This window comes from Cajanus cajan, chromosome 6, assembly GCF_000230855.2.
Source record: "Cajanus cajan strain Asha chromosome 6, NIPB_CcT2T_4, whole genome shotgun sequence".
NCBI classification, from domain to species: domain Eukaryota; kingdom Viridiplantae; phylum Streptophyta; class Magnoliopsida; order Fabales; family Fabaceae; genus Cajanus; species Cajanus cajan.
Genome location: NC_138522.1, coordinates 4,145,447 through 4,289,625, shown reverse-complemented (window position 1 = coordinate 4,289,625; position 144,179 = coordinate 4,145,447). Strand labels below are relative to the sequence as shown.

General features: G+C 31.3%; 11 protein-coding genes across 16 annotated transcripts; 8 read left to right on the top strand and 3 right to left on the bottom strand.

Annotated features, from left to right (window-relative positions):
- Positions 1-17,497: 17,497 nt before the first annotated feature.
- Positions 17,498-26,091, top strand: LOC109793571 (protein MEI2-like 4). 3 transcript variants are annotated; one of them, XM_029270385.2, is made up of 15 exons: positions 17,498-17,995; positions 18,820-18,973; positions 19,177-19,225; positions 20,270-20,596; positions 20,893-21,305; positions 21,409-21,567; positions 21,759-21,875; positions 21,965-22,113; positions 22,369-22,451; positions 22,520-22,921; positions 23,413-24,043; positions 24,373-24,457; positions 24,547-24,615; positions 24,742-24,921; positions 25,392-26,091. In XM_029270385.2, the coding sequence occupies exons 2-15, from the start codon at positions 18,896-18,898 to the stop codon at positions 25,554-25,556; spliced, it is 2,907 nt and encodes a 968-aa protein (XP_029126218.2). In that variant the 5' UTR covers positions 17,498-17,995; positions 18,820-18,895; the 3' UTR covers positions 25,557-26,091. The 3 variants fall into 3 exon arrangements, with proteins under 3 accessions (XP_029126218.2, XP_020208629.2, XP_020208628.2); XM_020353040.3 differs by having other exon boundaries at positions 17,499-17,995; positions 19,174-19,225; positions 22,523-22,921; XM_020353039.3 differs by having other exon boundaries at positions 17,499-17,995; positions 19,174-19,225.
- Positions 26,092-38,319: 12,228 nt separating this feature from the next.
- LOC109806652 (transducin family protein / WD-40 repeat family protein) lies at positions 38,320-44,833 on the top strand. Its single transcript, XM_020369124.3, has 7 exons — positions 38,320-38,611; positions 39,975-40,392; positions 40,574-40,730; positions 42,055-42,099; positions 42,577-42,742; positions 42,857-43,227; positions 44,204-44,833. Exons 1-7 carry the CDS (start codon positions 38,480-38,482, stop codon positions 44,523-44,525), a joined length of 1,611 nt encoding a protein of 536 aa, XP_020224713.1. The 5' UTR covers positions 38,320-38,479; the 3' UTR covers positions 44,526-44,833.
- A 2,747-nt stretch (positions 44,834-47,580) lies between these two features.
- Positions 47,581-52,767, top strand: LOC109805991 (uncharacterized). 2 transcript variants are annotated; one of them, XM_020368311.3, is made up of 6 exons: positions 47,581-47,722; positions 49,514-49,656; positions 49,966-50,242; positions 51,015-51,134; positions 51,255-52,165; positions 52,422-52,767. In XM_020368311.3, the coding sequence occupies exons 3-6, from the start codon at positions 49,973-49,975 to the stop codon at positions 52,498-52,500; spliced, it is 1,380 nt and encodes a 459-aa protein (XP_020223900.1). In that variant the 5' UTR covers positions 47,581-47,722; positions 49,514-49,656; positions 49,966-49,972; the 3' UTR covers positions 52,501-52,767. The 2 variants fall into 2 exon arrangements, with proteins under 2 accessions (XP_020223900.1, XP_082932687.1); XM_083076561.1 differs by lacking the exon at positions 47,581-47,722 and having other exon boundaries at positions 47,729-49,656.
- Positions 52,768-57,894: 5,127 nt separating this feature from the next.
- LOC109805990 (protein BONZAI 1) lies at positions 57,895-66,734 on the top strand. Its single transcript, XM_020368309.3, has 16 exons — positions 57,895-58,372; positions 58,525-58,572; positions 59,455-59,603; positions 59,699-59,747; positions 60,985-61,041; positions 61,358-61,549; positions 61,633-61,767; positions 62,151-62,212; positions 62,315-62,417; positions 62,499-62,613; positions 64,873-64,949; positions 65,027-65,164; positions 65,246-65,410; positions 65,704-65,817; positions 65,920-66,016; positions 66,190-66,734. Exons 1-16 carry the CDS (start codon positions 58,223-58,225, stop codon positions 66,282-66,284), a joined length of 1,746 nt encoding a protein of 581 aa, XP_020223898.1. The 5' UTR covers positions 57,895-58,222; the 3' UTR covers positions 66,285-66,734.
- Positions 66,735-74,191: 7,457 nt separating this feature from the next.
- LOC109806689 (ethylene-responsive transcription factor ERF114) lies at positions 74,192-76,756 on the top strand. The gene is made up of 2 exons (XM_020369163.3): positions 74,192-74,730; positions 76,056-76,756. The coding sequence occupies exons 1-2, from the start codon at positions 74,505-74,507 to the stop codon at positions 76,622-76,624; spliced, it is 795 nt and encodes a 264-aa protein (XP_020224752.1). The 5' UTR covers positions 74,192-74,504; the 3' UTR covers positions 76,625-76,756.
- An 11,401-nt stretch (positions 76,757-88,157) lies between these two features.
- LOC145958503 (uncharacterized) lies at positions 88,158-89,627 on the top strand. The gene has a single exon (XM_083075995.1). It carries the CDS (start codon positions 88,158-88,160, stop codon positions 89,625-89,627), a length of 1,470 nt encoding a protein of 489 aa, XP_082932121.1.
- Positions 89,628-97,251: 7,624 nt separating this feature from the next.
- Positions 97,252-100,324, bottom strand: LFY (floral meristem identity control protein LEAFY). 2 transcript variants are annotated; one of them, XM_083076560.1, is made up of 3 exons: positions 99,495-100,324; positions 98,645-99,027; positions 97,252-97,815 (listed from the first exon to the last, which is right to left on the bottom strand). In XM_083076560.1, the coding sequence occupies exons 1-3, from the start codon at positions 99,955-99,957 to the stop codon at positions 97,441-97,443; spliced, it is 1,221 nt and encodes a 406-aa protein (XP_082932686.1). In that variant the 5' UTR covers positions 99,958-100,324; the 3' UTR covers positions 97,252-97,440. The 2 variants fall into 2 exon arrangements, with proteins under 2 accessions (XP_082932686.1, XP_020224595.2); XM_020369006.3 differs by having other exon boundaries at positions 97,252-97,803; positions 99,495-100,311.
- A 12,673-nt stretch (positions 100,325-112,997) lies between these two features.
- Positions 112,998-116,185, bottom strand: LOC109806110 (uncharacterized). Its single transcript, XM_020368475.3, has 6 exons — positions 115,929-116,185; positions 114,725-114,983; positions 114,569-114,605; positions 113,670-113,775; positions 113,442-113,552; positions 112,998-113,357 (listed from the first exon to the last, which is right to left on the bottom strand). The coding sequence occupies exons 1-6, from the start codon at positions 116,037-116,039 to the stop codon at positions 113,241-113,243; spliced, it is 741 nt and encodes a 246-aa protein (XP_020224064.1). The 5' UTR covers positions 116,040-116,185; the 3' UTR covers positions 112,998-113,240.
- A 13,933-nt stretch (positions 116,186-130,118) lies between these two features.
- On the top strand, positions 130,119-134,978 carry GUT1 (Exostosin family protein). The gene is made up of 5 exons (XM_020368301.3): positions 130,119-130,256; positions 130,713-130,885; positions 132,808-133,196; positions 133,347-133,588; positions 134,146-134,978. Exons 2-5 carry the CDS (start codon positions 130,780-130,782, stop codon positions 134,657-134,659), a joined length of 1,251 nt encoding a protein of 416 aa, XP_020223890.1. The 5' UTR covers positions 130,119-130,256; positions 130,713-130,779; the 3' UTR covers positions 134,660-134,978.
- A 3,677-nt stretch (positions 134,979-138,655) lies between these two features.
- On the top strand, positions 138,656-139,886 carry LOC109806561 (uncharacterized). Its single transcript, XM_020369005.3, has 4 exons — positions 138,656-139,041; positions 139,172-139,230; positions 139,431-139,548; positions 139,644-139,886. Exons 1-4 carry the CDS (start codon positions 138,806-138,808, stop codon positions 139,720-139,722), a joined length of 492 nt encoding a protein of 163 aa, XP_020224594.1. The 5' UTR covers positions 138,656-138,805; the 3' UTR covers positions 139,723-139,886.
- Positions 139,887-140,030: 144 nt separating this feature from the next.
- On the bottom strand, positions 140,031-143,769 carry CRL (crumpled leaf). 2 transcript variants are annotated; one of them, XM_020369003.3, is made up of 9 exons: positions 143,358-143,769; positions 143,225-143,274; positions 143,071-143,131; positions 142,923-142,958; positions 142,464-142,514; positions 141,782-141,874; positions 140,582-140,686; positions 140,389-140,484; positions 140,031-140,243 (listed from the first exon to the last, which is right to left on the bottom strand). In XM_020369003.3, the coding sequence occupies exons 1-9, from the start codon at positions 143,622-143,624 to the stop codon at positions 140,103-140,105; spliced, it is 900 nt and encodes a 299-aa protein (XP_020224592.1). In that variant the 5' UTR covers positions 143,625-143,769; the 3' UTR covers positions 140,031-140,102. The 2 variants fall into 2 exon arrangements, with proteins under 2 accessions (XP_020224592.1, XP_020224593.1); XM_020369004.3 differs by having other exon boundaries at positions 140,389-140,481; positions 143,358-143,767.
- Between the last annotated feature and the right edge of the window lie 410 nt (positions 143,770-144,179).

The following is a 144,179-nucleotide window of genomic DNA, read 5'->3' as shown; positions in this document are numbered from 1 at the left end:
AAATTAGTGAAATTGTACCTTTAACATGTTTTTTTTATAGAACTCATATTTAACCGATCCAATCTTTGTATTTGATTATATTACACTTATGATCATACATATCAAATTTCAAATGATTTAGATTCTTCTAGGTATATTATCTAACAATGATATTTACATGTATTTAAATATCATTTTATAAATTTAAATAAAGGTATTTAATGAACAACCAAAGAAATTTAAAATTATATGCTAAATTGTATATATATTTGATTTAATTAGTAATACCACCAAATACAACAATCAATTAGTTAAATTTATAACCTATAAAAATTATTAAATATGTTATTTCACTAATTTGAACCATGGTGTCAACCTATTTTAATCCTATGTGTGTGTGTGTGAAGAATGATCAAATTACATCGGTGTAACTTTTATAATTATTATATTAATTAATAACTTTATATAAAAAATAATTTTTGTTGATTCAATTATTAAATTTAAAATTTATTTTACCTAGATCGTATATACAATAGTTTAATCGATTAAATTTATCTTATACAAAAATTGATTGAATGTATAAGATCTAGCATAAATTTATAGACTTAAAGTTGATATCAACATAATCTAACTAACTAACTAACTATATATATATAATATAGTCACTTGTTTGATCTCTATAATACCTTTTAGTCCTTATAAAGAGGGTGGAAAAGAATAAAGAATATATAGGAAAAAATTAGAAATAAAAGATGTAAAAGAATTACTCTCTAGTTGTTTAGACAAAAGAAAAAAAAAGTTATATGAAAAAATATGTTTATTAAAAAAATGTAATTTTTTAAGAAAAAAGTTGTTTAGCATAAAATTATTTATGATTTGTAGAAATATATTATAGAAATCAAAAATGTCATTTTCCTACTGATTTATTATAATTTGGCAGGAAAGTATTCAAACAAATAAAAGAAATTTTTTTTTTCTATTTTATTTCATATTTTATTCATATATGTACTGAGAGAAACATATATACGATAGATTGACGTGATATGTCAACATTAATTTAACTATTAAATTAAAGTTTGAATATAGTAGACAAGTTTATAAATTTTTATACAAATAAAAAAATAATTTGTAATTATTTGCAGTACTGAATTTAAAAAAAAAATTATTACGCTATATATAAATATACGATTATTGTTAAATAACATATGTCTAAAATTATGTTAATCTAGATATATGTGAAAAAATAATATTAAATAATACAATTGAAACTTTGAATTGGTTAAATTTTCTTAAGATTAAATGATGGTAATGAATATCGAATTTATGTTACTATGTATTTACTTTATTCTTTTTATTAGTTTTATTAATGATTAATCTCTTTTAAAAAACTTAGTTAATTATCTTTAGAATCATCCCAAGAATAAGGTTGTTAAAGATTCAACTTTAGGCCCACCAAGAAAAAAATGTGTTATTAATTTTTATAAAGTAAAACAAAGACTACATATATTGTTAAAAAGGCCTCATAAATGTTTGCAAAAAAAAAAATCCTCATATGTTCACAAAAAGATTCAACATGTATCTTTCTCATTCATATGTTCACAAAAAGATTCAACATGTATCTTTCTCATTTTAATATATATATATATATATATATATATATATATATATATATATATATATTATCTCTTAAAATTTGTTTTATGGTGTGTTTGGATGAGGAATTTTACAAATTCAAGGAATTTGAAATTCTTAGTATTTGAATTACTTTGATTTCAATTTCTATCATTCTTAAAATATTTTGTTTGGATAAGTCAATTCAATTTTTTTTAATTTTAAATTATTAGTTTGGATATGATAATTTGATTCTACCATGATAAAATTAATTTTAAAAATTTATTTGTATATTGAGATTTTTAAATAAAATTTTATAAAAATAAATATTAGCCAATTTTTAAATATTTAATAATTTTAAAAATTAATATTAGATAATATTTAATAATTTTTAAAATATTTTTGAATATACAATAATTAAAAACATGAAGAGATAAGAGATAAGATTAAATATATATGTGAAATAAGAAGAGAAAAAATATGAAGAATTTCAAATTCTTACTTTTTTGGGAGAATTTGAAATTCTACTATTTCAAGGAATTTTACAAATGATTGAATTTCAAATTCCTTGTAAATTCTCTATCCAAAAAAAGTATTTCATCTCAAAGGATTTGAAATTCTTCAAATAAATGAATTACTCCATTTAAATTTCCCATCCAAACACACTATTAAGGCTCACAAATTGTTGGGTCGGCTCTATGCATCTTTAGTGAATTTTTTCTTTCTAATCATTTTTTTAAATACAACTCCATCTCAAAACCTTGTTTAAAGAGGGACAAAATTCAATACCACTAGGACAAGCAACTTGTTGGTACCAATTGATCAAGGTTGACCAAATATATTATTAGGCCTAAAACAAATTCTAATACAACCTTTGTAAAATTTGAAAAGGTCAAAAAAATAAAAAAAAAATCAAAGCTTTCTTGGAAAAATAAAAAACAATCTTTTCTCCAATAATATTAAAATTACTTACAAAAAAAATGCACTTTAATTATTCTTATACTTGATAAACTAATAATAAAATTTATATAAATACTAATATATAATGTATATTATTTTGGAGCCCTAAAATAAGGACTTTCCTCGCTTTATGATTAGGTTGGTCATGGGTGAATCCTAGTGGTTAGTTACAACGACTAAATATATATTATTGTTTATTGTTTTAGTATTTTAAAACTTCAAAGATTAAAAAATTCTCATGAGTTTAGTTGTTTGAGGTTTTGTTGTGTTAATATCAAGTTGACCAAGTTTGAGAGGAGATATTTAAGATTCTTTTAACAACTTGAATTTCATAAGTTTGTTTCTCATAGTTTCTAGAGAGAATTTAGAGAGATAGGCTATAGAGCTGAAAGAGACCTTTCTTCCTTTTGACTTCATATGAGTCCTTTGATCCTTCCCTGGAATAGTGATTTGATTTGTTAAGTTGAGATTCGAAGCTTAGAAGTTAAGAATCATAGGTTTGAGTTGTTGTACAGTGAGAGCTGGAGGAGTTACGATCTTTGTTTTCTTCCTTATTTTCCTTATTTCTAAGACAGGTTGATAGAAAGAGTAGGAGAAGTGAAGATTTGTAACTCCTCCAAAGCTCCTCCTAAGCTCGGATCAACTTCAATGGAGATAAACCGATTGTATCAACACCTTAGGAGAAGGAGAACTCTCGGATGAAAGGCCAAAGCCTTAGAGGGAAGTATCCAAGCTCAAAACTCAAGGGATTGCTCACTTCAAAGATAAGGAAACTAGGTTTTCCTAAAGGATTTTTGAAGGCACTCTCTATGGTTTTCTCTTGGAATTCGGTGACTCTTGAAAGATGGTTGAAATGTATTCAGAAATCTCATATATTCAAAAGTGTTTTACAATGGAGGGAAGTGTTACATATATAGGAGGGAAACTAGGTTAAGATTGGCGGCAACTTAGACTAGCAAAGTTGGCGCCAAGTTTGAATTTCAAATTTGAATTTGAAATTCAAACTTTGGCATCCTACAAGCTTAATCCGGTTGCTACCTTCATTTAGGTTTCATTTAGGAGTGATTTGGAGTGAATTTGAAGCTCACATGGCCGGATCCACTCCATGCCATCCATGTGACTCAAATTCAATTCAAATTACTTCTAAATGATACTTAAATGAAACCTATTTCTCCTATTAATGTATACTTCATATAATCCTATGCTATTGACCGAAATACATTGGTATAATGAATACAATGAATAGGAAAAAATATAAGAAGAAGAATGAGCCCAATATTGGATATCAAAAGCCCAAAGCCCAAGAAGCCCAAAATTAAGCCCAAGACACCTAAACCCTAATCTATGGTCAAAATACAAGACCAACATCAAAGTAAATTTCTATACTAAGAAAATACAATTAATCATGGTGTTCAATCAATCAAAGCCCAAGTGAGAAGCACCCTAGGCCCACCAAGCCCATTGGGCCCACTAAGCTCTGAAGCAGTCAAATCTTCAAGTAACTTCCTGGCCATAGCTCTAGTGGTTGGGCCTTTAGCCCATGCTCTTCTATCACAGGTAAGGGGAACTTGTAGATTAACTTTTGTTGTGATGAATTCGTTGACTTTCCCATTGGTGCCTTTTTTTTTGGATTGAGAAGTGGAAAACCTTATGTTTGTAACGACCCAGTTGGTCACTACACACTGCACAACACACTAGAAACACCACACAGAAAGGAACAAGTGTATACATATAGGGTCTAAAATATATACATATACAAGGTCCAAGTCTGGATAGAGTTAAAGTGTACAAAATACATCAAATGCTACTACACCAAACAGCTAAAATAACAAAACATCCTAATATATCAGCTCCGTCTGCCAGCTGCAGACTCACCACCAGCCACCAACCTATCCCTGCTCTGCTCCCATACATAGTATGATCATCGCAGTCCAAACACTATGGAAACAACAAAGGGTAAGCTAGTGAAAACAAACCAACATACATATATAACAATATGAATGGTAAACAGCTACAGCTATCAGCGCAACAACCAGCTTATACTACACCACAACATTCAGCAATATCAACACCGCAAAGCGGCAATATCAGCATTGCATAGCAGTAATAACAGCACCACTCTAGTGGCTATAATAGCACCGCATAGCGGCAATAACAACACGGTCTTAGCGGCTATAACAGCACCACAATAGTGGCTATAATGACACCGACATAGCGGCTATAACAGCACCACAATAGTGGTCATAACCAACATACAACTCAGTAATATACAGCACAGCCAAACAGCTCACAGTCCAGCTAACATAGCTCACAACACAGCACGGCAATTCAGCATACAGCACAGCTAAGTAGTATTCAACACAACTTACTACTCACAACTCAGCTCAACATTCTATAGTACAGCAATATCATAATTCAGCATTAAAATCATCAATAACACCTCAGATCAGCACGGCAATATACATCTATTAACAATTTCAGCAAAATTTAACAGCTATCAGCATATGAATCATCATCATCCTACGCGCCCAGCGCACTCATAGTCGCGCCCGGCGTGGCGCAACCAGAGAGTACCAGTGGTCAACGTGCCCGACGCAAGAGTGTCCGCGCCCGGCGTGACCCAGCTAGAGAGCCCAAGGCTCTTACGCCCCTGGCGTAATACAAAATTGCGCCCAGCACATGGCCAGGCAAAGACTCTAAGGAGTCTCGCGCGTTCGGCGTGCCCTAACCCGCGCCCAGCGCGGGGAAGGCTGAGACCTCCCAAGGTCTCGCACCCAGCGCAATTTAAATTGTGCCCAGCGCCCCCATGGCAAAGACTCCCAAGGAGTCCCCGCACCGAACGCGAAGAGGGTCGCACTCAGCGTGGAACCAGAACCCCAAAACATGTCACATACTGCCAGCGCGCTCGGCGCGATCCATGTCACGCCCGGCGTGGGCCATCTAGAGGCTCACCTTCTCAAGCTCGCCCGACGCACACATCTTTGCGCCCGGTGGGCTTGCCTAAAAGGAGCCTCCAGGTGGTCTCGCGCCCGGCGCGAAGCTCAGCAACAACCCACCAAGTTCGAAAATTTGCCTAAAACCTGCAAAAATTTACTCATCCAGCACATGCAATCCAGCCAAAAGTTCACATTTTTATCCAAGAGTCCAAAAATATATTCTTTTCACACATGCAATCATCAAACAAGAAAAACTCAATTTTTTTCCTCAAACACCCTGAAAACCCCGAAAACTTATTTTCACCAAAACAGCCATCAATCTTAGCCAAAATCATTCAACATCAAACTATCCATGAGTTTCTAATCATTTTCATCCAGCCATCAAGAAAACTAGCTTCCCTTACCTCGGTACGAAGAATCCGAGCTTCGAGACAGCGAGAAGAGAAGAATTGGAGAAGAAGACGAGATGACTCCGGTTCAGCTAGCTCCGCCTACTCTATGATCAACACCTTCCACCACAAGTTCACCACAATGAATGATTTGAGAAAATCAGAAGAGAACCAAGAGAGTAATAGTGAAAGAGTGAGAGTTGAGAGTGAAAGGAAAGTGAAGGGAGGAGTGAGTAGGGTTCAGCGGGAGAGAGAAAAAAAAAAGAATAGGGTCTCACAATGTCTTAGGTTTTTGGTTGTTTTGAATATTTTGAAGAGGAGTTGATGATCTTTCTTGTTGATGCATGTTGTTCATTTTGATGAATCAAAGTTGTTTATGATGTAGATGTTTGTTTTTTTTTTGAAGATTTCATGTTGATTTGGTATTGATGGATGATTGAAAATATTGAGAGATGTTGAGTTATGTAAGTTGATGAACCATCATTTTAAATATGTTGTATTTGTTGTGTTAGCTTGCTTGAAGCGCTCTTGTTGCTCGCTCAAGCAAATTTCATTAAAAGGTAGTATTTGACTTGGTTCACTTAGAGCATTCATTTATTATTTTAAGCAAATTCTGTTTACTCAGAGTGAAAGCTTACTCGCTTAAGCGAGTTTACTTCATCTTACAGGAATAGTCTTTGTCTGAGCTCACTCAAAGTGAGTTGTTGAGCACTTTGAGCAAATTCCAAAGTTGGTCTTTGACTTGGTTTACTTGGAGCGTTCATTTGTTGCTTTAAGCAAATTTTGTTCGCTCGAATTCACCTTGTAGGTGTAGTCTTTGTTTGACCTTGCTCAAAGTGAGTTATTGAGCGCTTAGAGAAAATTTTGCTTGCTTAGAGCCTGCCTTGTTTCGTTTGGAGTGACGGGTTTTCTTGAAACATATAACATCTAAGTTATATTTTTCTCTAAGTTGTAAGATGCATGAGACATGTTGTGTTGAGTTGTATGTAAGATGCATGAGGCATGTTCTTGTGTTGAGTGGTATGTAATATGCATGGGGCATTGGACTGTATTGAAGTGCGTTATGTTGTAAGGTGCATGATGCATGTTGTTGAATTGTATTGTGAACATAGAACTAGAGGAGAGGTATTGTTTTAAAAAGTTAAAATATCTCATTGTGTGGATATGTGTTGTGGTACTCTAAGAGCCTAATTGTTTAAAAATCATTCTTGAGTATTATTGTCTTTTGAAGTGAAGTGTTGAGTCACCTCTAAATCCTTAGTGATATCGTATGCGAGTCAGGTTAAGCCATACTAGTTTAAAAGCGATCAAATATAAGTAAGGTATGAAGTTGAGCAATAAAAGACTTAATTGATTACTAGAAAGGTGTTGAGTATCACAATGATAGTTAGTGAGTTATTCCCATATGTGTCATGGTTAATACATGTCAATGTATCAGTGGGCCCACATCCAAGCTATATTATTCCTGACAGCAAGTAATGAACTTTTTTAGTATAAGTGGTGAAATTCGAGAAATCTAAGTTATGTTAAAAATGGATTGATATCTAACTTTGTCATTGATCTAGCAAGCCAAAAAGATCATGTTGTTGTTGCTTCAGTATGGTTAAGCCATTTAGACTATTCACTTGTGTTATAAGAAATCTTTTAGTTGAAATACGTGATGACGCATAAGTTGTGTTGTTAAGCTTTTGTGTTGATATAAATTATTGTGTTGCTATGTTCTTGTGTTGTTAATATGTTGTGTTGATAAGTTATTGTACTATTAAGTTATTGTGTTGTTAATATGTTGTGTTATAAGTTAAAATGTTGTCATGTTGTTACTTGTTAAGAATTAATGTTGACATGTTATTAAGTTGTATAATTATGTTGATATGTTGATATGTGTTATTAAGTTGAGCATTAGACTATTGTTGTGTTGTGTTATGTTGATGAAGTTGTTTTATAGTTAGCTCATTGCTTATATATTATGTTATTTCGTTGTATTTAAGTTTATAATTGTTTTTTCATGTTGTTGGATTGTGATGATCATATTATATGGGAGTCGGTAAGATTAGGTTGGAGGGCTTGCTAAGGATTGACCATGTGTCGTTATAAAGCAGTGTGTTTATAATTTTTGCTTGACTGGCACCTAGGACCTTTATATTTTGCAGCTTGATATTTGTTTATATATGTATGTGTGTGTGTGCAAGATTTAGTTACCACCCTACGAAGGGATTTTATGTTTTCAATTGTTTATTCTTTACATATACATTGTTGCATGACAAAAATTGCTTACATCATAATCTTAGACAATTGTATTTATGTTTTTTATTACTTAATTGTTTAGTTGTAGCAAGTGCAGTGACCCATCGAATCGTTACATTATAAATAATAGATTTAAGTTAGAAAAATGTGTAAATTACACACATGTAAAAACATAAATATAAAGATTTAGTTGTAGTAATAAGAATGCATGCAAATATGACTTTAAAACAATTATTGTAAAAAATTTAGTCTTATAATACATGAAAACTTGTATTTTTTTTTACAGTTGTGCAATTTTTGCAACTCCCCTTAGATTTGAGGTTTTAGTAACTCCATTCCACAACACTTCACCCGATGACACTTCGGACAATTCTTCGTTGGGTAGCACCCTTCACCAGGTGACTTTTCAGTGTATTGTCCTCAAACCAAATACTTTTAACTATGAAGTTCTTAAGTAATGAGCTACTAAAAAGTATATGCATTTTCTTAATATAGGTAGTGCAAATTAATCCTTTTAAATTATCATCAACGATACAATCTCACACTTGTACAAATTTCTAGATCCTCTCATTTTGGTGAAATCAGATTGTTACAACTTTGATATGTTAAATATTAATTAAATAAATTAGGTTTTTTAAGTATTACAAATTCTATAATTATAATATCTTCATTAAAAAACTAATGATTTTTGATAATGTGATACTAATAATACTTCATTATTTGTATTGTCTTTTGAAAAGCCATGATACTTTTCCTAGTTATATTTCTTGTTTATTATTCATTATTATTATTTTAGTAAAAAACTTGAAGTTTTGTCTTATTCACTCAATGTAAATGAGAATCCTTTACTAGAGATGTTTGGCTTATATGTATTTCATTATTTTATTTAACAATTTAATTTCTAAAATTGTTTATTATATGCATTAGTCAGAGAAGAAAAAGGTGGCACATCTAATATATTTATATTTATAAAATATATATTAATATATACTAATTTATATTTATTAATTTATAAATTTATCTATAAATATATACTAATAATAATATTATTAATCCATATATATATATATATATATATATATATATATATATAATGTAAAAAAAATTTCTATGTTAATGATATGATGTGAAATTTTTTGATAAAGCGTATATTATTACTAATTCATATGTTTGTTAAAAAAAATTATTGACTTGTGATTAAGTACCATATTAATTACATTACTAAGATATCAATAATTACATCATTCAACATAGTACTATATCATATCATTTGTTAAGATCATTTACAATTTTTCATTTATCAATACTATGTATCATAAAATATTTAAAATTTGTTATTTATCAATATTATGTATCGTGAAATATCAAAATTATATAATAGTAATATTTGAAAAACTCAAATTACGAGAAAAGATGAAGTAACTTTAAAAAAAATATTATTTTGTATATTTAATTGTCACACTTCACATAATTATTTTATTGATATTAAATATTTAAGCCATTTTTTTTACATCTGAACTTAAAAAATATTATGATAATTACTAATTAAATAAAATAAAATATTTTAACATATTCAAAAGCTACAAAAAATATTTGAAACTTTTATATAATTATTCACTCAAAATGAATTAGAATTAACCATGTAATGGTGTCCATTTTTAATAGTAAATATAATGAACAATTTTTTTTCAACGTAGGTATCTCCTAACTAAAAATTAGTGTCAAATTCTTGAAATGATTTATAATCAACAATGCAAAGGTATCTATTTCTAATGGTAAATACAACGAACTATTATGCGGCCGCGTTAAATCTTGGGGCCAGTTATCCCACCCTTTGAGGTGCCTCCAACGTAGCGAGGAGATTAGTCACTGCTATCGGCGGTGGATACTCCAGGAACTAACAAAAAAAAAAAATACAACGAACTATTATTTCAAAAACTAATTTTGGCAAACCTATATATATTCTACAAAAATATAAGGATTAATTCTTCGATATATTAAAATTTATATAAGAGATTCACTTCTCATAACAAGTATTTTTTTATATATATTCAAATTAGAGATTGAACTCATAATCACATACTAAAAGATAAAATTATTTAATACCACACAATGTTTGTACAGAGAAATAATTATTTAAGAAAATAGTTTTTTTACCATAAAAATAAGAAATTAAATTTTATCCTCATAAAATGTTTAAAGTTAATGAACAACAAAAGAGAAGGAAAAATTACATTAACATGTAAATCTGAATATCACACTTTACATGAACTTATTTTAATGATATCCAAACTTTAAGTAATGATAATAAATATTTTTAATGAATATAAAAAAATTATATATTTTGATTATTACTATTGTAGCATATTAGAATTTTTTTGAAATAAAATATATTTTTAAAACTCAAAAGGATCATTTAATAGTTTATTTTTAATTAAGTAGAATAATTCATCTAAACAAAAAATGGTAAAAAAATTATTAATATGATTGTTAATATATATAAATTAGACTCTCAAATGCTTATGTTTAATTAATAATAAACATATGCTTTTCAAATTTAATAAATCAAGCGCCTTATAAATGAAACATTAACATTATAGTTCTTATAAATAATAATAAAGATAATGTTTTTAATTAAAAGAAGAATCACTTATTCTAATAGTAATTTTTAATAAAGATTACTCTATTCAATAACTAATAGTCTATATCGAGTTTTAACAATTTAATTGTTAAATTAAAAGTAATTAATTAATAGATAAAGTATATAATGTTTTGCAAAATTTTAAAATTATATGATACTTCATTATTATATATATATATATATATATATATATATATATATATATATATATATTAATTCTAAAACAAGAAAGAAAACAAACATGACTTAATTCTATGCACGTACAAACCAAAAATATATAAATGATAAACCCAATAAGAACATAAAAACATGAATGTAGACAAAATGCAATAGTAAAACAAAAAATATTGAGAAAAGAGAATACAATAGATTTACGTGGTTTAGTCAATTTGGTCTACATTCACGGGAGAGAGTAGACTCCATTATCCAAAAATGAAATCAAGTATTTATAATAGAGCAACTCTTGCTCTTCTAAAAAACCCTTGATCTATCTAACTAGTTCTACATTCATATATATACTAAACAAAACCTGTCAAACTAATGAAGATAGACTTTACTCAAAGGACAAATGGAGACAGACTGAACATATCGAACTAATTGAGACAAATCGAATGTATAAGCACCAAACAAATGGAGACAAACCAAACTTATAAGACCTTACGGATGAAAGATTTTACAAAACATACAAATGATATATTAGATTTTGAGTCATAATCAACAATATATATTCAAATTAATACATAACATATTTTTTTATAATATACATTAATTTTAATTAATCTAATGAAATATTAAATAATTTTATAAATTTGTAAATAAATTAAAACTTGATTATTCACTAAAAACTTTTAATCTAATGATCAAATTGTTGAATTTTAATAAAAATGATAAGTAGCTCAATATATCTTATAAGAAGTGACAATGTGATGAAAGACATTATATACAAACATTAATAGTGTTAACAAACACCTGCTCACACAAAAAAGAGATACGAAAGAAATATGTAAATATAACTTTAAGACTTTGCAACGATCATCTTTATAGGTTACTCATAAATATGATATTTGATGAATAAATAAGTAATAGAAAACTCTTACAACTTATAATTTGCACAAACTCTTTTATTAGAAATTCTTTTGTTCTTAATTGTTATTGTTGTATTACGTTGTAAAGAAGGCAAAACATACGTGTCTTATCTTTATTTTTTATTTTTTCTGTGTTTTAAGTAGAAAAATTGAATATGGTTTGAGTTCAAAGATCATGGTATTTGAAGTTTGAAGGTGTTGGGAAAACAATTCAAATTTTTAAATTTAAATCTCTGAGATATTATTTAAATTTTAAAAGATATTGATTCTTTTATGATATTGTTTAGAATTGAAATATATTGTATTTATTTTAGATATTTGTTTTCTTTGTTAAGATTATGATGTAATAAGGTTAATAAATAAAGACTCTTGAGATGAGAATAATCACCCAACTTATAGAGGGGGTCATCGCCTTAAATGAAAAAGAAGGTTATATGAAGGAGGATTTCCAAGTTTCGTTAGAAAACTTGTGAACGAGGGTTTTCAAGTTTCGTCAAATAACTTGTTAGGAAAAGGGGTTTACAAGTTTCACCCATAAAACTTGTAAGGAACGGGTTTTTAAGTTTCACCCACAAAACTTGAAGAGAGAATTTTCATGATATATGTAATACATTTTGAGATAAATAATGAACATCCTCGTGAACATAGGCATGAAGGACTGAACCACATTAAATAGATTTGTATGATCTTTTTCTATCTCTGTATGATCTTTCTCTATCTCTTTTATGGTGTTATTTTTATTTATCATCATTATTATTGTGCGTAAAAGAAAAGAAGATTTATTTATTTCCATCAAAAAGGACTTTATTGTGTAAACAATACTTTGAGTAATTATTTAAAGAGACTAGTCAAAGATTATTTAGATTAAGTTAATAATAAATTTTTTTAAAAATACTGTTGTAGCTTTACAAAACAAAATTTTATCTAATTAATCACCAATTAGACATAGTCTCATAATTAGAATGAACCTATATAAATATGTCTCACCTCCTGCATAACATTTTTCTTCTATAGCCATTGCCATCATTTATATAATTTATAACATTTTTCTTCTATAGCCATTGCCATCATTTATATAATTTATAAAAAATTATTGAAGTTTTTAATTTATGCAATTCAACTCCTTCGCGTGTATGTTGTAACTCTACAAGAGTAGCTTTTATTACAAAATAGTAATTCACTTTTCCTTAGAGATAAGATTTTAAAAAAATCAAATACAATTTAATAAATAAAATCAAAAGTATTATTAAATTTAATTTTAAAATAATTAAATGCAACTTTACTTAAATATAAGAAAGAAATGTATCTAGTAATTAATTTAAAAAATAATAAATAAATTTAATTTTCAATAACTTTTTTTCATTAAAAAAATCTTAAGTTTATTTTAGTTTTGGACTAGTAATTTAAGAGATATTCAGTAGGAAGTGAAAATAATTTATTACATACATGCTTAATTATATTTTGTAATTTAATAGATCACACTTAAATAAATACAACAATTAGTACAAAAGGTTTTTTTTTAATACAAAAGTCGATTGTCTTCCAAAGAAAGTAAACATGTTTTTAAAATTTTTGAAAATACTTATTGACATTTTAGAAAATTCAGTAATTTTTTTTTTTATTTTGAATAATTAAAAGTAGTAAAAAAGAGAAAAAGTACTTTTTTTTAAAATAACTTTGAATTGTTTGTTAAAAAAAGGTTAAAGAGATGATGTTTAAAAAATGTTATTTTGTAATTAAACTGCATTTTTGTCTCTCAATTATTATAATTATGCGATTTTGATTTTTAAAATTTCAATAGAGTAATTTTAGTTCTTCAATAAGTATTATAATTGTGTAATTTTGGTCTCCAAATTTTAATTAACTTATTTTAATTCCTCAAGTATTATAATTATATAAGTTTTTTTTACCTATTTATGTTATATATTATAACTTTCATTAATGTATTAATTGATATATTTTTTATTTCTAAAATTACTAATACATGTAACTTAAACAGGTACAAATTTGTATATTTGTCATATTTGAGAGAATAAAATCATATAATTGCAGTATTTGAAAGACTAAAATTACTCAATTAAAAATTAAGAAAGCAAAATTACATAATTATAATATTTAAAAAACTAAAATTATTCAATTAAAATTTGAAAGACTAAAATTACATAACTATACTTGAGAGACGAAAATTGTAGTTAAACTTTGTAATTACAACCAATAAAAAAAAAAAATCTTTTACTTATATAAAATTGCTTAAAAACCATACACTAATATTTATTATTTTCATTTTGAGTTTAAACAAATGATCAACAAGATAATTTATTTTAAACATGTATATCAACATTATTTTGTCACATGCATAAAACTTTTATATATCTTGACATTTTGTGATGCACAAGTTTTATTTTATTTTGGATCTGTTTTATTTAAATTTTTATTTTTAAAAATAGATAAAAATTGTTTCTTTGAAAAATAAAAAGGTTTAATTGTTTTTTATCTCTCTAGTATTATAATTATGTGATTTAAGTCTCTAAAATTTTAATCGACCAATTATAGTCCTTTAGTGTCACAATTATTCAATTTTGATCCCCAAATTTTAATTAAGTAATTTTAATTCTTTAAGTATTGTAATTATACAATTTTAGTTTCTCAAGTGCCTCAATTATACAATTTTGGACATATTCAAATTACATATTTTATAATTTTTATTCATGCATTAAATTATTTGTATTTATTATTCATATATTACAATTTTCAAAAAGGAAAAATAGAAACTAGGAGATTATATATATATATATATATATATATATATATATATATATTTAATTGGATCTATAATTTTCTTCAATCTTTTCCATGTCAATAACTGGAATGAGAAAGAGAATATCAATGTATATGAAGAAAAAAAAAACTATTAATTTTTATTAAGAGACTTGTCAAAGTCTCAAACCATAAAGTACTTACATAAGTGCAATATTTGAGGATCAAAATTGGTCAATAAAATTTTAGGGACTAAAATCCCACAATTTTATACTTTAGAATAAAAACACATTTAACCCAAAAAAAAATTATTTATTTTAAAAATACAATGTACATAAATACATTAAAAACAAAAAAAAAAAAAATTTTATTATACATAATTATATGCTTTTTTTTTAAACAAAAAGACCCTTTATTTTTAGTATTAAAAGCACGTCTTTATTAATAGAACAAAAAAAAATACTATGGACTTTAAAAATTAAATAGAAAATAATAATTATTTTATGTTTTTTTAATTTTTATTTCACATCTTTAGAAAATTAATTTTTTTTATCAATGATATTCTTAAAGTGATAGTCAAAGACTACTTTCTTTCTATATCAATATATTATCAAAATCAATTTTATCTTTTTCAACATTTTTTTTCTTTATGGGCAACTAGAAAATTAAACATTATTAAGTAATTTAATTATTTTATCAATTAGTTCAACTATTTTGGTAATTAAATATAATTTTTTGGATGGTAAATTGATAAAATGAGAAAATGCATTCAATACTATCAAGTGAGACTAATCACATGTTAAAAGCTTCATTTAAAAGATGAGTTAATCATCTATACACTGTTAGTGTAAAGTTTTTTTACACTGACAACCAATCATATTTCTTAATAATGTCATGTCATTTGCTCATTTAATCAAATAAAAGTAAAATAAAATAATTTAAAAGATATGATTAATTACTAGTATAAAAATTTTTACACTAACAAGCGTATAGATAATTAATTTTTAAAAGATTATTGTACAAGTCGAAATCACAAATAGTTCTGTTTAATTGAAGTTTTACAACTAATTCATAGGATTCGTGAAATCTTATCGGAGAGAGTTGTCCACCAAATGTAAAAAAAATAGTGTTAAGAAAATTCGAATACACATTCATGGAGAAGGTAAAAATTTAGATAAAATCCTTAATCACTTGTGTCTATCCACATTTTATTATTATTATTATTATTATTATTATATTATATTAATTGATATTCAAACAATAATAGTAAAAGAAATTGTTTAATGTTGTTGTGAAAAATAGTTTCATCATTTGAATATAACAAATTTGACCTCTATATGTTTGTGGGAATATATATATATATATATATATATATATATATATATATATATATTAAATTCATATTAAAAATGTTCAAAATATTTTTAACCAATGATTAAATAATATTATTAAATTATTATCCTATCCTGAAAGTTGTTATTTTTAGAATAAATTTTTTACTAATTGCGAGATTTTTTTGTTATATTTTATAAAAATAAGGTTAAAATATTTTTTTAGTTTCTATAATTTTACTTCTTTTACATTTAAAATATATGTTTTTAGTTCTTATATTTATAATTTTTTAACCATTAATATTCTTGTCACGTTTTTTATATAATGATGTGATAGATCTATTAATTGAATTTCGTGTGTTTGATATTGAATTTATTTTTACTGAATTTACTTCAAATTAATTATTTTAATGCTTCGTATTTTGAACTCTTACGTGCCACGTTCGTTGTTGAGAAACTTTTTATTTTACCTTAACAAAATTAAAGATTTCAATTACGCCAACACAAAATAACAATCTAACAAAAAGAAATTAACAATAAGGGTTAGAAGAACTAAAAATTACAAATGTATAGAGACTTAAAAAAACTATTTTAAACTATAAGATTAAAAAAGATTAAAAAAAGTATATAAACTAAAAATATTTATTTTAAATTACAAAAACTAAAACAAAAATAAGTAAAATTATAAAAACTAAAAAAATATTTTAATTTGATAATAATTTCTTACTAAGTAACAATATAAAATATTTTTCACATCCAGTACATATAAATTAAACTATTATAGAGTAAATGAAACAATTTGTTTATTGTTGACCAATCATCATCATTTTTTTTGGTTCGTCCCTGGAGTATCCAGGGCCGACAATGACTAATCTCCTCGCTAGGTTGAAGGCACCTCAAAGGGTGGGATAGCTGGCCCCAAGATTTAACGCGGCTGCATACACAAGGCAGGATTCGAACCCCTGACCTTGCTTAAGCGTGGATCAACCCCTACCGCTGAACCACACGCTTGGGGTTTGACCAATCATCATCATGAAAGAAAGCATTTATGATTTTTTTTAAAAAATATACTGAAATGGTAAATATAACAATAAAATAATTTTGTATCAAAAATTATACTGAAAAGGTAAATATAACAATAAAATAATTTTGTATTTACAGCTTGTAGATCAAATAAAATTATTTTTGATAAAAAATAATACAGTATTGACAAATTAAAAAATAATACTTGATTGAGAGGGGTGACAGAATTTTTTAAAAGTGATCAACTAAATTTTTTTTAAAGAAATCTTTAAGTGAATGAGGTAAATTAGTATAAAAAAAAGTTGCATAAAATTTGACTAGAATTTACAAACCTAATTTTCCATCTTAAGCACAAAACACAGAGTTGCGTGGAATATAAAAAGATATTTGAGCTTGTTAATTTTCAGTGTGAAAGAGAAAAAAATGTTTTAATCTTGTTATTATTACAACCCACACTATCTCTGCGCCTATTTATTCTCCCTCCTCAATTGTAGTTTTTTATTTAAAAATATTTTTTAAAATAAAAAATTGTTTGTTTGTTTGCATTTCAAAGCCAACTAACACCCTTTTCCTTTCTCTTTCTCTTTCTCTGTCAGAAGACTAAAAAAAAAAACCTCTGTTGTTGTTGCTTTGTCCGTTTTTCCTCTCCTAACCAGAGAGCGACCGCCGGCGAGCCTCACCTCGCCGGAAATTCGCTCTGCCCTCGCCGGAACCTCCATTTCTTCCGATTTCAGCTTCCAATTGCGATTCTTTCTGCACCCGCCGAGTCCTTTCCGCTTAACAATTCCTTGTTTTTCGTCTTCTTCGCGGGGAAGAGCGTCTGAGATTGCAATGCAGAGGGAGGGAGGTTCCTGTTGCGGCATAAAGCGTGGGATCTCTTGTTTCTGAAATTCCTATGTTGTGGAGCGTTTGAGAGATTCGGTTTTTTTTTGTCTGTTTCTCTTTGTTGTGGAGTTTCTGGATGAGGAGTGTGTTGAATTTTGTGGAGGAGAGGATTTTGGAGTTTTTGTGCTAGTGAGGCAGTGTTCAAATTGAGAAGGTGCGAGTTTTGTTTTCTTAGCTTGAAAAAAATGGGTAATAATTATGGTGTGTGTTTCTTATGTTTGTGTTTTGTTTTGGGGGGTTGAATGGTTTTTTTTCTTCTTCGGTGACGGTGGTTCTTATGAGTATATGGTGAGATGAGAATTTCTCTGGCGTTCATGTTTTTGATCTGTTGATGTTTTTTTTATTATAGCCTCTCTGAATTGTTTTCTTTTTCTCTTGATCTGTTATTGTTTGAGGCTTTTCCTGTGAAATTCCCTCTCCATCTGTGTAATTTTGTGGCAGAACCAAGGTGGGGTATTGTAAATTTATGCGAAATGTTTTTTTTATTTTTTTTAAAGGGTGAGCTGTTGTTGCAGTTCATATTTTTTTTCTTCATAATTTCCATGGAATTTTTTTTTTCTTCTTTCTTGTAATTTTCTAAATTTTCTTGGCAAGGAAATAGCCAAACCAAACCGTATTAGGTCGTTGGTAGGTAAGCAAAGAGCTTCTTTCTTTTCCTAATACCATCCTGCGTTTTCCTTCCTTCTGGTAGTGATTAGTTGAAGATGCAACTATTTGTGTCATAGTTTTATACTAATCTTTTTTAATTTTCCAATTGAATTTAGGGAGTGACTCTGGTAGGGTTTTCATTAGTCCTTTTTTCCACTCTTTTCTTTTTTGTTTGGAGGTGGGGTGTGTGGGGTGATAGTAAAGTTATAATTTTGTTATGATAGATGATGTTTTCTGGGTCTGAAATTTTCATTTTGCCATTAGCAGTGATGAAATGGATTTTCTTTGTTATCTGTCCTTTCCTTTGTAATGACCTTGAATTTCTGGCAGATGCTGAGGAATAGAGCCTAACAAAGCTAGCCAGCAAGGGAGGTGGTTTTTTGTATTTCCTGGACAAGCTGCAGGGATGCCTTCTGAAATTATGGAGAATAGGGGTGTTTCTGTCTCATCCCATTATTTGGATGACATTTCCTATGCTTCTGAGGTAGTACTAATTATTATGCTAACTGCCTCATCATGTTTTCTCAAATTTTATCATGACCTCTAGTTAATGATCATCCGTTTCATGAATATTTTACAGTCTAGGACTCCAGTTTTCTTTTGCAAAACGTCAATTAATTTGTTCTGTTCTCCATGACCTCAATGCTGGGGTTTTCTGACCATGTGTTGAATTTTTATTGGCAGAAGAATATTGGAATTCGGAAGCCTAAATCTATTCATGCCCATTTTCTACAAGGTGAGGCCAACCAACCAATTATTATTTGTTCAAAACGGTAGTGAACTGTTTTACCTTTGTTCCAATTGCATCATTAATGCCCCCAAACAGATTTACTAACGTATGGTTTAGATTCAGACCTTGAGTGAACTGTTTTACTTTTACACTCAGTTTAGAAATTGTAAGCAGCTATCATTAATGCCCCAAATAGATTTACTAACATATGTTTATTTTTGAAGAACCTTCCATGTATCTTTCTGTATACAATATATTTTTATTTGAAAAAATAAGGTATACAGAAAGATATATGGTATAACCTTATTTTATACCTATAATATATCTCTGAGGTCCCAATTGAAATGCAGTTGTAATTTCCAAGAAATATTTCTCCCATTTTCTGTTTCAAATTTCATATACATGTTTTGTTTGCATTCAGAATAAATGGTTGTCAATGTTGCTAACAAGTATCCTTAATACAAGTAATTATCTTGAATTCTGAAGCTGATATATTTATTTGACTTTATGGTGATTAGTGATGCTAATTGTTGATTTGTCTTTTAACACATAATCTTCTCACTCTCTGCCAAAAACAATATGTATTATTTTATTGCTTTTGGAATAATGAATATCACTAATCAATGTTGCAAGCACTTTTAAGTTTTAATGAGTAATTGACACCATCTAAAATTAATATTCTTGTTTCAGTTTGTGGTAACAATCTAATTGCTGCCTACTTTAATAAATTAATGTCTTATAATGAATGCATAAATTCAATGCCCTGTTTTTGCAACATTTTGATTGTGGTATATCTGGGATAATTAATGGTGTTTTAATGAATTTAGATGTTATGCTCTGCTAGACCGAAGCTTGTGTATGATTTTGGCATAAATATTATGTAGAATTTGCAGGTTTTTTTTTATCGTGCTAAGTTTGAATGTAGAAATAATGTAATATCACGTGTATCAATGTTTGTGTTTGTTTACTTGTGTTCCATTAATAAGCAGTTCACGTGCAGAACATGTAACTAATTTCTGGATAAAGTAATTTCTATATTCAAATTTTCAGGGATGAATGAAATGGAAGCATCACCTGGCAGCATTTTGAATACTTCATCACCCCTTGAAACAAATGCTAAAACAGGCTTGCCAATGTCTCAGAATCTATCTGGGGAAATTACAGAAGACCTACATTTTGGAGGAGAAGCAGGCTCTAAAGACATGCTGAAGGATTCCAGGGAATCATTGAATTATCAAAAGATATCATGGTCTACTGTGCAGAGGCAGCCAGCATCTAGCTCACATGGTTTGATTGGGAGCAAGATTGTCACCAATGCTGCCTCACGTGAAAGTAGTCTATTTTCAAGCTCACTGTCTGAGATGTTTAGCCAAAAGTGTAAGATTTTGTTTCATGCATGTTAAGATAATTGCACACATGTATTACTCTTTGTAATAATTTAGATGTGAGTTTCTATTGCATTCATTTGCTTGTGTATTGTCATTAGCAATTTAGCACAGCAGAATATATGCTAGTTGTCTTTTGTAATGTAGCAGGGCACAGAAGGGAACCTTCCCTCCACTAAAAGCATGAAACTAAGAAAAGTTATCTATTTGTTTTAGGTTTTGTGATTTTACTTTATTTCAGTTGATATCCTCACATGTCACTGTGTATATATGCTTATTTTATTGCAGTCAGGTTAATGGGGAATGGAGGGCTGTCTGATCAACCCATTACTGTTGGTTCCCTTCCCGAGGAAGAACCATATAAATCTCTTGAAGAAATTGAGGCTGACACTATTGGAAATCTCCTTCCCGATGAAGATGATTTGTTTTCTGGAGTCACTGATGAGTTAGGATGCAATACCCACACAAGAACAAGTGATGATTTTGAAGATTTTGATTTGTTCAGCAGCGGTGGAGGCATGGAGTTGGAAGTAGATGAACATCTAATTTCCGGAAAAAGAACTAGTTGTGTGGAGGGAAATCTTGAGTACTTTGGAGTTTCTGAGGGAAAAATTCCTTTTGGTGAACAATCTTCTAGAACACTTTTTGTTAGAAACATCAATAGCAACGTAGAAGACTCTGAGCTAAAAGCACTCTTTGAGGTTTTATTCTTTTATTCTGGTGGATGCTATCTTAGAGTTTTCATGAAGCATTTCATACCACTAATAATGGCATGTAAATGGATTATTTTGTTTGTTCTGGCAGCAATATGGAGATATCCGAAACATATATACTGCCTGCAAGCATCGTGGGTTTGTTATGATTTCTTATTTTGACTTAAGGGCGGCACAAAATGCTATGAAAGCACTTCAAAATAGATCATTGAGATCTAGGAAACTTGATATACATTATTCAATTCCAAAGGTATCATTATTAATAACTTCTCATGCATGCATAATTCCTTTTCCCTGTTATTATTTGGATAAAGTTATTATTTTTATTGTTCATCTTATAATCTTTTATTATTACTGTCATGTGTTTTGCTTGTCCAATTGCTTGTGTGTCTGTTTTTCATCCTTTGCTTATAGATATATCTCCATTTGATGACATATCAGGACAATGCTCCGGAGAAGGATATTGGCCATGGTACACTGATGATATCTTGTCTTGATTCATCTGTTTTGAATGATGAACTTAAACAGATATTTGGATTTTATGGAGAGATTAAAGAAGTAAGTTGTTCTTATTTGTTTTCATCCATTTTTGGTGTTTCTGATTCAAGAATAATACAAGCATTCTTAAATATTGTCTCTAATTGCAGATCTATGAATATCCACAATTGAATCATGTCAAATTTATTGAATTTTATGATGTCCGAGCTGCCGAAGCTTCCCTTCGTGCTCTGAATGGGACCTGCTTTGCTGGGAAGCACATCAAGCTTGAACCTGGCCCTCCTAGGATTGCAACATGGTGGCTATTACCACTTCTTTCTTATTTTGAATTTAATTTTCTTATCTATTTATATCAACTTTCGCAACTGTTTTCTACTTTTTATATGTTCCAATCTTGATCAATGTTTTGTAGATGAAGTCTTTATTTTTCATATTTATTCTAACCACCCGTAATAGTATTCTCACTTTTTAGAGGTTGATAGTGTAAAGCTGTTATCTTTACCTTGGTGGAAAAAAATACATCTTGACAAATGTGGAAACCTTGCTTTTGTAGTATGATGCAGCAGTCTCAGAAGGGACAAGATGAACCTGATCTTGGTCATAATCTGAGTGACAACTTTTCCTTAAGACATAAGGGTATGATTTTGTCTGCTTTCACTTGTTTTTTCTCCTTAAAGCTTAGTCTCACTATACATAACTTACAGCAGGAGTGTCATCTGGATTTATTGCTTCTGGTGGCGGCTTGAAAAATGGATATAATCAGGGATTTCATTCCGCAACACGACTACCTTTGAATGCTTTTGTTGATAACTCATTGTTTCATATGAATTCTAGCATGCACAAGACCACAAGAGGGGCATCTGCTGGAAAAGCATCTGGTGTTTGTGAGGCCAGTAACACTATTGATGCATTGAAATTTGCATCTAGGTTCCATCCCCATTCTTTACCTGAATATCGGGATAGTTTAGCTAATGGAAGTCCTTATAGCTTTTCAAGTACCATTAACATGGCTTCCAATATTGGAACTGGATCAACAGAATCAGCTGACAGCAGGCACATTCAGGGAATGAGCTCAACTGGGAATCTAACAGAGTTTAATGCAGGAGGTAAGTTTAATGTACTAAGAAAGCTTCATGTTATGCTTTCCTTTATTTGCAACAGTTTTGAAATGTTTCCTTGTTTAGAGAAAATTGTGATAAGGAACCAATTTGTTGTAAAGGTTCAACTCAAACTTATTGTTCACATCAAAAGGCATCCTAGGAATTTAAAACCTTTCAATAATGAGCATGACTGTTAATTTTAATGATGATACTAGGTTTTTCAACATTTTCATTCTTTTAGAAACACCCAAAAAGAAATTGTTATTTGAGAGGCTAACTATTGATCTAGGATTCTAGATAAATTTGGACTTGCCTGTCTGAGTATCTGAGATTAAGCATTCCAAATTGAATATTGGTCTTGACGTCAGTTTTTCTACCAGCTTGTTAGTGGTAGAAGGTGCTGGGAATTGTAGGCTGTAGCAATATCGGATATGGATTTAATAGTTCCGCACTAGAATTCTGAAATTTGACATCTTTATTTTATTTTGGACCTTCAGGAAATGGGAGCCACCCCCATCATGGACTTTATCATATGTGGAATGGCTCCAGCTTGCATCAGCAATCTCCATCAAATGCCATGGTTTGGCAGAAAACACCATCCTTTGTTAATGGTGCTTGTTCTCCATGTCTTCCACAGATACCAAGCTTTCCTAGAACACCGCCTCATGTGCTGAGAGCATCACATATAGACCATCAAGTGGGATCAGCACCAGTTGTTACAGCCTCGCCATGGGAAAGACAGCATTCCTACTTGGGAGAGTCACCTGACACTTCTGGTTTTAGATTGGGTTCTGTAGGAAGTCCAGGTTTTCATGGTGGCTGGCAGTTGCATCCTCCGGCTTCTCACAACATATTTTCTCATGTTAGTGGGAACGGTACAGAATTGACATCAAATGTTGGGCAGGGCTCTCCTAAGCAGTTGTCACATGTTTTTCCTGGGAGACTTCCCATGACTTTGGCTTCTAAACTTGATTCTACCAATGAACGAATGAGAAACCTCTATCCTCGTAGAAGTGAACCAAACGCTAACAACAATACTGATAAAAAACAATATGAACTTGACTTGGGCCGCATTTTGCGTGGGGAAGACAACCGGACAACACTGATGATAAAAAATATTCCCAATAAGTATGCCACTCATATCCGTATCTTTTTGTAAATTTTTGCTGCTTATACTGTCTTTTCATCCTTACTTGACCAAAGAACGTGATTATTAGTTTCATAGGCAAATGCTTATTTGGCTTGTACCCTTTTCATTTTGGTGCATTAACTAAACAAATTTTGTCTCTCTTTTGCTTGCTTACATGCCAGTGCTATTTGCATATACTTTTTAATATTGATTAATTGGTTTTCCATAACTGATTTTACAAATTTTGAATAACCATACAGACGATTTCTTTTGCACTGGTCTTTCAATTTGTCTCCTTTATTTTATATTTGTTTACATATTTTGGCAGGTATACATCAAAGATGCTTCTTGCTGCCATAGATGAGCAATGTCGGGGAACTTATGATTTTCTGTATTTGCCAATTGATTTCAAGGTAAGTATTTATTTGGAATTTCTTGACTCTTTCCTTAATTGAAGAAAATCTTAAATGTGTTTCTAAGTTTATTCTACAAATGGTTGCAGAACAAATGTAATGTTGGCTACGCATTCATCAATATGATTGATCCTGGTCAAATTATTCCATTCCACAAGGTTATTTGAAAATCCTTATATAATTCTAATTTGATTTATTTATCTGTGATATGAATTGTGAGTTCATCTGTTTGTTTTCGCTTCTTTATAAGTTGATATATCTAATAGATAAGTAATATTGTGCAGGCTTTTAATGGGAAAAAATGGGAGAAGTTCAACAGTGAAAAGGTAGCCGTACTTGCCTATGCCCGAATTCAAGGAAAAGCTGCTCTTATTGCTCATTTTCAGAATTCAAGCCTGATGAACGAAGATAAACGTTGCCGCCCTATTCTCTTCCATACAGATGGCCCAAATGCTGGTGATCCGGTAATCAGCATGTTCTTTTGTTGTGACTATTTTCCTTTTGCCAACTACAATGAATTATGGAACTACTATAGTACCCGACTACTAGTATTCCTCTCTGATATTTTGCTTTGTAAATATGATTTTATTGATGTTTGCATTAATGTTTTGGGTTGATGCAAGTAAACTGATGGTTAATTACAGGCTTTCTCACATCAAAACTTTTTGCCTGATATTTAATGTTAACATGCTTTGGGTATGGCAAGAAAGAGTTTCTTGAAGGAATACTTCATTTATAACAACTAAAGCATTATGTTTCTGACTTGAGTTGGCTTTAATGGCTACAAAATGCAATCTACCATTACGTGCATTTAACAGTCAGGGCTTTCCATTAAAAGGATATATATAGGCTTGCAACCTAATTGTACTTTTGGTACCTGGTTCTTCTTCTGATATTATATCCCTTGGACAATTAACTTAATCTGTCTCTGCAGGAGCCATTTCCCTTGGGTAACAATGTTAGAGTGAGGCCTGGAAAGTCTCGCATTAATGCTAATGAGGAGAATCGCAGCCAAGGGAATCCTTCATCTTTGGCAAGTGGAGAAGATTCTGGGAACGGAATGGAATCTTCATCAAGCTCTTCAAAAAACTCTGACTGATTTAGCATCATGCACTAACAGTTCAATGCTGCATGACATGTCAACTCCAATACTGTATATTTACATTTTCTTTTTGTTCGATCAAGCGTGAAAGGAGTTGGAGCCAGTAGGAAAGGGGGCTCGCAATTTTTTCCTATAGAGGAGCCTTGCAAGAGTTTTTGGAACTTGAGGTACATAACCAAATGAAGTCACTGATTCTAGTGTTTTCTTTATTTACCTAAAATTTTGCATGGAGTACTGCTACCATCTTACAAGTTTAGACAATGGCTTAACTGAAGCTTAAAATTTTGGCTACCTGTGAATGGACAAAGTGACAATTTGCAGTTCCCTTGAGATGATGGGGTTTCAAGGGTTCTTCGCTGGTTTTGTTTCCATTGTGATCTTTAATGTTCATATGTAATTTTGTTTCCTTGTATCCCTGGGCATTGTTATCATTATGGGTTTTGTTGTCCATATAATGGATTGTTGAGGAAAGACATTTAAATGGAACATTTTCTTCGATGGTACTAATTCAGATTTGCTGTTTCGTTTGTTATTTTTTATTTATTCTTTCGTCACTGCTTATACCTGTTATGCATGTTGGGTGTTATAATCATTGATTAGAAAAAGCTTAATTGAGCCTTAGTTACATGAAATGCATGTTAGGTATATAATATGTAGTGTTTAACATAAAGTTTTTTTTAACTTAGTTTTGTTAAGTAACTTAGATGAAGAGAGCTAATTTTGCAATTCTATGTTCGTATACATTGGCATTTATTCGTACGCAAGTGACTGGTGAGCTCCTTTATGCCATGACTGGCAGTATATTTTCTGCAACAAGCCCTGATGAAATGAGATTTGTTTTCTGTCTTTAGATATTTGGCTTTTCTTGGTATGATAGTGACACATCATTTTCTGGAGTTTCAAGTCTCAACATGTATTTTTTTTTATTTTAATTTTTTGACCATAAAGTGAAATCTGTTCAAAAAGTAGTGTAATGGTATTTACATTTCCAATATGCGTGAGCGCACAAACTTTACAAACACTAACCAGTGATACATAGTTTTGCTTTTTTGGTTTCATTACGTAGGTTAGCGCATAATGTTGTATAAAGCTATAAATATAATGCCTCTTATTTTATTTTGATAAATAGTAAGGTTTTACAAATGTATAAAATCGAACTTCAAGACTGATTTGAGATTTGGGAAAACAAAGTCGGAACAAAAACGTGGATTGTAATTTTTAGAAGTGCAATAATAAAAGTTGAAATTGGAATAAAATAAGCATGCTTTAAAAGAGCGTTATGCATGTCAAAGGAACCAAATCTAAAAAAATATGTCTATTGTAACATGAGATAAATTTAAGATATTATGAACCAAAATCTTCAAATAAGAATGTGAGAAATGTATCATTAAGATGTACAAAATGGTGAGGGCCTTAGGGGTGTCAGCCTCTCATTAGAAAACATTCCAAGATGAAACAAAAATACAAAGAAGTGTACACCACGAAAGGAAATTGTGTTGGGCCAGCTTAAGACGTACTATGTTTGTATTTTTGTTTTCAAAATATGAAATTGTCATGTCCTAAACAGGAAAAGATAATTCAGATTTAAGATAGAATTAAAGGAGCATGAAGTTTCCTAACCCTCTTGATAAATGGTTGATAATAACTACTTTAACAATTTTAAGCCACTTTAGTTACCCTAATAAATCACGATTCGACCATTGTGAGGCATAAAGATACAAGAATGAAGAATCGGCATTTAAGCTAAGTAATTATTGTTAAAGCATAAAAGTGAGGCCAACCTTATCCGAAATTCAAACACAGAAATTATTTATCAATTTTATCGATGACAAATTAAAACTTTTAATTTAAATTACATTTTTTAATATTTAATTAAGATTTTACTATAAGAATTTAAATTTGATTTCATTTGAACTAACAATTGTTAGTCGCGATGAAATGAACTATGAAATCTCGAACATGTTGTCTTTAAATTGTAAAATAATAAACAAAATTGAACAATCAAGTTTGTTGGTTAATTTGTGGGGTTTTATTGTTTCAAACATTTGAAATTATTCAAAGTAAATTTATTTTATTTTTTAATATATTATATAGATTTTTTCTATTATCTAAAAAATAAAACGGGAAGTCGTTAACAATTTGAATTTCATTCGAACACAAACAAGTGTAAATATATTGTCATTCAATTAGATATTATCATGTAATGATAAATTTATTATTTTTTATACTAATTATTTTAAAATTTGTGCCTGATATAATTTATATTTAATTTAAATATAAATTTTTATATGGACAGTACATAATAATTAAATTCTAAGAGTTTAACTTCAAATAACATAATTGTTTATGAGATGCATAAAGAGATAATTTATAGAGTTTATAAAGAAGCAAAAAAAAATAATAAAGTGATAAGTGATGCAACATAATGAGGCTCATATAACAATTAATAAAGAGTTTAGGAATCTTCAGATAATATCACAATTGGTGGCACTCTAATGCCATCCTTGTAAAGAGTGTTGGCTTAAATATTGTCAATCTCGACAATAAATATAGTAAAATAAACATCTTTAAATAAAATGAGAGAATTAAATGTGTCATATAATTAGATATGTTTAATACCAGTTCACATAAACTCTAAAAAGCACTGAAAAAATATTGTTAGAAACCTTCTTTCAAAATTTATCAATTCACTAATTGTTACATACTTGCCAATTTTGAATTAGTGCAATTTTGAAATAAATGCGAATTGAAAGAGCTTTTTTGATCTCTAGGGTTGCACCCAAAAAAAAATAAAATAGCATGGTCCTTGTGTGATGTATTTTATCTTCCTTTCCTTCGCATGCTTCAAGTTAAAGGGCATTTGCTGAATATAAAAAGGTGCAAATACTTTTGTGGTCAAATTTAGGGTATGCATGTGTGTATTTATTTCTTTGACAAAAGTCTAATTTCATTTTACAAACCAAATTCAGCAATGTTTGGATTATTGTTGGAATTTGTTGCAACTTTTTCTCTCAATGTACTTTTGGAACGATGAAACGAAACTGTTACCCTAACACATGCATTTTTACCATGTGATAATTACTATGTACGTAAGATACTTTATATAGAACAATAATATTAATAATTTACTTAATTTGATTTAAAACAATTGGCTTAATATGGTAATATGTTTATGGATGCTGTTAAAAATAAGAATTGGATTAGGATGGGAAAATGAGTGATATAGAAAAATAAAGTAAAATGATAGAGAAAGAAATTGATGCAGGTTATTGAGGAAATTTCGCGAATGATTAACGAATCAATAGATTTTAACCTACAGGTTATTTGGTATTTAAAAAAAAAATCAAATTTATACAAAATTAGTTATCTCATTCAATAAAAAAAGTATATTTATAAAATAAAAAAATATATATGAAATCATTTTAATAATAATAATAATAAAATATTGAATATCAAAATGATGAAAGTTTAATTTTTAAAATGTTAAAAATTACTCATTCAATAAATTTTTATTTTAAAGATGATTTGAAAATAATATATATAATATCAATTGAGGAAATTTAAAATTAAATTTAAATTTAAATAATAAAATATTTATGTCATGAAAAACAATAATGTTTTTTATAAATAAATTTTATTTAGGAAAAATTCAATAGTATATGAAATTATATTAAAATATTAAAAAAATCATTATATATGTCAAAAATTCAATAAAATAATAAGCACTTCAAGTGGTTATATTAACATATTTTTTTTCTCAAAAATATTAATTAACAATCAAAAAATCTGGAAAGAAATTTAAAATTAATAATAAAAACAAATAAAAAAATTGAACATCAAAATATTGAAAGTTTATTTTTAACATGTTAAAAATTACTCATTCAATAAATCTGTAATTTAATAATGATTTGAAAATAATATATAATATCAATTGAAGAAATTATAAATGATAAAATATTTAAGTCATTAACACAATAATATTTAAAAAAAACATTTATTTAGGTAAAATTCAATTATATTAAAATATTAAAAAAATCATTATATATGTCAAAAAAATCAATAAAATAATAAACACTTCAAATAGTTATATTAACATATATTATCCTTAATTTCCCCAAAAAAAAAATACTAGTTAACAATAAATAAAAAAAAGGAAAAATATATCATAAGTTAAAATTAAGTTACAAGGGCCAAACGCTCTCTAAGAACGAAAGTAATACTATTTTAGTGCTTTGTTAGACAATACATTATTGTCTGCAGAACATATTATTCCATCACCAAGTGTATAAAAAGTTAATCTTTGTTGTTGTAAAAGATACGATGATCCATATTTACTTAGGTCTTTAAACACATCAATTGCTGTTCTTGATTTTTGTACCACTTGTTTTGTAATACTGTGGCTCTTGCTTCTCCAATCTTAGATCATCTTGCCCTTGTTTCAAGTATAAAGATCTTCACACCCTCATCTTTGGAGAAATTATCAAGTACTTATGATTTTAACTAATTTTTAAATTATAAATTTAAGTTTTTTAATTTATAAAAAAATACTTAATTACATGTAATATAAAAAATAATTAATAAGAATCATGTAATTTAAATGTAGCTAATAATTTCTTCTGCTTCTTACACGTGTAAAGCAATATGAGAAAGTTTATACGGTCATGACCTTTAGAGTTTATTACTTTGTTTATCCATATCAGAAAAATAATTCTAAATGATCAACCTACTTATATATGAAACAAGCTTTGTGAAGGACAAGGTCTCAATTGCCAATATAGAGAGAGAAACCGCATAATATGATAATTATTTTGTAATTTAATAATAAAATTGTTCAATTTTAACCTTTAAATCAAAATAAACAATTTAGACGAGAAGAGCATAAATAAAATTAATTGTTATATATCATTATTATTGTAACTATTTTTATTATTGTTGTCATTATAACTGTTGTTATCATCACTATTAACTTTATCATTATAATTGTCATAATTGTCACTGTCATCACTATTATCATTATTATTGTCGTGGTTGCATATATCACATTGTCATCACCTAAGCATGACAGTTGTGTAATTATGTGAGATTGGTTAAATTAATTGGTTGTCAATGTGGATCATGTGATGCTTAAGGAATTATTATATGATATTATGAATATTGTGATGGTTGATATATTGTGGACATTGTGACGTTGATGTGTTTGTGAAGTCTTAGTTGATTGCTTAACTAGTTGAGAAGTTTAGGCATGCATGTCTAGCATGTGATACAATAAATTTGTGAGTACAATGTGTAACATCCTGTTTGTCATAAAATATAATATAGGTATTTTATTAATAATTTTGATATTTTTATTTTTATGAATGAGAGCTGATTAATGTCTATTTTATTATTAATTATTATATTTGGTAATAATTAAATATGTTGGTTTTAGTAACTATTTATAATTATTTATATATGAATATATTGTGAGGTTTTATAATTAAAGATTATATTATTTAATTATTTATTAAATGAGGGAAGCGATTTTTGAGATAACTATGGTTGACATTTTTAATTAAAGGGTTAGAGGAAAGTTAAGTTTAAAAAAAAAAAGTCGATCAATTTTTAGGTTTACATTTTTTTTTCACATATACGTTTACGCTTTAGAACTCAAAGAACTTAAAGGAAGAGGAAACCATCCTAGAGTCGATCATCCATCTTTTTCTACTTGACAAGGTAAGATGGAGTAAGAAACCTCGCTTTAGTGTGAAAATGTATATCGGATAGTGAGATTGGTCTCCAATCTTGTCTCTATTGTATGTCTATGTGTGAGAAGGGTTTTCCCAAATGTGCCTTTTTCTTCTCTGTTTCTCTTTAAATGCTCTAATTGATGTAATTAGTATGTATGTGAGTAGTGTCTGTATTTGATTTGTAATTGCAGATTTTGGTGTTCCTATGAGTTCTTATGAGAAACTCCAAGGAAATACATTGGTAGTTGTATGCAGTGGCGGACCTTTTAAGGGACAGGGGGGAGCCACGGCTCCCCCAAACTTTTTTTAAAATATTTTTTTTATATATTTATATATATATATATATATTCATTTTATAATTATTTTATAAAATGTTTAGTAAATAATAATTTTTTTTAATTTTATTATCATGCATGTTTATTTTGAATAGAGAAAATAAAAAATTGTTATTTTTTAATTAATAAAAAAATTTATATATAAAAAAAAATTAATTTGGCACCCCCAAAGTTTTTATTGAAGTTCCGCCACTGGTTGTATGAGAGGATTGTTTGAAGATGTAATTGTTTGAGTAAATTGTACAGTTTTTAATGTTTGTTGCATGATTTAGAACACTTTTACCGATTGTATGAAGATTAATGATTTGGATGCTAAATACGAAAATACCAGCCAGTTTTGATGCTAAGCGTTAAGGTGGTGGCAAAGAGCTAGTACGATTGTTTATGACCCTCATGTTGAGCATGACCCACATTGAGCATGACTCAACCAGATTTCATAAATTATATTTTAGAAATTATTTTGATATTTAATGTATTTATTTAGAGTTTTGGATACTATTTAACTTGTTATATAAATTATATTTTTAAGCGGAGACATAATTTCAGGATTTATAATTTTAATTAGTATTATGAAATGTATTTTATCTTATGATGCTTATATTATTTGATTAAAAGTGAAAGTTGTATTTTAATTATATTAATTGTTTTATAAGAGGGAAGGAAAGGCATCTTGGACATTTATTAAATTTTATTTTATTATTTTTTTTAATTTATTAATTGAAAAGGAGGGGTTAGGAGAAGTTACATGGGAGTTAAGTTATTTTTACATAAATCATCTCTTGACTCTTATTTTTTTCCTCCTTTATAAGTCTAGTAGATCTTTCATTTGGGGGGGAGGATGACCACAATCGATGTAACCATGCTCTTGCATGGAAAACTCTTTGTAAACCTAAAGATGGTGGAGGTTTAGGTTTAAGGGAGGCACGTAAGGTTAATCTATCGTTTATGATGAAGAATTGTTGGGCTCTATGTTCCCAACCTAATAAGCTTTGGATTCAGGTGGTGTGGTCTAAATATGTGTATGGAGAAGATATTATTCCGGTGATCCATAAGAAACCAACAATGTCTAACCTTTGGAGATGAATTTGTGAAGTGTGAGACAAGGTTGTGCATAATATAGCATGGAACATAGGAAATGGTAAATCTACCACATTTTGGTTTGATCGCTGCCTTCCATCCAACATGGCTCTTAGTGAGGTGGCTATTCAGACAGTATCGATGGAGATATAGTGTAGAAAAGTTGCTGATTTAGTTGATGCGAACGGGAACTGAAAGCTTGATGAGGTGCACTCATACATTCCTAGTCAACATTGGCGAGAGATACAAGGTTTGACACCCCCTTCTCCTGAAAATGATGAAGATTGTATATTTTGGGGTGGTTCTAGGACTAGAAATTTTTTTATTAAAGCTGCATATGAATTCTTAAGAGCCTCACCTTCTACAGAGTCACAATGTTTTTTTAATTTAATTTGGAATTGATTGGCCCTGAAAGAATCAGATGTCTTTTGTGGAGAATTGCACCCAATAATCTTTGCACAAATGATTGGAAAAATTCATGTTTTATAACTACAGTTGCAACTTGCACACTCTGCCATGCAGGTTACGAAACATGTTTACATGCAGTAAGAGATTACACTTTTTCAAAAAGTATATGGAGTGAAATAATGACCCATAACGTAGATCAAGGATTTTTTCTCTCTCCTTTAAATGATTGGTTATTGTCCAATCTAAATGCTTCCAATCTCGAATGGTCCCAATTGTTTGTTATCACCAGACTCCATTTGGAAGGCCCGTAATAATTTAATATTTTGCTAGACGGATGTTAGTCCTACTCAAGTAGCTTGCGAGACCAAAGGTTGCATACAAGTTTTAACAAAAACATTGTATAGGCAACCTAATGTTTCATCTCAAAACAATTCATACAAGTCAGTAATCAGATGGGTCCCACATCCTCTCGGTATACTGAAACTTAACTGTGATGAAACTGTTTCTAATAACTCTTTGGCTTCTTGTGGTTGGTGTATTGAGAGACAGTAATGAAACCTTCATATACTAGCATTTTTTATAATGATTGGGAGTTGCTTTGTTGTACAAGCCGAGCTTTGGGCTATTTTTCATGGACTATGGATTACATTATCATATTATAATAAAATTTGACTCCTCTATTATTGTTCAATTATTGAATGATGAGTGTCCTCGAATACATCCATATTACTCTCTTCTCAACCAGATTGTCAGGATGTCATGGAATTCTTTTGAATTAGATTGTGTTCATGTTCTCCAATAAGCAAATCAAGTAGCTGATAGTTTTGCTAAGTTAGGGTTAATTCTTCTTGAGGGAGTGCATTGTTTTAACTCTCCATCAAGTTAGACGCATTTTTTTTTATTAGCTGATAAATCTACTATTTTTTTTCCTCCTCGTGTATTATAGTTTATTGTTGAACTTTTAAACTCTCTTCTTAATAAAAAAAAGATATAGAATTACAAATATAGAGAAATTTAATAATTATATAAAGTAAATAATTGTCATATATTTTACCTACTAAAATTTAGTTATCTGTTAAAAAATTAATTTTTTAATTAATTTTATTTTTTTTATTTAAACTTTATCAATTTTTAGATTGAACTTTATGGTATTTTTCTATTAATTCTTATAACATTAATTAGTTGTCTCTTAAATTCACGGTGTTTGAGAAATTAAATTCTACAAGTTAAATGTGGATCTTTATCTAATTATTTTGTGATAGTATTTTTTAGGAATTTTAATTTGTATGGATTTTTTTAACTTTTTATCTAATTTAATTTTTTATCTATTATACTTATTTATTAATTAAATATTAATATTTTAAAATAAATTATCAATAAATAAAAAATATTTTTTATAATATAAATTATTTATCATAAATTTAAAATATAATTTATATATTTAAAAATATTTATGTATATATATTTATTTTAAATACCATTTATATATTCAAATATTATTTTTCATATATAATTTATTATAAACTAGTGGGGCCGAGGCACTTCGTGCCTCTATATATGTATTATCTTAAAATTTAAAATAACTCATATATGGAATGAATTCATTTGTTGGCATATAATTATATAAATAATTTTACACAATATGATGTTTTACTATTATAAAATTTTCTTAATAGGAATACCAAATAAAGATTCCACTTCATGACGATTTTTATGTTCCTTGCAATTTATGATAGAAATTAAATGTCACTCTGCTATTACTTTTAGTTAAAATTAACATAACTAAAACATATATCAGAATTAATAAATAATTAAATTGAATAATGTCATACTTTTCAATAATAAATTTCAATTCTTTATATAATACATCATCCATAATTTCTTTGACTTTAAAAAGCTAAAAAAATAAATAATACAATGTCATGTATCAATATGAGATATTTAAAATTTCATGTAATTTATTTTATTTTATGAAAGAAATAACCATAACCTAAAAAATAGAGATATTTTATTTTGCATGAAAGTTGTCAATATAATAGGTATTACTCAATCTTGCATTTTCAAGTGTCTTAATATTGAGAAAAATATGAGTTAGAATTGATTTAAATGAAGAAATGTTAAAATTATATTTTTATATATATTAAATTGACACATAAAAAATATTTTCACAACCATATTATTATATTACCTTTCTAATTTTTTAGATAACAATTATTTTTTCACCATTTTCCAAATTTTAGTTAATACAACAGAGTTAAACACTACAAAATAAATATGTGATATTAAAAACATAACTTTTGAAACTAACATAATTTCATGGAAAAAAATGATTAAAGTTGAGAAACATATTTAATTTAGTAAACTCAATTTTATTGAAAAAAATAGAATAAATTTAAGATACACATTTAAGTTCAATCAAACATAGTGATATATTATTTGGGTAACATAAATCAAATTTTATGTTTCATGGTTGAATTGTAACATTTTTTAATATATAATATCTACTAAAATTATATTAGATATTTATAAATATATTTAACTTTATAAATATATTAAAATAATAAGTTTTCAAATAAAATTTTATAATATTAAATCTATAACTTAGAAAATAAAAATCAAAATAAGAAACAAACATATTTTAAATATGGACATTTAAAAAATTGATTAAACATAAAATGAAAGAAAAATACATTTAAATTTTCTATTGACTAAACTTGAAATGAATTCAATGCAAAAGATGTCCTCCAAATATAGTTAAATTTATTTATGTCTTTTTAAATTTTAAAACTTTTAAATCGAATAACTTGTAGTCATGTTACATGTCATTTTTGTGTAACTAATAGCATTGATACGATGTCATCATTGAGAAAAGAAAAACAAAATTACACTCCTTTTTTGTTTGATGGACTTGTGAGTCTTAAGTCATTTCTTCATCCTCATGTAAGTCATGATCATCAAGAGTGTACTAATCATCATAACCACAATCATGCTTCTTAATGGTGTCTTTATTGGGGTCAGAGTATTATTCTTCTACACCATGTGTCACTATATCTAACATTAAAGAAGATGACTTGAAATATAATACAACTTGCTTGCAAATGTGATTCATACCAGGATAGAGTGGGGATGAGTTTGGAATAAAGCGGAAGTTGAGAATTGATTGGGATGAGAAAAATGTAGAGAGGGAGAATGGAAAAAAATTGTACAAAGGAGGTAGAAAAAATTTCTAAGAGCGAGAAGATAAAAATGGATAAAATTATAGAAATATTGTGTAGTTATTATTTTAAAAGAAAGTAATCATCAATAAGGGTAAAATCTTAAGTTATATAAGTTATAGATAAAAGTTATAAAAGAATACTAACCTAGAAACTATGAATGGGAAAGCATAAGATCAAAGGTACTAATGGCCTTCATCGATCAAAACACAATATGGAAGACATTGATGTATATCATTGGCAATGAGTCATGGAACCAGGATTCAAGCGGTTAGTCAATTTCAACAACGTGTTTTGACTTTTTTTAGGACAAAAATTATGTTTTATTTCTTGCTTGAAAGTATAGGGAGTGATGTTGTAGAAGAATCATGTGCAACCCAGTTAGATACGATAATTGTGTGATTTGGTGATAGCGTTGAATGAAAATTTTGGTGAAAGAAAAAAAACACTTTCTTACAAAACGTTGGATTGGGACTTATAATAGAGTGATAATGGATTTGGTTTATAATTTTTTTGAAAATAACATACTTAACGACGACTATTTGTGTGATTATTATTTTGAAAGAAAGTAACCACCGTATGGTTATTATTTTGAAAGAAAGTAACCACCTTACGATTATTATTTTGAAAGAAAGTAACCATCAACATCAATAATAATAAGGGGTAAAATTGGATAAAAGAAAGTGGAGACCAAATATTTATAAGTTTTAAAATATTATTATTTTTTATTTTAAAACTATTAAAAATTAAATAAAATTCAAAATTCAAAATTCAAAATTATGCATATTTTAAATTCAAATTTTTAATAAAATATGATTATATATTTAAAATTTTAAATCTATCAAGATAATAAGTTTAAAAATGAATTTTTATAATTTAAAAGGAAAAAAATGAATTTGGAAAATAGAGATATCTTAAATTTGAATTTTTAAAAAGTTGAATAAATTTAAATTTACTGTAAAAATAATGCAAAAAAATCATGGTAAAAAATGACTAAATTTACATAATTGAATGTAGAATTTTTTTAATGAGCGTGAGAAAATAGAATTGAGAAAAGAGAATCGACCTGAAAAAACATGGCTGAGGAATCTGAGCGAAAGAGAGAAAGTCTCAATCCTTAGACGCAATTGTGAAACTGCCAATCCTTGAAATCCTTCGCATGTTGTTATCCCATCTATTCGTACTCATTCTACGTCAAAACCAACGAACAATGATGGTCGTAATGTATACAATTCGTAAAATGTTTATTGTGGGCAATTTAAGTGGATTGAAAAATAAAAAAAAAGTAGAAAGGTTTGAAGGAAAAACAAAGAGACAAAGACGATAACAAGATATGATAGAGAGAATAAAAAGAAGAAGAAAGGTGTGAGGAGTTTGTTGCGAGAAGAAAATAATGAAATAAAGTGGCTGGTGGGGGATGAAAATTTTCCTTTCTCTCGAATCTCGACTGCCATGAGAAAGGATGTACCATGAAATAGAGGATATATTATGCAGGGCTATGAAGTCACTTTAACAAAAAAGAGAGGAAGCAAGAAAAAGAGGAATGTGAAAGTACGAACAATGAGTGCAATTACTTAAATAATATGTGGTTAAAAGAAATAAAAGTGAGTAATTACTTAAATAAAATGACATAATTACTTGTATTAATTATTTAATATGTAATATTATTAAGGATAAAAAAATCATAGTAAAAGTAGAGACCGAATGGTAGTTACAAACGTTTGTATCTCCTTTATATAATGTTATAAATTTTAATTATAATAAACATACATACTAAAATATTAGTGTTATAAATCTATAAAATTCTTGTAAATTTTATAAATTTCCATTATATAACTTTATTAAAGTTGAAATTAAAAAATTATAATTATAAAAGTCTGTTAAAAAATCATTACATTTTTTCGATGCCTTTCAAAATGTACCAGATTTATTTACGTTAAAAAAATGTTTGAAATCTCAATTGAACAGAGGAAAAACTTAAATAAACTCCCAAAGAAAAAACATTAAACAGAGTAAAAGACTCCTAGCGGTCCCTCCTTGCGCCTCAACAACAACAACAACAACAACCACAACCGCGAACACACAAACAACACAACACAACACAACACAATCGCAGTTTCCGATTCTTACAAAATCCGAAAGTACGAGGTGATGTTTGAATGGAACCAAACGAAGAGAACGGAGGCACCACTACCAGGGAGGAACAAGAGGAGGCATTGGTTGCTTTGATCGAACACCGAACCCGCGAAGTCAACAACCTCCGTCACCGCATCGCCTATTACAAAACCCAGGTTTTTCCCCCTTTAACCCTCTCGATTTCCCTTCCTTGTCGTTTTCTCTTTTATATTCTGTCGTTTCGTCACTTCGCGCTAATACTAGTGTTCACCTTTCAGTGTTACGCTTTGGTTTTTAGGTTTATTGTCCGTGTTATAACTACCAAGTGTTATAGCGTGTTTCTATTCTTTGGTTCAAGTTTTACTAGTTTTGTCGTCGTTGTTTATGTCCAATGTACTGGATATTAAATTCGTTTAATTCAAAATTGATAGAACAAATTGATTTTTAGCATTTTTAAAGGGGAGAAAAGTGGAAAAAATGATTTTTGTTTGCTTTCTTTAAATCTAGGTGTTTTTCTCTGTTAGATGAAGTTCATTTAAGTTCAGACATGTATAGTATTATGTACCTCATGGGAGATGAACCTTTTTAATTTTGTTTCTGAGAGGTCAATATAATTATGTGGCGGGTTTCCAATTTTTTTTTCTTTCATATTAATCACCAAAGAAGCTGCATTTGCTTTCTCAACAGTTGTTTAATGACATGAACTCTATCGCTTGCTCATAATGATCAATGTGGTTGCATTGCATATTTGTTTTCCATTTTGTTTTAGAGATTGTATTTTGTTTCCCTTTTTCACTCAATTCACTGTAATCTGCATTGAAACTCTAGTTATGAACCTTGATGAGTTTCATTATTCATAGGATGGTACCTATCTATAAAGCATGGGCTTTGAAACAGACACGGACACAACACTGACACCACTAATGTCTAAAACATAGGACACTCGGACACAAAATACGCTTGCACAAAGAGAGTAACTGTAATAAAATGAAGTATGAGTAACAGAACAAAATATCTAAATTGATGGTACTTTCATTTTTTAAGCCAACCTTTCTATGTTTTTTTCTATGATAACAAGCCTAAAAAAGTTAGATACATTATTTTTTTAATATTTTGTATTATATTTTAAACTGAGTAACCAACTATCTCAAAGTTAAAAAATGATTGTTTTTGTAATAATATTAGTGTGTCCATCCATATGAGGGTATCGGCTCAAGTGTCTAAGTTGTGTAGAGGTGTCGGCTTAAGTGTCCAAGCTAACAATTTTGTTTTAATTGGGCACCTGATTAAGGGTGTACGACATGTGTAGAGTAAGTGTTGGTGCCCGACATGTGTCTGACACTACAAAACTTCGATCACAAGAGGTGTCTGTTCTTCATAGGTACCTATCTTTAATGTGGTGTCTTTTTCCTAGTTGTTGGTTGGTGTTTCTCTGATAAATTTTCATGTCTTTGTTTTTGCTGTATTTTGTCAAACCTATAACCAGTACCCTATTCTTAATATTTGCATGGATAATTGGTTTTTGGGAAATATTTACAGCTTGACGAAGCAGAAAAAAGGTTGCAAGATTCTGAATCTAAATTGGCTCGCCTTCGGGGTCAAACTAATGCAGTGTCGTCTAGAAGTGCCGTAGAAGATGGAATCAAAACTGTGAAAACAGAGCGCAGATCAATCAGTCCCATTGATAGAAATGGAGGTTCTGCCAAAAACCAACCTCAATCTAAAACAGAACTTGTTATTCCTTCAGTGAATCCAAAAATTTCACAACCTGTACTGTTGCCAAGGTCTTCTGCAAAAGCTTCAATAAGTTCCAGTTCTGAAGCCACTCCAGGAGTCCATAATTCTCCAATCACTGGTGGTAGCTCTAGGGGAAAACCTGACAAGTCTCATGGTCATAGACTTTCTTCGGAGCAGCAAAATTCTGAAAACAAGGACAAAGGGACAAAAAGGAAGTTTGGTAAGTCATTTATCTCAACTATAGCCTTCATTGTTGCTTTTACATAGATTTGGCTAATGCATTTTAGGTCACCTGCTTCTGTCAGGGTTTATTTTCAGTTATTGGCTTATTACTGTTCTTTTCATGTCAAGATTGCTTTAGCTTGTAATTAAGCTTCTTAAGATTTTTGTGTGCTTTCTAGAACAAAAAGAACACAAGGAATTGATTCCTTTAATACGCAAGAGTTCTTCACCAAGCTTGGTACACTGTCAAACAAGCAACCACATCTCAAGTCAACACAAGAGGAAATTGCGGAGTATTGCTTTGTGTCCCGTGAATGATCAGCTTTTTGTGACCAGGTAATGGATTCATTTCATTTCTAAAAAAACTAGCTTTTAACAATATGTTTTACCTATCACTTTTCTTCTCCCAGTTTTTGGCCACAGCAGGTATGGGGTCAAATGTTATCAACTGGTACCCTAAATTGTTAAATTTCAATATGATGGATCCTTATCTAGGCTTATAACGTTTGGGAATAGGTCAACATAAAATGCCCATAAATCTACCCTGCAGGCTGCAAGTGAAATTTAGAAATTTTAATGGTCATCTATAAGTTCTGAGATTTAAGTTTGTGCCCCTTTGGTCTTTAAACTTTTATGTAAAAAAAAAAAAAATACATGACTGCCACAGCAAGGCCTCTGGTGTTTTGCAATATTTCTTGAATATATTTTTGTTTCTGATTCTTCTATTTTAGCCTGTTTCTTAAAATCCATTCATCAAACTAAAGTGATATAAGGAAGTAGTAGCTAGGAAGGTATATGCCAATTTTGAGTCTGTGAGTGTACTTTGCTGTCAAATTTTATGCAGAAGTGTGGACTCCTGTACCACCCAAATTTTATCATTCTTAGAAACCATGGGTGTTTGCAGATTGGATCAGTTTTGAGTAGAAAAATCATCCAATTCAATTAGTTTGGTTTTGTTTGTTGACCATCCAGTTGCTTGATTTTAAAATCAAATTTAATCCAATTTGTTTTGGTTTGAATTTAATTGATTTTTCGACTTTTCAGAAAAGTTTACAAATTAAAATAAATTATGAAATACACAAATTAATCCAACATCCCATCCTATACATAACTCACAATATACAGTTGTAATACAGTAGTAAAAATGTTAAAGAATTAGACATGGATTGATGATTCCTATTTGGGAACCTTGTATTTGACTTTTAGTATTTACTTGTATATTTAAAGACACCATTGACTTTTTTTTGTTAATTTGAATGAATATAAATAAATGTCTTGAATTTTGAGTATTTTTTTTAATCTTTTTTGAGAATTTATATGTATATAATATAACACTATACATTATATAAAAATATAAAAAAATTTTCAGAATAGTGGCTATCGCCAGTGTTGTTAATCCACAATTGATAACATTACACTACGCACTGCTATACAGGATTTAAAACACTGGTAAAAGGCTTTTTTGTCTTTATCTGACATAATGTTTAGTGGTTCAAGACAATAATTCTTATTTAATTGTTAGATATTTGACTATGTAAACTTGAGTTAGTTTTTGTCGTCATCAGTTTGAATTTCTCTCATATGTAAGATATCTTCCTTGTGATACAACATTGATATATTCTTTCAAGTCTGACACACTACCTTTTGGGAATTCTTGCAGTGCTCTGGATGGAGTGGTCAACTTGTGGCAAGTTCAGGCTAAGGGGTATGTCCTAGTTTATCTTTCTGGCAACACTTTGGATAGTTTTTATTCTTATATTTTGTGATGATGTTGATTATAAATAGACTTAAACCAAATATAATATCTGAAAGAGGAGTTTGACCAATAATTCTCTGGTTTTTTAACAATGATAAATCTTTCTATGCTACATTTCATTTACTGACGGTCTATTATCTGTATCAGGCTTCCACTCAAGTTTTGGACTAGAAAACTTTATGACTTTGAACTTCAGAATATTTCTTAAATTTCGTTCTCCTCTGTTATCTCTTGTTTTTTTCCCCCATTTAACTGTAAACTTGACTATTTGATGATTCTTTCCCCTACCATTGGCAGTCTCTGCCTCAGTTTATGTGATGTATTGGAGTGGAAACATTATTGTACCTGAACTTCAAAATGTTTTAAAGATAACCTAATTATGTTGTCTAATTTACTTTTTTTTTCTCCTCAACTTTAATTTTGTAGAGCAGGAGCCTCTCGTCTTAGCACTACTGATTGTGCATCCCAAAAGCAGAGGAGATGGCCAGAAGATTTAGTCTGGCACCCAGAAGGAAACAGTCTATTTTCAGTATACAGTGCTGATAGTGGAGACTCTCAAGTATCAATTACAAATCTGAATAAAGGACAAGGGGTAAGGCTTTTGACACAAATATCCTGGCATAAAAGTAAAACTGTTTTTGGGTTTCTTTATTATTATTTTTTTTTTTTGCTATTGATATATGAAAAACTTGTTTGTTACTGACAGGGAGATCGTGTAAAATTCTTAGAGGACAAGCCTCATGTTAAGGGAATTATCAATGGCATTGTTTTTATGCCCTGGGAAAATACATGTTTTGTAACTGCTGGAAGTGACCATGCTGTTGTACTTTGGAGTGAGCAGGATGGTGAGAACAAGTGGAAGCCAAAAGCATTGCACAGGAACCTTCACTCTTCTGCTGTCATGGGAGTTGCTGGTATGCAGCAGAAGCAGGTGGTGTTGTCTGTTGGTGCAGACAGGAGAATATTTGGGTATGATGTTCGTGTAGGAAGAGCAGATTTCAAGCATCAGGTTGATAGTAAATGCATGAGTGTCCTGCCCAATCCACGTGACTTCAATTTATTCATGGTTCAAACAGGGTAAATTGCAGCTGCTTTGGAGTTCACTTTTTTAACTGTGTTTCTTTAGTTCCCACCACAAGTTTAGCTGTATTGTGCAGAGTTTATAACACCCCTCCTCAAATTTCAATGTTGAGTCTTGCATGTTTGGTTTCAGGGAAAATTAAATAGTTCATTTGAAAACAGTAGTAAGTTATGGTTTAAATTTTGGACCCCCTGATGAAATTGCTTGCATTATTACTCTTTGCTAAAGTTCGATAAAACTATTCCCATTGCTTATGTTGTGAGTCTGTGCACTTTCTGGAATTGCTTATGTTGTGAATCTGTGCACTTTACGGAAATGGGACCAAAAAGGATTGTGGTTTGGTTCTTACAAACCTAAAACTCCGAGGACCACCATTCTATGTTATTGTGCATCTCTTTGGAAGGAATGAAGTCTTTATGAAAGACAAAAATATTTTTACATACTGGTGAGGAAGGTTTTTGTGGTTTGTAGTGCTCTTCCTTGGCCTATGGACTTGGGCTTTATTCATGAAATATTGAAATATTAAGATGAGATAATCTTTTATGCACCAGTGACATTTAGACTTGCCTTATGCTTTGTGATTGAGGATAAAAGTTAAGCTAACTGGCCCATTATTTGGCAAGTGCATCTCTCAAACTTCTCCGGTAGATGATAGATCCACTCTCAAGGTTGAATGTGAGGAAGAGTGCACATTTTAGCTGTTCTATTTAAGAGCCAGAAATTCCCTTCTGTTATTCATGTTCTTGGTAGGAATGTTTTAAAGTGATAACTGATAAGCTACTTTCCGATAGCTTTGATTGATATCTTGTACATTGAATTCGGTACAAGAATCTGCCTTCAAGATGGGAACATAATAATATTTTGTTGATCTTGCTTCCTTTCTAGACAAAAAGCTCTCTTGTATTGTGTTTCCTTGGTATTCTTTTGTTGCATTTGGGGTTATAGTATACTAACTATTTTTCAATGTATCAGGACCCATGAGAAGCAGCTTCGATTATTTGATATTAGATTGAGGAATACAGAGCTTCATGCTTTTGGATGGAAGCAAGAAAGCAGTGAATCTCAATCGGCTCTGATAAATCAGGCTTGGTCTCCTGATGGACTTTATATAACATCTGGTTCTGCAGATCCTGTGATTCACATATTTGATATAAGGTACACTGCTCACAAGCCTTCCCAATCTATAAGAGCGCATCAGAAACGAGTCTTCAAAGCCATGTGGCTTCAGTCTATTCCTCTTGTCATTTCCATATCATCTGATCTTAACATTGGACTGCACAAGGTTTACTGTTGAACTTGCCAATGACTCTGTAGACCACCCCTGTGCTCCACACTTGTGTTGTTGCTGCGTATGTAGTTTCTATTTCACTTGGGGTTTTTTAGAAGATAATATTATTTTGTTTTATTTTATAATGCGTGGAATTTTGTGGCAACCTGCGACGAGTAAAGGGAGGAATTTTTAGGAAATACCGAAAATCAGGAAAATTTTGTTGGGGGATGGCTTGCTCAGATGCTGCTGGCAAGGTGTATTTTACTGTTGTTTTTTTAGGTTTAGTATACATTTTCCCTTTGTTCTTTGAAAGCAAAAGATAGTATGATTTATTTTGTGGTTGTTTCTTTTAAAGGCTAAAACACTAAGAAAAACACAATGTGTTTCTATCGTCAATTTTCTTAGAAACAAAGTTATTCCTACGTTTTTGAAAAGAAAAAAAAATTAACTCCCTTAGTCTTTTGTGATTAGTTAACTTGAACCATAATTTTATTCACCCCTATATTTACTATCTTATATGAAAACATTTTTAGGAGTTTTTTTTTCTTTCTTTTAACTAGAGTGTTTTGAAATATTTTTCTTCAGCAATAGAGATTTTAAGAATTTTTTAAACTTCTTATTTGATTTAATTTTTATTTTATTTATAAAAATTATATATAAATTAAATTTAATATTTTAAAATAAATTATCGATAAGAAAAGTATTTTTGTTACAATATAAATTATTTATTATAAATCTAAATATAATTTATATTTAAAATTACATTGGTGTTATTATAATTCTCCTCATATATATATATATATATATATATATATATATATATATATATATATATTACAAATTTTAGTTATAAATGAATTAATCTAATTTGTGCATTGCGAATGTTAAAATATCAGTTCTAATTTTTAAACTTTACCTTGCTAACAAATAAATATTACATTTTAATTGTCTCAATGGCTCTTTAAATTTTATTTTTTTGCAATTAAATTTTGAACCTTAATTTCTTTTTGATTTTTTTTATAGAATTAAATTACTAATAGAGAATAAATTTCAAATGTTTATTTCCCTCAAGTTTTAGTTATTTCTTTTTTCTAAACAAAAACATAATATATTTGTTTTAGAATTAAATATTTTTAGTCTTTACAAAATTTAAAATTTTAAAAACTTTTTTTTTCTTCTTAATTTTGTTCTGGTTATTTTTGAAATTTCTAATTTCTTCATCTATTTTCACTTTTATCTCTCTGTTATCATCATATAGTATTCTTTTAATCATTAGTGAAAGTGGAGTTGAGATAATATATACATAATCTTAGATTCAAATCTTGGTATTGTTGACATGTCAAGCGACAAACAATTGACTTGAATTCAAATTAAATGTTATAACTTTCAAGGATAAAGTTTCAATATTTGATACTTTAACTAATGGAATAATCTTAACAAATTTTGCCAATATGAAGGATAAGGTTTCAAGGTGCTGTGTTTCAACATTGATCATGATTTATCTCACAATCTGATGTTTTTAAAGGTCAAATGCAAAAGGGAATTTGACACCAAAGGAATAATCTTAACCTAATAATGCTTACCAATATAGAATGCGTTAATTCAAAAGGAATTTGAGACAACTCTAATGTTAGTTTCAGGCAGTTGCTGTAATAGAGTTTCAATTGTTCGAGAATTTTTTTAGCTATTGAAGGATGTTAGAAAGCACGCTTTGGAATTTTTGATGGCCCTATACCTTAATATTGATTTGAATGACACCATACGATGATATTGGTGAAGGTAAAAGTGAAAGTGAATGAAGGAGTTAGAGATTTAAAAAAAATATATCTAAAAAGAAGATTAAAAAATCATCAAAAGACTAACATCAAAATTTAAATTTTACAAAAAATTAAATTATATAAAAACTAAAAAAAAAATTTACAAATTTTCTAGAAACAAAAAAATTCTTAAAATATATAGACAATATGTATCATGCGATTGGCAGGTGACATCCATATCACCTAAATTGCTAATTTGCTATATGCATGTTTGGAAATCTATTTGCATCATTGCAAACAAAATTTCACACATTCGTAATTAAGAAAGGAAGAAGAGATATTTTGTTACTTTAACGTTGACATATGAATATCACGGTATATAAATTATCTACAATTATAATATTGGTGTGTAGTTTTGTTGGACATGTTAACACTTAACTCAAAGTTAGCTTTGATATTGAAACTGTTAATGAAACTATAGGACAGAGAAACTAAAGGACTATAAACTATATTTGGTTTACAAGGAAAGAGAAAATTTCCGAAAGTTATTCTTATAATTTTTAATTTCAAAATATATATAAGAATATTTTAAATATTATACTCAAAATATTTTAAATTCTTTCCTCAAAATTCTATTTCTTTAAAAAATTCTAATATTGAAAGGAGCAAAAATTGGATGAAGAAGTGTTTTTCTCCGCCATTGTATTTTTCCTCATATTTCCCAAAAAAATTTAAAAAACAACAAAGTTTATAAAATAATTATCTTCTTCTCTCATTTTATCTCAATCAAATACCATGTCCAAATAAAAATATAATATAATATTTCTATTCGTAAAGAAACTATGCTTAAAGATTAATTAAAATTTAAAATAAAATCAACATTCGATACTTATTTGAATAGAAAGAAGTTAAGATAAAATTAAAGTTTGAGATACTTATGTACAGAATAGAACAAAGTTTAGAAATGTTAAAATTTATTTGTTTGCTACATTTTGAAAATATCATTTAAAATTTAATTTTTAATGTTAAATCATTTTCATTTATTAAAATATCTTTTTAATTGAATTAATAAAATCGATTTAATGATAAGAGTTAAAGAAGTATATATAAAGTTTTAGATTTAAATTTGATATTATAATTGTAATTTTGGTGAGTAAGTTTTTTTAAGAACTACATTAAAAGTTTATAATAATATTATTACATATAAATATGCTAATTTTGTTTGGTTAATTTTCATTCTTTATCTTAGCTCTTAATTGTCTCAGAAATATATGAAATTATGTTGTATTGTTTTTTTTTTTTTCCCTTTAAAACTTATGTATACTAAAAAAGTAAAAATAATATTAAAATGAATACATTTTTTGTTTTAAATATTAGCAGGGGTAGCCGGTAGCCAGTAACTACTACTGTAAGATATTCTTACTCACTCCGTTATTTCCTCACTGTGTTGGCTTCCCATTGTATGTAAGTAATCACTTTCATTCTCTCTCTGTTTTTCATTCTCCAAGATGCTATTTTGTTTAAATTCCGTCAAAAATGCCATTTTCATTTACGTTGCCTACATTTGTTTTTTGGTTATTCACTGTAATTGCTTTTTTGATCATACCCTACAGCTCTACCATCGCTGCGTTTTATTTATTTGAAAGATTTTTTGTTTGAGGAAATGGTTAATGTTGAAATTGGCATTAGGGTTTGTTATCCCTAATCTTTTGCGTCTTCTTACAGAGAGAGAGACATAAAACAAAATTTACTGAACCTACGCAAGTAGTCGTGCTCTTGCTGTAGTTCACCTATACGCCTAGGGACTAGGATCACGAGAGTAATAAATTTTTTTACTTTACTTTTGTGATGATTTGCTTGTTTGGGTTTGTGTTCAACTTATTGTCTTCTTATGAGCCAAGACAGGTGTGGGAATACGATATTATGTGCTAGTGCTTGATCACAACATGGTTGTTCCTGGTAAATTATGTTACCTTTAATTGTGAGAGGGAGGGAGGGGAAGAAAAGAAGAAAAAATTGAAGAGAGAGATAATGATGCAAGGGAGGTATTTATTGGGGCTTGACTCGAGGTGGGAGAGACTGATAGGTGTCTCACATTGAGTAGAATAAGAAGCTTAATGTGACACTCAACCTATGAAGCTCTCTCATCTAATGTACTAGGCTCTTGGGTTGAGCATTATTCTTGTGTTTAAGTCTTAGTAATTGATGCTTTGAGAGTTGGGTTACGAAAAGAGCTACCTATAAGTTGAATTAAGATGCAATATACCAAATATTGATAGGTGAGTTATATGTGAAGCCGTCAAAAGGAATTAGGCTATTATTGAATCAATGTCGATAAGGTGAAAGTTGTTGTTGACATTGATTCTCAAAAGGGCTCTCAATGGTAGACTAGGCTTTTGGGTTGGGCTTTTTGCTTGTGCATAAGTTTTAATAATTGGTGCTTTTATTGAGAGTTGGACTACGAAGAAAAGCTACTTAGATGTTTAATTAAGGTGCAATATGCTGAATACTGATGGTTAAATGAAGTCATCAAAAGGAAAGGGATTACCTTCAAATTAGTGTCGATAAAGTGAAGCGATTATGGACATCGACTCTTAAAGGAGGTGGCAATGTTAAGAGTTTCACATTGAGTATAATAAAAAACTTAATGTGGTACTTAAATCATGAGGCACTCCCACCTTCAATTAGGTTCTCCTCTTGTGTATGGTGGTAATTGAAAAATTGGGAAACCATAAAAATCCACCCATGGGTCTGTTCCATCGAACTACATGTGGAAACAAACCAAACTCAGAAGAGGGAGTAGGAGTACTGGATGGGGATCAATTTTCCAGTGTTGAAACTTGCAGGGGTATATCATCTATTTTGGTTGTCACTGTGGACTGAAATTGTGCTAACTTTTGCATGATCTCGTCAACCTTCTTAGCTTGGGAATTTGGTGCTATAGAACCTTCCATGCGTGGATCTCTCAATGAAAGCACCAATGTTAGGATATTAGACTCTGATTCAAGGTCAGAGCAGCTTCCTAGAATAAAGGGATGAAATGGAAATAGACTTAATTCTCATTGTCTGTTGTTAGAGCAATACAATGGATATTTATGGCAGCATGATGCACACCTTGCTACCCTAGAATATTGCTGCTATGCACAAAACAACAAGCAATAACTGATTCCTAACAATTTTCTTCTAGTACCTAGTCGAGTCATATTTCTTATTTTTAATAAAAGACACTACTGATATTCCTTTTGGGCCTTACAGTAAGGTGAGTTGGGCCATATCAATACTTCCCCCATCGAAAACAACTTTGTCCTCAAGGTTGTAGGAGGACTGCAAACCTGTCGTCAAGAAAGCTCTTTCACAAGTGTCTAGATCCATTAACGAGTGACCCACAAGGTCTTGAGGTAATTCATCATCTTGCTCAGCTACTAACAAAAAATACTTGCTCCGCATTTGTGATTGCGTGAATACTACTTATTTCAATTCAAACAAAACTCCTTTTCTCTGTGTTCATCCATCTCCGCCTGTTAGTTGCTTATAATGATGCACAGTAAAAATAACAGACACAAACAGGGGAAATAGAAGGAGGAAAATGAATGTGCAGTGTCTCTGTTATTTTCCTCCTTCTATTTCCCCTTGTTTGTGTCTCTGTTATTTTTACTATGCATCATTTAGATTTGGATAATTGGATAATCTGTTGATAAATTATGCAGCGATTCAATGGAAGCTGTAGATGAGGGTGTGGACATTCAGGAAAATCTTTCTGGCTTTATTTTCATGTGTAATAGAATTACAAAGCCAGAGTGCTACCGGTACCGAGTTTTTGGGCTTCCTTCCGGAAGAATGGAAGTTGTAGAGAAGATCAATCATGGTACTTACCTTTTTCTGTTTGACACTGATGTGAAGCTTCTGTATGGCATATATATGGCAACCTCAACTGGGAAGCTTAGGATAGAACCATTAGCTTTTGGTCAGAAATTCCCTGCTCAGGTGAGTCTTTACACCATTGATGATGCAGACATCTAAGCTAAATAGACTTGTCTAGGTCCCTCCCCCCAACACATACTAATAACAAAAGTCTGACAACTTTGTAAAAATGGAATCCTCTGTCATGATTGGTAGTTTGTGGAAATATTGGTAACATCACCTAGCTGTTTGTACCATTAATCATGTTTCCTGTAAATGGAAAGAAACAGTTTTTTTAATGCATATTGTAATATTTCATTTATGGAGTTATTTTCTACCGAAACTAACCTTTTTGTCAAACTTATTTATTTGGCCATTTCTTAAATTATCCAGTTGAATTTTTGATGCTTCAAGAGGTATAACTTGCCTGTTGGGTGTTAATTTCTTAATTTTCTTGTGGAGTTGAATACATATGGAAGAAGATAATTGGTTCTGCATGGCTCTTCTGTTGCTTTTGGAAATCATATTTATCACCATTGACTTTGTTGTAGTTTTAGGACTAGACCAGTGAACCTTAATATGTCTATCGATTATTTTGAACTTGTCACTATTATTGTTTTCATAGTATCATTGTACGCCTGGCTTGTTTTTGTAATTTTTCCTTGTTTTGGTCAATGTTTATTAACTTCGAGTTATATAGCCCAGTTGAGCCTTTAAGTGTTTGGCATGAGACCAGTAGGTGCTTCTGATACTTGCTGTACTCAAAATTGCACTGTGACATCAAATGCACCATATCTACTGATGCTTTATTTTTCTTTTCCCATTTGCCTGCTTTCATTTTTTTAACATTGTTCAGGTGAAATTCAAAATTTACAAAGACTGTTTACCCTTGCCAGAGAACTGCTTTAAACATGCCATTCAAGATAATTACCAGAAAGGCTCCAACAAATTTAATCCTGAACTCAATATTACGCAAGTAGGTTTCTTTTTGATCTCTAGCAAAATAGATTTCAATCACAATTATTTCTGTCATCTTATCTTTTTGCCTCTTTTGTGTGAAAGAAACTCATGAATAATTCACCTTCTTATTTTGCAGGTAAGAAGTCTATTAGAATTGTTTCGCCCATTACATTCATTGCGAACTGCACCTACACAACCTTTTTTGAAGAAACCAATGAATAATCTTTATCATCAGATATCAGGGCCACCCCTTTCTGAGAATGCATTTTTGTCTAGGATGTCACCCACTCGAGCTCCAAGGCTGTGGAACTATAAACATGTAAATGAACTCAGGGAGCCTACGGCTTGTGCCTATCCTGTTCATAATGTTACGCCTTATTCAGCTGCAGCACAGCCTGTGTCATCACAAGCTTCAAGGAATCAGTTTTATTCTCTGGAGGGTAGTTATGCACCTGGGATGGGCACCAGTCATACAAGATCACTACCAGATTCTCAATATTCACATCAGACTATCCTTAACCCACAACCTGAATTTCATTCATCCCCGGTGAACAAGGGTAGTGGTCATGCTCAGTCTTTGCAAGATTTTCAACATGCACATCACAATATCATACACCAACAAACTGAATTTCATTCTTCATTGTTGACTGTTGGTAACAGTCATACTCTATCACGGCAATATCCTCAATATCCATATCAGATTATCCCAAACCCATCACATGATTTTCATTCCCCAGCGGCAAATGCAGGCAGCAGTCATCAGAGTCATCCCCACTTGTCATGGGGTCCTCACTATACCCATCAGAATATCCCAAACTTGCAACCTGACGCTTACTCCACCTTGGCGAATACAGGCAACTGTTATGCTCAATTATTGCCAGATCCTCAGCATACACATCAGAATGCCCAAAATCCTCAACCTGATCTCAATTCTTCCTTGGTGAATATGAGCCATGTCAGTGTCACGATGCAACCGCATGCTTTGTCATCATCATATTATCCATATGTTCCTCAAGAAGTTGTATATTCCGCGTCTTCATCGCAAGGGTATTTTTTCAACTTTATTCTAAACCTTTAATTGAATTCAGAAGCCTTTGTTTGACATAGGGATTTTTAATAATTTTTTAACATAAACAAGGAGACAATTCACTGACTGAAGCTATGATGTTCGAGATTCCGGAGGACAAAGTTTTGCCCCATCATAAATTTTAAGATTTATAATTGTTTGTTGAACAATCATTTTTAGCCATGGCTCAAGGCATTTTGCCAATATGAAATGAGTTTTGTTAATATCTAATGCCAGGTCTGGAGCCATACAAGGGGTGATATCAAGTGATCAACAAAATGGAACTGGAAGCGAGTATTATCAGCCATCTATGTAGACAGAGGGGAATACTTCTACACATAAGAATGTTGTCAGCCACCTGTATTCAGCAAATTCAGATTCAAATTCTTAGTGCTTAATCCCTTCCGCTTAAACATTCAATTTTGCTGCCTTTTGTCTTGTGTATATAAAGGCGCCACATATACTGTTTAGTTACTACTTTTTGTACCAAAAGAATGAACTATTAGGAAGGATTTGAAAAGAAAACGAGTAAAGAGGCGAGTCACGAAGAACCGTAATGACAATAAAAAAAGGAATTAAGATACATGAATGGTTATAATTATAAAATTTGACCAATGAAAATAATTTCGACCATTCATTTTTTATTATTAAAGAAAATGCGTATAAATCATGATATTTTTTTTATACAAATAACTAATGATTATCTTCAAGTGCATAAATACATATAGATAAAAATGGCACAACAATATATCAAAATGAAGAATCTAATGATTTTTATGTTATAGATTAGGAGTAGCCCTTAAGAGAATTAAGGGCATGTTTGGAATGGAAAAGAAGGAAATGGAATGAAATGGATTTAAGGTCCACTGTTTGGATTGAAAAGTAAAAGATGAAATGAAGTAGTAAGTGATGGAGCTGATTTCATCATTTAACTTTTTTCCTTATCCCTAATTTGGGGTTGCACAGTATGGAGCAATATATATATATATATATATATATATATATATATATATATATATATATATATATATATATATATATATATTATCCTTACCATATTTTTTTCCTGCAAATAACTGTTGGTCCATCTCCTTTGACTTTCGTATGATGCTTCATCATATTCATTGATGCCCATGTCTTTCTTCTTCTCGCGATACTTCTCTAGAGTGGAAGGTATAAGTGAATATTTTAAAGCATGGAAAATGTTATCACTATGCTTACGTCCAGAAGCATAAAGAATTCATAATTACTAGCTGTTCACTATCCAAAATATATATATATTAATAGAAGCATTACAGTAGAAATAGCAAAACGACAGTTGTACAATGTAGGTATTTATGTTGAATGTTATATATGGTTTCAATAAAAAAAAAAGTAAGCTTAGAATTTTAAATTTTAGTATTGTTTTAAAATAAGGATAATATGAGAAGTAAACCGTTATAGTCCATCACGCGTCTTTTTTTTTTTTCCTCTTTTTTTTTTCCTTCAAATGATAGAATAAAATATTTGATCCATAGGCCACTCAAACAATAAGCCGAACATTTTTAATAAATTTTATTTAAATCCATTCTGTTCTATTATGTTTCGATGCATTTTATTTCATTCTTTACTATCAATCCTAACATAATCTAAAACTTAATGTGTTTTGACCATTAAAGCCTTCTTTTTCTAAGGCTGGTCTCTCCCTTTAGAATGACTATCTAATGGAAATTCCTCTCATTCTCTCAAGTCATGTCTTATCTTACCTTAATATGAACAATTTCATGTGGATCCTAATTCTTATTCCAGTGATAATATATCTGAGAGGCAACTTTCTAGGCGTAAAAATAAGCTAGCTTTTATTAAGCTTAGGTCAAACCTTGGTTAAAAATATGACTTAAACTTGACATATTTATTTGTCATGTGTTTTTTTTTTTTTAAGACCTAACCTAATATGTATAAATGTTTGGTTCAACCTATAAAAGTTTATTTAAGATCCTATTTTGTAGACATTTAACATTAACATAAGTGGAAGGTTTTTTAAGAATTGAGTCTAAAAATTTATATGATATAAATATATTTTTAAGGTATAATATAATACTATCTCTGTCCTAATTATAAGTAATATAAGACAAATTATTAGGATAAAAAAAATAACAAACTAAACTATTTTTAATTAATTCTATCATAAATTCAAAATTTGTCAAAGATATATATATTTTTTAAAATGATTGTTATATTTAATGTTAATTATAATTGAATACAAATAAAATAGAGTTAATAATAAAATTAAAGGCATAAATTTTTTTTAAGTAACTTTAAAAACTAATGATTATTGTTTATAATTAGAAAAAAAAAATCTAATTCGTTACTTAAAATTAGAATCAAAATACAATATTTATGATGATAATTTTATTTAAAATCGTGTTTTTCAATAAAACTTCTAAACATGACATAGCTTTATATGTTTCAATTAACTCATAAGTTTCACTCTTTACAAGTCAAAATGCTTGACATTTAAAAGATTAATAAATGCATAATTTTAATACATTATAACAAATATAATAATAATAATAAAATATTTATTTATTTTTATTAAATAGGTCAATTGTTAGGTCTAAGAGACTTTTATTGATTACCCAAAACTAATTTTTATAATTAAATAGACTTCAATAAAAGTTTTAAGATGCTTTATTTTCTAAAAAAATATGGCTTAATTTAAACTTGAAGTTAGATCATAAACATTTTCAAGGGACTTAACCTATTTTCATCTTTATTCTCTAGATATATTTAGTTATCTTAAACCTCTATCTTCACTAATGTATTTAGTTATCTTAAACCTTTCCCTTCACTAATGTAGGAGATCTAGAGACTAACAAGGATCTACAACAAAAAAAAAATTGTATAAAACCATTCATAATTTAATTCAACTTTATTTCTATTGATAATAATCCGAATTTCACATGTTTCCTAGTAGAAGGACGTTAAACATGGTCAAAATTATGTCGTCTTCTTTGACATTTTAGAAATATAACTATTATTGAACAAAAATTCACAACACAACAATTTTTGGGGCAATAAAAAAATAATATAAGACTTGTTTCCTAAGAAAATAACATTAGACAAGGATAACGTAACAAAATAATTAATTAAAATTAGTTACCATAAAAATACTAACAATATGTCGCCATCATTACTTTCCACTCATAGCTATAGGTTATCAATTAATTAGAGCATATGTGCTTGCAATTTACTATACCGATATCGAAATTTAAACCACGAATTACATTAGACTAACCAAAGGGTGAGGTTAATGAGGCTACACTTCATGAAGATGGAAAAAAGAATTAGGTATAAGAAACGTCTTGTTGTACTTTAAAGTAGTTAAAATAAGCACGTCAAGCATTTGAGCGTAAAGCATGCTCCAACCATGCACTCATGCATCTCCCTTTTATCGTCAAACTTTATCATATAAATGGTGTCTGGCGGTAGTACTGTACTGAAATCCAACATACATGAATCTGGTATCTCATCAAGTTTGTTTGGTTTATGTTTTCTCTCTTTTCTCATTCACAAAATTTGTGTTAAAAAAATTACTTAGCAGAGACAAAACTTTACTATGATCATGATATATATATGTTATAAACGTTTTTATAATTTCTCTGCTAAAAATTACGTTCCAAATCCAATAATATCAATTACTGACATTATTTTTGTTCAGACGTAATTACAGACATTCCATCGATTGGCAAAACTAGTTAGTCAGTCAAAATTTAATTTGACGATGTAAATTTGAATTTATAAGGATTTTCAGCTTGATTAAAAAAGACAAAATTTAAGTTAAGAATATTGTGACTATTATGAGGTTTGGTGCCTTCATATTTACAACTTTTTAACTTTGCCAATACTTTAAATAAATAAATAAAAACTTTACGATTAAGATAAGTTATTAAAGCTATATATATATATATATATATTGAGGTTGTGATTTTGCCATCAAATAACTTGGGTTGATTTTCTATTATTTTGTGGTTGCTTGGTGAGAATTATTAGACGCACATTACGATTACTTTAGTTTGTTTTGTACTAGGCTCACGGAATCTGCTCCCCAACTAGTATTGGAGTCTAATTGTTTTTTCCAATACTGTTCATTCCAACTTAGTGTGACAGTGACACCACAGCCCTACTTTCCTTTTTCCTGGTAAATCGAGTTCCATAAATTTATTAGGATAGAACAAGCTTCACACATCAAATAGCTCTTATAAAAATACTTATTTAATGAATTCATCATCATATAATTCACTATATGGCTCGTGATATATATGTTGGGCTACATCGAATAAGAATAGTTCACATTGGTAAATTGTTGGCTTAGAATGATAATACAGGTCACAAACGATTATCAACAATATGTTACTTGTTTATTTGTTCATTTACATATATTTAGCGTTAAAAATTAACATGTGTTGCTTCAACTGATTTATTTTAAAATATTTTAAACCAACTGATATGTAAAATAAAAGTTATTTCAATTTTAAAGTATTAACATGAATTTCCAAAGATAAACTTCCCATTTTAATAGACGAAGATTTTGATATAAGTTTTAGACTCTCCTCGAGTTAGTCAAGGTCAAGACCAATAAAAAAAATTGTTATTAATTTTATTGAATCAACTTATACACATTTTATTAAATTATTTAGATAGGTTAAAACTCAAGTTATTTTGAGGTTTCTACTAATAAGTCTAGAGTAAACAATATAAAAGATGGTAAAATTAATCGAAAGGTTTTTGAAAGATTCTTTATAACATATGAGTCTCTAGTTATTCTGTTATATTTAGTTACTAAATCTATTAGTCTCATAACTAGTTTAGGATTTACATCTATTCTCTCTTTCAATTGGTTATTTTATCCCCTAATCACTTAATATATATGGATCATAATGTAAGGTTTTGATATTTTTCAATCAGTAACAAACACTTTGTCATATTTTAATATCCTGGTCATGAGTATTTTAATTAAAACGAAAGATTATTGTTAGATTTTATAGAGTTTCTTATAGTTGAATTTTTCTGCCTTGGTTATCTTTAATCTTTTTATTTGTTTTTGCTATAAGTTTAAGATTGTAATAAACTCTAAATTATTAAATTTTGGATTTATCAAAATGAGTAATCATCCTGAAATATCTTAAATAAGGATGCGTCAATTGATTATTGGTACTTCAAAATGAGTGATCAATTTCATTTTAACATATGTAGTGTGAATACTATAATATTTACATCTCTCAAAGGGAAAAATATAATTTACATTAATGACGTTAAGTTAAATATATTAAATTATATATTTTAACATAAGATGAGGGTGAAATGTAATACTCTTATCCTAAACCTAATATTCTTATCTCTTACAAGAGAATAATCTACTTTACTCTAAACTTTAAATTTATGAAAGAATTAATTAAAAGTTCTCAATTTAATTATTTATTTTAATATTGATAATTTGTCTTTTATTGTTTATAACTAAGAAGAAATGCAGTATTAATGCAATATAATACTTTTTATGGTAAATGTATTTATCATCTTGAAAATACAAAACATATTCCGTACTTAATTTTTCACCCCCAATAATCATTTTCAAATTAGAGGAGCCAAATCTATCAGTCTTTCATCCACAACTTAAAGTGGTGGGTTTTTGACCTGATGTCTTTTAAAGATGCTTCCTTCGAATTTCCTTTATTTTTTCTGATTAAGACCTGCCACTTGCCACACTACGTCTGACCGGAATACTCCAAGAAATCAACTTAACAAATTCTAGCGAAAACGGTCGTAACTACTAACTCGCCATCCTCTCTCTATTCTAATGTCCATGCAAATGTGACGCTTAATCATTGGTCTTTCAATAAGCTTCTTATTACATTATTATTATATAATTGGATATTATTGTGCGTGAATGAGGTTCTGTTCCTTTCAATTTTCTCTTGTTTTTCACTTTCACTGCTAACTTTGTTTCACGCAAAGACTTTGGCCAAGTCACCAGCACTACACTGGGCGCGCACTTCTCCATGGGAAACTGCTTCTCCGAAGTCGCCGCCGGTCGCGCCGCAATCGGCGGCACCGCCGGCGATTTCCGCAATCCGGCCGGCGCTCCAAACGACGCCGTCGAGAACTTCCTCAGGTCTCGCGGCCACCACGGCCTCTTCTCTCAGATCGAGGTTCTTTCTTTTCTCGCCTTCTCTTTCTCTTCACTCGAATTCAGTGATGGAACATTAACTTCGTTCGTGCCTGGTTTTTGTGGAAAGTGTTTCTCCTACCTACCGTGACAGTTGCATAATTTTTATTTTATTTTTTTTTATTTTTGCTGCAGTTGTCGTTTTCCGCTTCTGGATTGCGTGATCGCGATGTGCTCTTCAAGGTTCGTTTCTGTAGGTTATGCACTTCATGAATCTGAAGCTCTTGCTTATTATCCTACCTATTAATTTAGTTTTTTATAGATACACTTGTTTCGGTTCTGTTTGGTTCGAATCGAACTTGTCATCGTTTCTGTTTTCGGTTTTCGTTAATTAGCTCAATTATCGCTTATATTGGTCTATTCTCTTTGGCTAATTATCATCATTCGCATTTAGGAAATAAATAAACAAAATAACAGAGAATTTATGATCATTTCAATCAGAACTAGCTGTATTTTGTTTCTAGAATTCAGGAGCATCTAGCTTGGGATCATGAATTCATGATCTGCAATATCTGTTAAGTGTTAAGAAGTTTTTCACAAAGCCCGGAAAACACAGGAAGAAAAGAAAATTCACTAATCCAGGCCGAATGCAGGCAGAGTCATTTCTTAGTTGTTATGTCAAATGATTTAATTCATATAAAATAATGTCTTAGTGCCAAAAAAGGAACAGATAATGTCGAACTGCTCAAAATCTAATAGCTTAGCTGCCATCGTGTTTTAGACTATATTATCTTAGTTCTTTATATAAGAAACAAGTTACAGTGCAAATCACTATAACTTGTTTCTTATAATAAGGACCCGATGTGGTACTCTGCTAGATCTTTACATTGACATGAGAGATCAAGCCTCAAGGCATATCGAAATAGACCTCCTTAACACAGTTGAGCAAATAAACCGCATGGACCATTGGGGCCACTGTCAAGTGTTTCTTTATTTATGGGATTGTCATTTAATTTTTGAATAAATAAAAAAATCACACTTTTAATAGCTATTATTCAGTTATTTCAATCTTGTTTCTATCACCAAAAACTTAGGATGTTTTATATTTAACTTTCTTTGATGTAGAGTAATCCGATGATGGTTCTTTATACAAGAGGAAAAAATGGAGCACTTCAGGAACTTCGCCGCACAGAAGTAGTTCCAAATTCATCGAGTCCCACATGGATTACTAAACACACCCTCATTTATCATTTTGAGGTTGTTCAGGTTTTAGTGTAAGTTTGAATCTCATATTTTATACTTCTAACGAGGCAGATGAGCATTTTCTATTTTTACCAGAATTTTTTCTGTAAAATTTCTTTCATCACAGGTTTCGTGTGTATGATGTTGATACTCAGTTTCACAATGTAGATGTAAAGGTATAGTGTTTATGATAGCTTGTATACATTTTTTTTAGTAAGATGTGGTTCCAATATATAATTTCCTGGTCAAATTAGATTCTAGTCTACCATTTCCCATCTTTGAGAATTTTATAAAGATGTTAACAAATCTATGCATACAGTAGTTATAAATTTGTAACTGAATGACAACTTTTTCTGTCAGTGTTTTTATGTTGGTAATGCTATCTATATTGTTTTATTGATTATTCATACTTTCTGTACAACTTTATTTTTATTTCCTTTCAAATACAAATTTATTGCAAATCAGGAAGCTTCAATATTTTTTCCCAATTTTTCTTGATTTTGCAGAGAAATGTGTGCTAATGATTCGGATAATTGAGTGCCATAATTAACGGTCAATTATCTCACATAACTGGGTAGATGCTATAAGAATGATAATCCATCTTGGATATGATAATCTGAGGTTTGAAGTTCATATAAAAGAATATGAGGGTTAGAAAATGTTTGTATTACAAAATTATAGTTAATTAGTTTACTGTTTTCTGCATTTCTTCAAGCTATATTAGTGTTACCGATATATTTTGACAACATGAAGTTATCAAATAATATTCTTAAGAAATTGTTAAGTTGGGGTGTTTAAATGGAATTTTTCTATTTAATTGTATTGCATGAAAAGTAACTTAATTTCGATCTCATGCAAATGCTTTTGCCAACATCCTATTCTATATCGATTTAAAAAAATTCAAGCCTTTCTATATTTGTTTTGCACGTTGGAGTTACTTTTCAATGTGACTATATTTACCTTTTAGACCATTGCATTAACTTTTTTTTTACTTCATTTTTTTGTTCAAGACTTTTGGATTGAAGATAATTTACCTGTTATATGCTTATATTCCTTTTGTGTGGATGTTTAAATTTGAAAAGTAATTATAGCATGTTAGGTGAAAAGTAAAATTGTGTACTTGATAAATGTGAACCTTTGGAGCAGACAATTTTGGTACTATTATTTGCACAAATGGCTTCCTTACAACCTTCTTGTGGACCACTAGATAATGACTTAACCCAGCTTAACATTTTTCTGAATGGCTTAGATTCAGCACATCTCGTAAGATTGTCTAATGATCATCTCCAACTCTTTCCATGACAAATATTTGTTGGCCTTCTTGTTTTCATGTTCATTAGATGTGATAACATGTTGGTAGAAAATATCAATGTGAAAAGGTCCAGTTTAAAACTATTTGGTTGACTTGTGCAGATGCTTGAGCTAGAAGAGCAGCAATTTCTTGGCGAGGCAACCTGTGTACTATCTCAGGTAACACAGAATGTTAAACTTTATATTGACATAAATTTGACAACGAAAAGGAACCCATTGCACTATAAATGAAATTGGATCTTTAAGTTCCAGTTCCAGTACCCCTAACTATATTAGAATGTAATTGTCTTTCCAGATTTATGATGCTTGAAAATATGAAACATTTCTGTTTTAAAGTTATAGTTCATTTGCTAACTAACAAACATATTAATTTTTTAAAAAACTAAGAAAGAAATGCTTACTCAAATTATGTTGTCCTTTGCATTACTTCAATTAAATTTTTATCCCATTAATATCAACAATTTGGCTTCTGCAGATAATCACACAACCTAATCAATCATTGACTATAGATCTACACACAGAAGATTCTATCATATCTACGTCTACCCTTGCCAAAAACTCTGGGAAACTCTCAGTGCATGCTGAGGAATGTGTTAGCTCAAAGACTTCAGTAGAGATGGCATTCAGGTGTTCAGATTTGGAATACAAGGATCTTTTCTCAAGAAATGTATGTACCTATTGATGTTTTTCCTTATCGCATTATGAGGAGTGCTGGCTCTGCTTTAAGAAATGCTTTTGTTTGTCCTGCAGGATCCCTTTTTATTGATATCAAAAGTTGCGGAAGGTGGTGCCCAAATTCCAATTTGCAAAACAGAAGTTATAAGGAATGATCTCAACCCGATATGGAAGTCAGTGTTCGTGAATATTCAACAAGTAGGAAGTAAGGTATATAACTTAAATACAGTTGTGTCATTTGGTGTGGCCATTTATCTAATAATATTACCGTTGAACTTGGCCATCATGGTTTTATATTGACATTTCTGATTTCTAGTTTTCATTGCCTGTTAAAGTATCACGTTATTTTTGTTTCAAAGATTTCTTCAAATGGAAGGCACTGGGTCAAGTTGCTTTGTGTTCAAAACATGTATTTTGTTCATTAAAATTAGTTATAATTTAGAAACATTCTTCTTTAATGATTTCTTCATTTCATATTGGTGCTTGTTTTATCACTATTACAGAATACTGGTTAATGTTGACCTTGTACATTTTAGCTTGATGTTCTATAGTTGAATTGAAGCTAACTTATTTTGCATTTTTATCATGTGCAGGACAGCCCTTTGATAATAGAGTGCTATAACTTTAATAGCAATGGAAAACATGATTTAATGGGGTAAACAGCAGCTCCTTTTTCATGTATCTGTTTATGTTTCCATCATGTCTATGTCTCCATGCTGAAATACATATTAGTGTTGTTTATTATTGATTTTATCAGAAAAGTAGAGAAATCTTTGGCGGAGTTGGAGAATATTCATAATAACGGCCAGGGAGAAAATTTATTTTTGCCTTCTGCTGGTGGACAAAGCCATAATAACAAGGTCTTATTATATTTTTATTAAATTGATTTCCATCATGAGTTCTTGTCCTTCCCTAAAAGTTTATGTGACTATAATAAACAGGTGTTAAAGAGCCAACTATTTGTGGACAAATTTACTGAAAGTGTCCAATATACTTTCTTGGATTACTTGGTGGGGGGATTTGAATTGAACTTCATGGTGGCTGTTGATTTTACAGGTAAAGAAAAATATGCTCAAATTATTTGTGTTAAAATAATGTTTGGCCAACGGAAGTTACATCCCATGAGTGCAAATTAGTCTTTGATTGTCAACTTTGGAATACTATATGGGTCTTGTCCATGGACCAAAAAAAAAAACTTTTTGTACTCTTCTACGTATAAATATAAAGATCAAGTGATAGAGAATGAGACAATCATATTATGATTGTTGTAATTTTGGAATGTGGTTACTTGTCTGAGTTTTGTGTTATTAATTGTTGAAAATTGTATATCTTATTCCAGATTGTGAAAGAACACCAATTGATAAATAATAAAATTCTATATTGAACACAAAAATGATACATTATACAGCAATCCACTTGCTGTCCCAAAGACAAAAGCCAGAGAGTATCCTCTGTCCACAAACTGCAAAAAACAACACCCTTGCCAAATTACACAGCCTGCTATTATATATGATCCTAGTACATAATTGCCACCAGTTATTTTCTATGAATAACTGCCATCATACAGTTTCTAATACAACTAATGCAAAATTACTAATACAAGATAAGTTAATTTTATTCACATATAATGCTAATAATAGCTTCCTCCATTTTTTTATTAAACCAGAAAAAAGGGTTACACCAGATACTAGACAGCAAAAGAAGAACACAAGACAAAGTTCCTCACAGATAATAACCTTTGTCCATACACAATGCGAAGGCTGATATGCCATATACATAAGAAACACAGACATAACTGTAAAACATACTAAAAAGCTACTAAACACATAAATGCCCAATAGTTGTTAAACACATACATCACTGCCATGCTGTTCACATTCCAGTCCTATCAATGCTTCTGGGGTACAGAAACAGCCTTGTCCTCAAGGCTGAATTTCAATGCGGAAACTACTTTACCAGTACTTTACTCAGTTGACATCATAGGCTACACCAATTTGCCAATGTCAATATCTCCTAGTATTCCATCATCATTTTGGAAGCAGTGTTCTTCTTCCCTTCTGTGAAAATACTCTTGGATCTTGGTATGGAAAATGTCTCATGCATTTGTTTTTGAATTGGGCCCTTGTTGGGTTATTTCCACCCTCACTGTTATTCGAATTTGTAGCAGAAATTCGTTTGCCTAATTGGGTCATGAGTAGGGGTCTTCCCTCCAATTATCTAATCAAGCCATTCATAAAGTATAGGGTTGGCAACTTTGTTAGGCCATGCAGCATAGTTACTGGGGAGGGGAGTGTAGATGGGAGGTAGTTAGTCGTTTTGGTTGTTATTGGCAGAAAAATTTTTCTCTGACGAGCTTAGGCTCTGATATTTCCTTGTGAGAATTCAGACATGCCTTTCTACTTTCATTAATAATATTCATTTGTTTTCTAATCAATGATTGAGATTTCCCTCAAATATTCAGCTGAACCTTCAACGACATTCTCATTTAGAAGGGATGATTCTCCGCATTAATCTTTTAACTGTAGTTAAAGTGTAAGGCTCTATCCTGACCATTAATAATGAGAACACAATCTGCTTCAGCTCTTATTCCCTCCTCTGTTTACTTGGTCAAATGATTGTCTGTTTGCATTGGTTAAAGGATTTAAAATTCCAAACGGTTACCTAAGTGAAAAACACTTATTTCTGAGAAAACTTGCATGAAATTTAATTTTCTTTCTGAAATATTTTTCTGACACATGAATTTTATTTTGACTTTTATTTAGATACCATAGAAATTAAGACATTTTCTTAGTTTTTCCAATATCATTAGTACTTGCAGTGTGAGATTAGCCTTGCAAATCATTCTTTTGACACCTTGAGGTTTACAATAATGGTAGAAGTTCAGTATAAATTCTCTATGCTGAGCTAATGTTCCCTTTGGTTTCTTAGTACAAACTATCACCAGGCTAGTCGCTTTGTAGTTAAACGCTCATCCTCCTCACTCAATTAGTGCGCTTGATTGGGTTCGGAGGAGTATGGATGTGTCCAGTTTACCTTGAGGAACCATTAATGGGTTCCTACAAAATGCTAACCCTCTGAGGCCCTTGTTGTCAGGCTCAACAGCTTGTATGAACCTTCCCTGCCCCCTCCTTATCCTCTCTATTTTGCTCCCTCCACCTCAACTCTATTTTCGTTAGGAGGATATAAGAATATTAACTTAATATAAACTCAAGAATTCGTGTTACACTTACATCTAATGACTAACATGCTTCTGGTTATACATGGGATGACGGTGAAGAAACACATTCTTATGGTTACCCTTCTCTTGTTTACCAGCTTCAAATGGAAATCCACGCCTTCCAGATTCTTTGCATTATATTGATCCTTCAGGACGGCCAAATGCATATCAGAAAGTGAGAAATGCTTTTTGGTTTAATTCACAACTTATTTGTTATTGATCCATCATTGATGTTCTATGAATTTTTTCTAGGCTATTGTTGAGGTTGGGGAAGTGTTACAGTTTTATGATTCAGACAAACGATTTCCCACTTGGGGATTTGGTGCACGACCAATTGATGGTCCTGTTTCCCATTGTTTCAACTTGAATGGAAGTAGTCATTACTGTGAGGTAGAACTACTATGTCTGATGTTGCCTGTATTGTCATATTGAAACAGTTCTTTATTAGTTAGGAGTTTCTGTCTGTTGTAGGTGGAAGGGATCCAAGGAATTATGATGGCTTACACAAGTGCCCTGCATAATGTATCTCTTGCAGGTCCTACTCTTTTTGGACCTGTCATAAGCACTGCTGCGTTGATTGCCAGCCAATCTGTAGCAAATGGCCAAAGAAAGTACTTTGTTTTATTAATAATCACAGTAAGAGTTAATACATTTTGCATTGTTCGATATCATATATTTATCTCTGAAAGTAACTTGTAATTTTGCCTCATTGAACGTAATTCGTAAGTTTATTGTAACTTAATGGTTCTTTGGTTGTTTGTCATGTATGTTTCTCTGTAGTTTGCCTTCATGCATTCATAGCATTTCGCTAAATATTTGTCTTACATGTGACAATAAAGATACCCATCCTTCTGACTCCTAAGAATTTTATAAAGATTTTTTTATCATCTTGTTTTTCCACTGATGCTGAAATTTTGGTATGCTCCAAGGATGGAGTAGTTACAGATCTCCAAGAAACAAAAGAGGCTATTGTTAAAGCATCTGACCTGCCATTATCAATCCTTATTGTTGGGGTAGGAGGAGCTGATTTCAAAGAAATGGAGGTATTAAATCCAACTTGTCTGAGACGGTGATCTGTGTGTGTGACTGGTATACCGCCGCATAAGGTTTTATGTAGTTTTGCTGTCCAATTTCTTGTCGTTTAGGTTTTGGATGCAGACAAGGGAGAGAGGCTAGAAAGTTCATATGGACGCGTTGCCTCACGTGATATAGTCCAATTTGTACCATTTCGTGAGGTTCAAAGTAAGTATCAGTTTACAATATTAGGATTGAGATAGAGATGAGGGTTTCTGCACCTTGCATGGAATCACGTTACTGTCATTGTACTAAAAAGGAAAAGTACTTCTCTGTAAAGAATGAAGTTTTTGCGAATGCTGCCTAACATATCAATACTGGCATACCTCTTTCTGTTGCAGGTGGAGAGTTTTCAGTTGTTCAAGCACTTCTAGCAGAATTACCGAGTCAATTTTTAACTTACGTGCGGAGCAGAAATATTCAACCGAGCCTCTAGACATTTAAAAACTAAAAACTGTACATAAAGTTCTCAATTCATTGATCATTGTGAGGTTTCGAAGTCCTTTTTAGTTCTTCAATCAACGAATTCGGCTAAAGGGCTGGGAACTGTTGCTTTGTGCTAATTAACGGCTCAAGAAAGGTTCGCCTGCTAGCTGTCTTATCCAAAGGATATGTCTGATCAACCTTATGATTGGCATTTCCCTTTCTTTTTTGTGCACGTGTCCTTTTGGCTTTTCCTAGGTGATTGGTTTGCCTGAAAATAGCAATACTACAAGTTGGAATCAATGTTTTCTTCCTTCTGTTCTTTCTACACTTGATATGATTTGTAATGGAAATCTGATAATTTGGGGATGTCTTTAGATGGCATTACAAATACAAGCAGAATATGTATCCAGAAAAATAAATAAAAATAAAAATAGCACCGCTGAACTCTATTATTTTATTAGTTCATTATACCCCCTTTTATTTTATAGTTGTTAATGCTCATTATGTAAAAGATTTTGAAATTTTGGAACATGAAGGATATATTTTTTAGGCTTGCAAATTAGTTTTTGATATAAGGAAAGTTAAATAGCAGATCTATCTTGGGATTTTCCCTCTTTCCTGAAGAATCACTTTATTTGATAGTTATACTATAGGCCCACAAAGATGAAAGAGTAGGACCATAAATAAGCAGGTAGGATTCGTTAGGAGAGATTTGTGTAGTTTATAGGATCAAAAGTTCATATTTCACTCCCACCTTTGTATTTTTCTAGGAGGGAAATCAAAGAATCCAACATATCAATTTAAAAAAGAGTAAGGAATAACATTAAAGATAAGTAAAGTAGTATTGTAACACAAAAAGAAAAAGTAGTAAAGTAGTAGAACTATAATATTACTCCCGCAAGATGAGAAATCCCTGTACAAGGAGGAAAAATGATACCAAGAGTGTGTTTGGAAAAGTTATGAAAATTATATTATTTTAATAATTGATTTTGTGTATAATTGATTATAATCGAAATGCATTTTTGTTTGAGTAAAGTTGTTAAAAAGCAATTTTGAGGCATTTAATTTCACTGGGATACAATAAAAAAAAATCAGTTTTTTTGTTGTAAATCAGTTGTAGAAATAAAAAGTTGTTGAAAAATATTCTTAAACTTCAAATTTTCAAATTTATAAAAATAAGGAAAAGAAGTTGTTTATAAATTTTAGTTGTTGTCCCACATAACAAGCTTATTTTACAAATATTTTTCTCTAACAAAAACAGCTGAGCCTAGGAAAAATCATTTCCAAACACACTTAAAAGCTAAGTTTTGAATATTTTCTAATATGAAGGATGAAAAATATTGATTTTAAATTGGATTAAAATATTAAAGGCTAACTAAAAATAGTTCAGCACATATGTTTTTTAACTAAAAATAAAGATTTGATTCTAGACTTAAACATAGACTTGCGATCGAATATTACTTTATTCCCGTAAGAGCTAATTTAAAAACATTTATATCTTTATTAAACAAAAATAAATAAAGATCGGACTAAATCCGAAATTTGGTATTTTTTATGGACTAAAATCGTTAATCCTATATTAAATAAGTATAATTGCACCGGATATTGATTAGTGTTTTTTTGTTTTGTTTTAGGCTTAGTTTAAATCATTTATATCAATAGGTGAAATTGCAGGCAGTTTTTTTTTTTTTTTTTGCTTTTTTTTTTTATTGATAGAGAAAAAGTAGATGAATTTCACCATTTCAAAAATTATACGATTCATTTTTATGCTTATTTCTCTTAATGGAATGCCGCGAGATTTGAACAAGCCAATGTTATGACATGAAACGCGAAAAGCAAACTAGTTATGAAATCAAGTCTGCTACATTCATTAGAATAAGTTTTTTTATTATTTATTTTTATAAACTAGCATTCACAACGATTTTTAAAGTAACTTGGGTAGTCATGAATTATCCTTAAAAGATGTTTCGATCGTTAAGGAGGAAGGTATCTTAAAATTATTATTAATATTGATTATTAATCAATGAAAAACTTTTATTGGAGAACTAGAACATGAATTATTAAAAGTATGGTTGAAAATTAGTTCAGTTGAACTCAACTGAGATTGAAAAAAACAAATACGCTTATAATTTTATTTTATTTTATTTTTTATCAAAACGCATGTTTTTTTTATATATATAATTGATATTTAAACATACACTAAATATTTGTACTTCTGTTGGAATAATTTAAATGTGCTTTTACTCTCAAAGCAATATATTTTTCTTCTTCTTCATTTGTACATTGAATTTTACAAATTCACATTGAAATTCATAAAAAGTACTTTTTCAACTTTAATTCAAAGTTTGGTTGCTTATTTCTCTTTGTACATGCAGTTATGAGAAATTTTTATAGTATATTTGTTACTATAAATGTTTCTTGAATTATTTCATATCAGTATCTTAATATCTGCAATACATAATATAAATATTTATTTTATATATAATAAAATTGATAATAAATAAATATTTTAAAATATATAAATTATATTATATTTAACATTTAAAATAAATGAATATTTTAACATATACATTTTGTTTTTAATTTATGATAAACAAATGATATTGTAATATAAAGTTATTTTAACTACTGATAATTCTATTTAAAAAAATTATTAAAATTCAATTTAAAAATAAATATGGAAAATGATAAAGTAAAATATACAAGATATTAAAAAAATGTTAAAAAACCACTTTCATTAAAGAATAATTCATAAAAATACTCTCATACAAAATAATTATTTTGATTTATTTATAGAGAGAATTATTTAAAATAATACGTAAATAAGACAAGTTTAAAATTAATTAACATAATACTCGTAACTCCTAAATTATAGAAAGAAACACCACTTTGGGCACCACTTTGGGTGATTGTTTCTTTTCACGAGTGTACATTATTTTATTGTATTGAAACTAGCTAGCTATTCCCTTTTCAAATATTTGTGATAAGTTTTGAACAGAAAATTGCAAATGAATTTGAAATTATTTAAAATAACTATTTTCAAAGGATCAACAAAATTACTCCTTTTGATTGAAGCATATTGATGGAGTGATAAAGATGAAGTGGGTTGTGTTTGACGAAGTTATACTTTACAAACACATTAACTTTTAATGCTTAGTTTTATAACAATTGCACAGACCATGACCAAAAAAAATAATAATGGATTTAAGTCTCCTCCAATAACATAATACACAAATTACTAATATTTGTTTATAAAAAAAATAGCCTAAATTATATTTTTATCTCTTTATTTTTATCAATTTGTGACAACCTCTACTCCACATACATAATTATACAATAAAGGGAGATACATAAAAATTTTCATAAATAACATCCAAGTCTCTAATTATATAAGAGTAAATAGCTCACATTCATAAATCATAAATTATAATGCGGAAATTAAAAAAGAATAAAATCAAGGTCTTCTAAGCAATTTAACAAGAGTAACATTTTAAATTAATCCTAAGTCCCGATATCACTTGTCCTATCAGAACACATCCCACAATGAGACTTAAATCTCATCACCAACATCTTCATACTAATGAACACCTACAACACAATAAAAAAAACATACACATAAAGTAATAAGGGAGTGAGAAACATCTCACTCTAGTTCAGATGTAGAAATAAATGTTAGGCAACACACATTCATAACAAATACTACACAAGTTACACATCACCAAACACAATTCTCAAGCTATAAATACATTAGAATAGATGTACATTAACTTATTATGCAATAATGTCATGGACTCAACTCATAAATGCATGCATGTGGCGCCATACGGAAGTTGCATATTTCTCATCACTGGTATGATACTGCAGCAACATACCTAGGGCACGTTCATTCATAAATACATCACAGGTGACCCAAGGTACACCTGGAATAGCTCAATACATCTCTGGCATGCGGCCTAAGCGACACACCTGAAATAACTCAATACATCACTGGTATGCGGCCTAAGCAACACACCTGGAATAGCTCATTTCATCATTGGCATGCGGCTTAAGTGGCACACCTGGAATAACTCATTTCATCACTGGCATCCAGCCTAAGCAACACACCTAGAATAGCTTAATACATCACTGGCATGCGGCCTAAGCGGCACACCTAGAGTCATATATGCACATGATGCATATGTCACACATCCACTATTTCATTAACTCAACATTTCACTTATCATGTCTCATCATATCTCATATTACTTGTCACAACATCTTCATAATCATCCCATAAGGTCACGCACATAAAGGTTTTCATCAAAAGATCATGTCCTTAATTGTTTCTCGTAGTGTTTCCCACAAGAACCCACAAAACACTCTAATTCATATGAAATCTTATGTATTTTCAAAATTATTAAACATATATTCATACTTAGAATCATACGAGGAACACAACAGAGCAGTCAAAAAGTAAAATAAAAAACATTCATAAAGTGTCTATTTTCATAGTAAGGCAAAGGATTGGGGGCCAATCTTACTATCAAAATTATCTATTTTCAAAATTAAGCACATATTCATATTCATAATCACACAATAAAGAACGCAACAAAACAATCAAAAAGCAAAACAGAAAAAATTCATAAAGTGTTTGTTTCCATGGGCAGGCAAAGGATAAGGGTCAATCTTGCTATCAAACATATCTAATTTCAAAATTAAACACATATTCATGCTCAGCATTTATCAAGGAACACAATAGAATACTTAGAAGCCAAAACAGAAAATATTCAAGCCTATTTCTCATAGGGTTTCCTGTAGGAACTCACAGAGCACTCAAATTCATATCAAAACTAATCGATTCTTGAAATTGAACACATTCACACTTAGAATCACACAAGGCAACAGAACAATCAGAAATTAAAACAGAAAACTTTTATAAAGTGTCTGTTCCTATACGCATACATCAGGCAAGGGATTGGGGGTCAATCCGACTCTAACTACCCAAAAAATATTCCCACACCCCGAGTGAGGTTTCTCACTCCCCCCTTACCTTGATGAGTAGAGGATGAGGCACGAGCAGAATCTAGTTAGGCTTCTTCTCCAAGGTCTCTTCGTTCTACAGAACGTAAGAGAGAAAAATGAGAATCAGAAGTGAATACGTGAAAAAATGACTTCTAACTTCTGTTCCTTAATCCTTTTTCTCAATTAATAAAATAAATAATAATAATAAATAATCATTTACCAACACATCCTTCCTTCTTTTTTTTAATAAAATAATTAATATAATATATATAGAATGAAATATATTTCTTTCTTTAATCAAATAATATGAACATAATAATAAAATATACTTTATAAAATAACTCCTACTTCACTAATTAAAATAATAATTATAAATCAAGGTTTATAATAAAATAGAGCTCATGTAGATAATTAAATAATATCAAAACCTTGAATAAACACATTTAAAATATTAAAATAATTACTATCATATTATTAATAAAATTTTATGAAAATTGGGGTATTACACAATTACAATTTTGATCCTCTATTTTAAAATAAGACAATTAGTCTCCTATTTTTAAAAATACAAGATTTTGGTTCTATCATCAATTTGATATTTATTGATCATTAAATTTTGACGTCATTTTGTGGTCGGCAATCACTTAAGTATCTTTATATTTAATAACATGACATGTAGGGATAAAAAATAAAAAGTAACATATACAATTTTATTTTGTTTGTATATATTTTAATGAGTGATTAGTATTTATTTTATTAATAAATTTTATTTATATTATTTTAAAAAAATATCTTCAAATGTCATATTCTTAAATGTCACGTTACTTAAGTATAAATAAATGTTAAAATTTAAAGATTAATATATGTTAATGACAAGAAGACTAAAATTTCGTATTTTTTTATATTAGAAGGATTATATGTTTCTATTTTAAAATAAAAGGACTTAAATTACAAATTGACAAAAATAGAAGGATAAAAGTGTAATTTAACTAAAAACATATTAGTGTAATAATGATTGGTTGGTGAGATAGCATTATTCATCTTATTGTAGTAGGAGGATTTAGACCAACATTCTTATTAATTAGTGTGAAAAGACACTTTGTATTTTTAAAATAAAAATGAGAACTCAATAATAAGTTTTTGAATAAGAGTAGTTTTTGAAAAATGTAGAAAAAGAATGAATAAGAGTAGGTTTTAAGGTTTGGTTGTAGTATGACCATGGAATTTTAGGAGGACCTTTCTATTCATAGCATAACTATGTATTACTTGAGTATTCTCCCGATATTCTTGTTGAGTAAATTATATGTATTACCTGAATATAATTACTTAAAGTTTTTCTTAGCAAAGTAAAGTACAACAATATGTGCATATATACAAAATGAATCATAGAAGTGAAAAAAATTCCAATACAATAATTAATTCAAAAATATGAAAGAGAACATATCTTACTACAATAATATTTAAATTGAGAAAAATATTTAACATTAGTAAACAAATTAGTCTTGTAAATTAGAATATTGATACAAACTCAGCAAAAATAGATATTCGGGACGCACGCATGAAGTAATTAAACTACAAACTATAATTAATAAGGGAGATAGCAAACATTGTATATATGTATTAATTAATTTACATTAAAAGATAAGTTGTTCGATACATGGTTAAAACTTGATAATAAGGTTGTAACCAAAAAAATGATAATAAGCTTAATTATACATTGAAATTAAAGAAGTAAATCATACTCTCCTATTTTTATTTTATTTTATTTTTAATTTTTTTCTTACGTGGTTAATATATGTATTACACTTCAATTTATTTTTAAACCGCAATAATTTGTTAAATAATCCATATTGGCTCATTAAAGAAATAATTTATTAATTTGTCAGGTTGAAATTTCATCATTTTCATGGAAAAAATGTATAGCTCTTATGATGGTTCGAGAAGGATATTTATTTCCCCGATCACAAAGTTAAGTTTCAGTTTTAGGTATACGTGACAATAAATTTTTGTCTCTTATAAGTTATAAATAAGAAGAAGAAAAAATTCTCACCTAACTTTTTTCACTACAAAAAAAGTCATACACTACCAGAAAAAATTAGGTATATCGATATGAAGTTGGTTTTATTGGTATAAATTATAATCATGGTATAAAAAACTTAAATTATGATTATATAATATGAATCTAAACTAGTAGCATGTTATACTAATACTATAATGTACTAATATCTATTTTTATACTAAAGAGATTATCTGTTGGTACAATATATCATATTTTCTAGATTGACTTTGTAATATTTATTACAATAATAAGATTAAATTATTTATTTGATTTATTTATTCATTTATTTTTTTTAATTTAAATTTTTTTTTGAATGAGTCAATTTAATTTCATTTTATTTAATTGATATTAATATTTGATTTTCGTTATATTAAATTAAACGATATTAAGAGATATGTTAACATAGTACATCATCTCATGTCTCCTAACATGAGAAAGTTCTTTTCCACCGTTGGATTAGTTCATTTTTTGATCAATTTTCACCATTTTAACTATAATATTAAAGTTATTGCAAAAATAGAGATAAATATAGTTATTCACATAATTAAAAAAAAAATCCTTACACATGCAGTATAGATTTGTTTGAAAGATGAAAGATATGAAATAAATACCCTTTGGAATATATTCTTAGTTTTGAATAAAATTTATATCAGCCTAGTGTTAATTCAATAATTAAAGTTAATCTACATAAATTTCAATGAACAATAAATTTATCATAAAACGCGTCATAAAAGCATTTCTCTGCCTTGAAAAGTTAAAAATTGGTAAACTTTTGATTTTTGTGGGTTCTGTTTCAGTGTGCTACATGTCATTGGGTTCACACTCGTATACACGGCAACGAGACATATAAAAGCCATTGAAGCAAAACCCTAACTTCTCCCCTCTTCTCTTTCTCATAGATCTACTTTTCTCTTTCTCTCTCTCTCTCTTTCTTTCTTTTTTTATCTTTACGTTTGCTCGATCCAAACTCACATAGTATCATCCACTATAAGATTTAATCCTTCCACTTTTCCTCAGTACACACCATGAAACATAGAACCTCAGAGACATGTGCAATTTTTAAAAATTTCTTTACGGGCACGTGAGCAAACAATTAATTATTTACACATATGTTCATAAATATCTGTGGCACACACTATATATATCAATCAGTTGGTAAAGATCGAAGACATGGAGGGAAGATCACATTCTATGGAAAGAGAAGATGAATATGATTTGTTCCCAATATATTCGGAAAGGTCACAACAAGACATGTCGGCTATGGTCTCTGCCCTCACACAAGTCATTGGTGGCTCCAACAATGACCCTCTTCAAGTGCATGGAGACCTTTTAACTTCTTCACACAACACCTCAACCCAGAATAATGAACAATCCCAACTACCCCAACAAGATCAAGGTAATTAAGTGCTTCACTCTCACACACCTCTATTACTATATATATCCTTAAATTTTCATCACATTTAATTTATTGCGTTTAAATTAGACTCCAATATATGCTAGGGTTGATTTTTTGGACGGTTTTATTTGTTTCTGTTCTTATTTCGGTCGTCCCTTTTCCGATATTATTCCTTTTTGTACCTTAATTAAACAACTCTTTTCTTGGGTCAAAGTGTTCACAAACGCTACACCCAATGTTCAACAACCAAAAAAATAAATAACGCTACACCTAATATTTCATGTTCCATTATACCATTGAGCTAGTGCAACATTATAAGTTAAGGAGTTTTAATTTTTCTCAGAACCATTAATTATCTCCCCCTGCAAGGCTACAACTGAAAACTACGATCGATGCAGTAGGTTCATCATGCACAACCCTTTCAATTTTTGTTTCTATAAGTTAACATGTCGTATTTTTTTTTAGTCTTGAGGACGGTCGAGCCTTAGCACAGTCCTAATGTTGCTGCTGATTTTGAAGTCATTAGTTTAAGTTTTAAAAATAATTTTACAGCTTTGTATACTGAATTGCCTTTTTTTTTATAATGTTTTTTTAATATTGATTCTCATTTTTTATATATATAATACTAGTGTTTTTCCCCAAAAAGAATGAAGAGAATCTCGTAACATTAATTGGTACATGAAGAGAAGGTGTGTATATGTGAATGACGAATTATTAAATAGTCCATCGTCTTTAATTAACTTATTCATAATATATAATTGAGTGTTATTATTTTTTATAAAATAAAGAAATTAAATAATATTATTTAAAGATTAGAAGAGATTCAACTATATTAATTAATCAAATTTTTCTTTTGACAAAAATTAATAAATATTTCATATTAATAATATATGATTATACCACTATCTATCACACTCTTAATTAATAAGAATATAGAGGTCCCACTTAAAATACAAGTCAATGAAACAAATTTAGTTTCGTAATACATATAATACATTATCATCCATGCATTTTTGGACCAATTAAAGTCTTTATATGACTTAACGTGTTTCACAATTTTTTTTACATGACAAAGAAAGTATATCATAAAAAGAGAAGAGAATGAAAAAGGTTTGAGACGAGATCGGTGAAACATGATGGAAGAAACTAGAACAAAAATAATATCACTATAGAAAAGTATTACAGTATGAATACAAGTTTAAAAATGTTTTAAAAAGTTTTTATATATATAGAAAAATACTGTTATTTTTAATAAAAGAGCTCACAGATGTATTTCAAATTTGTATCTGACCATTGAATAACTAACACAAGTCGATCTTATGAAGGGAGTGTAAGAAGAAGACACTATAGAGGAGTGAGGCAGCGTCCATGGGGAAAATGGGCTGCAGAAATTCGCGATCCTAAGAAAGCAGCGAGGGTATGGCTTGGAACATTCGAAACTGCTGAAGCTGCAGCTCTTGCCTACGATGAAGCTGCTCTCAGATTCAAAGGAAGCAAAGCTAAGCTCAATTTTCCCGAAAGGGTTCAAGGCACAGGCGAATTTGGTTACCTCACTAATCAACATGTGTCATCTAGCAGTAACAGTGAGCAAGCTTCTAACCCTGTTGCTCCACACTTTACGCAAGAAACATATTCATCAAATCACTTTCAATATCCACAACAACAACAACAACAACTTATGGGGAGTGGCAGCAGCAACAACTTCAATGATCATGATATGGTTCATTACTATGGTGGAGACATGTTTGTTTCTTCTCAACCAGCTGCATCTTCGTCTTCTTCTACTGGATTTATATCTCAGCAGCAACAAGACTTTCTGAGATTTTCTATGCAGTTTGGAGGTTCTTCTTCTGCTTCTGACCATGCTAGGAATTGGAGGGATGGTAGACATTGAAGAGGGTATACGATATGGATCATATGTTCCGCAACTTGTGCTTTCTTTGTTTTTTTTTCATTCTTCATTTCATGCTGTTATAATATTTTAATCATGCATATATAATATTTCCCTTAAGTTATTTTTCTACTACATGTATGTGTTGTCAATGAACTGTTTGTTTAATTTGAAAAAGCATGGTGTTGGTACCTTTGTCTAAATTCAAAAAGGAAAGGAAGAACACGAAATCTGAGAGACTGGTTCGTGTAGTATATATTAAGACATTTTATTGAGCTATATTTATAACTTTTATTAAATAATTAAGCTTTTAAAAGTATTTCAAAAGTTTAAAGAGTAGACGAAAATGCATGAATCGATGATATATGTATTAAATTTATAAAGAATTGGTGATTCTAGAAGGTAAGCAATTGACCACCCTACGTTGCTCGGGAATAAGATAGAACACTCATTTGGAGTTTTAAAGAAACAATTAATAGTGTGAAAAAATCATTTTGAATAAGAAGGTAAAAACCAAAAAGAAGGAACAGAATTAGGAATAATTAATTGGCATGTAAGAAAGGGATATCGCAGGAAAAAATACAGCTTGGGTGTTTGAGAACATGCATATGTGTCTAAACTCTAAAGCATCAAACAACATCAGTATGTCCCGCAGGTTTGAACACTCACGTACAATTCTGAACCTGAGTGCCTCAAAAGGATGCCTGAAACGCGTTATGTCGGCTTCAGTGTTAATTATTAGTTGATACACTATAACAGTCGACAATGTATATTTATTCTGTGACATATATGAAGACGATACTATGATTTGATCTATATATTTTTTATAATAATTTTTAAATTAGTTTTTTTTTTATTTTTTTTTATTTAATTTATATTTTTCTACTCTTTGTAAATCTCTAACTAATTTTTTTTATAAAAAATAATAGAGACATATTGTGTTTCTCTCCATAATAAATATAAAGACTTCAATTAATATAAAGAGGAGATATATTTATCATTCATATTAAATTAAATATAATATAAAAAATATTTATACACATCTATTCAACCAACTGAGTTAAATTATATAAGAAAGAGAATGAATTATTGATATTAATTTTTCTGAAATTGTAAGGATAAATGAATTGGTCTTTAAAGTGTTAAATAATTAATCAATTTAGTAGTTAATGCTATCCAAAACTATTAAAAAGATTAAGTTTATTATAAGGTAATATTTTAGTATTAATTTAGTTCTTGAGTTAAAGTCACGATTGGAGATATTATTTTTTTTTTATAGAGATTAATTAATAAGATGAAAATGATTTTTTTTTTTCCTTTTCTTATTGATTACAAATGTCACCTTCGTAAAAATAATGACAGCCTCAATAAAGTCATATTTCAATCACATTATAATATGCATGCTTAATTTACACAATGTTTTGATTTGAAGATTAACGCAAAGTTAAAGGGTAGAGGAAGATTAAAGACATTCGTAGGGAAGGGAAAAGATAATTATTATTAAAATTCCACCAATGTTTTGATTATTTTTTTCCTTATAACCTTTTATTTTTTTTACTAGTCCTTATAACTTGATGATCACCATATGTGTCTAGTTGTTTGTCACTTAAACACTTACTGTGTTAATCTTTCTAATGATGCTAAATGACGCTTAAACAATTGCTATGTTAACGTTTTTCTAATGGTGCTAAACGACACCAACAAATAGAGAGATTAAATCGATTAATAATTTACAATTTAAAATATTGTTTTACTATTTTGCTAATTTTAATAACTAATTGACCAACTATTACAGTTTTAAGGACTAAATTAGGAACTCAATCAATTTAGATAATGTTATGTTAGGTAAATAACGTAACAATTCATGTTGTACCAAAAAAAATATATAAAAAATGAAGTTTACATGAGAAATGTGTTTTATTATGAGTTTGTTTGAATAAACTTATTGATACAAAAGTATTTTGAGAAAGTGAAAATAAGAATAAAAAATGAAATAATTTTTACTAAAAATAAAAAATATATATTATCTTTTCCAAAATATGTTTTTAACTTATATAAGCTAAGTTTTTATTAAAAAAATAATAATTTTATTTTTTCTTCACATTTTCTTCTCCCAGAAGGTAAATATATATGACTTTTTTTTTTTTGAGGGGATATATGAAGAAACTTATTCAATAACAAATCCTATACTTATTTTGTATTATAGTTTTCTTTCTCATTGCATACAAACATTATCAATTTTGAAAAAATATATATAATATTTATATTATCTCATGTCAGCAATAAATTATTTTTACAATTAATATCATAATATAAAAGAAAAGAACATAAAAGTGAAAAGATAACTATATAAATAGTGACATATTTAACATATATATATATCAAACAACTATGCGAAAAAGGAACTTTGAAATTATTAAGTGATATAAAAAAGTTTTTGTCAAACATATTCTTTGAATAAGTTGATTCTCATCCTAAACAAAAATATTAATTATATTTTTTAATCTACATTATGAAAAAAAATATTTCGTGTCTCTAAATTTTTAAAATAATAAAAATTAAAAAAAAATAGAGTGGATAATTATTATTCGAATAGTTACTGAAACTAGAAACAACCGTAAAATTGAGAAAATCTTAAAAGTAAGAAAAATAATGTCAAAAAAGTGAAAAATAAATAAATAAAATTATTAATATATTTGTACGTACTTGATAATTTGAGAGTATAATAATGTTATAAAAATAGAGGGAAAAAAGGGTGAAGAGTTTTAATACCTCTTTATCTATTACTAGAGATAAATAAAAAATATGAAAGGAATATTTTTTTGTTTAAAAAAAATGTGCATATGTCATAATTAATTGCGGTATACACGCGTGTGTGTGAAAGCTTCAAATTTGGGTGGTTGCAATTTGCAAAGCGGAAAGAGAAAAGTTGAACCGCCAGCACCACCCTTGAGCTTCCCTTGGCACGTGTAACACAAATCAAACCGCCCAAACTACATCCCAAAATCGGAATTTAAATTGTTCACACTCATCACATTCACATAGTGCTCTCAACACGTTGTCTTCAACGAAAAGCCTATGAACTTGATCATTGTCATGCACAATAGTAACAAGCTAGTTGAGAAATTAATCTTCCCAAAATATGTCAGCACTCAGCACCCACACCAAAAAAAAGAGAAAGAGAGAAAAAAAAAGTTGGCACACATAGCACGCAACTTGAAAGGAATATTGACATGAAAAACGAATCTAGTTAAAATATGAATATGGGTCAAATTTAAATGGAGAGTATAGAGTAAGGGTCGTTGAATTCGGCAAGCGATGATCAAAAAGTCCAGATTGAGCAAGCTTATATCCACCTGCGAAGAAGACTTCGATGGCGATTATTTGATTATTAATTACTGAAAAAGCTCTCTGTCTGTGAACTCTGACTTTTGACTGTTGAATGAGTCCTCTTCAACTTCACTCGCACTCTATACTATTACTATGTGTCACCCATAGAATTATATTATATCAATTCTCTTGTATCGTTACTTTATCTCATTCTCAATTATTTGTATTATGCCTACACTGCAAAAACCAAACTGTTATACGTTAATAATTTTGTTTTTTTGGTGTTCAAAGATCTATTCAAAACTAAAAAATACAAGGGAATAAATAATAATACATTTGAGTAATGTGCTATAACAAAGCAAAATTAATAAAGACTATGTCTATATAATTTTTTTTGTAAAAATACTTGTAGAAACGAAAAAAAAAATAAAGGAAAGAAAACGAAGTAAGTTTTTTCATGATCTAAATTTATTTTATGCATATAAATTAACAGTTTTCTCGTATTAATTTTTTCAAAAATGTTTTTTTTATTTATGTGTATAAGCTAATTTTAATTTGTGGAGAAAAAAAATCATTTAATTTTCTTTCTTATTTTATTCTCTATAAGCACTTTTGGATAAATTTACTTGACTACCCAGAATCAAGAACAAAATTTCTTCTTTTATTCTCTACAAGTCCTACTCCTAGTCGCCTCCTTCTCTGATTTTTTTTTTCTTTTCACTTTTGTTTGTGAAAGTGTTAGTATGCTCTGATCGATGTTGGATTCTGTTGTATCTTAATTATTTGTTTTCAATTTGGGATCTTTATATACTTTGATTGGTATGATTTTGGTTGTTTTGGGTCATGCACATAAGGTGTTTATATACATGAAAATAGCATATATATATTTATTAAGTATTCCATAGACACCAAGATCATCTTCACCACATTAGGAGAATGAGTTATGATCACTTTGATTCCTTTTGCTTCAAGTCACTGCACGAGCAAACTTCACTTAAAATTACAAAAACACAACGTAATGCAATGAAAAGTCCTGAACAGGATAAATTGTGCAAAGAATGATGAAAGAAACCCTAAAACTAACACAACACATGCAAAGTAACCTTAAAACATGATTCAATTGAGGACACAACAAGGGTGATCGTTTTCTGCGTAATTATGTTTTGGGTTTTACATTCTTGTTCGACATTCTCGTTTCTTATGTTTCTTGGTTTATTTTTCCATAGTTTCTATTCTTGTGGCTTTTTTCTTGTTTAGAAACATGTTATACATTAGTGTGCAACAATTTTTATTGGGTAAAAACGATTTTTTATGCTAATTTTAAACTTGTCATAAATACCGATAATATAGGAAGTCTTGACTTTTTATGTCAGTTATAAAAGTAACCAACATAATATGTTTTGACTTTTTATATTAGTTATGAAAATAATTAATATAAAAGGTTTTTATTTTTTAGGTTAATACATGTTTCTCCATTATGCATTTTTTCTCTCATCACATCCTTTTGTATTTTGCTGTCGTGCTACTCTTTTCTTCTCATTGTCACATCTCTTTACATTTTGTCATAGTGCTCTTTCTCTTTTATTGCATCTCTTCATATTTCGTCATCGAGCTCTTTCTCTCTCGTCACATCTCTTTGCATTTTGTTGTTGTGTGTTGTGTATGAAACACACTTAAAGGCAAGCATACCTTTCCATATTAATAATAATGGACAAAGTCTTGATATCAAATTCAAAGGACTATGTTCAAGCAATTACCAACCTAATTATGGTGTTTGGTAGTTTGAACAAATAAAAATTGATTTGAGATAACAATTAAATTAAAAAAAATATACGGATTAAGATTCAAAGATTAAAATCCTAGGGTTGTGACTTACTGTCCCAAATTCCCCCAAGATGAATTTCATGAATTATAAAATAGTCGCAAATTTACTTCTAAAATTATTGACAACCCTATGATTTCAAGAAGTCAACAATTTTTATTTTAAGAAAATTCCAAATTGATCATAAAATATTTATTCTAAAATCAAAGCATAAATACGTAAAAGTGAATTAATAAATTAATTCAATTGAAAATTAAGAAAATAGTTTGATCATGTCAATTTTCAAATAACTCAATTATTTTAAAGTTTTGTTAATTAAAAGAGTTTGATTATGTAACTTTCAATTAACTAAGATAAGAATTAAAAACACTAAAATAATATGACAATCAAAAAGAAATTCATTGAATTCATCATTGAGAGTTCACGAGGAACAATTATATCATAATCCTAAAACAAAAGAAAGAGAGAAAATATAAAACTAAAACTAAAAATTGGATTAAAAAATTGGATGATTACAATGTGCTCTAAACATTCCTATCTATAATGAAAAAGTAGGACAGACTTTTAAGCATGGTCGTACATATTAGTAAGCTCAAATTAACATGCTTAATAACCTAGATGTGCTTCATTAGGACAAGAATCACGGGCAAGCTTATGGGTAAGCATGGGTTGGCTTCATTACTAGCAAGGGCGTGCTTTTCTCGTCCACGGGTGCTCTAGAGGAAGCATAATTGTGCATGTTAGTAAGCATGACTATGTTTAGAAACATGGTCGTGCATTTGGATGTGTTTCTCTTGAAGAACGGTCATGCATTGAACAAGTATACGATGGTGCAAATCTTCAATTTTTCATATTTTTTCCATTTTATCCCTTAATTGTCCTAGTTTTTTTTTTTTTTAATTCCCTATTTGTTGCACACTTAACAAAAGAAGTGAAGTATTTCCAAAGATTTAACATTAATTTCAAGCAAAACAACAATGAATATTAGGTTATTATGCAACATTTTAATGGTTAAACATGGTGTTCTTTTTTTTTTAATTGCATTTTTTCATGTTTCGTTATTGCACTATTTCTCTCGTTATATTTCATCATTGCATTTCACTACCATGCTCTTTCTTTCTCGTCGTATCTCTTTATGTTTCCTTCTTTCCCTCTCATTCTTGCATTCTTTTTTGCAGGCACTGTCTTTTGCGTTTCAACACCACCATGTTTACTTATAAATCACAAAATTATCAATATTTAAACAATAATAACAAATAAAAAATAAAAATAAAAGAAGAAAATAATTTATCTAAATGTGTGAGAAGGAGAACAATGAAAAAAAGAAAACAAAACAAAAAATAAGAATTTGGAACATGAACCGAGTTTTCAACTTAAAATTTTAAAGCACTCTTTATATCGAGTGTTATTTCAATTATATATATATATATATATATATATATAAAAAAGAAACTAAGAACTTAGAATTCTTAATCTCACTTTCTTGGTATTCTCTTTCCCGACTATCTTCTCCAGAATTTTATCCCTCATTTCTCTCTATCAATATTGACATAAAAGTTATCACAATTTCATAATTTATTATTAAAATTTATCTTATATTAACTTTTTTAAAATATTAAATATTTAAAATTTAGTTAATAATTATTTTTGGTAATGTTTAATATTTAAATTAAAAAATTTCAAACATATATTTTTAAGAAAATTTGCATATAGGGAAAAATAAAATTCAATTAACACTTATTTTTTCTATTTTCTTTTTATCACACTACTTCGTCAATCATAAGATATCCCTTTCTTCCTGTATTGATTGGGGAAAAAATAATAGAAGAAGCATGAAAATTAATGTATTTTCTTATATTTAAGCAGAGAGAAAATGAAAAGAAAAATTAACTTTTAAAAATAAATTTTCCATTTTATTTGGTTTCCCTTTCTCTCTAATTCAAATTTTAATTTTGTTTTGTATCCATTCAAATAGATAATGATATGTGTCAGTATTTGAGGTTCTTAGTTGCAAGAGAAAGTCAACACGCGCTTATATATGTCATTGACTTTGATCATCTCCATCACCATGTCGTGGTCGTGTTCTTGGAGCTTCATTCGCGGGACTCTGTCTCTTATTTTCTCAAATGTCAAACTTTACGGTATTAATGCTCATTTTCAACCTGCTTATCATTGCTTACTCAGTTACTCTTGCCTTGTAAGTGAAGCCAATTCACTTTCTTTCTATTTTCTTATAATTATTAGAGTTAAACACTTATACATCGTCAGTGTAAATTTTTTTTATACGGTAACCAATTATATATTTTAATAGTGACATGTCAATTACTTATTTAATCAAATAATAATAAAATAAACAACTTCAAAAGATATGATTGGTTGTCAGTGTAAAAAACTTTACACTGACAGTGTAAAGATGATTAACTCTAATTACTATTATACCAGTTTATTATTTATTATATATAATTAAAATTTATAATCAATTATACAAATAATACTATATTTAAATATATAAATTATATTTTAAATTTATGATAAATAATTTATATTATAACATAAAATTATTTTTAATTATTGATAATTATTTTAAAATTTGAAATTTAATCTGTAAATAAATATGATATAAAAATTAAATAGAATTAAAATTTTAAATAATTTATATAAAATCTCTTATTGAAAACAAAAAAGGAAGCTTAAAAAATTTTCCTTAACATTTTTTTAAAAAACCCTCTCACATAAAATAATCAATTTAACATGAATGTCTTAAGTTGCTTTAAATTAAAATTTTGTTTTTTAAAATTAAAAATAATGAGTTCCAAAGATATTATGATTTTTGGAGAACTTCCTTTTAGGATAAATTTCTTAAGCTATATAGAAATTTTTTCATTAATCAATGTTAAGAACCGTTGTCTCAGATTACAGAGTAAGATTAGTAACACATACCTGTATCCATTGACGTTGATCAAAAATTGTAGCGAAATAGTTTTTTGGTGCAATGATCTTCGTCAGATAAATCACTAGATTCCTTAACGGAACTTGATTTACTCTTCCGATGAGGAGACAGAGAGATGTGTGTTTCTAATTTAGCATATTGGGGACCATGACTATCTTTACGATTTTAAACCTATTAGGGTTCTCATTAACCCCTAACAGGTCAAATATAGTTTCCACTTATTTCAGCCCATATCAATTTTTCCTGTTGGCAGTCTAAAGACTCACTAAAATAAATCACTTTTATTGAGTCCAACTAAATATAAATAACTAATATAAATACTACGAATAATATATGTAGCCTACAATAATTATTAAAAATAAAATTTCTAACACTTCCGCTATATATATTTTATCTATTATTAAATATTGTCGACCTTCTGTCAGAAAAAAAATATTATCGACCTTCTTTTTGTTGTACATCCTAACTGTACTGTTTGTACTGCAAAGCCGAGCTCCGAGCTCAGGAGCTCGGCACCACAGCGCAAGATGACCTCGGACACGCGCTACGCGACGTCACCTCGGCATTTAAGTAGATCATAACTGATCTCAAGGGATCTCGCTCCAGACGAGATCCATCATCTAATCTTATCATATCTTATCTCAGGCTCAGGGCCCAAAGAAACCCTAATTCACATTAAGGTACGTGCATTACTTATACGAGACTGATACTCCCACAAACACTAACTTTAGCATCGGAGTCTCTTTTGCAGGTACCACCCCCATCTTGGAGCATCAAGCGTACAAGCGAAGGAGGCTCACCGATCTTACCTGGCGGATCAGCTCTACAGCAGATTTCTGGTAAGAATATTTGGCGCCCACCGTGGGGCCGATCAAGACAGCTCTTATCGGCCACGCTTGTGGTTTTCACCAAAAGCCATAGCAGACGCGTAACAGACGACCTAGATCACACCACTAACATGGAAAACGAAACAGCATTAAGACAACTGATCGAGCAGGTCGAGCAGATGCGGCAGCAACACGCCGCAGATCTACAAAGTATGTGTGCCAAGCACGAAACCGACCTAGCCGCGATGCGGACCGCCAATGAGGCTGACCTAGCGACTCTACGCATGGAAAACAAAAGGATTCACGCTCAACTCCCGCGACGACACTCTAATCACCCCCCTCATAAAAACAACTGCAATGAGGAAGAGGAACTCTCCACTCTCCCCGACCAAGGTCGAGGAAAAGGACAAGGACGAGACAGAGGTCATGATTTAGGAGCTCGCACGGAACAACCCTCTCCCTCCCAACTCAACCCCGGCGGAGCAATGCGAGCCGAGGTAAGCCAGGAAAAAGGACCAACTCCCCTACAGGGAGTAATCAATACAATCGCGGGTGGTTTCGCAGGAGGGGGCGCCAGCAACTCGGCCCGGAAAAGACACCTGCGCAACGTCAACCACATACACTTCACCACCTCAGCTTCGCACCAGAGTGCACCGACGATTACTTTCACAAATGACGACTATGCCGAGGTCAACCCCAACCAGGACGATCCCATGGTTATAGCCGTAGCGTTAGCCAATTGGGAGGTTCACAAAACGTTGATCGACCAAGGGAGCTCGGCCGACATCCTGTATTGGCCAACGTTCCTCAGGTTAGATGTCCCTCACTCTCTCATACAACCTCACACAGAGCCCCTAGTCGGTTTTGCAGGAAGAAGCGTTCACACGCGGGGGTACATGGACCTACTGACAACTTTTGGAGCACCTCCGGATACAAGACGGATCATGGTTTGATACCTCCTCGTGGAAGCCGACACCTCCTATAACATCATCATCGGGAGGCCAACCTTGAACCAGCTCGGAGCGGTGGTATCCACCCCACACCTCACCATGAAATTCCCAGGGCATGATGGGAAAATTATCTCCGTCAAGGCAAACCAAAAGACGGCACGACAATGCTACACCGAAAGCCTGGAAATTACCTCACTCGGTGAACAGTGCAAGAGCGACCCCACCTCCGTGGCTCACGCCAACCACGAAGAAATCACCGATCTCGATCCAAGATCCGACTCTAACGACGAACGGCCTAGCCCCGTTGATGAGCTCGATGACCTTCAGATCGGGAAACTCCCCGGGCAATCCACGAAGATCAGTAGACAGTTGACCCTAGAGTTGCGACAGCAACTCGAAGCGGAAATCCTAAAAAACGCCGACCTCTTCGCCTGGTCCAGCGCTGATATACCGGGCATAGACACTGATTTCATCTGCCACAAGCTAGCAATACACAAGGAGGCAAAACCAGTCGCCTAGCGGAAGAGGAAGGTAGGCGGCGAAAGGCAGGAGACCATCGTCACCGAAACGCAGAAACTGCTGAATGTTGGCTTCATCCGTGAGGTCAAGTACACCACATGGCTGGCGAACGTGGTCCTGGTAAAGAAGAACTTGGGGAAGTGGCAGATGTGCGTCGACTACATCGATCTGAACAAAGCATGCCCCAAGGACTCATACCCCTTGCCGAGCATAGACAGGTTGGTCGACGGAGCCTCCGGACACGCCCTCCTCAGCTTCCTCGATACCTACTTCGGGTACAACCAGATAATGATGCACCCACCTGACGAAGTGCATACATCCTTCATCACCGACCATACCAACTACTGCTACCGGGTGATGCCCTTCGGCCACAAAAACGCAGGCGCAACCTACTAGTGGCTGATGGATAAGGTTTTCCAACAACAGATCGGGAGGAACATGGAAGTCTACGTCGACGACATGGTAGTCAAGACCACCTCGGCAGCAGACCATGCTGCCGACCTCGCCGAAGTATTCGCCCAGGTCAGGAAGCACAACATGCGCCTCAACCCGGAGAAATGTGTCTTCGTCGTCCAGGGAGGCAAGTTCCTCGGTTTCATGATCACTAGCAGAGGAATTGAGACCAATCCTGAGAAGTGTAAAGCAATCATACAGATGCAAAGCCCACAAACGGTGAAAGAGGTCCAACGCCTAGCTGGACGGCTGGTCTCATTATCGCGTTTCATCCCCAAACTCGCAGAAAAGGCAGGGCCCATTTTCACCCTGCTGCGAAAACCAAAAGACTTCCAATGGACGGATCGATGCGAAGAAGCTTTCCGAAGCTTCAAAACCTTCCTCACAACCCCGTCGATCCTATAGAGGCCGGATCACAAAACCGACCTCCTCCTTTACTTGGCCGTAGCAGAAGGCGCTATCAGCACAGTAAGTACAAGAGCACCAGAAAGTATAGACACCAATCTATTTCATCAGCCGAGTCCTCCAAGATGCGGAGAAGCGATACCAGATGATCGAGAAGGTGGCACTAGCACTCGTCACCGCAACTCAGCGTCTCCGACCCTACTTCTAGAGTCACCAGGTGGTAGTCAAAACTGACTACCCCATCAAGCAAATTCTGTGAAAGCCCGAGCTCGCCGGACAGATGATTGCGTGGTCAGTAGAATTGTCTGAGTTTGGCATCCAATACGAAATTCGCGGACCCCTGAAAGCCCAGTGCCTGGCCGACTTCATAGCCGAGCTCGCGCCTACCACTGCCGAGGAACCTCAGGTGTGGACCTTACATGTGGACGGATCCTCCAACTCTAAGGGTGGTGGTGCAGGCATCATATTGGAGGGACCAAACCAAGTCACTCTGGAACAATCCCTTAAGTTTGGCTTCAAAGTGACCAACAATCAGGCGGAGTACGAGGCACTTCTCGCGGGATTAACGCTAGCCCGCGACCTCGGAGCCCGAAAGGTGAGTTCCAACAGCGACTCAAAACTCATGGTGGAGCAGCTCAGTGGAACGTACCAAGCAAAAGACACTCTGCTGCAGCGGTACTTTCATACTGCGTCCCACCAGATCTCGTCCTTCGACGAATTCACCATAAAGCATGTGTCGCAAGAACAAAACGCCCGAGCTGACCTATCAAAGCTCGCCAGCACCAAAAGGCCTGGACAGCACCGAACCATCATTCAGGAAACCTTGCACTCACCCAGCTTAGACGACAAAGTCATCAACGTCAGTGACAATGAAGACTTGGGATGGATGGTAGGCATCTGGAACTACTTAAAAGAAGGAACCCTGCCCGAGGCCAAAGACGAAGCTCGGAAGTTAAGGATGAGATCGGCTAAGTTCATCATCATCGGAGATGAGTTATTCAAACGTGGAGTTTCTTCTCCACTACTCAAATGCTTGACCGCGTCTCAGGCAGCCTATGTCATCAGGGAAATTCACCAGGAAATATGCGGCATGCACTCCGGAGCGCGCTCAATGGCGACCAGGGTACTCCGAGCTGGGTACTACTGGCCCACACTAAAGTCGGACTGCCAAAGCTATATTCAAAAATGTAAAGAGTGCCAGCAATTCGGCGACACACACCGGCAACCACCCGAAACTCTCCACCACATGATGTCGGCATGGCCTTTTTCCCAATGGGGAATGGACATTCTCGGACCATTCCCCCCTGCAAAAGGTCAACTGAAATTCCTCTTGGTGGCAATCGATTATTTCACCAAGTGGATTGAAGCATGTCCACTCGCCAAAATTACCACTGAGAACGTGCAAAAATTCACATGGAAGAACATCATTTGCAGGTTCGGAATCCCTCACACTCTCATAACCGATAACGGCCCACAGTTCATCACGCAGGGATTCGAGTACTTCCTCCGAGAGCTCGGTGGAGCATCTCCGGGAACTCAAGAAACGGCTGGGAAACGCCAAGGGACAGTGGCCCGACGAACTTCCCTGCATCCTCTGGGCGTATCATTGCACCCCCCAATCAACCACGCAAGAAACACCCTACAGGCTAACTTATGGAGTCGATGCAATGATCTCAGTAGAAGTCGGAGAGACGTCCCACCGATCGCAGGTTTTCGATACCGAGCAGAATGCTCAAGAGTTGGCAGCTGACCTCGACTTGGTGGACGAGCTTAGAGACAAAGCTCAAATCCACGAAGAAGCATGCAAACTCCGAGCTTCCCGAAGATACAACACCCGAGTATGACCTCGTTCTTTTCGGACTGGCAACTTGGTCTGGCGATTGCTAGGCGAAGCTCGAAAGGACACGTCGGATGGAAAGCTTGCACCTACTTGGGGTGGCCTATTCCGAGTTACAGAAGACTTGGAAAATGGAGCGTATAGGCTGGAAGAACTCAGCGGGAAGCCCATACCGCAGACATGGAATGCTACGCATCTCAAGTTCTACTTCAGCTGAATTTTGTATGAATGAGTTGTGCACTCTTTTCCCACCTCAGTCTTTTATCCCAAAAAACAAGAAAATGGGTTTTGGCTGAGAGGGTTTTTAACGAGGCACATATTTCCATCAATAAGATAACTCATTCCCTTTTATTCACACTCTTTTACCTTCACCGTTTTACTACAAAATGCCCTACGTTTAACACACTTATCCGAGGTCGAATCCGAACCTTGATAAAACACATATTACTCTAAATCTGAGGTCGAGTACAAACCACTTATCCGAGGTCGAATCCGAACCTTGATAAAACACATATTACTCTAAATCTGAGGTCGAGTATGAACCACTTATCCGAGGTCGAATCCGAACCTTGATAAAACACATTACTCTAAATCCGAGGTCGAATTCGAACCTTGATGAAACACATATTACTCTAAATTCGAGATCGAGAACGAACCCTCGATACGAACGTCCGAGGTCGAGTCCGAACCTCGGCATGATCCATTCTACACCGACTTAGGGTCGAATACGAACCCCAACACGCTTTACACAAGTTCGAGGTCGAGAACGAACCTTAGAAACGCCCGTCCGAAGTCGAGTCCGAACTTTGGCATGATTCATTTTACTCTGATGTAGGGTCCAATACGAACCCTAACACGCTTTACACAAATTCGAGGTCGAGTGTGAACCCTAAAACGTTAATCCGAGGTCAAGTTCGAACCTCGATATGATTAAGGTCGAGCCCGAACCTTCGCAACGTGTCATTCAACAAAAATACAAGGTTGAATCCGAACATTCGTACAACTCAGCTCACTTTAAATCGAGGTTGAACAAGACTCCTCAGCTTCGCCATGTTCTCCAGAGGCTATTTTCAGGACTCTATTTTCATCCTTCAGAGGCTGAACAAGACTCCTCAGCTTCGCCATGTCCTCCTGCTGCCTCGACCACTTGTGTTTCCAATAATCCACAATGGTCGTGCCTCTCTGCAAGAAGATCTAGGAGGCATCGAAACTCCTCATCGGCCCGGTCGACTCGATCATCCACTGATCAGCCGTGCTCAGTGACCCCTTTGGGAAAAACTTCTCTGGAGTCACCGCGACGCTCCACAGAAAGTCGACCTCCTCCGATGCGCTCAAATGCTCTAACCGCATGGGCGCGCCCTCTTGCGCATAGCGATACGCAAGATACGATCGCTTCGGCTTTGGCACTAGACCTGGGGTGGGAAACCCAGAGCTCGGCCCCTCCCTGCGAGCCTCGACAGAAGTAGATGCAGGTACCCCCTGCGCGACCACGGAAGGATTCCCTTCCGACACCTCTGAACTCGGAGGGCCCGAGACCCCGGTGTCGTTCCCCGCCTACAAGAAACAAGGACACTCTTCTGAGAATAAAAGGTAAACAGAAGGGTAAAACGACAATGCCACAGAAGGGCCAACCGTTTACCTTGCCAACCGGAGCAGCAGGTACAGCACCCCGGATCGCCTCCTCAACAGCCGAGGTGACTCGCCGGGCAGCAAGGACCACTTCCTCGGCTGCATCCCCTGCCTACAGGGAACAACCTCAAGTCAAAATGTAGAAAAACAACATAAAATTAAGAAAATAGAAACAAGACTAAGAAAAGAAAAATACTCACCGTGGCGGCCTGGACAACTCGCTCAGCAGCTTGGGCCAGCACCTCGCCAAGCTGAGCGATAGGCTCAACAGCCGACGCCACCTCTTCGGCGACCACACGAACGACCCCCTCCGACGGCGGACTTCCAGCAAGGTCCACCATGCCGGCTTCAGCAGCCTCGGAGGCAACCTCCCCTTTTCCACGAGGGGCAGAGGTCCCCCCGACCTCTTTCCCACCCCTCTTTCTTTTCCGGTTCACTTTCAGGGGGGAAACCTCCTCCTCTGGAGGCTCGGAGACCTCGAGCTCGGTCACGTTGAAGCAGTGCTTCAGTTCAAGCCACAAATCCTCCCCTATAATGCCTGCAGACAGAAAATAGGGCACATCAGCAAAGAAGAATTACACAAACCTCAACAAGCTACCAAAACATAAGATACTCACCCTCGAGGCCCCTCTCCCTATGCGTCGAGTTCGCCAGCGACAAGATCGACTTGCAGTCCAACGGGCTAGGAAGTGTCGAAAGATTCCCAATGGCGGCAGCCTCCGAGGCCGTCAATTGCGAAGGGTCCACCCCGTGGAACCTAGACGGTTTGGGGCACCAGTAGAAAGGGAACTTCGGCAATCCACCGAAGTAGAAGCCCCCATCCTCTAAAGGGTCAACGTCCACGAGAGCAACCCGGAAGAACTCGGTTTTGAAATTTTTATAAGACTGGGAGTAAACAGTGAATAAACCCCCCTCTTTACTCTCGTTCAAAGAAAGAACGCCATAAGGCGGAACACCCAGCTTCAACTGATAAAAGTGAAGGAAAACGCGAAGGGACAACTCTATCCCTAGGACCGCACACAGGACTTGAAACGCCCTCAAAAAACCCTTGCTATTGGGGTGTAGCTGGCAAGGAGCCGCATTGATGTAGTTCAAGAAATCACACTCAAACTGAGTGAAAGGAAGACAAACGCCCAGGTCCCTGAAGAAACACTGATAGACATAGAAATAAGGAGGGTCGGTAGACCTCCCCATGTACACACCCTCACCGGCCGGAAAGGGCTCGAGTCGAATCATCCAGGAAATGGAAGGGTCGCAAATCCGGTGCGTCTTCCGAACCGCATTGACCTCCAGAGGCGATCTAAACACACTTTGGACCCCCCCCCCATTTTGCACTTAACCCAGTCGTAGCCAGGAATGCCCGACTCCAGGTCCTTAGGCGGAGGCGGGTCCTTCCTCTCGGCGGCGCCCCTCCTGGTAACCACCGCCTTGCCGTGCGCCTTGCCCCTGGCAGGCGCAGAAGAACTGGCGCCACGTCCACCAGCCATCAAGAGGAGCAACAAGACTTGAAGAGGAACTGTGAAAACAGAGACGAAAAACGAACGGAGGCAAGAAAGCAAGAAGAGCTATCGTACTCGAGAAGCCGAAAAGCGAAAAAAGGATAAAGTGAAAAGAGGAAGAGGCGCGAGGGAGAGAAAAGGTTTTCCCCAAATTCAAAACGGTTGCGCCACGTGTTAGCCTAGGGACACGTCTGAAGACACATTAATGGAAAACCATCATGACAAGCGCAAATCATCAGTACATAACCGTCACCCCCATTAACGCGCCACTTGCACGTTTTCGGAAATGACAGTTACGAAACACGACACCTTCACAGGCCAGCGCATATGAAAGGTCACTTTCCCCAACGAGCTCGGTCTTAACTCCTCGACCTGCGGTCTTCGGAGCTTGGGGGGCTAGTGTATTGTCCGTACTACGAAGCCGAGCTCCGAGCTTAGGAGCTCGGCACCACAGCGCAAGATGACCTCGGGCACGCACTACGCGACGTCAGCTCGGCATTTAAGTAGATCATAACTGATCTCAAGGGATCTCGCTCCAGACGAGATCCATCATCTAATCTTATCATATCTTATCTCAGGCCCAGGGCCCAAAGAAACCCTAATTCACACTAAGGTACGTGCATTACTTATACGAGACTGATACTCCCACAAACACTAACTTTAGCATCGGAGTCTCTTTTGTAGGTACCACCCCCATCTTGGAGCATCAAGCGTATCAGCGAAGGAGGCTCACCGATCTTACCTGGTGGATCAGCTCTACAGCAAATTTCCGGTAAGAACACTAACGATTATATTTTCTTTACATTTTATTTATTTGTACTGTAGGAAAATAACTGTGTGCACTGTACAAACGTATTTGATTATTTTAGAATCTGTTTTTAGAAACGTTTTTAAGAGTTTTTCAATCTATTAAAAAGTAAAGAATGTTTTCTGGCAAAAAAATTCTCGAAAAACGTTTTTAAACTTGTATTTAAATATATTTTTATTTTATTATTTTCAAAACAAAATATAAAAAAAAGGTGTAATGAAAATATTATAAATATATAAAAAAACATTGTTGAGATAATAATGTACGGGTTGAAAAAAGATTTTTCACTTCACAGTTTCATCAATTTGAGTTTCAATTATATATATGTTTTGTCATACCAATAGGAATAATTGAAGTATATATAGGCTAGTAAGGCGTGATCCAGAAAGGAAATTATTAATTCATTATATAAATTGGGATTAAATCATTTATTCTATTTACAACTGGGAAAATTAATAATAAGATATATTTTTGGAGTAATTTCGACCTGGACCGGAGTCCAACAATGTTAGCATGCTCACAATTAATAGTGTGTATGGGTTTAATGAAAAAGAAATACTCTCTCCATTTTTTTTTTATATATTTTAAGGTTATGCACAAAAATTAAAAAATAATTGATATTTTAGTTTTTTTTAGTATTTATTATTTATTTTTTTGTTATACCTTTTAGGTAGTTGAAGAAGAAATAGGTATATTAAAAAATGAATAAACATATTGTTCAGCAAACACATATTAATTATCAAGGATAAAAATGAAAAAAAAATTAATAAGTCATTAATTTTAGAAAAGTGATAATAAAAAAAGAACAAAAAAATAATGACAAAATGATTATGAATAAAAAATAGATGGAATAATTAAACATGAAAACAACAAAAATTTCTTTGTTTTATGTTGGGAAATGAATGAAATCTTGTTTGCCTTGTTATAAAAGGGTTCCAAACATACACTAAGTAAATCATGTTGATACTTAATGCAAATAAAATTATTTAAAGCATAAGTTTTTATTATTGTAGTAGTAATAGATAAAATCTGTTTGTTGTTCTCTCTCTTGATCACCTAATATGGATCATAATATAAGGTTTTGGTGTTTTTCAATCAATAATAAACATGTTTTCATGTTCAAATATTCTCTCTTGGGTATTCTGATTAAGATGGAAGGTTGTTGTTAGGTTTCGTTTTGTTGGAATTTTGTGTCTCAATTATCCTTGATTTCTTTATTTGTTCTGACTATAAGTTTAAGATTGTAACCTTAAAGTATTGATTTTGAGGTTTAACAAAATGAGTAGTCATTTTAAAAGATTTTAAGTAAGAATACGTTAATTAAATATGAGTGCTTCTGTTATATTTAATGAATCACAAAACTCCTCTAGTAGAAGTGTGGAAATATCAAAACCTTGTATTTTAACTAGAGCACTATTGCTAGAATATTTAAAAATGATAAAGTTCATTTGTTGATTGAAAAGTATCAAAATCTTGTATTGTGGTCCATATTAATTGATTAAGAGAGAGAACAATCAACTGTGATAATTAATTGTTAATTGATTATGAGACTAACAAAATTAGTAATTAAATATAATGAGAGGACTAATTAGCATAATAAAGTTAAAATTTAGGATCCAAATACTACAAGAAAAAATTCAAAGATTTATTAACTAGCTCTACCTTTTTTTTAAGAACCAAATTGAATGTTTCATATTTTTCTTTCCTGTTATTCATATAATTCGTAGAATTGTATCTCTATTCACTATAAAATATATATATATATATATATATATATATATATATATATATAAAAGTTAATTAATTAAATTAAAAAGGATCAATAGAAGGATGTAGTATAAGATTTTTTAAAAAATAATTTTTTGTTATTGGTTTCTAACATAACAACTAGAGATAGTATGCTTTTAAAAAGTATCTTAATTCTTAAGTATTCGTTAATTAATATCCTTAAGAAGTTGTAAGCATTTAAATTGCCCAATATGAGAAATCTCGTTTCGTGGATTGTTGAAACTTGAAAGTCAAAACCATCTATGGAAGGGAAATTTTTTTCCAAATATGAGAAAGAAAAACCAAACGGGCTTCAACCAATCCTAGCTTACTTTGTAGTATTAAGATTGGATATGAGCTACCAACCATGACAGGCCCAGTTAGTAACTCCACACTCCAAACTCAACTTTTATATTTCATGTTTGTCAACACATCTCAAACTATCCTTCTATACGTATAGTTGATCTTTGTAAGTGCCTAGCTATCTCATTAATTTAATCTATATATCATTCTTATATAATATTTTAAAATAAATGAAAAATAATTTTATATAAAAAAATTTAAATTGTTTGCTATAAAATTAAAAGAAAATTTAATCATATATTCAAAACTATTTATTTAATATAAATCTTTAATTAATATTCAAAGTTAAAAAACAACAACTTTAATTATCATAGGCCAAAGTTTTTTTTAAGTAAATCCAAAATATCTTAAGGCCAAAATCAAAGATTAATCTCATCATTCGAGATATTGAGTTCCATTTATGACATTGACCTCTTCCATAGTATATTTCTCCATACTACAACCTATCTATCCGTTATTTATATATTTGACGCGCGTGACTTCTAGTTAATATTATATATTGTCTTTGTGAAACAGTTATTACCCTATAAAAGATACTGTTTCATCAATGAATACTGTATATAATTTCAATCCGAAGGTAAACCAAATATTAGGAGTAGTTAATTATAATTTAACCATAAAACTTCCAAAGTTAAACAGAATATTTGTGACAGTTTTTGCCTTTTTTTTTAAAGCGGGCTCAAATTTATATAATGAACTGAAAATATTCATGACGTACGTACTATAATATTGAGCAAAGTATATATACTGTTCTAAAAGTTTGAATGCTTCTCCATCCTTTTGTTTGTGTATTTTCCCCAGATATATTACCTCTGCTTCTCTGCTGTTAGAATTTTGCATATGGGCTACGAATTGTCAAAATATAAATGTTATTTTGAAGCTTTTAACCAGCAACAAACAAAGTTTTATTCTAAGATCTAACCCACAAAGATTAGTTATAGGAGATTTTAGTTATAGGAGATTTGAGTAATTTTCGTGAAGTTATAGATCTAAATATTATTATTGTCTTCATTAAAAAAACAATATGACATGTTATCAACTGACAAAGGAACAAATTAAAAAAAATTATAAATATATTAATTTCTGAGGCTATGACTTTTTAATGTGATTTAACATAATTTTGAATTCGGTTAACTTAAAAATATTACAACAGTTTGGAGAGTGAAAATACTGTTAGAATGCCTGGTGCAAAAGATCCATTCTAAATTGAGACTAAAAGGTGAGGACAAAAATTTCTTTCTCAAGAGTGTGATTAAGAAGATGCACATAAATGCGTTTCGAGATTAACTCATAACAACATAAGATGCTACTTATATAAGTTTTTCAATTTATAAAAAAAATGAATAAAAACTAATCAGGTATGAAGTAAAAGCCACCTAATAATTTATACTGAAATAAAAAAAGTGGGGGAAGGAACCGGGAGAGAGAGCGATTAATGATGAACACAACAAAAGTAGAGAAAGCACGTAAATTATGAAAGATACGTAATCGATCGAGGTGCGCATTTCATAGGTAAAAGAAAGGTTCCTCCATTGCTCTATACATAAGTCCTAATTCATTTCATAACGTGGCGTGGGAGGTTCCACACATCTATTACGACCTAGTACCTACCTATCAGAAACACTAAAGCAAAGTGGTGCATGCATGCATGGATTCATGATCAGAAGGGAAGGTGAGCGCTGCCGGCAGACACGGAGCTCGACGCGGCGGCGCTGTTCCTCTCGGCGTGACAAAGCTGACGGAGCTTCGTAGGAACGTACCATATGGAAAGACGAGGGTGCGCATTGAATATGGCATCAATGTCCCAACCTTGACGCGCTGCGATGGCCACAAGGGGCTTGTAACACGCTTGCCTCCACGCACCCACGTTCTCCCCTCTCTCCTTGAACGCCCTCCGAAGCTCGTTCGAAACCTCCTCGTCCAGGCAATGCAAAGCGTAGCAGTGAACGTAGTGTCGCATCTTCGGCTTGTTGATGTAGCTCGCCCCAGCTTTCTTCGCATACCTAAACACCTGATTTGTCACCTGCACGCACTCCTACATTCTAGTTAGTACATTCATCTTCCTACCAAACTACGGAATTACATCTCTTTAACAAGTAAACACAGTCCTAACAAGTATAATAGTCTGTGAAAGTAAAAATATCTACATCCAAAATAATGACTCATCTATACTAATACCTTTATAAATTAATTCCAACTTAAAACTTGATTAATTAAAAGACAACCCATTGACTCTTGAGAAATTTGAAATAATAATACTCGATACCTATCTCATACGGAGATTAGCTCTAGATAGAATCATTTTTTTTTAGTAGGACATGACACGTATGTATACGTGACAGCAATACTAATAATATAATAATGAGAGTACCCCGTCCACACCCACACCCACACCCACATGAAATTTAACAGAATCACAAATGATAGATACGGGTGGAGTGGGATTCTTATGAGGACATGCGAGGATCCAGTGGGTGAAAAGGGTAACGGGGGCATATGCATGACTTTGACTTGCGGGTGGTTGTGCTAGGTTAGGAGCTAAGAGTTGTAACCGGATATTTCACTTGACTTGTACGGACACAGAATTTCAGTTTTAAAGGAATTGCTGGACCCCCTCACGAGACTCCCTGACTCGTCACGTGTTCCGTAAGGACAATGCAATATCACGGCAACACAATATTATTCAAACGGTTCATGAAGGAACTACACAACACAGCAGAAGTGAGTGAATGAGTGGCAGAGTCAGAGTGATCAGAAGGAGAAAGCCACGACTGAGTGAGTAGTGAGGAGACAAACAAAAAACAAAAACAAACAAACAAAAAAAAAAGAGTGTGTTAGGGTATGTTGTGGAGGAAACAGAATACCTTGGTGGGGCATTTTTCACCGCGATCCTTGGCAATGGCCTGAACCTGCATCAAGAACTCACGGCACTGCTCGTAGAGATGGAACAGATAATCCAAACCGTTCTTCTTCCCACGTGCAACCTCCCCAGGCTCCGTCACGATGAATGGATGCTCCCTTTGCCTCTCGCAACCTCCACCACTGTTGTTGTTCCCTTCATCGTTCTCTTCTCCTTCCTCCTCTTCAAGATCCTCATTCTCATCGTGATGAATATTCACTTTCATTCTCGTCCTCCGCCTCCTCTGCTGCTTCCTCCGCTCCTCCGCTGCCGCCACCTCCCACGTGCTCCCTCCCCCACTCCCCACCGCCTCCTTCTCTCGTTGCACCACCGGTTCCTCTGATAAACCTATAATAATTACATCAATATAATTACCCTCTCCTCTCCATCTATCATCAAATCATATTCATCACTTCCAAGTAAAAACACTAACCCTTCGATATACTCAGATTCATCGTTCATTGTGTAATTTCCATACAATGATATATGTATATATGTAACATTTCTTTACCGGCCAAGTCCATCTTATTCGTTTCATAAACCCATAGAATAACAAATTGTTCAGCCTAGTAGCTAGTACTACTAGTACTTATTGACTTTTTGACAACATAGAACAGTAGTTTAATATAACAGTAGTATAAATTGGCTAATATCCAAAAAAAAAAAAAAAATACGTAGAAAGCTAGTATAATTTAGCTGGTCAACTTTTGTTTCAAATTGGCGAAACGAATTTACAAATAGGTAACATGGTAATCTATAAAAATTATGACAGTAGAGAAGTTAAATGAGGTTAGGTATAAAAGAAAGATATATACCTTCTTGAGAGAGGGCGTCGAGGGCGTTGGTGGTGGTGTCGGCGGAGAGGAGGTTGTTACTGCGGCGCTTGAGGTCGTCATCGTCGACACGGCGGCGCTCGGCTCTGACGGCGGCTTTGATGCCGTAGCGCTCGCCGACGAGGAGGTCCCAACGGAAAATCTGGGAGAGGCTGTTCATCATGTCGTCGAGTTCCTCGTCCTTCATGTCCACCAGCGTGCTCACCGTGAACCCTAGCTCGGCGATCTTCGCCGCCGTGAAGTACCGGATGCCGTACGCCTGGAAGAGCTCCTCCAGCCCCCCGAGCTCGCGCGGCGCCGCCGCCCTCGCGGGGTGGAACGCCGCCGGGGCCATCGGCGGAGCCACCGCGTAGTCGAGCAGCGGCGGGCGGAGCGGCGGCGCGCTCGGGAGGACCGTGCGTGGGTCCCACTTGAATAGGCTTGCGGTGAACGCGTCGGGATCCATGGGTTGGAAAGTGAGGAGTGCAATGTGCGTGTGTGGTACTGTTTAGGTTGAAATAAAGGCGAAGGCACAGAGAGAGAGAGAGAGAGAGAGAAAGAAAAAAAAAATGGTTAATTAATTGGCGAAAGTACCCTTTTGAATGATTCTGATTTGATTCGGAGTGGTGTTTTTCCCGAGACTGGTTGGGGGTTGGGGTTCCTTACTCTTACTACTTCCTTTTGCGTCTGAGTGAGATCTTTCTTGAAACTCCTCTTGAGGGTTGGTTTCCATTTGGTTAAGTTCAAACTAGACGGTCCCAACAAAACAAACTAGAACGGTTCTTGAGGTTTGACTTATGATTTGACTGTTATTTTATTTGTGTTTGTCACTTGTTTGCTCTTATTAAGGTGGTGGCAACAGGGTTACAGTTTTGCTTAAATAACCGTGAGAGAAGGCTTTGAATGTTAGGGGAACATAGCCGCAATGCATGAAAATTCGGACAACCAACTCTTACGTGCTAATTATATTACCTAGCTAGGTTTAACTTTTCACCTAATTGGCGTTCACGATTATGAACCAAATGGTAGAAGTTTAGTACGTGAAACATGGATCCCTAGCTAACCCTTTATCTCGGGAAGCCAGGTCACAGGAATTTATTGATTCTAGCGTAGCCACTCTTATATTCTCTCGCGTTGTCTCGTCTGTAATCAAATTTATCTGCTAGACATTCCCGTGAAATAGTTCTCTCAAGACTTTCCAACGCAACATATCTTCTTTTCAGGTCACTTTCATCCTAAAGACAACCCCAAAAGATAACTTTTAACTCATCAAAATCATCTCATTTCCACTTTTACCTTCTTATATTGACTTCGATTGTTGAATAAACAATGAGCGATGTATATGATCATTTTATAGGTGAGCCAAATTTTATAAAAGAAAAACAAATTTTACATGGAAAAAATTGCTAAAAAAAACTATAATTAGGACAATATTTTAATTGTTAATAATTTTTGTATAGTTAATTTACAAATAATATATGTATGGAAATATATTGGCCAATGACTTCAAATTTAAATGTTTATAAAATTCATTTAATATTCTATTTAAAAATTGCATTAAATTCCCCGTTTTTTGTTTTTTTTTTATTATTTAAAAATATGTGGTTGTCTGAAACTCTAAATTATTAACCTCTCATGTTTGTTTTTTCTGATTGAAGTAGATCGAGGTTTGATATGTTTGCACAGGTTTAACAAGATTAGGATATATTCTTTAAACTTCAAGGGAGCTAGAGTAAAGAAAGACAGGATTTAACATTTGATAAATTAATTAAATTCCTGTATGTCTTCATGGAGGTAGAAAGATAAATGAGCGACACTTACAAATCTTGATTTATAATGCATCATTTCCATACATTAATTTTATTTGCATAAAGAAAAATAAGATTCTTTCTGATTGCAACCACCGCACAGAATTTATAGCTGGAAAATTATTTCATGAAACAATGACAAAAATATAGATACGATTTAATTTGCATTGTCTCGGATGCAAAGTGCAGGAGCCGACAGTTCATTTATCAACCAGAGGTGATTCTTGTCCTCTTCTAGGGAGAGGTTTGATTCAAAAATACTTTCACTTATTCACTTATTATTAGTTTCGTCATCACCAACAAAAATTATGTAAAGATTTTATTTCTTTCATGCAGCTAAGTTATACGTCGAAAGAATTAGTTCATATGTTGTAGGCGTAGCGTAGGACGGCAGCTTAATATCGAAGTCCGTAAGGCCATATAACCAACCGCCAACTTTCTGTCATACCCTAAAAAAACTCACTCAAAACCTGAGAAATTCCTAATATTTTTATTATTTATGTAAATTTTATTGAAAAAATGAATCCATTTTCAACGAAACTTGTATAGAATTGCTAAAGTAATCAATAGTTTTCTTAATTAAAAAATGCTAAAGCCCTATGTTGGATTCTTTTAACTATCATTATTAATTGGTTACAATAAATCTTTCAATTATTAATTAATTTAATCATGGCATTTCACCAATTGATGAAGTTGTAACTAGACTTTTGTTTTTTACATGGGCTACGATGAATTAGGTAACTTTTGTAATGATTGTTGAGAGAATATATTTACTTTTTATTTACATTTAATTTGTGCAATAGACCGAAAATTTACTTTATTTGAATAATTGGGAAGATAAAGTTAGTTTGTTCTTCAAACCAGTTTTAACGTGACTTTGAAACTTTAAACTCGTTTTTCACCTTTTTTCAGTTAGCACTTAGCAACTGAACAAATTGGTTGTGACTTGACTTCATTTATATGTTGAAAGACCGACACATTCAAATTGCATTCAAATTATTGTGAGAATGGATCGGGTTTCCATGAAATCCGTTTTCGTGTCAAATTCAATTTGATTGTAATTCTTTTTCTCTCTATGATTATTAAGACTAATTGAGAGCTTTTAGTAGTTGATAAATTTTGAATTGAAATTTTAGATGATATGGCCAAGTAATTTGCGATAATTAATCACGTTGTTTTAAAACTCCTCTTTTGTCATTACCAAAAAAAAAATCTTCTTTGGGGAATTTTTTTTATTCTTCATCAGATTTTTCTTATTGGCTTCATCAACTAAAAATTTCTTGAGGGATTTTACTCTCTTGCATCAATGAGAAACATACTCTACTTTTATGATGTCTCTTCGCATGTAGATGGAGAATTTAGTGGTCAAGTCATTCGGTGTACGATGACTTGTTTTACTGTTGTAGGTTTGAAATTTTTCCTATATCAGCAGTTTGTATTAATTGGCCATTGAGATTGATTTTTTTTTTTTACCATATAACTTTCATTTTATATTTTTACAATTTTGGCGTAGTTTTTATTTTTCTTTAACACCATTATAGAAATTAAATGTCATATACTTTAGCTAATATGATATGTTTCATGTATAATATTTTTGCGGCAGCACTTCCATAGTCTTATTTAACTCGTGTAAGATTAACTTCAATGAAAACATCCTGTATTTTATTCAATTCACAATTTTATTTTATTTTTTTTAAATAAAAATATTTAATCATCTTATTTTTTAAAATCTCAATTTCAAGTTCGTTCATAGTTAAATTTTAGCATTATTTAATAATATGTCGTCACTTAAATAATTGATATTTAGTGATGTAACACACAATAATAAAAATTAAAAATAATATATAAAAGATTTTCGTTTGCATCTATTTTTATGAGTGATTGATATTTACTTTATTAATAAAAAAATTATTTTATGTTTTTTCTAGTTTTTTATTTATAAATGTCACACTACTAAATGTCATGTCACTTAAATATGAGTAAATATTAAAATTTAGCAATTAGTAGATATTAATTTGATAGAATCATAGGAGGATCAAAATTTCATATTTTTTAAATTATAGAGACTAAATGTCTCTATTTTAAAATAAAAGGAGAAAAATTGCAAATCAACACAGATATAGAAACTAAAAGTGCAATTTAACCAAAAATATAATATTTGTGGTGTATACAAAACATTTTATCTTATTTGACAATGATTTCATATGATTATACAAAACATTTCAAAATATACTCCATGTTTCTTATTATAAAGTACAATTTAAAAAAAAAATTAATAATCTTTTTTATAAAGTACTTTATAATTTTTATAAAACTAAATTTAGTTTTATTTTTTGTCCCTATTTAAAGTTGGAAGAATATATGTTTCTCTCTTACATTTTTTAAACTCTTCAATTATCATTTATACTCTCTGGTCCTTATTATAAGACATACTTTGATAAGAAATTTTTGTCCTTTTATAAGGCATCTTATAGATTTTAGAATATATATTTTTTTGTTTATCCCTATAAAAGATTGTGAAAATATGTGTTTTCCTCTCTTACTTTTTAAACTCTCTCCAATTGACATTTATCATTTTTGTTGGTATTGGTACGTAAGTTTTAATATGAGGATAATATCTTCACCTCTCAAAAAAATTTAATGATAAGAAAGGTAAAATTGGTAAATTGTGATTTTATCTTATAAATCCAAGAATATCAACTAAAATAACTACTTATATTAGTTCATATAATTCAATTAAAAGTATCTTATAATTAAGATCAGATAAAGTATCATTTTTATTGGTATTAGTGCATAAGCTTAAAGTATCATTTTTATTGGTATTGGTGCATAAGCTTTTATGTGGAGTAATTTATTCGCTTCTTTCATGGAAATTTAAAAGATAAGTAAGAAGGTAAAATTGGTGAATCCTAATTTTGCTTTTTAAACTAGTAAAATCAACTAACATGACTATTTATATTGGCCTATGTGATTTGGTTAAAAATATTTTATAATCAGGACTATAGGGAATACGAAATAGTAATTTGAAAATATGTGGACGTATCATATATGTATATATGTGTGAATGATCTTTTTATATGATAATGAGAATGATCAATTTTAATCCTTATAGGTTACAATAGACGAATTAGATTAAAATACATACTTCAAATCACAAATACTTACACGATCACCATTATCATTGTAAACATCGTTATCATTACAATTACCAATCATTATTATCATTGTTGTCACTGTCACTACCATTACAACACTGTCATTGCTACAATATCACTGTTCATGACAATGGAAGTGGTGACAATGATAGTAGTTGTAATGGTAGTAGTATAATAACAATAACAGTAACAATAATAATGATTATGACATTTGTGATGATAGGATCATGATGGTGGTAGTTGTAGTGGTGAAACCAATATAATAATGATAATGACAATAATGTTGGTGGTAATAGTAACAATGAGAATGATAGTGGTATTAATAATGAGAATTTCTACGGTACCCATATTTTTTGAGAGGGTACCGGTACAGTTATAATTATAATTTTATTTTATATTTTATATTTTTAATAATTTATTTAAATAATATTTATAATATTTTATTCTTTAAAATTTTAAATTATTTAGTCATTTTATTTTATTTTATATATTCTAATTTTATTTATGATAATATTATATATTTAAATAGCTTAATTTTAATAATTTTTTAAGTATATTTTATATCTTTTCACTTAAAATTTTTAATTTTCTATATTTTAATTTTAATAATTTTTAAGTATATTTTTGTCTTTTGTCTTAAATTTTTTAATTTCTATATTGTAATTTTAATAATTTTTTTATTTTTACTATTTATTAATTTTTTTCTTTTTTAATGTTTTATAACATTATTGAAATATTATAATTTTAATCTCTATAATTTTATCTTACTTTTCATTTTATAAATATAATTTGGATTATTCATTTTATAATTAAATTAATTTTTTTTATAAGTTTATATAAAAAAATGTACTGAAACCCCTCCATCTTTGAGGGTACCGTAGCAACTCCCATTAATAATAATTGTAGTGATAGTAATGATGATGATAGGGAAAATAATAGTATAACATTACTCACGATGATAGTGATGATAAAAATTACGATGGTAGTGATGGTTACCATTTCAATATCACCACAATCATTATCATTATTGTCTTCATCTTTGTTACTTTCAACAATAAAGGTGGTAACGAAGACACTAATAATAATTGTAATAATAGTGATGATAGTAATAATAATAATAATGACGATAACAATGTCAACAATAATACTTATATTTATAATGTTAAATAAACTTTTTAATTTAAATTATTTTTATAATCTAAGAGTTAAAATTGACCATTTTCATTTTTATATAAAAATATCATTCACATATAATGCACCTGCTCTCAAAAGTATATTTCATAAAGTTAATAATAATAATTATGTGACCTTTTTATAATAATTAAACAAAAATTGTTTTGATTCTTTATCAAGCAACATTTAATGAGATTGTATTAGTTATAATTTTATGAAAAAATTAAATATTTTATATTATTATTTAATTACAAATGTCATGTGCAGTAAACTTATGGATTTTGATAATTATCACTTAAAAATTATATGAATATTTATTCATTATTATTGTTAACGTAAAAAATTATGTATTAAACTCTTATTAAATATCGAATATTACAATCAAATTGTTTGAATAAACGTTGAGAGGATTAAAAAACAGTTTTGAGATATGTAAAATAATGCAACTTTATGAAAATAAAACAATATTTCAATTATTCAAGGTAAATTCTTTTATTTCACTGTTTGTTTATTTTATTGATCACGAGAATGCAAGATGAAAAAATGAAATGTAAAGCAGAGGAAAAAAAAATAGTGGTATTTAAGCTGTTTGGGAGAAAGATAAAAACGATTAAAAAGAAAGTTTATAACATTGAGGGCAGCAAGAAATATTTGGTCTCTCAAGGGCAGAGACAGCTAGCATAGAAAAGCAAGAGATGATTTCATTTCTGTATTTTAGCCTATGGTCATGTAATCAAATGTAAACACTAAGAACTAAGAAGGGTAGGGCTAGGGCTAGGGCTAGGGCTGTAGAATAAAAATAGAGATAATTGGAGGCTTAGGTAGTGTTTGTTTCCGGTGATGTACTGTTTACGAGCAACGAAAGACGAGGAAAGTATGTGTTTGTTTCTCGTGATTTGGAACGAAAGAAAGGCGAAGAAAAGGGAGGCGAAGCACTGTTGCTGTCCTCGTACAAAAGCGAAGAAAGGAGTTGAAAGACACGTAAGATTTGTGAAAACCCAGAAATGCCCCTCCCATGCATGTGCCATGCAGCAGAGGAATCTCTGCCATTTCACGGACCTTCCCTGTATCCTTGTCTCATGCATGCATATTGCCAGGAATCTTTGCCATTGTTGACTGCCATTGTTGAAGGAGCTTTGTCGTTGAGTGCGTTTGAAATAATATTATAAGAGAGTTGGAAGCTATCTTTGTGGTGGGTCTTCACAGAATTTCGACGCTGGTGGTTGGTGTTGCTCATTGATTCTCCACGTTCTCCACGGGCTGGTGACTGATTCTCGACGTTACGGGGTTGGTGCGTGGCTGGTGCGTGTTGGTGGTGAGTGATTGTGGAAGGAGCTCCTCCATTGAAGGTAAGTTTGATCTCATTTGGTATATACGAAGGAGCATAATCGATTATGTGGCCAAGCATAATCGATTATGCAGGGTATTTTCGCTGCTAGTGGAACCCGGAACGACCCGTTCCAAAAATGTATTTTATGAGAAATATGCGAAAGCAGAACGGGTCGTTCCACTTTTGGAACGGGTCGTTCCACTTTTGGAACGGGTCGTTCCACTTTTGGCCTTTGTGGATTACTTTGTAACCCCAGAACGACCCGTTCTGGTCTGAGAACGGACCGTTCTGGGTATGTCAATGAGGCATGGAAAATGAATCCAGAACGGCCGTTCCGGATTCGGAACGGGCCGTTCTGGCCACATTATTTTATATATATATATATATATAATATTAATATTTAATATATAATACCTTAAATTAAATATAATTATTTAATATTAATATTTAATTTTTATATATATATATTAAATATTTAATATTAAATATTAATATTTTTGTGTTCTCACTTTAACATCATATTTGTTATTGGTTATTTTATATATAATTTTCAAGTATGACATCCGGTTCAAGAAAAAGAAGTTCAAAAGAAAGAAAAGGAAAAACTCCTGCCACCTCGGACAGAGCAGCTGGTCCTAGATTACTACAAATTGAAGAAGTTCTAAATCAGACACGTTTTTTCAGCCAGCGTGATCAGATGATTAAATATGGCAAGGAGTTTTACCACAGGATAGTCCTTCATCCAAAGGTTATGGACTTTAGCTACTTTGCCACATCAGGGCTGTATTTTCACCACCATATAGAATATCAAGGTTTGTAGCATTTTGTGGCTCTCAAATGTGATTTCTTTGAAGATCTTATTAAGGTGTTCTATTCCAACTTGAGAGTATCTGAAGCTGGTTTCCTCTATAGTGAGGTGAACAAAATAAAGATAAAAATAAAACCATCTGATTGGTTGACTCTGACTGGTTTGAAGTATTAGGGGCACAAATTAGCATATCCAGACATCCCAGAGGAGATGCAGTTCGACCGTCACATAGCACTGTCATCTATGATTAGACCAGAGTTGCAGGGCCGAAATGTCAGAAATGTAGGAAGTCTTAACATTAACGACAGACTCCTACATTATGTCTACGTCCATATATTGGCACCCAGATCAAGTAACTTTTCCCAACTCTTGTAGGAAGACATTTTTCTGTTATGGGCCTTAAAGAATAACATTTTGATCAACTGGCCCCATTATATCATGCAACACATGGTCAAATGCAAGGACAATGGGATGCCTCTTCCATACCCCATTTTAATTTCACACATTTTGGCTGTTTATGGCGTAGACTTATCAATTGATGTTGCAGTCGAATTAGGGGGGCACATTTTTTTAATAAAAATACCTTGAAAAAATTAAATGTCGTGAATGTCAATGGGGTATGGATACATGTCAGGAATAATCATCATCATGGCCAAAATGTTGAAGATGAAGACCATGCAATGCCTGAGGACCATGGTGAGGAGCAGCCTGCCGACATCACACAACAACCTCCAGTCCAGTATGATGGTCAAATGCTTTCCCAAATATGGACTGACATTCAAGGGTTACAAGAATGATTAAATAATTTGACCATCAATGTTAACAGAGGTTTCGATCGAGTACATAACAGGCTTGATGACCTCGAACAAAAATTTGATGACTTTCAGCGTTCATTTGAATAAACTACGTTATCTTATTTTCTTTTTTATTATTGTAATTTAAATATCTTTTATTTAGTTGCAACATTTTTCATATTTATTATTTTATGTTATATTTAATTATTGTTTACTTAATTGATGATTGAATTATATTTTCTGTTCCATTTTACAAATATGTTATTACCCATCTACTTTGTAATGTTAAAAATTTGTTAATTTTTTAATTGGTAAAAATTAACTTGTACAATTAACAAATGTATCTTCATTTCATTCTAATTTATGTTAATGATTTATCAATTTTTTTAATTTATTAATTAACTTTCAAAAAATTTATTGTACATTTTTTTATATTAATAAAATTCTATTATTTAAATATTGACATCAAAAAGTAAAAATATAAAAAAAAAATAAAGTAACACATGTTTATAAAATTTAAATAATAACACTTTCATAAACATTAATAAAATAATGTTACAAAATATAATTATCATAATATATTTTGTTATTATTATTTATTATTATAAATATTATTATTTTCATTTTTATTAATAATATTATTATTATTTATTATAATTAGTATCATTATTATTTATTATGATTCTTATTATTTTTCTAATATTTATTATTATTCTTATCATTATTTATTATTTTTTTAATAAATTATACCTATTAATATAATTTTATTGTAATTATTATTAATTACAATAAATAATATTATACTCATTTTTAATCCAAGGGTAAAAATGTAAATTATATATTCATCTATTAAATTTTTATTTTTTATCTATCATTAAATTTAAAGCAAATATTTAAATTAATTTATTTTTAAATGAATATTTTATAATTTTTTTTAGTTAAAATTTATATATTTATCTTTTAATTTTAATTATAATAATTATAAAAAAAATTTAACCTAAGGGCAAAATAGTAATCTTTCACAATTATTAATTAAAAAAATTATTTTTATCTATCACATCAATCAATTCATTCACAAATTTTCTCAAAGCTTTTCACTCACTTTCCTTTAATCCAAACAACCTCACTTTCCACTCACTTTTCCTTCAAATTCTTTCTTTTTCACTCCCTTTTTCCATCCTCAAATATAAACAAATCCTTAGTGTTAATCTAGAAAGAGATGTGAAAGGTAAAAGAGGTACTGAGGAGAGGGCAATAGACTGTTAGGGTGTTACAGAAAATCTCACTGAGATGGTTTTTAGCTTTTGAGAAAGCAGGAAGACTGATTAAGGAAAGAGACAAGAAAGGACGTGTATGCACAGTGAAGTCATTAATGAGAGTAATTAAGCAATGTAACACTATTCCTTGGCAACGTGAAACAGTGACTCAGAGCAGGAAAGTACAGCAAGAGTCAGGTTGTTACAGTTGCAAAGTTAAAAAGCCTGATTTCTGTACTTACTTGCCAACACCACTACTTCCCATTGCCAACACCTTTTTTACTATTTAATGTCACTCTTCTCAGTTCTCATCACTCACCACTGCCTTCAATTGCACCACCCAGATCTTCAAAACAATATCTTGTGTTACTTCAATTCTTTTAATTCATCTTTTAATACATGTGATTCTCTTAAATTTTAATAATTTATACTATATTGCTACAAAAAAAATATTTTTTTTATAAATTACATATATCTCTTATAAATTTTTTTTTTCTTGGATAAGATTTATTAATTTTTTAATAGTTAATACAATTATATATTTAAAATATCAACTTTAAATCATGTTAAACCGAAATAATTCGTATAAATATATTCACATGCTTGGAGATAAATTACTAATTATTTAGTGATCGCTATAAAAAATAATAGTACTAAAAAAATTATCACCTTGTTTAATTAGAGAAAATAAATATGTGATAAATAAGATAGAGAAAAATAGAAGAGAAAAAAATAAATGAGTTGAAATAAGTAAAAAACTGAGTCTAAATGAATTTGTTTGGTTTGAGAGAAATAACTAAAAAAATAAAAGATAAATAATATTATAAAGTTGTTTAATTTAAATGAATTGGGATAAACAAAATTATAATTAAAAAATTATAATTTTATCTTTTTCAAGTTACGTATGTTTAATTTTTTTTTATTTCTTTTATTTGGTTAACTTCATTTTTCATTCGAATAAATCAAACATGTATTCGAATAGCATGCATGTTATTTGAATACAACCAACTAAATATTTTACTGAAATATTGTTTACTCAAATAAACAACATAATTATTTGAATAAATTCATGTTGTTGTATTGAAGTTTATGCATTCGAATACAACAGCCATGCATTTGAATATAAGATCCATGTTATTTGAATAAAAGTAAAAGTTTTTCCATATACATTTGGATAAAACACCTAAAAAAATGCTAGTCCTTTTGAATTAAAGCAACTAACTAGCATATCCATTCGAATACAAAAACCCATAATCGAATACAAGATCATAATATTTGAATACACATGACCAAACAACACCAACTATAATATTGTGCAATTTTATTAATATTATTAATTTTATTAATTTAAATGTTGTGATGATTAATTGATTGATTGTCGTAAAATTTTAAAGATTTAGGAATCTTAATGAATTTTATTATTTGAGAGTTATTTTGAGCAAGAGTCAAGCTGACTTGTTAGGGAAAAGTGTATAAGATATTTCTTAAGAAATAAACATTATAAGTTTATTTTTATCAAAAAACTTAGAGAGGCAAACCATTTCTTTTCCATCTTCACGGACTTCTTCCACCTTTCCTTGAGTGTTAGATTTAGTTGTTGGTTGATGATTCAAAGCTTCAAAGCCGATAAATAGAGTGTGGTAATGGTCTTGCAAAGCTGGTCTAAGAAACTCAGTTTTCTTCTTCTTCCCCTGGTTCTAATTAATTTAGAGGTAAAGGGAGCTTGTAACTTGTTAACTTTGGGTTGTTCCTCTTAATTTCTACTTAAATCATTCTTGATTAGAACAAATTGTTTTGTAGGGTTTTGTTATTCTCAAAGTATGTTGAATGACTAATTTACATAGCAGAGTTAAAATTTAGGAATCCAAGTGCCACAAAAAATCTTTCAAGAATGTATCGACCACCTCTACCATCTTTTAAAGGTCGAATTGAGTGTTTACTCATTTCCATCCTTTTTCTTTCCTTTCATTTTTTCTCCTAAACCATACATGCATATACACTCAATTATACTTTAAATAATTATATTTTATAAATATAATTAATAAATTAATCATGACACTATCAATGATCTTTATCAATGTGGAATTAAGATCCTCTCTATTTCTTGTCCATTTCTATAGTTTTAAGTGTATAAATATTTTTTTGTGATTAACATTTAATATCATTTATACATATAAAATTATAAAAATAAACAAGTCATAGAGAAAATTCAAACATTATCGATGAATTTCCCGTGGATATAAAACAATTCGTCTCTAACGCAAGCAATAGCAAGTCCTATCATCTTCTTTGCCACTGCTTATTAAAATTTAAAAATGGTGACTTTTACCTAGTCTAGCTATTTTTCCATTTAAATAATTTGGATACTTTTCGAATACTGATTGGACTCGTGGATGCTTTCATCTTAATATTCGAAGGCTTAATCAAACACTCCCTATGGCACCTTGTGTTATACTTCAGTTCGGTTGTAGCAAATCCAGCACGTATGAATTTATTAGTGAATAAAAAATTAAGGATTGTTCGATGTCTAAAGAGGCAGAAAATTGAGAGATGATTCAAAATGAAAATATAGCAATATTCTTTTGATCAAGAAAATATAGCAAATTTATATTTGCATTAATTGTTGTTTAACAAATGAGGGAAAATTTGTACCCATGTCACACTATTCGTGTGACCCAAAATTATGAGATAGAACTTGTGTAGAAATTATTCATTATGGGCTGTAGACCGTGGGCTGTGATTAACTTAGAAATGTACTGTAAATTGACATAGATGGGCTAAGCAGATTCCAAATCAATGGTATGATTAGACCCAAAAAAAATTACCAGATATAATTGATATGAATTTTGTTGTTGACAATGTTATGCTTTACCTTTGAATAGATACCTTTCTTCCTCGGGTATAGTTAATAATTGGGTAAAATACTATTTGAAAGTGCATATTGATGATATTTTAGTCCACAAAAGTAAAGGCATTCTACATAAGTCTCCGAAAATTTTAATTGTTTTATTTAAGTCTCTAAAAGTAAATTATCATTTTAGTTCTGAATTATGTATTAATATTATTGCTTAAGTCATATATATTTTTTTAATTTTAAATTAAAATAAACAATATTTTACGCTTTCAAAGAGTCTTTTTTGGTTTTTTATACTTTCAAGAATTAAAATGTAAATGACATACACTTTCAGGCACACCAATGATATTTTACCCATAATACTTTGATGTTGCAGATATATAGGAGACAAAGAACAAGTTCTTGTGAAATAGCTTGTTACAAGCATTAAGCAAATGCATAATCAAGGTTATATGCATCTGCTAAGATAACCTGACCAGCTATAGAGCTCCTATATGTAATTAAATCCGGGTACAAAGATTGAAATATATGAAGAAATTAAATTGGCAAACAAGGATTTAAACAATTTTAATTAGCTATCTTGGATAGGAACTAATGGCATTTGTCCCCCATATATTTCTGGGAGTTGACTCTCATCTATCTCTTCCAGCAGTGTTGATTTGAGCTTTTTGTTTTCCACGAATACTATCTGCACAGAAGAGCAACATTCAAAATATGCTCCTACAGCATCTCTCATACAAATGTAATATGCATTATAAATTTGAAGTGTCACCTTTCTCTTGGTATTGTCGTCAATGAAAGGGTAAACAATTTTCCAAACTTTCATAAACATATAAGGTGCGTGTACAATAAACAACTTCCCCAATCTTTCGGGGTAACAATCCTGCAATCAGAAAAAAGGGTCATGAAATCATTCAAGTTTCCGATTAAACAGCAAAAAAAACACTTATGCACAAGATCTATGGAGAGAAATGGTTAATGAATGAAAGGAGACCTGTACCTGCAAAATGGATAGAGAATTAAGGTATCCACGAAGGTCACTGTTTGCATATCCCCATCCCTTAACGTCTGCAATGGCAAGAAACTTTTCTTGCCCCGGTGGCATTCTGTCATGTTAAATGGGTATATTAACAATCTTTATAATCTTCTATAACTAAATTCACACTTCTAAGTGTAGGTTATGTATCATATTTCAACTTTTAAATTTCACGTCTATGGTCAAATATGCAACGGCATATATATATATATATATATCCCAGACTCAGTTGGAAGGATAAATTAATTAACTTTTATTCTCAAAGTGATAAATTATTTTTTTCTTCATGTTGTGTCTTAAAATTCAGAAGTGTGTATTGGAATTCTCAAAAGCACGTTCCCAACAATTATCCAAACATAGCCTTCGATCTTAAAAGTGACATCAGTGGTAATTGGTAAATTTGGGTCTTTACAAAAAAAAAAAACTTTATTAAATCAATTGAAGTTAATCCGTGAATTTGATAACTATTAAGTCAATATAATTTCTAATATTCCAGATCAAATTGAATTAAAATTACCAAAATTAATAATTCAATTTATTTCTGCGCAATTTGAATGGACCTAATTGGATAAAAAATAAATAAAATTAGATTTTCTCCATAAACTAAAATTGAATTTTGCATAAGTTAATTTAGAAAAACTTTCATATTAATTTCTCTAGAAACTTATTTTTAATTTATGCAGAAACTTGTTTTATTTTTTCCTATAAGTATTGTTTGGGGGAAAAAAATCATTCAAACAAATTCAATGACTAAAATTGACCGGAAATATCATCTGGATGGACTAAATTAGTGTTTAACTTCCATATTTTATTAGAGAGTAAAAACATGTGTGTATGAATTAATATAGGAAAAGGGGTTTTACCTTGAACATAGCTTCTCAAGAGCAAAGACTACATACCCTGCATACAGAAAAAGTACTTGTCTGTGACTGAGAGTCGAAATTGGTAACATATTATTCTGTGATTAGAGGACTTGAAATGAAAGGCTATAGGAATTGAATTGTAATGGCATCTCATACGTTTGAATCCCTCTGGACCATTTTTGCTTTGAAAATGTTTCGCAGCAAAGGCAATAGCTATAGGTCGACCCTTCTTGTCGACCCCTTGCACGAACATCTTGTCATGTGCAATATCTTCGGCAATCTCTGAGGGGGATATATAACCATTTGGAACAAATGAACGTTTCCATTTCAAGTACTTGAGGAACATTGCCGAGGCCTTCTCCACATCCAAATCACGAGCACGCAAGAATCTTCTAATCATCAAATCATCTACTTCCTGCCCACCAAGGCTCAACCAAATTAAATTCCAACTACTTGCTGCCTAATCCTTACTGAACAAAAAACCTGGGTATCATGAATTTTGCCTTCTAATATTCACAACAGCTTTAGGTTTTCTTAAAAGCAAAAATTAAAAAGGAAAATAGTCAATTTTTGTTTTTGGACATTTGAAAACACGAATTTGAATTTAACTGAATCCTATAAAATCATCTATGTAGGATAAATACTAAGGATTTACTCACTTATATGCACTAATTTATCTATTATAAATTATAATTAGTCGATGTGAATCTTTAACACAATATTTCTAGTCGAAGACTGTTGATCACAATTTGCAAACGGGACATTGTATTGTAGGTAGTTCCATGATGGCTACAAAAGTTCAACACAATCATTAGTGTTTTCTAATAGTTGCGGGACATTGTATTGCAGGTAGTTCCATAATGATTACATAATTCCAACAACGATCATTAGAATGTTTTCTGGTAATTGCTTCCTGCATTTAGCTTACTATATCCTACACCCATTTTATGTTTGTTCTAGAACATCCATTCTAGAACAATAATAATGGGTGCAAAATATGAATTCTAGATGTAGAAAACAATAATTTATATTTTGATTAAATCATAAGAACGTAGAGTTGGGCCTAACTAAATTCTATAAAAAATATTAAAAAAAAATTACCCCTCACTTATATATAATATTTTAGTCATATGACTATTAAAGATGAGATGATTCCATATTGTGCTTAGCCAAGAGAAGAAATATGAAGGTGACAATAGTTTTGTCCATAGGGCAATTGATCTAAGAGTGCTATTACTTATTATGTCTTTGGATTTGATTTTAACCGTTGAGAGAAAAATGGAGGTATAGTTTTAAAAAGAGAAAAAGGGCAGAAAGGAATGAGAGTTAGTTTAGTTGTAGGATGATGTGAAGTGGGTACCTTAGAAGAGGGATCTCTGGCTTCAACGAAGGCTCTCATGAGACGAATTTTGGAGAGTTCAGCGTCGGTGCTGTCTTTGAGTTGGGAATTAGGCTCAGGCTCACCCTCCATTCCCTTCAATCTCCAATTTTATCTTCTTCTTGCTATGCCTATTATGCTCACACACCTTTCTCACTGCCTGCTACTGCTACTGCTACAACCAACATTTAATTTTCTCTTATTAAATGCTCACACCCTTCTCGTGGCTAGTATTGGACTCGAGTAGTTCGCAGTTCAACCACTCAAATCCAAGTCAATTTGCGCTGTCCTTTGAATCCTTTCCTTATTTTATATAGATATAGAGAGACAGAGAGAGGAGAGTTGAGTAATCCATTTATTACATGATTAAGTGTATTTAAATTTATTTTATTTCATAATTTATATTTTACGTTAAATTTTAATTATTTAATATTTAATATATATATTAAGTTTGTAAAATTTTAAAAAATTTAAAAATTATTTAATATTTTACTTTATTAATTTATATTTATAAATGATTATAAAAATATTTTATGTTGATTTAAATTAATAAAATAAAATATTAGATAATTTTTAAATTTTTTTAAAAAAATTAAACTTAAATTATGTATTAAAAGTTTAAATTCAACAGTTAAATTATTAAATTTTGATATAAAATTATTTTTCTTTCTTTATATATATATATATATATATATATATATATTCATATATTACCTCAAAGTTAACAATTAGTCTATTTTTGTAAAGTGTAACTTACACATACTTTTTATTTTATACAACTTTAATCATGTATCTAATTTTGAAATTACTATTTCTTTTTCCATTATTTTTTAAAAATTTATCCTTATAATTATATTTATTTAAAAGTAAAGCATATTATTTTGATGCTTGTTATACATATGGATGACAACCGACGGGATGAGGCAAAGGTTAATAGTAGTCCCCACCCACCTCGTTTAGTGTTAGTGTTCGAATTCATTTAGTAAGTATTTATGAGTTTTATTTTATACATTAGTAGGTATTTACAGGTTCGTGAATATTTGTTAAAATGTAAAAATTTAAATAAAAAATAAGAAATAAAATAAAGCTAAAAATAAATAATGTTATTATATATATTTATATTAAGAAATAATTTTATAACACGTATATTTAATGTAAAAATAAATTTATCCAAATTAATTATTATATTATTATTATTATCTTTTTTTTAGGGGAATTATTATTATTATCTATGACATATAATAAAGAGAATTGAATAAATTACAAAATCATAATAAAGAGTCATTAAATAAATTGTAGGATCCATTAACTTTTGTGTTTTCTAATCAATTTCAATCAATTAGAAAAACACACACACATATATATATATATATATATATATATATATATATATATATATATATATATATATATATATATATATATATATATACTTGTTTGATTATTAAGCAGATACAATATTTTATGCATAGATATTTGTGATTATGAGTTTTTTTTTCATCCTTAGTTATATTTTTAGACTCTTTATTATTATTTACAACTATGCAGACATGTATTTATTTAACTCTTCATTTAACACACAATTTAATGTCACAACTATTCGTTAAATAACTATTTTTTAATTTTAAAAATATTCATCAAACTTTAAATCTCTAAAATTAATTTAATTTTTAATACTTTAATTAAAATATCTATAAAATAATTATATATTAATATATGAACTTTGTAGTCGCACATATACGAGTATGAATATTTTTTAAATTTTTTATTATATTTTATTTTATAATAATATATAAAATATTATAAATTATTAGTAAAATAAATATTTAAAATATCATAAATATATTTTGTAACATCCCAATTTTTTAAAAAATTATTAAAAATATGTTTTAATTAATCAAATGAGCTTTATAAAAAATGTAGATACTTTAAAAATAATTATGAGTGTTTTTATTAATAAAAAAATATTTGTGAAGTTATTTTGTTATAGAAGGTTTAAAGAAAATATATGTTTTAATTAATTATGTAACTAAATGTATTTTGAAAAATATGTGTTTATATTATAGTTGTTCTATATATTTTATTTTACTTACAATTGGTTTGGCAAAAATATATTTATTTATATATTATTTATTAATAAATTTTAATATTTTAAGGGAAGGGAAACACAACCATGGTTTAATTGTGTTATTAGAGGGTTAAATGCAGGTTAGGAGTTCTATGAAGGGGTTATGTAAATTTTATTTTCATGCTTCTCATTTCTCTTTATGTTTTCGTGCCAAAGATTGTTGAAGATTTGCATTTTATTCATCAAGATGAGGGAGTGAATAGTCTCGCTTTGAGTGTGGAATAACTTTTGGATAGTGAGATTAACACTCAATTTCTTATATGTTCTTGTATGTCGTGAGGGAGGAATCTCAATTTTGTTTTGTAATCTATGAATTTGTATTTTGTACTCTTCTTTTATGTGTTATATATGATGTTTGAATTATATGTATAGTTAATTTTATGTAATTTAAATTGTTTGAGAATCTGTGAGCACCTGTATTTTTTGTAAGAAATCCTTAATTTATAAAACAAAGTGAAGATTGATGTTAATTACATGAATATGTGAAATTGATGATGAATTTGAGTAATTGATGGTATAATATAGCAATATTAAGCTTTAATCGTGATTTTTACCTATTGGCTTGAAATTTTAGGGTTTTGGGTTCATATTGTGCAATTTTTGCACAATCTATAGGTTCCTCATGAATTGGTATCACACTGAGCATCAAATAAGTCATGTTGAGCGCCATTTGATGTTGTTCTTGTGTATTTTCGTGCAGGGCGTGACCTCAGCCACGCCAAAAGTAGGTGTTTGTAGAGAGGGTATTGTCTTCTTTGTACTAGGCATGAAAAATGTCGTGGCGAGCATGATAATGCCAGAATCAGGTTTTGTGGTCTTCATAAGAATTGTAGACCTAGCTGATAACTTTTATAGTGCCATTGGAATCACTTAAAAAGAAGGTGTATAACTTAAGTTATAATCAAATTAGTGAATAAAAGTTAAACTGTCAAATTTAGGCTTAACTAATCAATTTTGATCAATTTGGTTTGGATCAAATTTACAAATATTTTTTTCCTACAATCCAAACAAAGCCAAACTGGGCAACATCATGTTGATTTTATTTTAATCGATGGACATGATCCACATAATGTGCCAAAGTTAATAATCAAGGATTAATCTGTACAGGTTAAACATGGCTTTCGCTAGTCAAACATTATTTTAACATATACGAGAATCGAACCTGAGAGCACCAATTATTTCGGAACATATCTTACAATCATTGAGTTAAGATACTTGATTAAAAATAGGTTGATTTAGTTTAGATTAATCAAATTTCTTTAAAAAAATATTTGGTACATTTCTATTTTTTTAAACCTAAAAAAATTATTCATCCCAATATTTAAATATAAATCTAATATTAAAATAATGTAAATAACATCAAGTGTAAATAAAAATTAATATAAGGAGTATAAAATTAAAATAGCACAACATAGTCAAATAATGGATAATGGGCGAAAGGGTGTTGGAGAATGAGGGAAAGGGAAAGAGGTGTGATGTGTGATGGGTACAGAGAATGTGGTAAGTGTGTAACATAATGAGAAGTATAACTTGTGTTAGTGCGGTGCTAGGTATGGTAGGTGAGTGACAAAGTGTTGAGTTAATGTGCTACAAATTAATAATGAGAAGTATAACTTGTGTTAATGTGCTTACCAGATCATTGTATTTATATAATACGAATCCATGATCTAAATCAATTAAGGTTAAATTTAATTTGATAAAAAAAATTAAATTAATTTAATTGGTTTAGTTTGAATTGATAGTTTTATGAATTACCCAAACCAAAAATATTACTAACCACAAACTAGAATAAATTTTTTTTATATTATTAAAATTTATAATAAATAAATATTTTAAACTTATGACAATTATATTGTTATATATATTTTTTAATTATTTATATTTTAAAAAATATATAAATGAAAATTCAATTTTAATATATATATATATATAATTATTTCTTGAAACACTTTTTTTGTCAAAAATAATGATTATAAATATTTTATTATACTTAACTTTTAAAATATAATTTTTATAATTAAGAGTTGAACTTTTTTTTATTGACCAACCTATTTAAAAGTAAAATGGTACATTCAATCACAACTTTAGGTCTAGGTCACCTAGGTCGCGAACTGATTAAATATATATTTTTATTCTTAAAGAAGTGCAGATATATGTTTCCTTTTGTTTGGTTAAAGAAAAGGTAAAATTAAAGAGAGAGAGAGAGGGAGGGAGGGAGAGAAATGATTTATAAAATAATAATTTTTTTATATTATTTTTATCTTCTTTTAAATTCAAATTTTTAAACCACTAAAGTTAGCTTAGTGGTTGGGATAGTTAGAAGCAGCAAAACCTAGATTCAATCCTCATTGGAACTTTGTAATCTTTCATATCTTTACAAAAAAAAAACAAATTTTAAATGCTTTTCTTTTTCTCCACTCTCAATCATGATACCAAACAAACTAGTGAAGATACACAAATGAAATGATCAATTGCACCTTATTCATTTTCTGATAAACCAAATAAGGACTATCATTCCAGACTTACCAGACAACCCTAATATAATTTGGATGATAAGCCCAAGCAACAAGGACCCTACATGTAACGACCCGACAGGTCCTACACACACCACTGAACACCGGAAACACTAGGCAGAAAGAACAAGTATATAAATATAGGTTCTAGAATATAATTATATACAAAGTCCTACTCCGACTAGGGTTAGAGTGCCAAAACAACAATACCAAACAAGATACAACGCCAATCGCTACACCTAGTAGCCACTACAACAAAACACCAATCGAACATAGCCAGCTCCGCCTACCAGCTGCCTACTCATCACGAACCAAACACCTATTCCTGTTCTGCTCCCGTACATAGTACGATCATAGCAGTCCAACCACAAGAAAACAGAAATGGGTAAGCTAGTATAGAAAGAAACAACGTATAACAAAATTCAAGTAATTCAACCGCCAATATGACAACATTCTACTATCCATCAATTTATACAACCAACCAGCAATTGGATATAAATGCGTCGTGACGCATATCACCTCGGAGATCTCCAACAACAACTCAGCCGCTTTGGCCTACAACAACTCAGCCATTAAGGCCTACAACAACTCAGCCATTAGGCCTACAACAATCCATATCAACATTCAATACAACCCAACTTTTGCTACTCAACATATCAACTTGCAACACAACACAACTGGACAACTCAACATCAACTTTCAACACAACTCAACTGGACAACTCAACACAAATATACAACACAACATCAATCAACCAACATCATCCATTAGTCATCACATTATATTCATCTATTTCAACTCAACTAAGTATAAAACAACATCAACCAACGTATAAAGATTTCTCATCTCCGCGCCCGGCGCACTCATGGTTACGCCCAGCGCGGTACAACCAGAGAGCACCAAGGGGCCAGCACGCCCAGCGCAAGCATGCTCGCGCTCAGCAGGACTCAACCAGAGAGCACAAGGCTCTCCCGCCCAGCGCAGGCCAGGCAGAGACTTCAAGGAGTCTCCCACGCTCGGCGTACCTAACCCAGTGCTCAGCGCGGGGTAGGCAGAGACCACCCCTTGGTCTCGCGCCCAGCGCAATTCAAAATTGCGCCTAGCGCCCACGAGGCTGAGACTCCCAAGGAGTCTCACGCCCAGCGCGACAAGGGCCGCGCTTAGCGCAGCCTCTAGAGCCCAACAACAAGTTACAATGGGTATCGCGCTTAGCGCAGTCCAAGTCGCGCCCAGCGAGGGCCAACCAGAGACTCACATTCTCAAGCGCGCCCAGCGCACTCATCAAGGCGCTCAGCGAGCTTGACTAAATGAGGTCCCCTGGCGGTCACGCGCTCAGCGGGATGAACAACGCTCAACGCGAAGCTCATCTGCAACCCTACCCAGTTCAAAAATTTCCCCAAACACCTGTAAAAATCACTTTCAAGTACATGCAATCCAGCCAAAGTATCACATTTCCATCCAAGAGTTCGAAAATGACATGTTTTTTATACATGCATCCACAAATCAAATAAAAACCAAGAATTTTCTCAAAACCCCAAAGTCCTCAAAACTCAATATTTCCCCAAATCAGCCAAGAATCCGACAATCTTTAACAACCCAATGAGTTCTCAAACCCATTTCAACCAAAACGCAGCCAGAAAACTAACTTCCCTTACCTCGGGTGAAGAATTCGAGCTTCCGGGAAGAGAAACGGAACGAAGAGGAAGAGAGTTGGAGAAGAAGATGAAGGAAGAGGCTCCGCACAGCACGGTTCAACAAGAATTTCAACCTTCAATCAAAACCTTCAGCCACCAAAACCACCAGTTCAAATGAGAGAAAGGAGAAGCGAGAGTAGTGAAGTATGAAAGTGGAAGTTTAGAGAGAAAGTGAGTTGGAGAAAAAGTCCGTACGAGGGGGGGTCTCACACTACAAAACCTATTAGTAACCATCGATGCATTCCCTCCAAGAGTAAGAACTATAAGACAATGGTCTAAATAAGTTTTATAGATTAATAGCATAGACACAAGAAAAGATGCTCCTCAAAAAATAATCAACAAGTATTCTATCAAGCTTTTTTAGCTATACTTGCACCACCAATATTCTTTCCAAACTAAGTAAATTTATTCCCTACAACTCCAATTTCAAGCATGCCACAATCATCACAACCAAAAAAAAAAAATAGTTTGAGCTAGGTAAAAGTTACCCCTTCTTATTTGAAAAGGGAGCAAAATCTCGTTGAAGTCACCAAACATCATTCATAGGCCTACATTGTGGCTTTTAAGATGTCACAAATGATGCCACGAATGTTGTCTCGAGAGAGGAACTAGTCTAACATACAACATAAAACAAATCCAACATGATGAACCTGCTAAAACTTTAAAAGTGATAATCCGAGTATTTGTATCAACCAATGAGACCTAAAATCCCTTTGATGATAGATTTAGATCCAAATACCAGCATTATGTCTAGCCAATTTTTGAGGTGAAAAAATCTCATAACAAACCTCAAACATTTTTGTCCGCACATTTTTTTTAATAAAATATCATTTTGATTATTGATTTTGTAGGATATTGTCATAGTAGTCTCTAAAAAACTAAGAAAAAAAATGTCAAAACAATCCTTAACTTTTATTTTTGGTATTGATTTTGGTCTCTATCATTACCCAAATGTTAAGTTGTTAGTTAACTTCTGAATTGACACGTTATGTGTCACATTGGTAGCCACATGGTGTCGTGTATTGACTTTTATGGATGAACAATACATAACATGTCATCGGGAACTAAAATGACAATGAAGTAATTGACAAAATGACATGAAAGAACTATCCAAATAAAATCATTTAAGTCTCTAACATATACAACTTATTATCATTTTACTCCTTAATTTTTTTTAAATTGCAAGGAGCAAAATTTGAATTCAATCTCCTTTAGTAGTTAAAACAACTTTAATCACTAAATCACTATGTTCATTTAATTAATAACTTACAAATTTTATTTATATATAATATCTTGAACCTTTGTACTCCTTTTATATATGATAACTTACATTTAAAGAAATCATCTTTAAATTAACATGAAATAATCACAATATAAATAGAGCAAAAGTATTTTCATTTTAGTTTATTACTCTAATGTCTTCAACAATCTCATATTTTTTTTTGAGGGGTTCAACAATCTCATATTAAAAGTTAAAAAAGTGGAATTTTATTTTTATTTCCAATTTTTATTGATAATTATTGGTATTTTATTTCATGAACAATAATGTTTCAATTGCGAAATAAATGATAAGAAAATATTTATTTGATTTTTTAATTTTTTTACAATGTTAAAAAATAAGACGATATATATTGGAATCGTAAAGAATAAAAATTTATAATATTTGGAAAGTATATTTAGTAATTAATTAGTGTTTATGACTATTAATATTTTGTGATTGTTTATTATAGTATTTACACTGTTAAATAATGAAATATGATTATTTTAAATTGAATTAACAATAGGAGTAAGTTAGATAATGAAATAAATATAATATATTAACAGGAATTTTTAATAGAATTATTCTATTTTAATAACTAATTTTTTTTACATCAAATTTCAATGATTTGTCTATTAAATTAAATTTTTTTAATACATAGATTAAGGTTACATTTTTTAAAAAAATTATATATTATTTAAAACTTTATTTTATTAATTTAAATTAATGGATAATTATATATAAAAAATTATATGTTGATTTAAATTTATATGACAAAGAATTATGTAATTATTTATTTATTTTTTAAATTTTAATATATATATATACATATATATATTAAGAAATTTTAATTTAATGGTTAAATTATTAAAATTAGAATAAAACATAAGTTATTAATTGAAATAAGATTATTAAAATTTATTTTTAGAATAAATAAATCTCTCCTCTTTATAATAAAAAAAACATAATTAAAAGAGTAAAATAAGTGTTTTTGTAACGTTATCCAAGCTTTCATAAACCAAATTAATAAGTAAATTAGATTAGTTTTATTGACTTAAAATTCTATTTGAGTGTTATAATAATTTTTACAATTAATTCATTTAATGTTTTAATTAAATTATATTATTGTAATGAATAATTTATTTTATTATACATCTTAAAAAGATATTATTACTAATTTAACACTGATTTAATTATAATTTTATTAATAAACTATAAATTAATATTTTATGAATTAAATAATTTATCTTTATCCAACTTAACTTTTGAGTAAATTACCAATTTATATATAAGATATCATATATATATATATAGTTATCTTGGCTATATAAAATAATAAATATAATATGTAATATCTCGAATTTTCTACATAGTTAATTATTATTATTTTATGGAGCTTATTTTGTTAAGGGGATTTTATAGAATATTTTAGAGATTTTTTTAAAAAAATTTAAATATTTATGTGAGACCCGTAGCTCTTTATCCTTCTTCTCTTCCTTCCCCATTGACATACATTTCCCCCATTCTCTCTTCTGATTTTTCTTCTTTTCCTTGCTCTCTCAAGGTGCTGAGTAGTGGTGTTGGAAGCTAGCTGAGGCGCGAATTCTCTTCTCCCTTGTCCATTTCTTTCTTCTTCTTCTCCTTCTCTTCCTAGAGCTCGGATTTCTTCTCCTCCGAGGTAAGGGAAGCTAGTTTCGTGCTGGTTGTTTGGGAGTGAGTTAGAAACTCACTTGTTGTTTGATTTCTTCAAGATTGATGACTGTATTTGAAGAAATTTTGTTTTCGGGGTTTCGGGGAAAATGGGTGAAAATTTGGGATTTTGAGTTTCCATGGTTGCATGTGGATAAAGTTGTGATTTTTGAGCTGTTTGATGAAAATGCGGTGTTTTGAGTGGATTGCATGTACTTGAGATGCTTGTTTTTGCAGGGTTGGGATGAAATTTTTGAAGTTTGAGGGTTGCTGCTAGATGGTGCGCCGGGCGCGTGACCATTAGAGGGTTCCATTGGTCAAGCACGCCGAGCGTAAGGCTGGTTGCGCCGGGCGAGCTTGGGAATGGAGGCTCCTAGATGGCTCACACCGGGCATGGAAGAACCGCACTGGGCGTGATATCAAATAGTGACTTAGTATTTTGGGGTTCTGGCATGGCGCCAGGCGTGGTTTTATCTCGTCGGGCGTGGAGACTCCCTGGGAGTCTCTGCCAGAGGTGGCGCCGGGCGCAAATGGGTATTGTGCCGGGCGTGAGACCTTGGGGAGATCTCTACCTTACTTACATCAAGCGCAGGTTTGGCACGCTAGGCGTGGGAGACTCTTGAGAGTCTCTGCCTCCTAGCACACTAGGCGTAATTGGAATTACGCCGGGCGCGTAAGAGCCTTGGAGCTCTCTGGTTGGTCCACGCCAGGCGCAACTCTTATTGCACGTGGCGTGGATGTGTTCTTTTATAAATATGTTGATTTATGCTGATTGATGTTGTTGAGCCGTGTTGAGTTGTATGTTGTTTAAGTTGTTAATGTCATATGATGTTTAAGCTGTATTAATGTAAAGTTGAGTTGTGCCGTATGCTGTTAATGCTGCTATGATGAGCTGTGCTGAATGTTGATATAAACTGTTGTAGGCCGTAAAGCTGAGCTGTTGTAGGCCGTAGGGCTGAGCTGTTGTAGGCCATAAGACTGAGCTATTATAAGTCATAAGGCTGAGTTATTGTAGGCCGTAAGGCTGAGCTGTTGTAGGCCGTAAGGCTGAGCTGTTGTAGGCCGTAAGGCTGGGTTGTTGTAGGCCGTAAGGCTGAGCTATTGTAAGCCGTAAGGCTGAGCTGTTGTAGAAGATCTTCGAGCTGAAATGCGTGACAACGCATATGTTATGTGATGTTGATTTTGCTAAATGATGTGAGCTGTATGTGTGTAGCGTGTTGTGAAGTTGTGCTGTAGATGTATGCTGTGATGTGTTGTATGTTCATATTGTTGAACTTAATGATGTGCTGATAAGCTGTAGCTGTTTATAATTCCTATATATGCTGATTCTTTTCACTAACTTACCCTTGTCCGTTTCCATGTGGATTGGACTGCGATGATCATACTATTTATGGGAGTAGAGCAGGGATAGGTTGGAGTCCTGTAGCAGGTCTGCAACTGGCAGATAGAGATGATATTTTGATTTGTTGATTGATAGGCTACTTTGTATAGCTATTGGGTTGATATATTTTGTATATTGACTTGTTAAGCCCCAGGCTAGACCTATGTGTATATATATTTTATTTTTATATATGCATACTCTATTCTGCGTGGTGTTGTTTGTTGTGGAACGGCTACGCAGGTCGTTACAATTTATTAAAAAAAAATAATTTTTATATGAAATTCTATTTTTTTAGGCCTATAACGGGTCGTTCCCATAAGCAGAACGAGCGTTGCAAAAAGTGGAACGGGCCGTTCTAGAATAATAAAATGGCCTAAAATCCTAAGTTAGAAACGGGTCGTTCCAATTATGGTCAATGTGTGTTAAAATCAACCCCAGAATGAGCCGTTATGGTTTTGAGAATGGGCCGTTCCGACTACCCCTGATGCCTATAAATAGGAGGCTCAGGCTTGATTTCAAATCATACTATTCACTTCTGACTTCTTCTTCTTCTAAACCTTCTAAAGACCAAGGGGAATTCAGAGGAGGAGATTAGCAAGGTTCTGCTATAGTTTTGGCTCCTACTTATCGAGGTAAGGGGGGAGTGAGAAACCTCGCTTGGGGATGTGGGAATAATTGTTGGGTAGTCGGATTGACCCCCAATCCCTTGCTTGATGCATGTTTCTAGGAACATGAAAAGTATGAATGTGTTATGTTTTACTTTCTGATTACTCTGTTGTGTTCCTTGTTGGAGATGATGAATGAATATGTGATTAATTTTGAAAATAGATAAATTTTAATATGAACTAAAGTGCTCTGTGAATTCCTGTGCGAACCTTATGAGGTAATAAATGAAATTCCATGATAAGTGAAATGTTGAGTTAATGAAATAGTGAATGTATGACATGCATCATATACATATATAACTCCAGGTGTGCCGCTTAGGCTGCATACCAGTGATGTAACAAGCTATATGATGAAATAACTTATTCCAGGTGTGCCGCTTAGGCCGCATACCAGATGTACTAAGACACTTTAGGTGTACCTTAGGGTCACCAGTGATATAACCAGCTAACAAGGTGTACCTTAGGATCACCAGTGATGTAACAAGCTAACAAGGTGTACCTTAGGGTCACCAGTGATGTAACAAGCTATGTGATGAAATGACTTATTCTAGATGTGCCGCTTAGGCTGCATACCAGTGATGTAACAAGCTATGTGATGAAATGATGAGAAATGTGAAACTTCTGTATGGCGCCACATGCATGTATTTATGAGTCGAGTCCATAACATCATTGCATGATAAATGAGTGTGCATGTGATATTGATTGTGTACGTGTATTGTTTACATGTGACTTATATTTGTTGTGTGTGTGCTATCTAACCTTTATTTCTACATCTGAATTAGAGTGAGATGTTTATCACTCCCTTGTTATTCTTGTACATATTTAAATTATGTTGCAAGTGATCATCTTCATGAGGATATTGGTGATGAGACTTAAGGTTTCAGTTGGACATGGTCTGATAGGATATGTGACATCGGGGCATAATTAGGCTTAGTTTAGAATATTATTGTTTTGAAAACCTTAGTTTCTTTTCTTTTGTAATTTCTAGCGAAGATATAACGTAGATGAAGTCTATAGTTGCAGCGATTGAATCCAGAAAAGTGTATGTTGAGAATTTTAATTTTGAATGTTCTTGATGAAAGGCCAAAGCGTGTATCTTTGTTATATTTTTATTACATGATTTGGAAGTTATAAATTAATTCCTAACTAAGAGATACTACCACCTTTACTGGAATTAATCTATATTTCCTTTATTATTTTTTTTATGATTTCTTGAGTTTTGATACTTACATGTTGACTTTTTATGGTTTATGAGTTACAAATGTGAACTTTCTATCTTATGATATTTGAGACATTTGTTTTATTCATGAAAGATATTATTAACTATGAAATATTTTATTTACTCAAAAAGAAAAAAAAAATTATTGTTTACATTTATTGTGTATTAATATTGGGATAGAGGGTGTCACAAAATACTTAGTTAAATTTCACATCTTATCTTAATTTAAAATATTTTGTTATCTTGATAATTTTCATTTTGATAACTACGTCAGAACTAAACCAACATAGAGTTAGGACTTAAAAAGATGGCAAAAATTTAAAATTGACATTTTTTTACATTCACTAAAATGAGACTAAACAATATTTGTAAAAACTAAAAATATATTTAAATTATAAAATATAACGGATGGGTATACAAAAATATTAAAAAAAAGTAATCTTACTTTTAAAAATTTTTACTCTTGGAATAACTTATATTCCATTTATAAATGACAATATTAAAATATATTTCCTGTGAATACATTATAATTGAATTCTTTCTATAAATCATCTAATTATGAAAAACAATCATCTAATTCAAAACATACCAAATGTTATCTTACTTTTTTTATTTATAAATTATTTATATTGTACAAGAAAATTTTAAAAACATTCACACACCTATTCAACAATCAACCACATGATAATTTTTAGGTTAAATTATATTTTAAATTTATTAAATTTATTTTATTTTACTTTTTTATTTATAAAAAAGTAATATTGTACAAGAAAATTTTAAAAAATATTCACACACCTATTCAACAATCAATCACATGATAAATTTTAGGTTAAATTATATTTTTAATTTATTAAATTTATTTTATTTTTTATCTTTTAAAATGATCATTTTGATTATCTATTTCTTAAATTTAAATTAATTTGATCACTTTAAAATAATGATTATTTTCAATTTTCAAACAATTTTAAATATTTTTTTAATTAATTCATGATTTGAGATTTGTCTTATTAAACTTATTTATATAAAAATTATTAAATACAACTAAAGTTCAAATAAACAAATACTACAAACATGATGAATATTGTATAAAAATAAACTTAAAAGATATTTGAAAATTTTAAAAATATAATTTTATTATTTTCTAGGGAGACATATTTTTAGCACAGTTTTCATTATCTTTAGAATTGTTAGGATTTGGACCGTCAATTAAATTTTATAATTTTTTATATAATTGAACTTAATACCACAAGCTTCACGTCTTCGATTAATCAAAAATTAATATAAAATTATATCACAAAATTAAAAGTTATTATTATTTTAAAAAGGACAAATTGATTTAAATATAAAAGATAAATATTAAAAAATATTTTAATTAATAAAAAATAAAATAAATATTAAAATAAGATAAAAAAAATAAAAAAATAATTTAGTGTAAATTTTACCTTAATGTATTTAGGCACGTTTTTAAAAGGAAAAAAAATTGTTGTTCTTTTCTTTTTATATTAAAATGAAATTGTGGTTGTAGTCTGGGAAATGCATGAACTACTTTTCTTCTGTCTGAATTTCAAAATTTGTTTTTTTTTTTTCTCGGTCGGCTCATAATGTTATTATTTTTTTAAGTTTCAGCTTTACTCAAACTTCTTATCGAGTCGAAGGTTGAATTCAAGCATGTAATTTGGTTGAGGTAGAAAATTTCAGAGCAAGTGGTAAGAACGTGGTGCTGCTTAGACGATGGCACGGGTTCAAAACACACAGTGACAGAGGTAAAAACGCAGAGAAAAAGCAACAATGTTTAACCAATGAAGAACTTAGCAACGTGACGTAGTTGGATTTTTCTGGTGCCCATATGGTATTCTGAGATGGACCTCTCATCAAACCACACATAAAGAAAACCAGACTTAACCAGAAAATTTTGTCAAAAGCAGTCTCCTCTTCAATATTCAACAATAAATAATCCATCTTCCATTGTTTCTTTCACTTGGGAAAACCCTATTTCTTCAAAGCAAATCCACTCTCTTTCAAATAATTTTCCCACCTGTCTCTCTCATTGTTGCTGGAAGAACCCATTTCCCTTTCTTCCAGATGATGGGAAAATTGAAGCCCCACTGCTAAGAAATCTCTCACAACCACTTTGCCTTGTGACGTTTTAACCATCACCTTCTTCTGCTGACCACAATTGACTTCTTTTGCCTTATAATCTCGGCTCTTTTTGTTTGCAGTTAAAGCCATCGTTGAGGTTCCTCGGATCAAAGAGTTTCTGGGGTCCGCGGAAAAGAAAAAAAAAATATGGATTTTTGGAAGGTGGGTTTCCTTGGCCTTCTTTGTGCTGCTTCTGTTTTTGCAACTGGGGCTGTGGAGTTGGGTCGGCATCAACCTACTGAGAGAATTTCAGGTGGGATTCTTCAAAGTTTGATTTTTTTTTTTTTTTCACAGCTTGTTTCATTGGATTCTTCTGAGTTCGATGTATCCGAAGTTCTATTGATTTGATTGGATTGCTTTGGTTTTCTTCTGTTGAGTTTTGGGTCTTAGATTTCAATTGTGATGTTGTCATGTTGGTTTGACCATTTTGTGTTATGGTTTTGAATTTCAGTGGTGTGCTTTTGTGGGGTTGTGATTGTGGATTTAGCTAAGATCTACTTTGGTTAGAGGCTTATTTTTGGAAAAAAATTGTTAATAAGTTGTTGACTTGTTTTTATTGGAGATGTTATTTTTCCGTTCAGTATTTGAATCACATAATGTTGGTTCTTGGGCATTGCTTGTAGTGACTTAGATTCTTATGGTGACCATTTCGAAATTCAGAGGTACCAAACCTGCTATTTAGATGCTATTATATTTATTGTTGTCCTAAAGTTTTTCTGGTTTGATATTCTGGGGGTGCACACGACCCCAGTGCTTTGTAGCATAATCCATTTCAGGGACTGATGTATAGCTGTTTATGTTGTGTAGAAATGCTAGAACAGTTGCTTGTGTGCTGTATGAGGGTCTAGGGCCAGGTTCATTAAGTTGTGTATTGAAATTGGTCCAAGGATTTGAAGAACACATTGGAAGAGGCTATTTATCAATTTAGGGTTGTGTTATATTCAATTTAAGTCATGCCCTGGCCTGATTCTGAATTTGACCTTTATTAGTAATGCAGTACTTTGTTAGCTAGTATGAGGAGAAGGAATTACCCGTTACTTTGATATTGAGGTTTCTGTCACGGTCCTCTTCATTTGTAACAAACTTCCTATGGTTCAGTACTAGCTTAAGATGTTGGAAGAAGCATAGATGTGGACACATTAAACATTAAAGATATTGCTTGCAATAGATTGATTTCCAACGAATGTATAGAGTATTTTAGAAACATATAGGTAGGTTCCTGCTCCTCAGGTACACAAACTCACTCAAGAAGATAAATAGGTTGTTATGCCTATAGCCTTCGGTGTGTTTTCTGTTACTTGATGCGGAAAAGAGAGGAGTGAGCCATTGTCATTTTAAATTATCATTGAAGTGATGCCATTTTTCGAGCATTCTGTATCCTTAAATGTAAAGGTGAATGAAGTAAAAATTAAATGGTATTGATTAATCAGATATATCAAAAGGTTATTGACATTTTGAATTTTTGGGACTTCCTGAATCATGTAAGAGGTTTTATCCTAGACTTTTGAGTTTACATAAGCATGTCCACTGTTCCCCTCTCTTTTTTGCTAGAATTACAAAAAAAATAAATGAAAATCTTGTGTTTAAAATAATTTAATGTAGATTAAATTAAAATTTGAAACTGCAGAGTACCTTATTCTTATCAAGGTTAATAAGATCTGAATGACAAATCATTACTTCAAACTGTATAATACCTTACTCCTTTTCTTGCAGCTCGCTATGAGAAAGTCTAGTACTCTATATGCATTTTTCTATCACTAAATATAGATGTTTCTCCCTAACTCTGTAAATCCTTAAATGCTATGATGGCATTAAAAGTTAAAATCAATTCACCGTAATGGTTTACAGAGTGAGAAAGTAGCATCTGTTGGATTAAAATTCACCGAGGAAGCAGTTGGAGTGGGAGTATGGTTATAGAGGAGTTTTTATATAAAACTCTGATAATACGTACACAGAAACAAAATCATATACTCCATATCTGATTTCTTGGAATTTAAGCGGTTAATAAGTGGCCTTCTCTATTATTTCTCAATGACTTGCATTAAACTCAGGAGATAAATTAAAGTCAAATACAAGTCTCTGAATTCTGTGTGATTATATTTCTTTCAAAATCACTACATTATAGTTAGATAAAGAATGAGACTACTAACTATGTTGTGGTTGAACCAATTGTAGGTAGTGCTGGTGATGTGTTAGAAGATGATCCAGTGGGAAGGTTGAAGGTTTTTGTTTATGAACTTCCAAGCAAATATAATAAGAAAATTCTGCAAAAGGATCCTAGATGCCTAACTCATATGTTTGCTGCTGAGATCTTTATGCACCGGTTTCTCTTATCTAGCCCTGTCCGAACCCTTAATCCTGAAGAAGCTGATTGGTTTTATACCCCTGTATACACCACCTGTGACTTGACACCGAATGGCCTTCCTTTACCTTTCAAGTCACCGCGAATGATGAGAAGTGCCATACAGCTAATTTCTTCAAACTGGCCTTATTGGAACAGAACTGAAGGGGCAGATCATTTCTTTGTGACCCCTCATGACTTTGGGGCATGTTTCCATTATCAAGTAAGAAATTTAATATACCATTTTAATTTTGTTATTTATATCACTATTAGTTATATTGAGCACTTGAACAAAATATGTGTGGTGTTTGGTGAGAAGCACCTTGGATTCCACTATTGTAACATGCATATTTATCATGTTATTTTGTAACAGGAAGAGAAAGCGATTGAAAGAGGAATTCTTCCATTGCTACAGCGTGCTACCTTGGTTCAAACATTTGGACAGAGGAATCATGTGTGCTTGAAAGAAGGCTCAATCACCATTCCTCCGTATGCTCCACCACAGAAAATGCATGCACACCTAATCCCTGATAAGACTCCCAGATCCATTTTTGTTTACTTCCGAGGACTGTTTTATGATGTTGGAAATGACCCTGAAGGTGGTTACTATGCAAGGTAGGTCTTATTTATTACACGTCACAAATTTAAAGGAGGGGATTTGGACATGTAACATGTGAGGGTTTTCAATTTTCATTTACTTTTGTAGCATGTCTGTATAAAACCACTAACTTAATCCTATGCATTAAAATTTAAGACAAAACTTAAGTACAGTACCATAGATATTATTGGTGTTGTTCTTTAATCAGAATTATAGTTTTACTTCGATAATATGCATTTATATTTAATGCAAAACTCTAATATATAATTATGCATATTTAGTGAATCTCTAATTCTGATCGAAAAATAACACCAACAATACATATGGTACTGTACCCAAGTTTTGTCTTAAAATTTATATAACTATGGTATTTAGTTATTGAAACTAGTCAAACATTACTAGATTAACTACATTCAAGACCTAATTGATTCTTTCTAATATTCTGACCAAAAACCAAGCAGTATAAGCATGCATGAAGTTTTGTTCAAAGTCTTGCTGCTTTCATAACAAAGCAAATAACAATAAATGATCCTGAAATGAAAGCTCAAACTGACTGCACTTTGGTATCTTATAGAGGTGCAAGAGCAGCAGTGTGGGAGAACTTCAAGAACAATCCACTGTTTGACATTTCCACTGAGCATCCAACGACATATTACGAGGACATGCAACGAGCTGTGTTCTGCTTGTGTCCACTTGGGTGGGCTCCTTGGAGCCCGAGACTGGTTGAGGCTGTGATATTTGGCTGCATCCCAGTTATCATTGCAGATGATATTGTTCTGCCATTTGCTGATGCAATCCCATGGGAAGAGATAGGTGTATTTGTTGATGAGAAAGATGTCCCTCAGTTAGATACAATACTCACATCTATTCCACCAGAAGTCATCTTAAGGAAGCAGAGATTGCTTGCTAACCCTTCCATGAAGCAAGCCATGCTGTTCCCGCAACCGGCACAGCCGGGAGATGCTTTCCATCAAGTTCTAAATGGCCTCGCGCGTAAATTGCCGCATGAAAAGAGCGTATTCTTGAAAGCAGGGGAGAAGGTTTTGAATTGGACTGCTGGCCCTGTGGGGGACCTTAAACCATGGTAGCAGTTATAGCAGTTCTCTGAGGCAATTAGGATTCTTTACATATCTTGGTCTATACTTCCAAGTGTTCATAAGTGGGGTTGGAAATGAGATATAAGATGCTAGTTTTTGTTGACATTGTAAATTTTGATTGTTTTTTGTTCAGACCATTCTTTAGATCATTCAATATCCATTTTGCAGCTATACTGCTCTTATGGTATACGCTTTTTCCCTCTGCTATAGGAGTCCTTGTCTTCATTCTAGAGTTGGTGACCTAGCAAACAATGAAAATCAAGATCATGAATCATGATGGTATCAATACATTATAGGTTTCTTGTTTAAATCTTCCTGTTGATAGTAGTTAAAACTTTAAAATAAGTAGTTATTCTTATTGGATTAATAATTTGATTGTACCTATCGTGTGATTATAATAGTAATAAGGTTTAATATTTTGGTAAACTTTGATATGCTTTTCCCCTCCTAATTAATCTTCATTTCTTTATAAAGATATTGATTCTTTTGAAAGGAATGTTACTGTTTGCATGATGATATGTTGTTGCTTAGTTGGTGGTTGATTAGGGTGGGGTGGTCCCATTGATATATGGCTGGCAACGGGTTTTAACTTTCAACACGGTTGATTGATTTTGGCGTTTTGTCTTGCTTTTCTTTGATGTAAAATTTCGAATTTTATATTTGGTTGATTTTAAATTTAATCATGTGTCCTGTGATGTGACCCGTTTATGATCTACCGTCTTACCCGTCTACCAAATGCACGGCACAAGTTAAGGCCAAAGTTTATTTATTTGTGCCGGATTTGATAGAGTAAGAATGTATTATATAAAACAATTTATTTTACTATTAAGATTAATTACCTATGGGTGACACAAATAGTCAGAGCTTGCGTTATTTATGACATGGGTTTGATTCCTTTCGAAATTATTAAAATCTTCTTTGGTAAATATAATTTTTCAGAAAAATTTATTAACATTATAATTAGAAATTAAGTTCTCTAATGAGTCTCTTAGCCCAAATTGGATAATTATTGTACTTCGACTATCCAGAAAAAAGAAGATAGTAGTGTTGGATCTAAGAATCTCTAATTTATTATTAACTTCCTATCCGATAGTCATGGAGTATCATAATCTATTTACCATATTTCTTATGTATATAAAAAAGGAAAAAAAAATACTTGTTAAAATCTCATTTTTTTGAGATTTTTTTATTGAAAATAATTAAAATCTAAATAAAAATAACTAGTATATTTAATAAGAAAAATTGGAAACCCACATTAAGAGGAGTGTATTGATTTAGGATTTCATGGGATTTTAAAAGATTTTTTTTTGAGTAAAAAAGTCCGTTGGTATTCGATTAGAATTTTATGTCACTTAAAAATAATTTAGTGGTATTCAATCTGGATTTTCAAGATTTTTTTTAAAGAGTCCATTAAAATTCATTGTTATTCATTTGCGACTTTTTACAACTTAAAAACAATTCATTGATATTAAAAAATAGAAATTTTAAAGGATTGTTGTATTAGAGGAATTTTGAAGGATTATTTAGTGGTATCTATAAATACTAAATTTATAAAATAATCTCATCCAAATTCATCATATTTTAGAGGATTGTTTGAAGTGACTTTTCAAGTGCTTCAAGAATTTTCAAATGAGTTTTTCATCTTTTTTTTCTTTCTATACTCATGTCTTCTCCATTTTTTTCTCTTGTTAATAATATTGCACTACTGCTCATATATAATACTATATTACTATTCCCATTCCATTCCCCTTTATCCCCTAACTTTCTATACGTAAATGATAGTGTCATTTATTTGTTATATTTTTCTCTCCATTCTCTTTAATTGACTTACTCTATTTTGCTCTATTTAGTTGAGATTGTTCCTCAGTTATATAACACAGAAAATGTTTAAAATTTCAACTTTTAAGTAATAATTTTTTTTATAACACGCGTTAAGAAAAAGGAAAGGTGAAGTCTCAATTAAATAAAAATGAATAGGACATTACTTTCGTATTACTACATTTACAATGTACATTTTGTTTTTAACTTGTTCGTGCCAGTTTTTTAAATATTTTATTTTTTAAGCTATAAAGAGATTTTATTATTATTTTTAAATATGATAGTAGAAAGTGTCCACCGTCGAAAATAGTAAACGAAGTGACTAATTTTTAACACAGACTATTTGTGTGCATAAAGTGGGTATTTCACTCTTAACACAATCTCTTTCAAACTTATGGTTATGATTCAAATCTTGGATAATTTGGTTAAAATATACTAATTGTTACTACTTGTGTCAACCAATATTGGTAAGCTAAAAAAAAGACCAAGTCAAAAAGCAATGTCTCTTTAAGGATAGTTTAGATAAAAAAAAAAGGTGTTTATATTTATTTTCTATTTTTATTTTTAATTATAAAAATGGTACTTTGTTTTAAAAAAATGATTCTATTTTTAAAGATTTTCACAAGTAAAAACAATGAAAGTTAAACAAATGAAAAATAATACAGTATTATTGTAATTAAAAGTAAAATTAAAAATAAAAATTCTCAAAATAATCAACTCATTCATTTTTCTTTCTTTATTGAAAATTTTAAACAAATCTTTACATTTGGTTACATCTCCTAGTCAAATTTCATTCACCGTAACACAAGTTTGAGTTTAAGTGTGTGTTTGGTTTGAATTTATAAACGTAATTTTTCACTCTCTTTTCACGTTTTGAAACAAATTTAAGTGGAAGCTATAATTTTTTTGCTTCTCATGAACGTGAATTTTCACGTCCAAAAGCCGAAGCAAACACGCACTAAATGTGTGTTAAAATCAATTCTTTCAAAATTAATCCTAACAAAATTTAAAAGAAAAACGGGTTTTTAGCCTACCTACCTTACTATAACTTTTTAGGTCAATGGTTGGAGGACTGAATAATAGAGGTCCCGAAAGCCAGAGGTCGACGTGGGCTTAACAAATGTGACAAATTCAGTTTAACCTTGTGTGCTGATTCTCTTATTGGACCAGATACAATGAACCACCTTTGTTGCCTTTCAATTACTTAAAAAACAATAATACAAGCATTTCAATTACCTTTATTTGGAGGTATGTGTATGTGTGAGCATTCCAGATTAAGGGTCACATCTGCTAAGGAATAAGAGGTTTAGCATGATGTGAGTTAATATAAACTCTTTTAGTAACAAGTTCAACTATGATAGATAAAAAAAAAAAAATCTGCGAAGGAAATTAATGAAAAATTGACGCTTGATTGCAAATAAAATTTGTTCATTCATAAACTAGGTATTTGAAATGATCTGACATTCTTTACTGCCTAGAGCCTGCACAGGTTTCAACCATACATACAAGACCAAGCCCTTCGAGCTTTCATGGACCATGTTATTATTTCAAGAACATTGGAATGTATGATGGGATAAAACTTAGTACAATAATTTAGGTATTTTTATACTATTTTTCAATTAAAATTAAGGTTTTATTTTAGAAATCAATATTAATATTTAATGTTGATCTTTATTGTTTGTTATAAATTATAACTCTCCAACATGTATTCGAGGAGGAAATATTTAATGAAAAATCTCATTTGATTGTTGTATGTGATGACTCTTTAATTAGTAATAGTCATAATACTGCGAGCAAAATTAGTCTCTAATTTAATAGTTTAGGATTCCTATAGTAGTACTATGATAATTACATATTCAATTATTGTATATAAATACTTTTCAGCCAGTAATACTTTTCAGTATTACGAGTGTGATTAATCTCTCATTTAACATGTAAGAATTGTTGTGACATGAAAAAAAAAAAAAAACAAAGAAGGTATAACTCCTTAATTTGCTATCCTTTTAAGTTCTGTTTGGAAAGTGTGGGGTCATGGCAGAAATGCATTAATACTTGGTGCCTGATACATGGATATTTCCTTGTCCTAATAAGATAAAAATGAAAAGTGGGAGAGAACTTGTGTGGGGAGTATGAATGCCACGCTTTCCACGTAGGCTTCAGCCACAAGCCGATTCCACATTCACAGAATCACCGGTCGTTTCACAACCTTTTTCTTATCATCTTCTCTCTCTCTCTCTCTCTCTCTCTCTTTCTTTTTATTCTCACTACTTAACTCAGTATCTGTCAACTGAGATACATAGGAAAGAAGAGCAAAGGGAAATGGCCATGCCACCCACAATCACCCTTAGCACTGCAAGGTCCCCACCTTCATTAGCCTCAATTGCCAACAATGCTGGCTTGCGACCACAGTTCAACCCTTATGCTTTAAAGTCATCTTTCTTCTCTGGTTCCTTTAATCTCTTACTTCATCCAAAACAGCGCCTTCTTACTTCTGGAGCTCCCAGGATTTCCATGCGTGTGGCTTCCAAGCAAGCCTATATCTGTCGTGATTGCGGGTTTCCTTTCATCTTTTCCCTCACACCCTTTATCATTTACATTTCTCTCAGTGATGGATGATTCATGTATGAAGTCTATGACTTGTTCATTATATACAACAATCTTATGCTTCTGTTCAAAATGATGCAGGTATATTTATAATGAGAGGACACCCTTTGAGAAATTGCCTGATAAGTTCTTCTGTCCTGGTAACTGATTACTTTTTACTTCACCTCCTACTCCTATGTTACTATAAGAGAAACTACAGGAACTTCAGAATTTATGCTTTCCATGTGATATAAAATACTAAACTATCAAATTACTGTTACTAGTCTAAAAAAAGAAATAAGGGTCACCTGAACTAAGCTAGTACATTGCATTACCATTGCCATAAAATGGTGTTTTGCAGTTTGTGGAGCTCCAAAACGAAGGTTTAGGCCCTACGCTACAGATGTTTCAAGAAACGCAAATGATACAGATGTTAGAAAGGCGCGAAAAGCCGGAATCAAAAGAGAAGAAGCAATTGGGTGAGCCATAGTTCTTGACTTCTTGTCTTGTCTACTGAAATATGTTAACTTCCTCACATAATATGTCTTGACATTGTGTGATATAATTTAAACAGGGAAGCACTTCCAATTGCAGCTGCCGTGGGAATTGTAGTGCTCGCGGGATTATACTTATATCTGAACAACAAATTTTAGGCTCGATGTTTGGCTCAATTACCCTTCATGTCAGAAAAAATGGATCTCTATATTATTCCTAGTCATTTGCTTATTTAGTTCAATTTTCCCATGGTTATACTTGTATCTTATTCCTTTCTGTTAAATTACCAACATCAATAGTATCATCATTTTTTCTTCTTCTATGAATCATGTTATTATAATCTCTAAACAAAATCTAATTCAAACATGCTCTAAGAAATCAGCTCTTTATTTGACTATTGCTTTTAAAACATGGACTGAAATCAAAATATAACCGAAATCAAAATATTGACAAAAATAGTACTAACTAACGAGGAAGACATTATATTGACAGACAGCTACAATAGCACAATTACACATTGTGGTTATATGAAACGCTTTTATTCTTGCAAAATAAATGAACCCTCTATTCTTCTCTCCATGGATGGTGGAGGGGGGAAATTCAAGGGAGAAAACATATCATTAAAACTGGATGTTGGTGCAGGCTTGAACTCATAAGGGCCTTCTCTTTGTCCCCAAACCTGCAATCAAATTGGAAATTTACTAATTAATGCTTCTGTTTTCCTTTGTTGTTATCACATACTTCATATTTATATTTGCAACTATAAATGTAAAGCAATCTATCAAACTAGTGAATATAGATAAAACGAGATGAAGAAAACTAACTTGATTTCCATTGTCATCATAACCCCTATCCCAGGTATGTATCTCGTTGTTCTTCATAATTGCAAGTTCTGAAGTACAGTAGGTTGCCCCATTCTGCTACAAAAAAGAGTGCAGATGTTTCAACCCAACTCATACATGCTAGAAAAAGGTCAGGGATGGGGATGTCAAGACAATAGAGTGTACGGAAAATTACCCATGAATTAGGAAATCCACCAGGTGGGGTTGAACCTTCATATAAGCAACGCTTTCCACGAGGACAACGCTTAAGATGTACTGTTGTCAAATGTTCTGCAATATCCTGCAAGCCACGGTACAAGGGTATTACAATTGTTCAATCATACATGGTATTAAGATATTCAAATAGTCAAACTTGTCATGAATCCCCATTTAGAACATGTTAAAGCAATTATCTAAAAAACTGTTGATCAAAATAGAATTTTTTCCAGGATTTCCAAAAAGATAACTCATTGATGTAATTAAGTCTTCCAAAAATCTAAATGTCAACAGAAATAATCTAAGAAAAGCTACAACAACACACACCTACACAGCAGAGCAACAAAAGAAATGTGGGATAAAATAATAATCAGAAATGTGTAAGTGACAAATCAATCCACGGATATATTTCATTCTGTAATTAATTAGTTGCATTTCATGAAAGAAAACTCCTTAACACCCAATTCTGACCGGGTAATCGATTCAAGAAGCCAGTCAAACTTCTATATTCTACTTTCCTAAGTCAGAATTATCATAGCATCACCTGATTAAAAAATATTGGGGGAACGAAAATGACAGCTGCATTTCCTCAGTCAAACAAACATGTTTTTGCTCATTTGGTCAATCGTAATTTAAGAATGGCAGCCAGCTGATACTAAGATGCATTTAACTCACCATACTGCCTTTATAAACCTCAAAAGATGGCCAATTAGGTTCTCAGCATCTATGGCATTTTGTGAAAACAGTCCTTAATCATTAATATATTATGTAGTATTCAATTTGAGACATGTTAATACCCAACACATGATTTCAGCTGTGGTTTTATAATTGTTTGCCAGATGTGATGTCTACGGGTATCAGGATATCCACCAATCTATCTATATCTATTAGTTTTCAAAAATCTTTACCTTTTTTTCATCCTCTTCCCCCACCCCCACTTTTTCATCCTGAAAATATCTTCAATTTTCACCAATCTGTTCTTTTCATTTTCTTTATTTTCTCTGTTCTACTTCCACAGAATTTCTTTTTAACATCCTAAGATTTTTCTCCTTTATATTTTCAATATCATTCTCTTTTCTGTTCCACTCCTCTCTCTCTAACCAAAAAAAAAAAAACAAATGTCTAAAAGAAGATGCTTCTAAGCTAAGAATATGAACTATGAACATGACTAAATGCTTACCCCAATGACTTCTTCTGGCTGTGGACGCTGATCCCTTGGTCTATCGCAGAAATTTTTGTACTCCTCCATGTCTCTAATGGCATATGTACTTAACTGCCATTGAACAGAAATTAGAATCCATTCTCTGATTTAAACAAAATATAGCAGTTAATTGCAAGTTGTAACAAGAAAAAAAAATGCTATTCCTCTAAAAAAGAAATAAACAAAAGTGGAATCATACTTTAAGAAATCAGAGCAAAAGCACAAGAGCAAGTCTCTATGTAATGTGGGACAATGGTTTGATCAATTATACACGCCAAAGTGAGTAATCATCTACAATAGCCAAAATAGAAAACCAGCATGTAAAACCAGAAAAACCTTGTATGTTTTAAACAGTTCAGAATTTTTTTCCACATTTCGTAAGGCTTTGCATAATTCTTTTCAATGTCATTCTAAAGAAGTTATGGTACATTCCTTTTAAAGAAGACATCAATATTGTTTTACGAAGTTGGAGGTGTCAGAAAGACGAGGCATCAGCATAGTAAATACATGCAAATCATAGCACTCTAGGCAAGTGTGGTGCGGCTAACTTACCCACTCTTCAAAGAGAAAACTTATCACAAGCATTAGAACATGTTTCATACAACAAAGTACTAGCAGAATGGAAAGGGCATTGGCATCATTAAAGTGGATAAATGCATACCTCAACATCACATTTCAACTCTTTAGGACAAGGTTTCACCATAAAAAACCTCTGCAAAAAATTGGATGATGAAAATGAGGATTAGATTTATATAAAAAAGAAAAAAAATCAACAGGTAAAACTAAAAACAATAACATAAAAGTTAGGGGGCATTTACTTTGAGAAAGCATTTTCTCGTTTAATAACAAAACTAGCACCTTGTTTTCAATGATTTGTACCGGAATTAGTGAAAACAACGTTTCCTGTTTCCTCTGGTCATGTACAAATCATTGAAAACAGGAAACATGTTGAAAACAAGGTGGTAATTATGCAATTAAAAGTAAAAACAGAAGTAAATATACCCTTAACATGCAGACATTTTTCACCAGAACACATACCTAACGGAAGCATTTTGCTTCTGTCAATATTTCATTTCAAGTATGAAGAAACGGAAAAAGAAAATATAAACAAAAAGTGTACCTGGCGAAAGGGCTTTTGTGGACTCCTCCAAAAAGCCTAGCAGCAGAAAGAAAATCACAATTGAGCTAATATTTAAAACACATATAAAAAAATTAACTGACAAATATGTAACTTTGAGAGTCTCAAAGTGATAGCAAAGCTGAGTGACCTGTTCAAAATACAAGACCTTGGAACCATCGACTAGCTCCGCTGCGGGGCATGTAAGCATTCTGCAAAAACCAAATCTCAGCGTCGCGATTCCACAAACCCCTCTTGCCCATAAAAAGAGGATAAACAAAATACAGAAACCAAACAAGGCATACCTAATGTTGAAATAGTTATCAGGGTCTCTGGAAGCTTGGTCCTTGGAATACTGCAGTAGCAGCAACAAGAATAAGAAATTGAGAAAAGAGAAGAAAAAAAAAAGGTGAGAAATTGAAGTGAAGAGAAGGTAACCCTTTGGCCGGAGAGGGACTTAGAGACGAAATGCGCGTGGTCCCAGCGCGTGGTGGACTTGCGGAGGCGCTTGACGAGAAGTGCGCCACCGATGAGTAACAGAGTCTTAACCGCCAAGCCTCGAGCACGGTTCCAGGCGTTGGAATCCGAATCCGTACCCATATTGTGCGTGTGGAAGCGCCAGCAGGAGCAAGTAGAAGAAATTGAAGAAGGAGTGAGTTGAATTAGAAATACCTCTGTCTCTGTCTCTGTCTTAGTATTCGTCATGGAGACACAGAGGAAGAGAGGTTCCAATTTTGATTCCAGCCATTTTGGTTGTGTTGTGTTCAAACATCACTCACTCACTATACCCAAAATCCCAAATCATTCAGACCTGCTTCCTATGCTGCGTGTGCTGTGCTTCGCACTTCGCAGGATGGAAATATAAAATTAAATCATTATTATTATTATTATTATTATTATTATTATATGCTACAATTACTAATTAGGTTCTTCTTCCAACTTTTTTAATTTTAACTAGTATTTTATTCGCTAAATAGTAATATTTACTATATATAAATCAAATTTATAATAAATTATAAATATATATTAGATTAATTTAAAATTTCTATGAATAAAGATTTTTTAAATATATAAATTATATTTTATATTTGTAAAAGATAATTTATATTATGACATAAGATTATTTTTAATCATTAATAATTTAATTTAAAATTATTAAATTTGATTTATAAATATATAGTAAATACAAATTAAAAATTAAAAAAAAAATCTATTTCTTTTAAATGAAAATGCCTATAAAGTATATTCGTTCTTCTTAAA

Coding starts and splice junctions, on each gene's coding strand:
- LOC109793571 (XM_020353039.3), top strand. CDS start 18,896: ATGCCTTCTGAAATTATGGAGAATAGGGGTGTTTCTGTCTCATCCCAT. Junction 22,922..23,412: donor AACAGAGTTTAATGCAGGAG/GTAAGTTTAATG, acceptor TTGGACCTTCAG/GAAATGGGAGCCACCCCCAT. Junction 24,922..25,391: donor GCCCAAATGCTGGTGATCCG/GTAATCAGCATG, acceptor CTGTCTCTGCAG/GAGCCATTTCCCTTGGGTAA.
- LOC109806652 (XM_020369124.3), top strand. CDS start 38,480: ATGGAACCAAACGAAGAGAACGGAGGCACCACTACCAGGGAGGAACAA. Junction 40,393..40,573: donor AGGGACAAAAAGGAAGTTTG/GTAAGTCATTTA, acceptor TGTGCTTTCTAG/AACAAAAAGAACACAAGGAA. Junction 43,228..44,203: donor TTATTCATGGTTCAAACAGG/GTAAATTGCAGC, acceptor TCAATGTATCAG/GACCCATGAGAAGCAGCTTC.
- LOC109805991 (XM_020368311.3), top strand. CDS start 49,973: ATGGAAGCTGTAGATGAGGGTGTGGACATTCAGGAAAATCTTTCTGGC. Junction 50,243..51,014: donor GTCAGAAATTCCCTGCTCAG/GTGAGTCTTTAC, acceptor AACATTGTTCAG/GTGAAATTCAAAATTTACAA. Junction 52,166..52,421: donor TCCGCGTCTTCATCGCAAGG/GTATTTTTTCAA, acceptor ATCTAATGCCAG/GTCTGGAGCCATACAAGGGG.
- LOC109805990 (XM_020368309.3), top strand. CDS start 58,223: ATGGGAAACTGCTTCTCCGAAGTCGCCGCCGGTCGCGCCGCAATCGGC. Junction 62,213..62,314: donor GGAAAACATGATTTAATGGG/GTAAACAGCAGC, acceptor TGATTTTATCAG/AAAAGTAGAGAAATCTTTGG. Junction 65,411..65,703: donor TTGTTTTATTAATAATCACA/GTAAGAGTTAAT, acceptor GTATGCTCCAAG/GATGGAGTAGTTACAGATCT.
- LOC109806689 (XM_020369163.3), top strand. CDS start 74,505: ATGGAGGGAAGATCACATTCTATGGAAAGAGAAGATGAATATGATTTG. Junction 74,731..76,055: donor ACTACCCCAACAAGATCAAG/GTAATTAAGTGC, acceptor GATCTTATGAAG/GGAGTGTAAGAAGAAGACAC.
- LOC145958503 (XM_083075995.1), top strand. CDS start 88,158: ATGATTGCGTGGTCAGTAGAATTGTCTGAGTTTGGCATCCAATACGAA.
- LFY (XM_083076560.1), bottom strand. CDS start 99,957: ATGGATCCCGACGCGTTCACCGCAAGCCTATTCAAGTGGGACCCACGC. Junction 99,028..99,494: donor CGACGCCCTCTCTCAAGAAG/GTATATATCTTT, acceptor TAATTATTATAG/GTTTATCAGAGGAACCGGTG. Junction 97,816..98,644: donor GTGAAAAATGCCCCACCAAG/GTATTCTGTTTC, acceptor ACTAGAATGTAG/GAGTGCGTGCAGGTGACAAA.
- LOC109806110 (XM_020368475.3), bottom strand. CDS start 116,039: ATGGAGGGTGAGCCTGAGCCTAATTCCCAACTCAAAGACAGCACCGAC. Junction 114,606..114,724: donor TGGTCCAGAGGGATTCAAAC/GTATGAGATGCC, acceptor TTCTGTATGCAG/GGTATGTAGTCTTTGCTCTT. Junction 113,358..113,441: donor ACGACAATACCAAGAGAAAG/GTGACACTTCAA, acceptor TCTTCTGTGCAG/ATAGTATTCGTGGAAAACAA.
- GUT1 (XM_020368301.3), top strand. CDS start 130,780: ATGGATTTTTGGAAGGTGGGTTTCCTTGGCCTTCTTTGTGCTGCTTCT. Junction 130,886..132,807: donor ACCTACTGAGAGAATTTCAG/GTGGGATTCTTC, acceptor AACCAATTGTAG/GTAGTGCTGGTGATGTGTTA. Junction 133,589..134,145: donor GAAGGTGGTTACTATGCAAG/GTAGGTCTTATT, acceptor GGTATCTTATAG/AGGTGCAAGAGCAGCAGTGT.
- LOC109806561 (XM_020369005.3), top strand. CDS start 138,806: ATGGCCATGCCACCCACAATCACCCTTAGCACTGCAAGGTCCCCACCT. Junction 139,042..139,171: donor TATATCTGTCGTGATTGCGG/GTTTCCTTTCAT, acceptor AAAATGATGCAG/GTATATTTATAATGAGAGGA. Junction 139,231..139,430: donor TGATAAGTTCTTCTGTCCTG/GTAACTGATTAC, acceptor GGTGTTTTGCAG/TTTGTGGAGCTCCAAAACGA.
- CRL (XM_020369003.3), bottom strand. CDS start 143,624: ATGACGAATACTAAGACAGAGACAGAGACAGAGGTATTTCTAATTCAA. Junction 143,132..143,224: donor GATAACTATTTCAACATTAG/GTATGCCTTGTT, acceptor TGGTTTTTGCAG/AATGCTTACATGCCCCGCAG. Junction 140,687..141,781: donor AGCCAGAAGAAGTCATTGGG/GTAAGCATTTAG, acceptor CGTGGCTTGCAG/GATATTGCAGAACATTTGAC.